Source organism: Ursus arctos, unplaced genomic scaffold, assembly GCF_023065955.2.
Source record: "Ursus arctos isolate Adak ecotype North America unplaced genomic scaffold, UrsArc2.0 scaffold_4, whole genome shotgun sequence".
NCBI lineage: Eukaryota > Metazoa > Chordata > Mammalia > Carnivora > Ursidae > Ursus > Ursus arctos.
In genome coordinates, this window is record NW_026623056.1 from 45,892,180 (window position 1) to 46,036,358 (window position 144,179).

A 144,179-nucleotide genomic window follows, 5' to 3' on the forward strand; every position below is an offset into this window, starting at 1 on the left:
TCTCCTGGTCCCAAAGAGACCAGGCTCCGCCACTAGCCACTGACAAAATCCAGAGGCAGGTAAATGAATGGTGATGGTGAAACAAGAAAGGAATTTATCTCAGAGAGGCCAGTAAGGGGAAGACAGTGGACTAAGGTCTCAAAGACTATCTCCAAAGTGCTGAAATACTTACAGGTTTAAAAAAGGAAAATGTGGGGCAAATGTCGGTGGGTACATGCAGGTTACAACAGTAAAGATCAGGTCACTCACTAGCTTGGGGTCAACCACATGGGGTCTTGCTGGCTCAAGGCAGTTGTTATTGCTTGGGGAGAGAAGTTTAGGTTTCCATCATGGGCACTTTGCCCACCATGTCTTTTGCCTGATTCAAAAGATAAGATGGAAAGATTTTAATCAATCAGAAAGTATAGACTGAGATCAAAATGGAGGTAGTTGAAGTCCTCTTTCAATATTATGGTACTGATGTGGTTTTGGAATAGAGGTGAGGTTCAGTGGGGTAGAGTCCGGAGCCGACAACCAAGAAAGAATTCTTGAGACATGTTAGGTGCAAAATGGTGGTCTATGAAACACGGGGACAGGACCCATGGGCAGAAAGAGCTGCTACACTGGAGTTATGAGGGGTGGCTTATTATATACTATGGGGTTGGGGGAGGTAAGGAAAAAGGGTTATTATATACTATGGGGTTGGGGGAGGTAAGGAAAAAGGGAGGTTGAGAAAACATTAGATGTTTTAAATTACACAAGGTGTAACTTCGTATGTTAAAGAAGACTCACAGGATACTGGAGGCCTTGCCATTGCCAAGTTAAGGTTGTTTTTCCCTCTAGCAAGGCATTAGCATTAAGATGGTTGGGGGCTTCCTGGAAGAATGTCACACAAGTTCCACCCAAGAGTGGGGGGTGGGGAGAGGTCACAGGGTGTTAGTTAATGCTTTGTGTTCAACCAGGCTTCTGCTCCTTCATCATTTCTCCCCTGAACAATTTTGACCCTTAAATCATTAAGGTTGTTGAAGGTGGAAGGTCTCATCTTCTGCAACATCTTCCTGCTGGATAGGGGCGTAGAGATGTCCCTGCCTATGGGTCAGTATTGGTCAGTTGGGGCACATAGAGCAGAGTTATGAAAGGGGAGGCGGCTGAATCCAACATGGACAACATAGATGAACCTCCTTGAGTAGAAGGGATTATCTGTTAGCTGGAAGTTAGGGCAGTGAAGGAGTTTTGGCACTAGGCAAGGAAACATCAGAAATGACAAAACAAGTTTAATATTGTAACGAGAAAGAGAAGTCTGAGTAAAAGACCTTTGATAGTTGGCCTTTGATAATTTTCCTCCAGCCCAGGAGTTTAAAGCAATCACTAAAGGAAAGTGATCATTTAAAGTGCCAGTTTGAGTATGTCAGTTAGAAATCCAGAAATATTTTGTGGTAATCTAGACTGTATACACAGCATTGTTTTTATGCTAGCACAAGTTTCACCTTGTGTAATTTAAAACATCTAATGCCATTCTGTTTTCTAAAACTGCTTCACGCATTTGTATTACTTCAGCGTTTAACAGAGAAATGTTACTCCAGGTGTCATTTAGGGCTTTGACCATATACTTAAGTTTCCATGTGCCAAACAACATTTGCCAGTCTCAAAGAGGTAACAAATATAGATGCTAGGTGGTCATACCACTGAGACACAGAACATGTCCACCATGTTTTTAAATTTGGAAGGTTGGCTGGGTTGGTGATGGTTTTAATAATGGGTCCACACATCCAGGCAAAACCCCAGAGTAAGGGGCCTATCCAGGCTGGGGGAAGCCATGGCCACAGGTTAGAGCTGCATAGCCACTGGGTCCCAGCCAGGAGCCAGTCATATAATACTGGGCCTCCTTGAACTGCGGTCAGGATTTCAAGGGCTACTTGGTTTTGGAGGGCCATACATGCAATGATTTCAGGCTCATATTTAACAGGGGAGTTGTGGCTTGATAATAATCCACTTTTCTTGCAAATTGCACCATGATCATGGAGGACCAGGAAAATATATTTGGTCAGCAAATATTTTTAAGGCTTTTGCCAATTGCAAAGTACAGGTGGGCACTATTAATTCTGTTTTGGGGGCAGACATGTTTGCTGACAGGGCTTTGCCCTCAACAGTCCTGAGTTAGACTTGACTATAGCATACCCAGTTTTTCTTATGCCTCTTTTCCATGAAACTATTACCATTGGTGAACCAATTGTCCTCTGTATTTTCAATAGGGACATTTTAAACCTGGTCGACTAGAATAAACGAGATCAATAACCTCTGAACGGTTATGCTCTATAGAAGTACAATGGTCAGGTCCAGGCTTAAGGGTAGCTGGGTTTAAAGTCTGACAAATTTTATTATTTCAGGCTGTTGTATGCTTGGCTAAAGCCTCTCCTTCTAATTGTATATCCATAAAGGTGACTTCTAGGATAAATATAACTATGTGGGATGAAACCATTAAGAAACCCTCTTTGTTTGAAGTCTAGCTTTAATATCTTAATTAACAAGGAATCAGTGGCAACTTGGGGAAGACTTGTCAAGAGATAAGGGCATCCCCATTTCATCATCCAGTCCAATCATAAGGAAAGTGGGGTCATCCATTATCTCCACAAGCCCATAGTTAACCCTATGGAGTCAGGTATGCTTTGACTTTTAAGGAGCGATTTCATCACCCCAGCCACACAGAATTGGTCAAGGTGATAGCTGAATTATACAATCATTGGGGAATCAATCCCATTTCCTCATTGTTCAAATAATTAATTTTATGTCCATGGGGTCCTGTTATTAGCCCCACAAAATAAAAAGCATGAAGATTATCTATACATGAGCTATTGTATAGAAATAGAGAAAAGCTATTTCTCTGAAGTTTACCTCAAGTCGTCTAGCTTAAGCAAACATTTAAGGACAATCAGATCTAGAATTTAACATCCACAAAGGTGAGTTATTTAAACATAACTTTCCTCTCTAAAATAACCCTCATTTCCAGAGATAGCCAAATCAGTACTAATTTGTTTGCAAAACAAGTCCAATTTTAGCAAACTTGGCATAATTATCTACATAAGCTCAGCAAGAATAGTGACTGATCATATAGATCTTTTAGAATCTGTTTTGCTGAACTTTTATAAGGAATCTCCAGGTTGAACTTTTAGCAGCCTCTACACGCCAGCCAAGCCAAGTACTTGCCATCAGATGTGCCTGTGATACATGTAGATTTGGGCAGATTCCTCTTCATGAGGTCCCCAAAGTAGCCTGAGGTTCCTGCACCTGCCAGGAAGTGACATTCTTTACTCACCTGGTGAGGCTGCTGGCAACTCTGTAAGCAAGGTATCAGACCAACATTTCCAAGGGGCTTTATGGCCCCAGGTTTCATAAAGTCAACCTTAGTTCTTAAAGCTGTTAGGTCATATCTGAGTCTATGCATGTCTCTCAAATATGACCTTCCAGTCAAAGCCTTGGTAAAATAACCAGTGTTCCCAATGGTGTCCTATTACTATGAGAACAATACTTATTGAACTTATGCAAATGATTATGATTGCCATGGAGGAAAGAATAGTTACTGAGACCTTTTTAATTTCAGAGCGTTCAGGTAGAGAGAGAAGTTAGATGTTTTAATTTGCTTTATTATTATTTCTGTACATCACTGATGTCTTAATCTGGAAGAGCAAACACTAGAGAACCAGCAATGTTTTAAACAAGAGTCATAACACTATAATCTTTTAGTTTATTTAGTCCCATGTTACTAATTCTTGTTTAGTTTGAATGCAACTTTAGTTAGTTCTGGAAATTCTTACCCATTTCAGTTTTAGGATTCTATAAAGCTGTCGAATACCTGTATCTGTCCTAAAAGTCCTTTATTTGAATCTCTTTGAAGATAAAACTCATTTTAGAAGACAATAAGAACAATTACAAATAAAAAAAAAAACACAGAATGGACATGGTTAGAGGTCTGATAAGATGAGAATTTACAATATAGCTGGCAAGGAAATCAGGTTATTTCTGTGACACATAACACTTCAATAGCCAGAATAGAGTGAAGATGACCTTATATTAAAACATTAAAACTTTAGGAATTGTATATCATCTCTAGAATAATTTAGCATTTACCTAAATGTAACTTAAGTCTTACCATTTGTTTAACAGTGCTTCCGGAATAAGTTAACATACCAAATAAAAAGGTCTAATGAGTTAAAGAGACTTCATTTACAATTTAAATCTTGGTAAAGTTTGTTAAAACCTTAAAGTTATAGCACATCCCTGAATAGGATTACAGATCATTACAAAACTCTATTTTTATCTAACCAAGGTGACAATAAGAGATTTGAAAGGCAAATATTCAGGGTTCTATAGCTGTTAGCAAAACTTAGCTCCTTTAATACTAAGAAGTTAACTAAGTGACCGAAGACCTGATAATGACAAAACATAGAAACTTTGTTTCCTGGGCAAAGAGAAAACTGTTTACATTTTTTTATCCAGAGCAGATGAACAATTCGAAACCTTTGTCTTTTTGAACAGAGAGAAAGCAGATTTATATAACTTATACCACTGTACTTTAAAAATCCATTCATTTCAATCTTAGTCCATCCTGACCACACCTAAAATTTCTTTCTAAGATTTCCCTTCACAAACCTTCTACAACTTTCTTTTGCATTCAGATTTTATCCCAAGCCATCTTTCCAAACAACCATCTTATTTAGGACAAAATTGCCTTCTTTTACCTTCAATAAAAAAATGCATTCCCATTCCTTATCCTTCTTACATATCTCCTACTTTTCTACATACAGAGTTGCTTCCTTATTTCCATCAGTCTTCATTACATTTAGTAGAATTTTGCATTCTTTAGAAACCTTAGTCTCCAGTGAAAGCTAAGTAGTAACCAACTGAACTGTTACACCAGAATTCTTTAGATGGCAAATTTATGAATTAATTAAACACAAAAGATGTTTACCAACAGACTGAAATATCCTTAGTTTCTTTGCAGAAAGTCAAAAGCACAAACCTACATCCAGTACTCAATGCTTTAGCACTTTATCCTATTTGGAAAAATGTCCAATAAATTGAATTCCATTTATTATCCAAGCAAATCCTTAAAGTTTCAGGCTACCAAATAATCTGAAAGCTATTTTAACAATTACCCATGAAAACTTTTTGATGAGACAATTAACCACCATTTTAGTCTTTTTACTAATAACTCACAACAGAGATAACACAAGTTTGTTTGACCTTCAGTAAACCTTGATAGAATAAAAGTTTTACATTTAATGCTGATAACTTAAAAGACATGTCTATCTTAATTAAACCAACAAACTTAACTTAGTTTAAATACTGAATTATGTTCCACCTGGATCCTCCCCATTGTCAATTTTTACCCAAGACACTGGTGGAGAAATCTGAAGTGGTTGGTGTTAAGTCTGGGGGGTTCTCTTCTTGCTCCTTGATGGTGAGGGTAGGACGAGGAGCCATGGTGCAGGAGGCACTGATGGTACAGAAGCCAGTTATGCAGGCTGCACCCAAGGTGGTACAGAACCAGGAGGAGGCAGAAAGGGAAGTGCTGCCAGAAGGCAGAGAAAGGGTTCCCAGTTCTAGAGCTCATCAGCTCCAACAGAGGAGCAGACACCCTGTTTTGTCACCAACAACGGGGAATAGGCAGTCCATGTTGGGCCAGAGAAGACAGGGAATTTCCCTGAAACAAAGGGAGTTTCGGCAGCTGCTTGGGAATATTCCTTAAAGTCCCCGTCCCAAGGGAGACTAACCCCAGTTGGCTCCAGTTATAGCCATCAACCCGGGAAATGAGTGAGGGAGACACCCCCACATCTGTTAGAAGGAACAGTGAGAGAGAAGAGAGTCAAGAGTCCCCTTTGCTTAGGGATGGCCTGTGTTTCCTCCAGCAACCTGGGTTTACTCGGAGGAGGCCTATTTAGATAATTATCATCCAACATGTCAGGAGAGAGTTTACTAGCTGACCCATTTAGGCAAACACATTCTGTAAGAGGCCCTTAGGTCGGGGTCCTGGTGTACAGCAATGAAGGCCTAGGTATGAGCAATGAAGGTACCCTAGGTCCATTTGCCCTGTTCCTTACAGAAGAGATCTAACTGATAGATCCCACTGAGGCCATGTAGTGTTACAGATCAGTACTTTCCTAAATTTTGCAATCCGAATTGTTTCCAATGGGTTAAAAGGCACCTCAAGGGAGAATCCTTGGGTACCAAAGGAGAAGCCTACTGAGGCCATGCTTCCAGAAGTGTAAAGAATGTCCATTACCAAATCCCCCCCGACTCTCAGGTGGCATCCCACACAGGGTATGTCAGAGGTTCCCGTGTGTCAAAAGTGACTGGAGGCATCCCTCAAACAAGACGTCACTATTGATCACAATCCTGTCTTCCCATGAAGGTATTCCTGCCGTGAAAGGCCTGTAGGAGGGATGCCGGCATCCCTCCCCTACCCCATCGCATCCTAGCCTGCCGATGGGTGCCTGGCGAATGGACTGAAATACCCGTGCCATGCCATCCTATGTCCTCAAGGTTGTGTACTGCCCTGCCGTTTTAACCCATGGGAAATACTAGAAAAGTTTTACAAGGGAAAATTATTGAATTCTGTAGTCTAAGTAGTTAGTGGAGGGCATTGATGGAAAGCAGTAAAGATGGAAATCCATCACGGTCTAAGTGACATTCCAACACATGTGGTACTTACAGCCAGCTTCCTTAGGAAACGTTCCCCGGTTGGGTTGTAATTCCATTGGGTAGTGGTTTCAGCCAGCTCCGAGTGGAGATCCCATGGCCAGAAGTGGCTAGACCAGGGATGTGGAGGGGATCACATCAGATCAACAGAAGGAAACTTCACAAAGGAGTCTTAAGTTTGGCAGCCATGCTAGTCACTTAGGTGGCTGTCCCATGCCCAAGACAGATGACTTTGTATAAGGCCAGCAGTAAAGAGAGGGCATCAAGTTTCTGGGTCTTATTAACATCCCGCTGGGGTACTAACTTCTAGCCAAAAGGCAGGCTTTCTCCTCCCCATAGAGTAGCCACGGGCTAGAGGATTGCTCTTGAGCAATTGGCATGGAAGTGTTCCAATACGGCCATATTCCTTGAAGAGCCCCTGAAAGGAGAGTAAAGGGAGAGGAGAGAAACTACTCATCAATTTTTCACAGAAGCTCATAGTCCAGATGTAAAGACTCAAAGCCCCATGTTCAGGCACCATGTGATGTGGTTTTGAAATATAGGTGAGGTTCAGTGGGGTAGAGTCTGGAGCCAACAACCAAGAAAGAATTCTTGAGATGTCTTTGGTGCAAAATGGTGGTTTATTAAAGCATGAAGACAGGACCCGTGGGCAGAAAGAGCTGTTGCACTGGGGTTGTGAGGGGTGGCTTATTATATACTATGGGGTTGGGGGAGGTAAGGAAAAAGGGAGATTAAGAAAATACTTTCATATGTTAAAGAAGACTCACAGGATACTGGAGGCCTTGCCATTGCCAAGTTAAGGTTGTTTTTCCCTCTAGCAAGGCATTAGCATTAAGATGGTTGGGGGCTTCCTGGAAGAATGTCACACAAGTTCCACCCAAGAGTGGGGGGTGAGGGGAGGTCGCAGGGTGTCAGTTTATGCTTTATCTTCAGCCAATCTTCTGCTCCCTCATCAGTATATATATGTATTTGTATGTATATGTGTATATATATATAGATAAAATACCGTATGTATGTATTTACTATGGTATTTATATTATATATTATTAATATTATGGTATATATATTTATATGTAGCTGTATATATATATTCCATATGTATATGAATTTATATGTAAAATATATGTACATGTATTTTAGAGGGTTTGCCAAAGCATATGACAAAGCAGTTAGGACTCCCTTCTTATGAGTAGGTTAGGGATTACAGTCTCCTCACAAGGAACAAAATGGCATACACTGTGAAGTTAGTATAGATTTTTCTTTTTTAATAGGAGTCAAGCTAAATACATCTTGACCTTAGCCAGCTTTTAAGTTCTATCCCCATAAGAAATACAATACAATTAATCATTGAAACAAAACATGGAAAGTATAAACTAAATGATGGTTAACCAATGTATTTTCAGGAAACTCAGCTTGGTATAATGATCAATTTGTTTAGATTACATAAAAGACACATATACAAATGTTTAAATTATCTAAATGACTTTAATTTTTCCATGTTAGAATGATTAGTACATTTTCTAACAGCTAAAAATGCAAAATAAAGAAAACAAAATATGGCATAAATTTCTATTTCAAAATACCCTTTTATTTTCCATCCAGGAGTCTGTATTTTTTTCTTGATACCCTACTATCCAAATCACCTTTGCCATATAGATGCTGTTGTTATATTGAATTTCCATATACATGTATTTTAATCATTTAGTCTTAGGTTGGCAATAAAACTAAAAGAAGTCTTTATGTTTAGTTGTAACTCTTTGTTATGATACAACATTGGCCTTACAATTGCATGTTCTAATGTACTCTATAGTCTAAAATATATTTTATTTGCATTCTCAGTTTTATCCCTATTGAAGTTTTTCATAATTCCAGCAGAATTCTGGTCTGAAACTGCTAAGGCAATAAGTATGCAAAGGGTGTGAATTATTTATTTATACAGATGACTTTTAAGTTGAGGCCAACATTAATTTGACTAGGTCACTGGCTATGGAAAGCTGAAAGCCACGTAAATAGCTGGGGAGCCAATGTCATTTAATTAGTATACTAATGTCTACAGTTTCTGAATAATATATACTCACTTCAAAAAATTGTTGTTTAATTGATGAAAATGATCTTTGTTATATATCTTTATTAATCAGATTCTATCTTACTTAATAACATGACTTCATATAATTTTCTGAGCAGTTATTGCCAAGTGCCCAAACTATTTATACACTAAATTATGCTAAAAGTGTAGATACTGCTAGTTCATCTTTTGCTGCTTTATAGATGAAAATGAGGCTCTGCAAGAATTAGAAGCAGTTCCAACTATCCTTCCTCATCATCTTTATATACAGTTAGCAAATCTGAGCTTATTTCATAAACTATGGATGGATTTTTAAATTGATTTTTCAAGATCCACATTCTTAAAATAAGGCTCCTTGTGTGTAACTAAGTTATGGATTCAAATTTTATGCTATCTGACGTCTCTGCGTAAGGACTCTCCGATATAGCCAATTTCAGGGTGCTGCTCTGAGTTCACTTCATCTTGCAAGATGGATTTAACTATGGAATTAGATGTAATGCCTTTTGTTAAATAACACTCTGATCTCTTTGTTAAAACAGCTCACCGGCTTTGGCTATTTAAATTCTCTTCTTTTTCTGCAGGTAAATGTACTCATTTGTAAGTCTCTTTTTATTTTTCTTCCTCATTCTGGCATTTTTATGCTATGAGTGTGGTTCTCTCTCTAAACTACAGCTTGTTTTTTGTTGTTGCTGGTTTTGGTTTTGTTTTGTTTTGTTTTTTTTCTCTTTTCCTGCAATTAATGGAACATATGCATTATGTAGGAGTCCCTGTTTTCGTCTGGCCTGGAAAACGTTTTAGGCAACAACATGATTTGTTTCAACTTTATTAGCGGAAAAAAGCCAACACATTCCTCACAAACTTGTAGACTTGCTTGGCATTTTATGCAGCACTCAGTTTAAGCAAACAGGTCTTTGAATATGCTTTAAAAACATTGAATCTTGCTAGTTTAGTTAGAAGCCAAAATTCAGGACTTAAACTCTGGGAAGATGCTCAATTTCCCTAATCATTCCTTCTGAAAAGCAGGGGTTTGATTCCAGACAACAGGCAGTTAAACTAATTAATCGTGGTAATTTACTTTATATTTTCTTTGTTTATCCACACAGATACATAGTTCTAAATTTGATCCTACTGTCACAGTCTGTGTATATATATGTATACATAACATGTATATATTACATGTATATATATGTATATATGTATATACATATATATACACGTATACATATATATACATGTATACATGTATTTATTTGTCCATGCATCTCTTTTATTGGCAATAGGTTTGGAATCTCCTTTTGACTAACTCAGGGAACCTGAGATTTCCAAAATGGAGCATCAAGCCTAAGAGAGGCTCTTTTTAAAATAGGGTAGGGAGAAGGAATTTATACACTTCATCAGATGAGAAACCATGAACTTTTAAAAAGGCCTTTTAGCCAGCTGCAAGCCCTCAGCCTGGATTTAACTTCCTTACCAAGACCCCTAATCATCTGCATTCTTCACTTCCAAAGGAGCCAATGCAATTTAAAATGTTTCAATCCCTCATTTGTATATTAACTCAACCAATCCCAGTTAACCTAGTTTCAATCCTTTTTTGCATAGAGGACCTGAATGAGAACAACACTATATGCCTTTTGCTTATATAGCAGCCCCCCTCTTTACCTTCCCTGAAACATACTTCAAGTTTCTACCTGAATCTGTGTCTCCTGAGTTGCAATTCTAATTGCCCAAATGAATGCCTGTTCGCTTAATTTCCAGTGAATTCTTTCTTGTTGACACGGATGGCCCTGTATCTGATGAACTATTCTAACTGTGCCATCTGTAAAAGTCTGTACTTATCTGACAAGTCAAAATAACCTTCAGTAAACTTTTCACTATTTGTGACAATAAATAACTCTTTGGGTCAGAGAAAGCCAAGTGATTTACAAATTCAAGACATCCTTCACACCGCATACTCCTCCAGTATAGGAATTATTAAACTTGTATATAAATAAAGTTATCAACCTCTTTTTTTATTTTTCTTATTTCTAGAACTATAAATAGACACAGTAGATTCAGGTCTATCCCATGATGAGTACTGCTATTGGGTGAACACAATTATAATGAAAGTACACTAGATTATTATGCAGATATAGGCATATATTGATGTGTTTGCCTTTCATTTTCAGATTGAAATCAATTCTACTTTAGTGTCAGTACACTCAGGGTAGAAGGGATATCCTACTGTGATTTCAGCATAATAATGGCTGATTGAAGTGTCAATGATTCAGTTGTGTTTTATATTACAAAGTTAAACACGATCTTTTCATTTAAACAAAACGGATCAGAATAGATGGGGGTGTCAGGACAAGAGGTCACTGTGGAACAATTTAAGCACCTGAATACTCCATTGAAAAACAAAAACGAATTTATTAACTTGACCCTGACCATGAGTGGAACTGTACCTCAACCTCTCACACTTCAACAGCAGTTCAACTTTCTGAACACACATTACTTTTTATTTTCTTGGATGTTATTGCAGATGATGTGATACCATTTAAATGAATTGTTTAAAACTCTGAGAAAAGAAGATGCTAAATTTATAAAAAAGCCCATAGATTTTATTATTCATGTATTTTGAATAATGATTTTTTGGGGGGAAGATGGAAGCAGGTGAAAGCATAGGTTATAGATATACTGAAGGCATAGCTCTTGAAAATGAACTGGGAAATCTTTGCAAAACGTAAATAGCTTCATTGATTTAAAAATTACCGTAATAAAATAATTTGGAAATTAAGAGTATGAATTTAGATCATACCCTTCTTTTAAGAATATTACATATATATGTGGATATAAATTGGCAGTGCATATAATTCAAAATTGAGAATATAAAAGTGAGGGTGTAAACTGACCAGTAGTCCATCTGATAAGGGAGCAGGAGGCAAGCTGAGGACAAAGCACAAGCTGACACCCTGCAACCCCCACCCCCACTCACAGGTGGGATGCATATGATATTCCTCAGACATTCCTGGCTGCCCTAAAGCTAAAGAAGGAAAAACAGATGGTTAAATTATAGAGATTACAGTCTTACAAGACAGGAGTCTCCGTCAGTTTACAAATGTGTTAGTGATTTACAGGGGGAAAAAAGGCATTCCTATCAATAACCCAACTTCCAGAAGGAAATGTAGATAAAATCAAATGTCTTTATAATCTGCATTGACAATTCTTGAGGTAGGTAGAGTATAATATTCCTCCAAGAAGCTCCCAACTGTCTTAATATTAACGCCTTACTAGAGGGAAAAACAACATTAACATGACAAGGGCAAGGCCTCCAGTATCTTGTAGGTCCTCTTTAGCATATGAAAGTTCTTCAACCTCCCTTTTCCTTACCTCCCAGAACTCCCAAGTATATAATCAGCCCTCACAAACCCAGTGCAGCAGCTCATTCTGCCCAGGGTGCCTTAATAAAATCACCTTTCTTGCATCAAGGACATCTCAGGAATTCTTTCTTGGTCCTTGGCTGTGGACCTCACCCCACCAAACCTCACCTACACTCAAAAACTATATCAAACCTTAGTTAAATTCTTAAACCTGTCTGGCATACTGAAATCATCTGTTAAAATAGTTCAGCCAGGACATCTCTAGTCCTCTACTTAATGTTACTACTTCTTCAAGTGTAATTATTGTAGGTGATTGCTATTTTGTCTTTATATTTTTCTATATAATTCAGAATTTTAATATTATTTATTAATGTTATAAGATCATACATTTACTTATTAATGAAAAAACAACATCTAGGTTCATGGAAGAAGTACTGATTTGTCCTCTGATTTAAACATAAAGTTGGCAGAATTCACTAGAATAGACCAGGTTATTTCCTTTCCTTTAATAAATGTTATTTATCAGACTGTGCACTAAGTAGAGCTAGACTATAGTTAAAATTCAATGGCAAAAATTTGTTTTCATTGTGAAATATATCCACTAGAAAATGGATAAGGAAATATAGTGCATTTTGATCTTTATTCTGCAAAAGTTTGACAAAATTTACTGGCACCTTTTTTGCCATAAGCATGGCTGTATGCAAGCAACCCCAAGAAGGGTCAGCACCACGGTGAGGTGAATCCTGCCCTGGAGATAAGGGACTATTAACCATGCACACCAGTTCCACTGCAGCCCTAGCAGTGGCTGGGGGCAGACATTATGTCTGACTGCAGAACCAATCTACCACTGAAAGTTTCTTAGGAGACAACACAGGGAAATCACCCTGTAATTCAGCACTATTGCAGCTCTGGTAAATGCCTTGATGGACTCAACTCAACCCCAAGGTGGCTCCAGACTGGCCCACTAAAAACACAGAAACCAAACTCTGCCCTTCATAGGCAAAACAGCAATTGCGGATGACTGGACTGAAGGCAAATGTGGTTCAGCCACCATAGTAGAGCACATGCAACACATATAAGAGACACCCCTGTTGTGTCAGACTATAGTGAACAGGGAACACTGCACTGTAGGGCACCACATGACCTTTTCTTCAAAAGGCCACTGCTTTTAAGAGCAGGAGATATAGCTGACTTTCCTAACACATAAAAACAGACACAGAGAGTTAGATAAAATGAAGAGATAGAAGAATATGTACCAAAATTAAAGAATAGGACAAAATCACAATAAGAGGTCTAAATGAAACAGAGATAAGTAATATTCCTGATAGAGAATTTAAAGTAATGGTCATTAAGATACTCATTGGACTGGAGAAAAAAATTGAAGGACCTCAGTGAGATCCTTAATGAAGAGATAGAAAACATAAAAAGAACCAACCAGAGATAAAGAAATCAATAACTGAAATTAAAAAGACACTAGATGGAATAAATAATAGACCAGAGGAAGCAGAAGAATGGGTCAGCACATTGGAGTAATGGAAAGTAATCAGGCTGAACAGAAGAGAGAAAAAAATGAAAATAGATTTAGGGAACTCAGCAATACCATCAAGCACAATAATATTCACATTATAAGGATACCAGAAGGAGAAGAGAGAGAAAAGAGGCCAGAAAATATATTTAAAGAAATAATAGCTGAAAACTTCCCAAATCCAGGAAAGGAAACAGAAATCTAGACCAGGAGGAACAGAGAGTCCCCAACAAAATCGACCCAAGGAGATCCATAAGACACAAAGTAATTAAAATGGCAAAAGTAATGACAAAGAGAGAATTTTAAAAGCAGGAAGAGAAAAGAAAACAGTTACATATAATGGAAATCCCATTGGTTTATCAGCTGATTTTTCAGCAGATGCTTTGCAGGCCAGGAAAGAGTGGCATAATATATTCAAAGTTCTGTAAGAAAGAAACCTGCAGCCAAGAATACTCTATCCAGGGGTGCCTGGGTGACACAGCAGTTAAGCGTCTGCCTTCGGCTCAGGGCGTGATCCCGGCGTTGTGGGATCAAGCCCCACATCAGGCTCCTCCTCTATAAGCCTGCTTCTTCCTCTCCCACTCCCCCTGCTTGTGTTCCCTCTCTCGCTGGCTGTCTCTATCTCTGTCAAATAAATAAATAAATAAATCTTAAAAAAAAAAAAAGAATACTCTATCCAGCAAGGTTATCATTCAGAATAAGAGGAAAGATAAAGAGTTTCCCAGACAAACAAAAGTTAAAGGAATTCATGACCACAAAATCAGGCCTACAAGAAATGTTAAGGAGGAGTGGAAAGGAAAGGAAAGGAAAGGAAAGACCATAAGTAGGGGTAGGAAAAGCAGTAAGCACAAAAGCAGTAAAGATAAGTATATGTATAAAAATCAGTCAAGGGATTCACAAAATAGAAAGACTTAACTATGACACTATATACCTAAAATGTGAGGGAGAGAGGAGTAAAGAATGGGTTCAAACTTAAGGGATGATCAACTTAATATAGAATGCTATATGCAGAAGAGGTTATATACAAACCTAATGGTAACCACAATTCAAAAACCAGTAATAGATGTGCAAAATTTGAGGAAAAAGAATCCAAATATATCACTAAAAAAAACCAACAGTGAGAGGAGAGAACAAGAGAAACAAAGAAAATAGAAGAACTACATAAAACAACCGTAAAACAAGTAACACAATGGGAATAAGTACATACCTATCAATAATTACACTGCATGTAAATGGACTAAACGCTCCAATCATAGGACATGTGGTAATAAAATGGATAAAGAAGCAAGACCCATCTATGTGCTGTCTACAAGAGACTCATTTCAGACCTAAAGACACATACAGATTGAAAGTGAAGGAATGGAAAAGCATTTATGATGCAAATGGAAATGAAATGAAAGCTGAGGTAGCAATAAATATATTGAACAACATAGACTTTAAACCAAAGACTATGACAAGAAATGAAGAAGGGCACTATATCATAGTAAAGAGGTCTATCCAACAAGAAGACCTGACAATTGTAAATATTTATGCCCCCTATTTGGAAGCACCTATTTAGGAGCACCCCTACAATAATAGTAGGGACTGTAACACCCACTTACATCAATGGACAGATCATCTAAGCTGAAACTCAACAAGGAAACATGGGCTTTGAATGACACATTAGACCAGATGGACTTAATGGATATATTCAAAACATTCCATCCTAAAGCAGCAGAGTGCATATTCTTTTTGAGTGCATATGGACATTCTCCAGAATAGATCACATACTAGGTCACAAATGAGGCCTAAACAAAGTACAGAATGACTGAGATCATACCATGCATATTTTCTGACCACAATACTATGAAACCTGAAGTCAACCACAAGAAAAAACTTGGAAAGACCACAAATACATGGAGGTTAAAGAATATCCTACTAAAGAATGAATGGGGTCAACCAGGAAAATAAAGAAAAAAATTAAAAAGTACATGGAAACAAATGAAAATGAAAACACAATGATCCAAAACCTTTGGGATGCAGCAAAAGCAGGCATTAAGAGAGAAGTACATGGCAATACAGACCTACCTCAAGAAGCAAGGAAAATCTCAAATATACAACCGAATCCGACGTGCAAAGGAGCTAGAAAAAGAACAATAAATGAAGCCTAAAGCCAGCAGAAGAAGGGAAATAATAAAGATTAGAGCAGAAATAAATGATACAGAAACAAACAAAATAGTAGAACAGCTCAATGAAACAAGGAGATGGTTCTTTGATAGAATGAACAAAATTGATAAACCCCTAGCCAGACTTAGCAAAAAGAGAAGAGAGAATGGACTCAAATAAATAAAATTACAAATGAGAGAGAAGAAATAACAACCAACACTGGAGAAATACAAACGATTATAAGAATATTATGAAAAATTGTATGCCAACAAATTGGGCCATCTGGAAGAATGGATAAATCTCTAGAAACATATAACCTGCCAAAACTGAATCAGAAAGAAACAGAAAATTTGAACAGATCAATTACCAGGAAAGAAGTGAATCCATAAAAAAAAAAAAAAACAAAACAAAACACTCCCAACATACGAAGTCCAGGGCCAGATGGCTTTTCAGGTGAATTCTACCAGACATCTAAAGAAGAGTTAACACCTATTCTTCTCCAGCTATTCCAACAAATAGAAGAGGAAGGAAAGTTTCCAAATTCATTCTGAGGCTAGCATTACCCTGATATCAAAATCAGATAAAGACACCAAAAAAAAAAAAAAAATCCTAAACAAAATATTAGCAAACTAAATCTAAATACACATTAAAAAGTCATTCACCACAATCAGGTGGGATTTACTCCTGGGATGCAAGGGTGGTTCAATATTTACAAATCAATTAATGTAATACATCACATCAACAGGAGAAGGTATAAAAACTGTATAATCATTTCAACAGATGAAAACAAAACATCTGACAAAGTACATTTATTCATGATAAAAACCCTCAACAAAGTAGGTTTAGAGGGAACATCCCTCAACATAATAAAGGCCGTATAAGAAAAACCACAGCTGGGGCGCCTGGGTGGCTCAGTCGTTAAGTATCTGCCTTTGGCTCAGGGCATGATCCCTGCATTCTGGGATCGAGCCCCGTATCAGGCTCCTCCCCTGGGAGCCTGCTTCTTCCTCTCCCAGTCCCCCTGCTTGTGTTCCCTCTCTTGCTGGCTGTCTCTCTCTCTCTCTCAAATAAATAAATAAAATCTTAAAAAAAAAAAAGAAAGAAAAAGAAAAAGAAAAAGAAAAACCACAGCTGACCTCATACTCAATGGCAAAAACAGAACTTTTTCCCTAATACTAGAAATAAGACAAAAATGTCCACTTTTACCACTTTCATTCAACATAGTATTGTAAGTCCTACCCATAGAAATCAGACAAGAAAAAAAAAAGGCATCCAAATTAGTAAGGAAGAAGTAAAATTTTCACTCTTTGCAAGATGACATGATATTCTATATAGAAAACCCTAAAGACTCTATCAAAACACCACTAAAGCTGATACATGAATTCAGTACAGTACAGGATACAAAATCAATCTACATAAATCTGTTGCACTTCTATACACTAATAATAAAGCAGCAGGAAGAGAAATTAAGAAACCAATCCCGTTTACAATTGCACCAAGAATAATAAAAACACCTAAGAATAAACTTAACCAAGGAGGTGAAAAGCCTGTACTCTGAAAACTATAAAATATTGACAAAAGAAATTGAAAACAATACAATCAAATGGCATTGGCACAAAAAGACATATGGATCAATAGAACAGACTAGAGAGCCCAGAAATAAACCCATAATCAATTAATCTTCAACAGAGGAGGCAAGAATATACAATGGGAAAAAGACTATTCCACAAATGGTGTTGGGAAAACAGCACAGCTACATGCAAAAGAGTGAAGCTGGACCATTTCTTACACCATACACAAAGATAAACTCAAAATGGATTAAGGACCTAAATGTGAGACGTGAAACCATGCTAATTCTAGAAGAGAGCACAGGCAGAAATTCCTTTGACATTGGCTGAGCGACTTCTTTCTCTGGATGTGGCTCCCGAGACAAAGGAAACAAAAGCAACATTCAACAATTGGGACAACATAAAAATAGTTTCTGCACAGCAAAGGAAACAATCAACAAAACTAAAAGACAACTTATTGTATGGGAGAAGATATTTGCAAATGACATCTGATAAAGGGTTAGTATCCAAAATATATAAAGAACTTATAAAAACTCACCACCTAAAAAACCCAAATAATCCAATTAAAAAATGGGTAGAAGAGAGAAGTAGACATTTTTCCAAAGAAGACCTCCAGATGAACAATAGACTCATGAACAGATGCTCAACATCACTCATCATCAGAGAAATGCAGATCGAAATCACAATGAGATACCACCTCACACTGTCAGAATGGCTAAAATGAAAAAATATAAAAACAAAAACACAAGAAACAAGAGAGAATGTGGAGAAAAAAGAACCCTCTTGCACTGTTGATGGGAATGCAAACTTGTGCAGCTGCTGTGGAAAACAGTATTAAGTTTTCTCAAAACCTTAAAAATAGAACTATCATGGGATCCATTAATTCCACTACTGGGTATTTACACAAGGAATATGAAAACAAGAATGTGAAAAGATATATGCACTCTTATATTTATTGCAGCATTAGCTGCAATAGCAAAATTGTGGAAGCAGCCCAGGTGTCCATCAGCAGGCGAGGGATAAAGAAGAAGTAGTGTGTATATACAATGGAATATCACTCAGGCATAAAAAAGAATGAAATATTGCCATTTGCGATAACATGGATGCTTCTAGGGTGTATAATGATAAGTGAAATAAATCATAGAAAGAATATGATTTCACTCATATGTGGAATTTAAGAAACAAATGTACAAAGAAAAAAGGGACAAAGCAAACTGTATGTATGGAAGTTCACAGAAAATTGTGGCTCAAAGAGTTGGTTAGAATTTGGGGCTATAGTCACATATTAGGGTATAAGAAAGGAGAAAAAGGGCACTTCTGGGAAAATGAATGACTTCTTACATGGGAAGGGGTGAGGAAAACAAATGACTTTTAGGAAAGGCAAATGGGCCCTTAAGAGAACAGGGGGGAAAAAGGGTAGGTTTGAGACAGTATCTGTTTACATGTAGTGCTGACTTCTCCTCTCTAGTAGTAAGAGTCAATCTCCCTGCTTGTGCAACTCCAGGGAATGGGGATTTATGACAACTGAGTTCTTTGAGGGAGTCTCTGCTTTTAGGAAGATAAAGGAGTTCAGGAAAAAATCTATTCTCAAATGTTTTCAGCTCAAAATACTTTTTATGCTACAGTGGCCTATTTTGAACCTCTTCAGCCACTATACTATATTCATGATCTGGGACAAGTTGTTAAAATGTTGGATACTCCCTCTGAATAAAGAGCTTACTGACATCAATATTTTCTCACCTTAATAAGCAGCATTTCTTTTAAAAGAAATGGATATCACAGTTTAGAGATTCTGGAAAGTTGGTGTTATCAGATAAGCAGTGTGAGAGAGAACCTGCTCATTGCTGAGTCATTTTTTCTGGAACCTCCTATTAAAATGGAATCACTACCCAGTGTTTCATAGAGATCACCTCACAGACAGTATCTGTGTGATCCTGCATTCACAGATGGAAACAGTGGCTATTTATTTCACATTCGAAGAAGTTGAGATTTTTCAACTCTGCTTCTCACTTTGTATTGTTCAGATCAACTTTAATTAGTGTGCATCTAATAGATATGTATTCTGTTAATACATTAACATTGTTATATCTGTAACTCATTTGAAATCTTAGATGACTCAGTGCCACATTAGCATTTTCTTTTCACCAAATGTGCTATCAAGAACAGGCTTAAGAACAATTTATTTTACATGTTCATTGTATAAAATAAAATAGATAATACATATGAACAAGAAGAAAAAGGAAAAATCTCATATAAATCTATGAACAAGAGGTAAGATTGTTAGTTTTTATTTATGTTCTTCCAGACATATATTACGTAATACAGATGTATATAATTATTCTTATGAAATGGGGGATCTACTGTACATTATACTTTCTAACCTGATTTTCCCCTGAGAAATATGTCATAAATATTTTTTGGTGTTAATAAGATAACTTTATCTTAAGTTGTCTTTGTCCCCTTTTATGACTGAAACATACTTTTAAAAACAATACCTTATAATTTGATATTCAGATTGTGTCAATATTTCAGTAGTAAAAATACTTTGCTTTAAACATCCTCTTCATATATATTTATACATCTGTCCCATTGTATCCTCAGGATACATTCTTAGAAATATAATGATGCAAAATTTATACACTTTTAAGTAACCATAATTTTACCAATTACAATATTAATTTTGTTATAAATAAACTATTTTTTTCTTAATAACCCCCCTCTGCCCTCTGCCCCTTCATCCCCATGTTACTCCCATTTTCTTGCTTCACTGATTTGAATTTCTTGGTATTTCCCTTTTCCCTCTATTTAGTATTTTTATTGTATGTTTCTTACTGTCTATTGGATTGGCAAATAACATATCAAAGATGAAAAATAAAATAAGGAGCAGTCCAATATTACTTAAACGCAAATGTGTAATGTTGCATTTCAACTTAAAACTACAAAACTTGCATCAATGATGTATGAAAAATAAACTTGAATTAAAAAAAGGAAAAACAGGTCTAAGGAACTGTAAAGAGAGACAGCCTTTTAAGATAATAAGTAAATTCTCTATTTTTAGTCCTCCACTTTCTTAATCTCACATCAGTTTACAAAAATTAGCCTCAGTCCTACATTCAATTGTCTGAGAAGTATTATTAACATCTACTGTTTCCAAGGGATTTATACAAAAAAGACTTTTAAAACTTTATAAACAGTGAATAAATTAAGAATGTTTTTCACTATTTAGAAAATAAACATACACAAGTGACTCATCAATCTGTTTGAAATTACTTCACATTATGCTAATAGTTTATAGAATGAAAGCTATTCCTAAGAATAAATAAAATAGAGGTACAGATTTGTGAAACTTCTAATAGATTAAATAAAAGACCCATGTTTCAGAGCTCAGGTGGGCGGTTTTAACAAAATGATCTGACATGTGTCACTCTTCAATAGAGCTGTTGAGAAGCTTACAGAGACATTATGTAATCAAAAGCATAGTTCTCTTAAAATGAGTAACACTGTTTAATAGACAGAGATTATTAAACTTTTTTTTATCTCTTATTTGAAAATCCTTCTTTTGTTTCCCAAGGTCCAAATATATGTTAAATAAAACGGAAATATACCTGATTCCTGGACACCACCAGGATTTTTTTTTTTTTTTTTTTTTGCATTATACTTAGTTTATTCCTCTGCTAAAGCCCTTTGACATATTGGAATGCTATTATTTGCTTTAAATACATTTCTTCTCTTCTAACTTTTGAATAGCATATCCTTTATTCATTCTGTGTCCTTATTCCATAGATAATTGATTAGTAATTGAAAAATGTCCAGATTAGGACCTGATTTGTTACCCTAAAAGCTTATGTAAGTAGCTTCTATTGGCTTCAACTAGGTAACTTCTAGACTTTACATACCACCCAGAAGAAGCCAAACTTAAAATTGTACGGGCAAGGCTTTAGGCCGACTGGGAAAGACTTTTTTGTTGTAAATTCATTAATGGAGTATAGGGGTAGTCCTGATAATTTAAAAAATTGTAGCTTTCCCTTTGCAGTAGATATATTCTTATTAAAACAAAGGTTTTATTAAAAAAAAAAAAACCACCAAAAAACCTTGCTTATAACACTAGATGATGTTCAAAAGCCAGAATTGGATTTGGATTTCTCCACATCATACTTGCTTTTTGTATTTTGTACACTACAAATGTTTTTGTTGATGTAATCATGAGATAACTCCAGATGGGCTTTGGTAGATACATATTTTGAGCCTCTTATTATTATTTGTTAATAATCATCACTTAGCAGTAATGAATAATCGCCTGACATGTACAGATTTGTTTTCTGGCCTCTGTTACATTACCCTTCCCATGTTATAATGGTTCCTGCATAGTTGCAGTCGCTAATATTAGCTGTCTTATTGTAGATATTTGTGCCTGGATAGAGGTAATTACTAACTGTAGTCTTCCCATGGCATTTCTAATTTTCACTGGTTATTTTTATTGAAAGGAATGTTATTCCTTATTGAGAATGTTAATCTTATTGAGAGAAAAAAAAGATAATAAACATTGATTAACTTTAATTTTTATATTTCTAAAGATTTGAAAATATTATTTTTACTTGGAGGTTTCATCTTTTCTATCAATAATGATTAGGATATATCCTTTTCTTTTATTTGAATTTTAAATGTGTTTTTCTAACATGAATCATTATTACTATACCTGTAAGTCTTGATGGAGGTCAGACCAATTGCTGAAACTACATTCTAAAAAGATATTTTGATATTTTAAATGATAATTGCTGAAGTTAATTTAGCTAAAAAATGGATAAATCAGGTGACAATCTAATATACTCACAGCTTTTGTTCTGTCATTCTCTCAGCATGTGACCTGCACTTGATTATAATTTAGAGGTAAGTTTTCTGCTGTCACATAGGCTGAACTAGGATGACATTTCATTTCCTTAAGATATGCACACCCTGGAGATGGTTGTTTAATTATAATGAGAAAGCTGAAGCAAGAGGTGAAATCATGTGACACATGAAAATCAAACACTATTATGTGTCCATAATTTCAAAAGGCTCATTTGTCTTTCTGGAAAACCATGGGGAAGCTTGGTAAAGATAAGAATATAGAAGTCTGGTCTAGAGAGATGATCACCCAGAGAAACTGCATTTTGTCAGCTTTCCAAGACTATCTTTCCAAAATCCATGGAAAACGGTTTTAACAAAGTGGTTGTTTCGGAGAAAGGGATGGGAATACAAAGATGTGAACTGAATCCATTACTATTTTACTCCTTTAAAAATGGCAAAATAATAAAAATTTTAAAAATCTCAGTGGTGATTAAATATTATGAACATTGATCTCTGTTCTGTATATACTTGAATTTATAAAAAATAAATTAAATTTAAAAATGTGTTAACTGGAGAAGTTCAAAAGTAATTTTTCAATTATAACATCCTGAAATTTCAAGAAGGCAAAAATCTTTCAGATGAATAAAGTATCAGGAAAATAAGGGTAAATGAAATTAGTATTAATTTACTACAGTAGACTAAACCAAATTTTTTACCAAATTTTGTGTGCATATTCAAGTGGCAGATGACTTCTTGTATGGGGAAGCAGTGAATGAGAAAATAATCTGTATTATAATTATCAACTCCAAGCTATCACTTAAGACCTCAGTCTTAAAAGCTTAAAATTTGACTTGATCAAGAACACAACTAAAATATCAAGCATTAGCATATGTCATATTAAATAGAACATATAAGATATTATCTCAAACTTTGAAACTATTTTGATGCTTTGCCATCTGGAAAAAATGTTTACAGCTTTAATTGTCACAGTGTGAGATAGCTAAAATTGAAATAGAAAAGTCCAAGGAAAGGTTGCAAAAACAATGTAGCAAAAGAGAATATGGAGATAAATTGTATGAATATTCCTCAGTTGTGAAAGGTAAACTCTGGAAGAAGGCGTATAGTTAATATCAAGAAAAATGTGGACACATAGGGCACATTTCCAAGCCTAGGATAGCATTTAATAGACATCTCTTAATACTTCTGAGAGTCGATCTTTCATAAAACTGTTAACACCTGCTGAGAGCAGGATGAGATAAAACTACAAATGGATTGAAAGAAGTTCAACAAAAATCATTGGTTATTAATCTATAACGGGAAATATGGCTGTTTAGGGGAAGAAAACCATTATTTCTCTGCTATCTTCCCTACCATGTGAAGAAGAATCTCCTTGACCAAACTTTAAGCAGGCTCACCTGAGTGCCCTTTTCTACTAGGCTTCATCTTTGGGCCCTGCCATTGAAACACCTTTGCAAGCAGACCTGATAAAGTTTCCCTTACTGTTTTAATAAGTGTCAGAATAAACGTCTGATCTTTCTTCTCCTAAAGACAGAATACTGAGGTCAAACCCAGCATAGGAATTCTCATGTTCTTTTAAACACGTTATAGATACGTTAACATATGTATATGTTAACGTTAGTAAATAAATACCTTTACATTAGTAAATAAATACTAATTATTTATTTATTTACTAATTATTTATTTACATTAGTAAATAAATACTCCAGAGTGGCTTACATATGAAAGGTCCTGTCTGTGCTAATCACTCACACATATACACACAGAGAGAATGAAAGCACAAGGAAGAGATCAGATTGAATTGATGTAGGAGAAAGACGATAGGGTTCAAAGCTGATGGTCAAGAAAGGATTCTTGAGACGTCTTGGTGCAAAAAGGTGATTTTATTAAAGCATGGGGACAGGACCCATGGGCAGAAAGAGCTGCAAGGGGGTTATGAGGAGTGGCCCATTATATATTTTCAAGTTGGGAGGGGGTTAGGGATAGTGTAAGTCTTTATGGAATTTTGGAAGTAAGGTTTCCAGGACCTTGAGAGGGCTAGCTATTGTTGGGAAAAGGTCATTTATTACTGTCTAATAAAACCTTAGTCACGAGACCTTTCAGGTGTATATCAGTGGGCCATATGCTTGGGATATGATTGCCAACATAGCATCTCAATGGGGGGAGCAGTTAGAGATAAAGGAAATTTCTAAAGGAATTTTTATATGCTAAAGTAAACTTACAGGATCCCAGAGGTGGGGGTCAGGCTAGGATTGGCTTTTGCCCTTAGCAAAGTATTAACATTGAGGCAGTTGAGTCCCTAGAGGAATGTCACTCTGCCTGTTTCAAGGACTTGTCAATGGGCTGTAGGTAGTAAGGAAATTTAATAATTTTTCTTCTGCCTTTGTTTCCACATCAGAATCAATATCTACATTTCATGAAAAACTGGAGGAATGTATAAGATAACAAAAGGGAGAGATGGAGGAAATTTTAGAAAGAAATTACATTATAGTGACTCAAAATGAGAGGTTTAAGTAGTAGAACTTTATTGAAGGGTGTGGTCGTGTTCTTCTAATGGAAACCATTGAATGGCAAAATGAGAAGAGTTTCTTTGTCTCAGAAAAAAGTAGTTTTGAGTACAATAAGTATGATGTAAATCTCTGTCACTTATTACCAAATAAGCCTATCACAAAATTCCAACTCTGTATATCTGTTTCCTCAATCATAATAAAAACTAAAATATTTTACAAGCCTACTCCTGTAACAAAAAAAATATGATAATGGATGCAAAGTGCTTTGTTAATTATAAGACATTATTATGCAACTGTAAAGGATGATTACTTAATTCTCAATGCACTGGGGAACACTTGAAAAATTTTGAGAAGCTAAAAAGTATCATAAACTCATTTTAGAAATATTTATTGGGCAAACTTGGAGGGAGATAACATGAAAGCAACAAGTTTACTGCAGTGGTTCAAATGAGAGATAAGGAGAAATAAAACACAGCTTTATACAGTTAAGGGATAGATTGGATTGAATTTTAGCAAAGGATTGGAAATGAAACAAAAAAGGGAGAAGACAAAAATGACTCCAGGGTTTCAACTTTGATGAGGATGGTGTCATTAATAATGAAAGCCATGAATGAAGAGTTCAGAAGAAAGAATGAATTTGATTTTGAAATGCAGATTTAAGGATGCCGGTGAGACATTCAGGCAAAAAATGCACAGCAAAGATGGAAAATAAAGCATGATGGAGGATCTGGGAAAGAGATAAAGATTTGGGAATCATTTATTAATTATTTATTGGTTTCAGTTGATATGGTAGAAATGAATGTAGACAGTGTTAAAAAAAATGAAGGTGCATGAATAGGGCCAAGGTGATGTTGATAAAGTTCTAACTGATAGCATATACATTTGAGATTAGAAAATAAAGTCATCTGTTGAGAGTGAGAGTTTATGAATAATACTGAGACCTGCAGATTATCTACTAAGTATGCCAGATGATGTCAGTCAACCAAAGAGAGGTAATAATATTATAAATAGCCATGTGAGTCTGACTCAGTTTCTTCTCGAAATCCCTGTCTTCCTTTAAGAATGTGCTTTATTCCATCCTAGTCAGTCGAGTCTTCTGTAAAACTACCACAGGCTAGATAGTTTAAACAACAAAGGACAGCAAAAAAGAGCCCTAGTCCCTTTCTCTTCTTGCAAGGACACTCTAATCTCATCATAGAGGCTCTATCCTCTTGACCTTATCTAAACCTAATTACCTCTCAAAGGCCTATTCACTAATACCATCTCATTGAAGGTTAGACTTTCAACATGTGAATTTGGGGGAGACACAAACATATCCCCATTTGTGAGACTGCCATTCAAAGCATATTGCTGTTCCAACAAGAGGGGTAAGATTTCTAGGTTTGTTCATTGTGGTAGGCAGAAAAATTGTCCTCAAAAGATGTCCATGTTCTAATTTCTGGAGCCTTATGAATATGCTTCTTTGTATAACAAAAAGGACATTTATTTCATGTGTAATTAAATTAAGGATCTTGAAATAAAATTTGAGTTTCTTTTAATAAAATTTGAGTTGACTTTATGTCCTTTGTAACTGAAAAATCCTAGTCCAATACATAGGACAAAAGATATAAGATGTCTCAAAAGGAAAATAGTGGAACTGGAATTAAGAGGTGTGAAGCATGTTAAGAAAATGTAAAGTTAGCAAGCAGGTTGAAGTTTCTGAAATTGATATTATGGGATAGGAGAAAGAAAAATTAGAAAACAAGTGTTAAATAATTAAATTAGGTAGCAGTTGATTAAAGATTGGTAGATGGTTGAGAAAAGTAAAAAAAAATATTAGAGGGGCACTTAGGTGGCTCAGTCAGATAAGTGTCTGCCTTCAGCTCAGGTCATGATCCCAGGATGCTAGGATCTGGGATCTAGTCCTGCATCAGGCTCCCTGCTCAGCAGGGAGTCTACTTCTTCTTCTCCCTCTACCCCAATGCCCACTTGTGCTCTCTCTCTCTCTCTCTTTCTCTCTCAAATAAATAAATATTTTTTTAGAAAAGAGAATATTAGAAATAATCAGCATGACATCTAAAGGGAATTGTACAATGAAGAAATTACAAGAGTCATCTAGAATAGATATTATGGGCAGACAAAAGTGTGACTCCCTTAGCTAATAGGAATCTAAGAGGAAGGTAGTGGGAATAGCTCTGCATTGAGAGTCAGATTTGCTCAATAAGAGAACGAGGGGAAAAAAGTAATAAAATTATAAAATTTAAACAACCCATGTATTTCAAAATTTCAAGTTTGTGATTTTTAAAATTTTGTTATTTCTTTAGTCAAAATTTAAAACCTAATTGGTAAAAGTTCACGTGAATAGATCCTATGATACTCAGTTGGGCCAGATTTTTCTAATGTATTGGAAATTAATTCTTTTTCTAATTATTCATTTATAATGGAAGAGGAGGAGCAAGAGGAGGAGAGGAGAGATAGGGAAGGGAAAAAAGGAGAAAGAGTGAGAGGAGAAGGAAAGCCTCTAGCAAGGATCTAAAGTACAGGTAATTACAGTGGGCAAGTGTGCCTCCTATTACCACTGCCTTCACTCTGTGTCCAACCACTCAGCTCTTTTTCAAGCAGAAACAATATTTTCACAGAATGTAGAATCCCTACAACAATGCTCAGTATAATGGCATTTGCTTACAGAACACTCAGAAAACATTTGTTGAAGAAAATAGTGTTTGCCTTCCAAATGTTGTCATCATTCTAATAAGCAGTGAAATTACTAAAGGTGAGAAAAACAGGGTTCTAGATTGCTCCTTTGGGGATACCCAGGAGTTGAATAGAAAGTAGAGCAAAATATTGATTTACCTCTTCTCTTTCTTGCTCTGTAGTGGACATGGACGCCAGAGGATGCAGTAAATTGTATTAGCCAAGCATAACCCAATTCCTTCTTAAGCCTAATTCCAGAGTATGAAGTAATACTTCCCTGAACATGATTTCTCTTAAGAAGTAGAAATGTGCTAGAGCAGGACCTCATCCAAGATAATCCTCTATTAAGCTTTTTAAAATGGCTCTGAAAAGCAGTGGGTAACCATGCTACTTGTGTGTAAAATGTTTAAAATACTTAAGAGTGTTGTTGGGGCTGCAAATTTGGAATTTAGCAGAGTCTTCTGTGTTCAGTTCTGATCTATTTTGGGGTTTCCTCAGACTTGAGAAAGGTAAGGAAATGTCACCATTATTATCTGGGTTAAAGTCGAGGAAATCTACTTATAGGCTGCAGTTCCAGTTTTATAAGGTCTTTTAAAACAGTTATCTGCACAAAAATTTCTCCCTATATTGTTAAAAAAATAAAACCTTAACATTTCATCTTAATGTTTTCTATTTTTCTGTCTAATGAGAATTTTGGGTTTCTAAAACAGTTTTATCTAACTGCTTCTAGCTGACTTTGCCATTTATAAAAAGGAATGCTTAGTGAGTCAGCAGTGGAGGGAAAGGGCTAAGATTTTTGAGTCTGTTGACCAATCTAAGTATACAGGGAAAGTGGAAAGCTTGAAAGTACTTTTTCAACAGGGAAGTTGTTTGCATTTTAATAAATGTACAACTAAATGGTTGTCATGTTTTGCTATAAAACTTTTAATGCTTCATTGTTAAGGACACAACTTTAAATCCACTTCCCCCACTTTTCTGTTACTTTTTTTCTGATGCAAAGTTTTTGGACATAAGCCAACATAATTTTAATTGTTCGTTAATGTGGGCAGATAATTGTAAACCGTTAGACAAATCACAAAGTGAGGAAAATTGTGTCACTTTTTCCAGTGGCAATTAAATACGTTGTCCAATGATAGAGGATGAGGCTCAGTGTGTCATGTTTTTCTGATCTGTTCCCAGGATAGCTGGGGCTCTCAGACTCTTCCAAGGCCATCAGTATGCAGAACTAGGAGTCCTTCCACTTCTTCATGCACAGGCTTTTTGAGCTTCTTCCACTGGGCTGCATGCTAATGAAGAAGGTTTGCAGTTTCACCAGCCAGAGGCAAATCCCAGGATGTATCTACCAACATCCAGAATGGGAGGGTTAAGTTGAATTCGGTTAGGGGCCTCTAATTAGAACACAACTAAAATCGTATCAAAATATAATCCTTTGAGTTAAAACAAGTAAATTGTGATGCCTTGAAATTTATGTGTAATTTTCTGGGGTCAATTACTGGTTTGCTTTGCATTTGACCATCAGTCATTTATTACTTATATAAAAAAGATCAATACCATTATCACAGAATCATTTATCCTATTACTTTAATTATAAGAATAATAATTATATGTAAAGTCAGTAGTGTTATACTACAAAAATATATTTATTAAAATATTTCTCAGAATTATTTCTAACTGCAAAAGAATATTTATTTTGATTTTCCCAGAAACATACTTCAAATAAATTTTGCTTTTGATGTGATAGTGTTTATAGGACGTATTTTGAGAATTTTTTAAAAAGATTTTATTTATTTGTTAGAGAGAAAGAGCACAAGCAGGGAGAGCAGCAGAGGGAAAGAGAGAAGCAGACTCCCTGCTGAGAAGGGAGCCCGATGTAGGACTTGATCCCAGGACCCCAGGATCATGACCTGAGCAGAAAGCAGACGCTTAACTTACTGAGCCACCCAAGCATCCTGAGAATTTATTAAATTACAAATCTGCTCATTTAAGGCATCAAACCTACATATTTCATATGTAAATTTATTCCATGTCCTTATAAGTAGCTATGCATCTCTGCTACTCCTCCCAGCCCCTTCCCCATAAAAAAGTCTGAAAATTCCTGGTAATGGAAATTAAAAATAAAATCTATAGCTTTTTCCATTTTTTTCTCTGATATTTCTGATACAAGCACTCTTCTACTTTTGATTCTTTCTTTGATAGCAAATTTCAGGATAACTTTTGTATAGGTATTTTAGTTTTAGCTTTATTTAAGGCATAATAAAACACATAAGCAGAATCTAGCTTAGAAATGGGACATAGCTTTGACAACAGTAAGACCTATACTTTTTTGATCCAAGTATTGCAGGTTTTTTTTAACATGATTTTCACAAAGTCAGTATAACCTGTAAAATATTAGATAGTCATTGAGCACCTAATATATGTTAGGCAATGTATAGAAAATGAACTTAAAACAGACCTTGTTCCCTTTTAGCAAAACATTTTTTTCCTAAACTTTGAGATATCTGAAAAGCACAATGTGCTTATTAAAATAAAGGATATTATTTAAGAAAAATTGCTCGGAATAGGGAAGATCATAATGTACCAGCAAAAGGTTGATATGCCTGAAGTTATTGATGGAGTAGCAGCTAACAAAAGAGAAAATGAAAATCATTGGAAAAGATTAGTTCAATCATCAAAATCAAATTGAGTATGGATGGCTCAAAAGGAAAAACTTAATAAAGGATCCATTTAAATTCCCACATGATTATACCCTATATGATTTACAGATGAACCAAAGGGGGAATATCAGCTGTAGTTACACAAAGAATGAAAAAGAGACTAGATTGGAAAGTCTATCCAGCCTAACATCAGGCTTGATATAGATGAGTCTATTTGAGGGAGGGAGGAGTAATTAAAGAAATTCAGGAGTGATTTTAAATGATAAAATCAAGACCAATCTGACAGTATTCCAGAATATGCACTGGAAACTGTAGCATGTTTTGTATCAGTTAGCTGGTTGGTGAACTTATTACTGCTTTCAGATGCTCAGAGTTAAGGTCCATGTCTGTGCTCACAAAACGTTCCTATGCACATAAAAAAGGTAATTTTACACCTAAATGGAAAATTCTGCCTGCATTTTGCATATAGAATATCATTTACATAAACCAATTCATGTTTTGAGGAAACATACTTTGTGAGTTCAACTTAGATATCAATGGATGAAAATGTCCTGAATATCTGGTCTGGTTGAAGGACTTGAACCAACAATTTGCTAGATAGCCAACCTCCCTCTCCCAGTTTGTTAAATGACATCAATTCATTTCTAGGCTTTATGAATCTCCTTGAATTCTTCCATGAATTGTTCAATTAATACAGTGCATCATTGCCTTTTATAAAGTGACACTAAACTGCAAACAAATTTAAAACAAAGAAGTAATGCTGTTGTGATATTATTAACTGAAGAATATAAACTTCAAGTAAGAATCTTGACCCAAAGGAAGGGAATCCCCACTTTAAAGGAAAGATAGAGTGTGTTTAGTAAGTTGTTATAATATAAATTTAAAGGAATGAATAAGAATATTAGATCTGTAAGAAGCTTTAGTCTTTGTCTAGTCCTTTGGCTTTGCAAAACAGTGGTTGATGCCTAGACCAGAACATTTCCAGTACATTTTCCTTTATCATGTCATCTCCATGAAAGACAGATACATCATCTGTAGGGGAGGAAAAGTTTTCCTCCTTTCTTTTAGGGTCTCTGGTTGGATCTAAAAATTAAACTCACAAAGACAGACTAACAGGAAAAAGGCATACACATTTGTTTGATATCAGTTTTATGTGACAAGAGAGCCTTTGTAAGGAAATGAAGATCCAAAGAAACAATCCTGAGTATCTCGTGCTAGGATTCACAAAGAACGCAGAATCATGGAGGAGTGAGATAGGTTAAAAGAGTATGAGGCAACTGATTTGTTAGGATTCCTCTCAGTGTCCCTTCCTCTACAGAGATAAGGATGTTTCTGTACAGGGAGAGCACTTCTCACTTGAGAGTTTTATGGCCTGTTTCAGGGAAGAAGGGTAGGTGGGGTGGGTCAGAGTGACCTTCCAGGTTTTGCCATTTTCTCAAACCCCTTCAGCTTAAGGTATTCAATATGCCAAAGTGCCATATTTTGGAATAGCATGCCCTGAACCCCATCACATCAAGGGGAAGATTCTGTTATAAAGAGAAAATCTGTTCATCATATTACTAAATGTGACAGGTGGATTAAAGAGACAAGTGGGTGATAACAGACAACAGAAGGAGGGCACTTCTCAGGATGAAGAGCCCTGAAATGATTGTTCTTTCTTGTGGTATCACAGTTCGTTAAGTTTCTGTGACAAGATCAAATCCCATCTTAAAGGTATTGTATAGGTGAGTTCAATTATCGCAATAATAAGAACTGAGGTTTTCCACCTTCTTTTTTTTTTTTTTTTTAAGGTTTATGGTGTCCAGGATGATTGCATTAGGTAAGTTGCAGATAATGAACCTAAGACAAGAAACTGATGAGATTTTAGGGGTGTGTGTGTGTGTGTGTGTGTGTGTGTGCATACATCATCTACATATAATACTACTATAGTGATATCACTAGATTCTTTAAACTCTGGAATATTTCCAAAATTTTTTCTGGATTGAAATTCAGATTTAGTTGATATATAGCGATATATATGTAGGTATGTATACGAGTTCTTATATTTTTTTTAAAAAGGCCATGGTGGGCTGCATTTGCTCATGAGCATTGTTTGCTTTCAAATTTTGTCTTTTCAATCAGGTCCTTAATATTTGGCAATTCTTTTTCTACATTACACAGTATCAGACTTGGAAAAAATACAATTTTCCAAATCTTTTTTTTACTCATTTATTATGGAAAATTTCAAAATATACAAAGTATAGGACATCCATCTACTTATCACCCAGTTTCAATAATTATCAACTCATGGCCATTCTAAGTGATCTGTACCCTCCACTTGACCTCCCCCAATCTCTGACATCATAGGATTTCACGGAGGCCTGATTTCTTTAAGTTTTTATTTAAAATCCAGTTAGTTAACATACCAGTGTAATATTAGTTTCAGGTGTACAATATAATGCTTCAACACTTCCGTGCATTGCCTGGAATGCTCATCACAACAAGTGCACTCCTTAATCTCAACACCTAGTTAACACCTCACCCACCGACCTCCCCTCTGGTAAGCATCAGTTTGTTCTCTATAGTTAAAGAATTTGTTGTTTATAGTTAAGAATGGTTTGCCTCTCTCTCTTTTATTTTTCCTTTGCTTGTTTGTTTTGTTTCTTAAATTCCACATATGAGTGAAATCATATGGTATTTGTCTTTCTCTGACTGACTTCTTTTGCTTAGCATAATATTCTCTAGCTCCATTCACCTCTTTGCAAATAGCAGGACTTCATTCTGTTTTATGGCTGAATAATATTTCATTATATATATGCCACTTCTTTATCCATTCATCAATCAATGGGCACTTGGGCTGTTTCCATAATTTGGTACTGTAAATAATGCTGCTATAAACATCGGGGTGCGTGTATTCTTTCGAATTAGTATTTTTATATTCTTAGGGTAAATACCTACTAGTGCAATTACTGGATCATTGAGTAGTTCTACTTTTAACTTTTTGAGGAACCTCCAAACTTTATTCCACAGTGGTTGCACCAGTTTGTATTCCCACCAACAGTACAAGAAGGTTCTCTTTCATTCACATCCTCGCCAACACTTTTTATTTCTTATGTTTTTGAAAATAACCATTCTAACAGATGTGAGGTGATGTAGTTTTGATTTGCATTTCCCTGAAGATCAGTGATATTGAGCATCTTTTCATGTGTCTGTTGGCCATCTGTAGGTCTTCTTTGGACAATTGTCTATTCATGTCATCTGTCCATCTTTTAATTGGATTGTTCATTTTTTGAGTGTTGAGTTGTGTAAGTTCTTTATATATTTTGGATACAAACCTTTTACCAGATATGTCATTTGCAAATATCTTCTCCCATTCCATAGGTTTGTTTACTGTTTCCTTTGTTGTGCAGATGTGTGACATAGTTCCAACAGTTTCTTTTTTTTAAAGATTTATTTATTTATTTTAGAGGAAGAGAGAGAGAAACAGTGAGAGGGGCAGTAAAGTGATCTGGTCCTGGACTTTTGTTGAGAGATTTTTTGATTACTGATTCAATTTCTTTGCTGACTATTAGTTTGTCCAAATTTTCTATTTCTTCCTGTTTCAGTTTTGGTAATGTATGTTTGTAAAACTTACCCATTTCTTCCAGGTTGTTTGATTTGTTTCTTAGTTTTTCATAATATTCTCTTATAAGTGTATTTCTGTGGTGTTGGTTGCTTTTTCTTCTCTTTCATTTGTGATTTTACTTATTTGGGCCCTTTCTCTTTTTTCATAAATCTGGTTAGAGGTTTGTCAATTTTATTAATTTTTCAAAGATTCAGCTTCTGGTTTCATTAATCTCTCCCTCTTTTTTTAGTTTCTGTATCAGTTTTTTCTGTTTTAATCTTTATTATTTCCATCCTTCTGTTGGCTTTAGGCTTCATTTGTTGTTCTTTTTCTAGCTCCTTTAAGTATAAGATTAGTTTGTATATTTTATATTTTTCTTGCTTCTTGAGGCAAGCCTGTATTGCTATATACCTCTCTCTTTTGACCACTTTTGCTTCATCCCAAAGATTTTGGATCATTGTGTTTTCATTTTCATTTGTTTCCATTTACTTTTTTATTTTCTCTTTTATTTCCTGGTGGACATATTCATTGTTTTGTAGCTTGTTATTTAACCTCCATGTAGTTGCGGTCTTTCCAGATCTTTCCTCTGGTTGATTTCTAGTTTCATAGCTTTGTGGTCAGAAAAGATACATGGTATGACTTTGATCTTTTATAATTTGTTGAGACTCATTTTGTTGCCTAATATGTGACTATACTGGAGAATGTTCCATATGCACTTGAAAAGAACATGCATTCAGCTGTTTCGGGATGAAATGTTCTGAATACATCTGTTAAGTCCATCTGGTCCAGTATGTCATTCAAAGCCATTGTTTCCTGGTTGATTTTCTGTTTATATGATCTATCCATTGATGTAAGTGGAGTGTTAATGTCCCCTACTCTTATTCTATTATTATTGATTAGTTTCTTTATGTTTGTTATTAATTGTTTTATGTATTTGGTCGCTCCCATGTTGGATGCATAAATATTTATAATTGTTAGATCTTCTTGTTGGAATGTCTCCCTTATTATTATATAGTGCCCTTCTTTGTCTCTTGTTACAGTTTTTATTTTGTCTTTAGGTCTAAAATGACTCTCTTCTAGGCAGCATGTAGATGAGTCTTATTTTTTATCCATTCTGACACCCTATGTCTTTTGATTGGGACATTTCGTCCATCTACAGTCAAAGTAATTATTGATAGATACGTACTTATTGCCATTGTGTTACTTGTTTTATAATTGTTTCTGGAGATTTGTCCTGATCCTTTCTTGTCTTTCTCTCTTTTATATTTTGCTGATTTTTTAGTGATACACTTGGATTTCTTTCTCTTCATTCTTTGTATGTTTATTAGTGATTTTTGATATATTTTTACCATTAGGTTTGCATATAAGCTCTTCTGCATATAGCAGTCTATATTCAGTTGATGGTCACTTAAGTTTGAATCCATTCTTTACACTTGTTCTCCCCACATTTTAGGTATATGTTGTTATATTTTACATCCCTTTATTTTTGTAAGTTCATCGACTGATTTTTTATGGAAATATTCATTTTTCCTACTTTTGTGTTTCCTATCTTTAAACTATCACTTTTGGTCTTTCTTTTTCACTCAGAGTCCCCTCTAATATTTCTTGCAGGGCTGAGTTAGTTGTCTAGGAGTAGAACTCCTTTAGTTTTTGTTTGTCTATAAAACTTTTTATTTCTCTTTCTATTTTGAATGTTAGCTTTGCTGGACAGAACGTTGGCTGCAGATTTTTTCCCACCTAGCACTTTGAATGTATCGCCACTCCCTTCTGATTGGAGAGTGTGTCTGCTGAAAAATCTGCTGATAACCTTATGGGTTTTCCCCCTTGTAACTAACTGTCTTCTTTTGTCTTGCTGATCTTAAGATTTTTTCCTTATCACTAGATTTTGTCAGTTTAATTACAATATGTCTTGGTGTGGGTCTGTTTTGTTCATTTTGATGGGAGTTCTCTGTGCCTCCTGGATCTGAATATCTGTTTCCTTCCCCAGATTAAGGAAGTTTTCAGCTATTAATGTTTCAAATAAATTTCCTGTCCCCCTTTCTCTCTCTTCTTTTTCTAGGATTCCTATAATATCATTTTTATTACACTGAGGGAGTCATTGAGTTCCCTAAGTCTATTCTCGTGTTGCATAATTCTTCTTTTTCTTTTTTGTTCAGCTTCATTGTTTTCCATTACTTCGTCTTCCAGGTCATTAATTCATTCCTCTCCTTCTGGGAGCCTGCTCTTCATTGCATCAATTGTGTTTCTAATTTTTTTTTATTGCACTCTTCATCTCTGGTTGATTCTTTTTTAATTCTTTTATCTCTGTTGGTAAGGATTCCATTGATGTTTTCCATTCTTTTCTCAAGCCCAGTGAGCATCTTTATGATCATCGCTTTAAATTCTCCATCAGGCATATAACCTATATCTGATTCACTTAGATCGTTGGCCATTGCCACATCTTTTTCTTTCATTTGGGAGAAATTTTCTGTCTTCTCATTTTGTCTAAGCCTCTGCCAGGTTCTCTGTGTTATAAAAGCCAGTTATGTCTCTTGTTCCTGAATGTAATGGTTTTATGAGGAAGAGGTCAAGTAATGCTCAGGGCCTGACACTTCAGGGAGTTTCTACAGTGCGTGCTCTGTGTGCTCTGCTGTTATATTGTGGCTGCTCTATCTTTCAGGCCAGTCATCTGCAGATAGTCTCCTTGCCTGCTGTGGGCAGTGTTTGGTCCCTGGCCTGAATGTGGTGAATTTTAACTAGGTGTGCTCTAGTCTGCTTGTGAAATGAAACCTGTCACCACCTCTACTGAAACCAAAGCCCTGCAAAATTCTCTGTTCAGAAGACATGGTGTGGACAGGGGCAAGACTCATACTCTTAATTCAAAAGATTTGAAAATATCCACATGTCCCCAATGCCTTAAAAAACCTTCAAAATTCATAAAATAAAATTACCATTTATACTTCTTTTTGTCAGATTACTACCTGTGCCAAGCAGATCTTCTCCAAGAAGGTGACATGTTTGCATGTTTATGTCCCAGCAAATTCCTGTCCTCCATTTGGCATCACACTATCTTTAATAGTCACATGAAGTGAGTAAAGGAATTTTATTTTCATGTCAACAGTGGTTTTCATATTTGTGTAAAAGGATTTCATTAACAATATTACTAGCTCAGAGAACTTCAAGATGTATTAGTTACTTCTCATTCCTAAAGTATAGATACAGTAATTTTTAAAAATCTTTTTCTCAGGCATATGGATTTCCTGGAAGTGTTATGAAAGTCTCTATCTAAATGGAACGTTAGACAGAAACCAGACACTTGGGCATGCCTCCTACAAAACAGTGGACTAAAAGAATCTGGCTGATGAACAAGTAAAGATAGTTTTTTTGTGTTCTAGGCAGTGGGTGGTACTTAAGCCGTAGGCTAGCCTGTGGGTGCAGGCTCAGCTCTCTCTTGGTTCCAAAGCACATCAGCAATGACCCTTATGAGATCCATTGCTACTTTGATGCAAAGCTCAGGTTATGTGAATCGAGACTCAATAAGCCTCTTTTTCCTCAGTGAGTGTTGATTGGAGAAGCAAGATATACTTCCTACTTCTTCTCTCTTCTCCTTTTGACGTGCACAGACTGGTTGATGCCTAGCCCAGAACATTTTCAAATAGATGTCCCTTCATCATGTCTTTTCCTTGGAATTCAGATGCATCGAAGTAAAAATTCTCTTATAATGAAAGTTGTTTATAAATTTTCCAAACGTGATGAAGAAACTAAAGCACCTGAAACCAGTTGGTGACCAGAGTTGGGAAAGAGAGCGCTTTTCAGGACTAAGAGTCCTGAAACAATTGCTCAATCTTATGGACCCACAGTTCAATAAAGTTGTGCATCGAGATGAAATTGCATCTTGAAGATCTTATGTAGCTGAGTTCAGTAATTGCAATAACAAGAACAATGGCGTCCCAATAATCCCCTTCTTTTTTCTTTTCTTTTTTAAAGATTCATAGTGTTTAGGAAGATTCCATTAGATAAGATAATCATTAGTTGCAGATAATCTCTATATTTCCACTCTACTCCCCTTTTCTTTCCTCTCCTTACTTCTTGTCTTCTTTCTTCTCCTTTGATCACATTCCAGCTATTTCTTTTGGATCTTGGAGAACAATCTTCTTTTTGAGCACTAAGTCTTCTAAGCCCATATATTCCCTTCCCTTTACTTCTTCTGTAAAACCCTCATTACTCTTTTTATGTCTTTACAAAATATTTGATGGCTAATTAGATCCAGGCTCTAAACAACCAAATAATATTATCCTTTTAGGAATTTCATATTCTTTTCCTACATGATAAAAAGAGCTTATGTTTCAAATACTTAAAATATAGCAAAGGACAGGAAGAGGAAAACATCCCATTCAAGAAATCTGAAGGTTTACACTCTTTTGCACTCAGAGAACAGGTCTTTTACTCTCTGAATGTAAATGTATGCCATCTCTTCAAGAATTTTCTTCTATTTAAAAACTAGAATGTTCCTCTGATCTCCCACTAGTAAATGGCACATTATCTTTCCAGACTCTACTCTCTTCGTTCCTATTTATGAGGTTTCATTGACTGAAGAGATAACTTGTGTTCCCCTTGCTACTACTCCTGTTACAATAAAGATGATCTTTTTTTTTTTGGGTGGAAGACTGAATGACCCAGCCTTTACATCACATTTCCTCAGCAGTCATAGTTAAACTATTGCCTTTCTGATGTAGGAAACTACTACTTCTTTCACTACTGACCAAGGAGAGAAAGCTTGTCACGGTTGTTTTCATGGTGCTCTATTACTGTATGATTAGGCAAACCTGGCATTTGTTTTATGCTTACCTAACTATTTCACTGTATTCTTTTTGAAGTGTAATTTACAAAGTATGCTGCTTCCAATTCCAGGGAAATTCCTTTCCTTCCTCCCCTACCCCCCACAGGCACAGACTCACAGACACACATATGTTCTGTCCATACTAATCTCAATTCCATAAACAAAGAGACAGCCTTCATCTGGTAACAAAACAAAAGAAAAGCCTTTGAGGCTTGAGTTTGCAAGGCTAACCTGAAAAGGTGGTATTAATGTTATCAAAAGAAAGATACTTTCTTATAGAAGAATAAGAGTGTAAAATATATCCAAGCGAAATTGGACATTTGCAGGCTCTTCATAGCTCATAATTATTGATTGGAATGGCCAACAGAGTAATTTGTAGGTAACTAGCTTGTGACACATTGTAATGAAGGAACCATATGTGAAAGTATGTGAAATTAGCAGGAACACTGTTACTCCTTCGGCATTTTAGATGAAAAGCACATGCAGTTTTGAAACTTTAGATTTGCTATTTCAAAGACCCTAAGAGCATCTGTTAGGTATTGCATGATCTAATCTCTAACACAGTGTACGCAGTCAGCTTTTCAGGATGTCACACCATTACTGAGTAAGGAGCCAGAAAATGAGCAGGCAGGTCACTTTTCACCTCATTAGCACAGCAGGAGGGGGCTCTGGAAAACAAGATGCCAGCTGAAGCCTTGGAGCTTGCCCTGTCTTTTTTGAATAACGGAGAAAGGACCCAGCTGTGTACTCCTTTGAACTCTGCACGCCCCTTCTTTCCCATGCAACCCATTCCTTGTTTTCTGAACTTTCATCTGTATGACCCTTGTAATATTCATAAACTACCACAAATTTCTACCTGTGGAATATGTAATTTATCCTTATTTTTCCTCATGGTAGATCTTGATTTTAATACAAATATATTCAATATAGTTTGGTTACACAGTCTTTAATGTCCTTGACAAGATTGAAAATCAGGGTCTTTTGGGCACAAACATGGAGAAGGCAATTGGAAAGCAGCTATCATTTCATTCTCTGAGCTGCTTCTTACATAGATAAAATTATTAAATAAAAGTTTACATTCTGTCCTTCTGAAATATGTTTCATATTTTTTCATCTTTTCTTTTTTTAAAATTAATCTTATCATCACAATGCTGACTCCTCATCAGCCTTGATTTGTGGGTGACCACAATGATCAGATCCCTCCTGCCAAAACACAATGGACTATATGCATACATATATTTCTTTCTTAAGCATTAAAATTTAGGATTATTTGTTATACAGCACAATGTAGCTGATCCTGAGTAATCAAAGAATTAAGACCTACTGGGAAGGAACATTGTACCAAGCAATGTGCTAAATACTATATTACTATCTTGATTAATACTCAAAACAATGGTGCATGGAGACACTATTCTCATTCCCATTTCAAAGTGAGAAAACAGCAACTTATAGGTTCTTAATGTTTTCACACCTCTCCTGCATCATTCTAAAATTTTATTGCTTCATCTTTTCTTCTAGCCACCGCTGCAGCAATAGCAACCAATTCCAAAAAGATGTCAGTGGGCTTCACAAAGATGAAGTCACCCCATGTCTTGGACTAAGTGTACTTCTCACTTCTTGCCTCTAGGTTTTTTCTACATCACAGTATGGGGCAACTGCAGCTCTGCCTTTGTAGAAGCACAACCCAGACCCATGTTACCAAGATAGGGACCAATGAAGTCTGATGATATTACATACTTGTGCATCAATTCCTGACCCATGGGGTCAGGAGACAATGGGAAATGTGCCCGCTCTCCCACTTCTTTACCCTGTTGCAGACAGTTCTGAAACATATTTCATAAGATTACACAGAAGGTCCTAAAATCAATGTTCAATTTGATAAGACATTTTTGAACAGGCTTTCTTTTCTTCCCTTTTGCTCCCGTTGTGCTGGATGCCTTTCTCTCTCAGATCAAGTAACTAGGCAAACTACTGCCTTTGTCATGCAAGCCTTTGTCTCAGACTCTATTTTGAGTAGAACCAAGAATAAGACACTAAGTAGCTAGTGCAAGAACACAAGACTTATGTGCAAATCTAGGATCAATGAAGGCTAAAGGCAGAAACTACGTCCCCCTATCCACTACTAGCACTGCCTTAGTATGCGTTGTTAAAATTTTCATGTTTTTGGTATCATGACAAGTTTATTAATTAATTGGCTCCAAAGAGTATTTTCTCATATAACAATGATTGTTTTTCTGTGTTCTATATAATATGTACCATTCTTTCTTTTTTTCTTTGAGTGAATACTTTTTAATTTTTTTACAAAAAATTCCATGTTACAACTATTTAAAAAAATTTATTAGTCTACATTATAGGCTTTTAATTTTCATTTTAAAGTTATTTATATAGTAGTATATTACATACATACTTCGTTAAAACCTCATATCTATGGACTTTTACACAAACTTTTATAACAGTATCTATAAAGACTAACATATTATAGTACACAGAAAACAAGAGTGAGAATTTGCACCATCCACATACTTTAAAACATGAGAGGCTTATATGTAATTTAATATTTTCTTGGTGTCACATTAAAAGAAGTAAAATGAAACAGTAACAATTAATTTTATGATGGTTATTTAATTCAACATATACAGCATATCAAAACTATTATGTCAACAAATAATCAATGTAAAAATTATTAATGAGATATTTTACCTTTTTTTTCATTTTTAGTGTGTGAAATCAGGTGTGGACCTTACACATACAAAATTATAGAATGACAAAAAGTAATAACTCATGATTTTCTATCTTTTCCCATTTCCCTGTAAAGAAAAACATTTTTAACATTCTGATCACAGTTTAATTTTTATTTCAATATATTATCATTTGCTTGTCAAATCTGAATATATTGGGGTAATTTCAACTACTTACTTACCCTTGGCACATTTGTCAGAGAATGCTTACATTCTGGCGACTTTTCAGGAAAAGGTTCATGGCTGTTAATAGGGTTGATGTTATAATGGAACTTATCTGGTTAGATCAATAGACCACGTGTGATTTTTATGTGTTCATAAATATCAGTGTGTCTTTTAAGGTGGTAGTGAATGGAGGGCAACCAGAGGAGCGTAAGTGCTGTCTGTATGAACTATGGATGAGCAACACTCACAAGGAAAGCAGCAACTTTTCTTAAAAGGCAGTAAAAACCTAGACCTTGACATATTGTTTGATAGAACAGTTCAGCAATTGGTTGCCCTACACTTTTTTACTATTTCCAATTGCATAGTTGGTGGGTAGGATAAAAGTTGGCAAGCTGGGAAAATGGAGCTTTTACAGTTTGTAGGAAAGAGGATTTAATGCCACTGCAAGTAAATGGATTCATATGCAGTTTAGGTACCACAAAAAAAGCAATCATGCTGACACTGGGTGGAAGATAGCTTAAACTGGGAAATTACTCATAACATCCATTATTCAATACTCTTTGGCAATGCATTCTTTTGTCCAAACCAATCATTACTCTTGTAATTATTTCAAGTGCTGTGCAGACTTCCCTTAAAATCCACCCGCTGTGAAACATCATGTTGAATGGATAAGACAAGTAGAATGCCCTGAGTTTGGAGAATTCTCCAAGGGTGCAGTGGCTCCCTACCAAGAGTTTTAAGCTAAAAGGGTCTGAAGTAGAACTTTCCCTCTGTTAAGATTTCTCCTGGGGTAATACTTTGAGCACTCTTTTATGCCCCTCACCCCATTTACCCCCCTAGCTCCAGCTGCATGACAATATTCACTTTTATCTAGCTCTGAATAGGAAGCATTAGGTTCCAGTGAATATACCCTGAGCTGAAATGGTAGAAAGTCCAGCACTTAAAGAAGACTAAATCGAGCAAACCCCCTTCCTTCAAGTCAGCTGCCAAGACTCTAAATATCATCTATGAATAAAAGTAATATAAAAAATGAACAAATATGTTTCTTTTCTAATTTTAAAAAGCATATTGACTCCCTAATATATGGTGTCATTATCGAGCTTATAGGTCTGAACGGCTTGTTGAAAGACAAACTTCTTCTTTTGCCTACCACTTCACAGTCAAGAAAGAGTCAAGAAAGAATATTTTTATTAGAAAAAGAGGCCTAATTATTGCTATTGACTGAAAATCTCTTGACAGACTGTCTCACGAGAGAATCTACAAGTTAAAAATTAATCACGTAGCCTGCATATCAGCATGTTTACTGGTTTATAATCAATTGATTCCTGCAACAATGCTAGGTAGTAATAGGCGTTGTTTTTCTACAGAGAATCCAGATGTAAATAGGGCACCAGAAGTGTGCTGTCAGGTCGAACCAGATGTACTAAAGAAAATCATTTGCAGATCCATGAGTATACTGATGCCCCAGGGCCTGACTCCAACTCACTTTTTTCCCTAGGAATCTTTACTTAGAATGTTTTTATTTCACAAAATCACCCCACATTTCTTTTTGTGAGCTAAAACTAATAGAATAGAGCATCAAATTGTGGTATGTAATGGAGCATGAGTCAACAGACCAAAAAAGGAATAGAAAGAAAAGAATAAAGAAACTAAGCAAATAGAAACAAAGCATTTGTCAACTGCCAGGACAAACAAAATCATCTTACATTATGCACCAGAGATAGTCACTCTTGAACTATAGCACATCCCCAAAGGAAGATCAAAAATATGAAGTTAATAGTCAATGAAGAAATTGAAATATCTTATCATCGCCATCATCTGAAAGAAAGAGGCATTTAGGGAGTCTCACAAATGATTCAGATCGCCTTTGCAAAACTACAATGTGACAGACTATGGATTCGATTACCTTTTTATTTGTTTATTGTTTATTTGGTTGATTTTGTTTTAGTATGCTTAGGATTTGGTCTTTTTTTGTTATTGGTTTCAAAATGATGGGTTCAGAATCTCAGAAATCCTATGAAAAATTCCTCACATTACGTAGGATCTCTGAAAGAGCCCTGGGAAGATTTCTGAATACCTGCGGACAAGTCAGTGCCCATTATGAGAAAGAACTGATGGCTCCTAACAAGTTTCAGGATTCTGGAAGTCCAGTAGAATTTTCTTGGTTTCTACAGCTTTGAACCAGTCTAAAAAGTTTGTAGGGATTAGAATCTGATCCTTTAACCAATGGCATATTGACCTTCCCTAGAAGGAATATGGTGAGCTTTTCCCAATCATGTATAAAGATAAGTCTTAGTTCTGTATTAATGAATGAGAAACTACCAGTAAAAAATATGTTATCTATATTTCGCCATATGTAAATTTTTAGGAAGGAATTGACTTACATTTATCTGTAAATATTGCATTTCTGTATGGTGAAGCTCCTATATTCCTCCATTTTTCTTTCAGATCTCTTAGGTTAGATGTGTTCTGAAAAATACTCTTGTTCAGTACATCACACTGTAAAAGCCATATTTTTAACAAGCTGATACATCATATACCGTATTCGCAGAAAGTGAAATATTCTATATAGTGATGGAAAGTAAGTGAATATAATTGAAATTCTCAGAATATAATCCTGAATTTGAGACTGTCCAGGGTAAGCTATTATAGATTAGAAATCAGTTGAGTGTTGGTAGTACATCACTTTTATATTCTCTCCTAAAACCATCTTAGCAGCTAGCATGTAATTAGGAATGTATACGTGGTTGTTTACTTACACTAATAAGATCAAAAATAAAATGTTCCTTGTGGTGCCCGAATGTCAGACCAAGGGTCAATGAACAGGATTGAGTGATATGGGGCAGACAATAGTTAAAAATATGAATCTGGGAAGTCTCTAGGCTGCTAGGGAGTATCTGCCTCTGGGTTAAGATTTAGGAGCCAGAATTCAGTCTGTAGTAGAGTTGGGTTCGCTAACAAGAACAAAACAATTTATGTGCTAAAAGTTAGTCTGGTTAACAAAATGGAGAGATGAAGTGATGTATAGTTACCACCATCAGAGAACAAGATACCCTGAATTCCTGGCAAAGCTGTTGAAGGTGAACCTCACAGCACTGAGCTAGAGAGCTCTTTATTGTTCTCTGCCATGGTTTAGCCTCCACAACAGGATGGAGGGGAGAACCGCAGAACTTGGGAGAAGACTGGCAATATTTCTTTTTCTGTCTTTAATGATGTGGAACTCTCCCACAATCTAGATAATGTTGCCAAATGTATAGATAATACTTATGTCTCTTTTACAGATTATGAATTCTAAATCAGTTTAAAACTCTGATAAATGCCAGTTACTGCATTAATTTCCAATATCTCAGAATTAAAAATATAAAGGTATAAAATCAGTTGCCAAAATGGCATGGAAATCAGGCATCCATTTTCAGAGACATTTCGATGTATGTTTATGTCTGGACTCACTAGACTAATAAACTTCGTTTTCTTCATCCGTAAAATGAAGAACATAACTGTACATACTTCACAGTGTTGCTGTGAAAATTCAGTGTTATACTATAAACAAATCACACTCTCAAGTGTTGGCTATAAAATAAGCACTCGGTAAATGCTCACTATGAATAATCCCAAGGTAGTATACATTATAAATTACCTATAATATTACATGTTATAATTCATAACATATTGGTAATATATAAAGTGAGAGTTATGCTTAATTTGGGCTATTTGAGAGGGTGAATTTCCCCTGCCCTTCAAGGTATTTTTAGTAGGACCAAGAATCAAATTGGCATGAAACAAGTTAACAAGAGAAAATCAAATTTAATTTTGTACTTATGGGAAATCCACACAGAAATGGAAGTTCCAAAGATAGGGCAGGCAAAATGAGATATGTATGTCATTCTGAACTAAGGAGAAGAGGTTAGGGGTCTGGGACTTCAAAGGGAAGGAAAGCAATTTATAGGAAGATGAAAAAGTAAATGTTTGGTAAACAGATGTTTGCTGGGCCACTCAGAAACAATGGGACTTGGAGGACTTCTATTAAATAGGCCTTGCTAGGTTCCCCCTTGTCTACCATACCTAGGTCAGATCATAATGTAGGGTATCTATGGTGATAGCTCCCTTCCTGGAGCAGGTCCTCTATGTAAATTCTTTTAGGCAGTTGTGAGGGGTGATAAAGTGCTTTTACTGAATTTGTTGGGTTTTTTTTTTTTTTACTGCTTTTAACTCAAAAATAATCTTCATGCCAAATATTGGCCATTGGCACCAATAGGGGATTATTCTCATTGTAACACATGATATTCCAGTGATGATTTGAGAGGAAGAAGGCCAAATTACCAGAAAATCAGTTCATTGAATGACTAGTTTGTAGACCTAGAGAGAATTATTTTGAAGCTTTAAGGGCTGAGACTGCCATGAAGCTGTTTTGCCAGAGCCACAGGAGAGTAGCCGGTTTTAATGTCTCAAGAGTCTTCTCTTCCTGGAATTCCCACTTACCAATGGTGGGCTTCTGCCACAGTGCCTCCCCTGTTTTGTTTTGTTTTGTTTTGTTGTTTTGTTTTGCAGAACTATTCAGCCCATCCCAGTTTCCTTGCCCCTGACCCTGCCAGTATCACCACTTGTTTCCGCCCCCATTTTTGCCTCTGCCACTTACATTGAATCTCTCTACTGTTGTTCCTGCCTTTTCAGCCCACCCTTTCCCCAGTCCACCTGTGCCTTTGCCCAAGGTGGATATTCAGCTGCAGTAGATTGTCCTAGATGCTGTTAAAATATTTGTTGAATAGTTTTTCAGGAATTAACTATTGTGCACATTAAGCTTTTGGTGAACTGACTTTCATGAACTGGCAAACTGAAAGACACCTTGAAAACTTCAGTACTGTGTGGTCTCCCAGTTGGGTGGGGGCCAGTGGCGCAGGCGGTGAAAGAATTCACCCAAGGCAGAAGAAAGGAGATAGAAGTTTATTGAATATACAGCAAGAAAGCAGTGGCCAGGACAGCACAGGAGAGACTATCTGCCATGAGGTGCTGAGTGGTGGGTGAGGGGGTCACAGTTATATGGCCGAGTGAAGGAGTATGGCGATGTATGGAATTTTCCCTTTTTTGGTAATCTTTGGAACTGTCCCTGGTTGTAAGTAGCCCATTGGTCAGTTAGAGCCTATGGCTATTTCAATGGGGGTCACTTAATGAGCCTGTTTGTATTCAGCTAGTGGTCGCTGTGGGCCCTTTGCCTTGCTCTGGTTTGCATTGCTCAAGCCTGTTGCCTAAAAGCAGCCTCCACAAAAACTAAAAAATCATATTCTTCCTGTGTTCTTGAGAGTATATATACTGGACCCAGTTTTTCAACAGCTTTCCTATTCAGTTCCTTGAGGAATAATTTTTCTGAGCCAAGTAACAAACATGATTAGAGAGTCTATGTCCTTCTTAGGATTTTTTTTTTTTCGGTATTGAGGGCATTGATTCTCTCTTAGCAAAGTTTGTTCTTCCCTTCATAATTTAAAGATCACTTTTATTGACAGAAAAATGCAGTAAGTGGTTCTTGTTTTCTATCTTTCCCTTTTCCTTTTCTTCTTTGTCTGTTCTTTCTCTCTCACCCTGCTCTAAACAAAAAGCGCCATCCCTTTTAACTGTCATTATGTTGCATTAGTCTAAACTCATGCACCCTTGATCCTCTACCACTGCACTTAGTACTACCTAGTGACACTTTTGGAAATGCTCCTTTATTGCATTTGAATCAAGTCTTTGTGATCTGACTTAATTTTAGAGCTCTCTTTGTAACACTCTCAACCTATGTTATAAGCTTCTCTTTTTTCAAGGTATTTTTCAAATAGACAATGTATTAGTTTTTGGAAAATCATTATAAATTTAAAATACATAAAGGAACAAGAAAAAGTCACTTACATTCTTACAAAGATAGCTACACATAATACATTAAGTTTCTCTCCATCTGTTTATATGCATATACATATATCACATATACACATTTTCTTTTTTCTTTTTTTTTTTAGTTTTTAAAATTTTAATTTCAATATAGTTAACATACAATATTTATTAATTTCAGAGGTATAATACAGAGTGATTCAACAATTCTATACATTACTCAGTGCTCATAATGATAATACTAATTTGAAAAGATACATGCATCCCTCCTTATTACAGCATTATTTGCAATAGCCAAATAACAGAAGTAGCCCAAGCGTCCAGCGATAGATGAATGGATAAAGAAGAGGTGGTATACATATACAATGGAATATTATTCAGCCATTAAAAAGAGCAAAATCTTGCCATTTATGACTACAAGGATTGATCTAGAGAATATAATGCTAAGTGAAATAACTCAATCATAGAAAGATATATACCATATGATTTCACACATATGTGGAATTTAAGAAACAAAACAAATAAATAAAAAAGAGACAAAACAAAAAATAGACTCTTTAACTATAGAGAACAAACTGATGGTTACCAGGGGGGAAGTAGGTGGGGGGATGGGTGCAAAAGGTGAAGGGAATAAGAGCATATTTTCTTTTTTTAAATAGAAAGGGACTGTACTAACTGATATAAACCCCTTTATTCTTCTTTCACATTGCAATTTTTTTTCATATCAATAAATACAGTTGTAATACATATCTTTTAATGGCCACATTATTTTCTATTGTGTGAAGGTACTACAATTTACTAACCAAGTCATTACTTTGGCCACTTAGGCTGTTTCTAATTTGTCATCATTATAAACTATGTTATCATGAATATCTTTGTGCTTACCTCTTAGAGGTATCCTTAATTGCTTGTGATTAATTCTTGAAAGGAAATTTCCACGTTCATGTATAAACTGGAAAAAAAAAAGTGTTTTGTTAAGGCTTTAGACAAGTATTTGCCAAGTTTTTTTCCAGAAAGATTTTATAGGAAAAACAATATCACTGAACCTCTTTCACTATAGCCATTATAATGACATTAACTGCTGGTTTCTTTTATTACTAATGAAGTTGAATTTTTTTATATTAAGTGAGAAATTATATTGCTCTTTACATTAAATTTTTATTCCTTTCTATAGGCTCTTTTTCTTTTGGGATGATTATCTTTTCAGACTGATTAATAAGGACCTTGAAATATATTTAATTACTTTTGATGATTTGTTTTTCATTTGTCTTTAAATTTTATGTGTGATGATTTCAATTTTAGTGTAGTAAATATATTAGTTATTCTTTTATGATTATACACTTTCTTTTTTCTTTTTCACTAGATTCATATGTGATTTTTCCAAATATTTTTTTACTACTCTCATAGTTTCAGAAAATTTTCAAATAATGGTGAAATGAGCATTTATATACCTTTTGCCTAGACTCATCCTTTTTAAATACTTTGCCTCTTTCTCTGTCTTCCCAACCTCTCTACACACACACACACACACACATGTACATACACACAAAAAGAAATCTTAGTATTTTCAGCTGTAAATATTTCAGTACAAGTCTAACATGGATGTTCTTTTACGTAACATAATGCCATTATCACATCCAAAAATTTAGCACTGATAAAATAATATAATCAGACATTTACTTCATATCCCAATAATTTTATTTATCTTCTGAATTTCCTTTATAGATTAAAAATTTTTTTTTTCCTTTCCAGGAGGAAATCAAGATTCATACATTACATTGGGTTGTAATATCTTTGCATTTCTTTTTGTTCTTAGACTATAGCCTACTAATTGTGCAGTTCAGATTCTGTGCTCACCAGTTTTTGTTTACTTTTACTTTTAACATTTGCTTTTTTCCAGTATTTTTAATATAATTTTATTTTTAAATAAAAAATTTACATGTTTCAAAAATATAAAAAAAAACCCTCAAGTTGTTTTCTTAGCATACCCTATTTCATAGACCTATTCCTTCTTTCCCTTTTTACTTTTCCCACTTAAGTAATGTTTTCAGCAGTTTCTGGTTTATCTTTCCTTAATTTCTTTTGGCAAACTAAAGGGTGCGTACAAACACATACCACAAACACATATAAATTCACACACTCGCCTGAGCCTCACCCTAGACTAAAATAGGACCTCTGGGGAAGGCTTCTATGAATATACTAAAAGACATTCTCATATTAGTCTAATCTGCAGCCAAGGCTAAGGAAAATTATTTTAAAGATTTTCACATCTGCTTTCCATAAAGCTTGGTACCCATCATGATTCCCCTTCCTCACAAGATTTCCACCATTTCCACTTCAACAAATATTTTTCCTCCTTGGCAGAATTCCATTCGGGACAGCAGTTTTCTCATCACGTCTGAGCCTCACAATGAAGAAACTGTCAAGAAAAGTCAAGAATGTATTCAAGTCACTACTTTTAGATGATTAAGAAACTATCTGCATTGGTTGTGGTTTCCATCAGTCTGCATTTATTAAAGGAAAGAATGCTTCAATAAATGTGTGAATGCATACAAACACGAATTAATCAGTGAATAGACTTGTGGCATCCTTCTTTTATGTTTGTTTACCAATCATGCATTCCTTCCAACCCTCCAAGTAACTTATTGTAAACCACTGCAATTATGTCACTTCTGCTCTTTGATTCTGATACCCTCTTCCACAAGATCTTAAAGGACATTTTGCTATTAACTGTATGATATTGGAGAATATCACTGAATTTTAAGCTTCATCTTCTTTAAAGTGGGGCATAATAATTATGCCCTCACAGGACTCTTTGAATATGTGTGTAAAATGTATATACAGTCCTTTACAAACTTTAAGGTGATGTACACATAAATTAACTACTGTGATACCATAGAGCAGTGATAGCAGAAAGATTGCAGTTAAGTCTTTCTATTAAAACCATAGGGGGTGCCTGGGTGGTTCAGTTGGTTAAGCTTCTAACTCTTGGTTTCAGCTCAGGTCACTATCTCAGGGTCATGAGATCCAGCCCTGTGTCAGGCTCTGCGCTTGGAAATGATTATAATGTTGCAAGCTGAGCATTTTAACTTAAGATGGTAAACTGTTAATGGTATTATCTCTTTAAAATCTGTTTTTATGTAAAAGTCCCCACAATAAAAATAAAAGAGGAGAAAAATTGTAGAAAAATTAAGGCAGTGGCACACACAAAAAAGTATTTTAATAGTTCTGTCATTAGAATCAAAAGAATTAAGGCATCATATTAATAAATGGGGTTAGGCAATAAAAGCATTAGATGAATCGACAAAATGTTTTTGTGATATAAACAGAGACTGGATGAAAGGAGAATTTGTAGAACTTTAGATGCATCACTTGTTTTTCTTTTCTTTTTCTTTTTTTTTCTGGTAATTTTCTTGCCCCCAACCAATCAACCAGTAGTTTTCTTTCAGAGTGGAGATCAAGGGCTCATGTTCGTGTAGGAAATCTATGTTCTTTTTTTGTATTTCTCTTTCTAAAATATTCAGGGAAGCTTCTGAAAAGCCAGCAAAATTCACAACTTATAAAAAATAAGGATATTTTACTTTGCGATTTAAAGCCTGTCAAATACCTTTAAGAGTCTATGTTCAGGGGCGCCTGGATGGCACAACGGTTAACCGTCTGCCTTCGGCTCAGGGCGTGATCCCGGCGATCCGGGATCGAGCCCCACATCAGGCTCCTCCGCTAGGAGTCTGCTTCTTCCTCTCCCACTCCCCCTGCTTGTGTTCCCTCTCTCGCTGGCTGTCTCTCTCTCTCTGTCAAATAAATAAATAAAATCTTTAAAAAAAAAAAAAAAGAGTCTATGTTCATATGCCAGGAAAACAAAAACAAAAACTTTTATTGCTAAAACACTAATGCAAGTACCACAGATGATCAGTTTAGATTCTGGGTAAAAAAGTCAAGGCCAGTTTTATGGTCATGTGACCTGGGCAGTCATATAGGGCCTTGTACTCAGAAGAAACTACTTTGCTTAATGCTCTGCTATGTGGAATTCCTAATAACTTTTAAAAAGGAACCCACATTCTCATTTTTCACTTGGCCCCTACAAATTATGTACCTGGTTCTGTCCAAAATCAATTATTCAGACACATTTTTAACCAAGGACTAAGTGAAGATAAAGGAAACAATGTTATGCAGGTACCAGCATAACAGTCAGCAGCAAGGGATAGACAATGTGCATAGCCCAAGTGGATGTAAAATATAGACGAAAACATTCAGTAATAATCATGTGGGACCATTCCTGGCCACAAATGATCAACTTATTCCGTGAACTCACAAAGTGGTATAAAGGAGTTGTTTCTTCTTCATCAACACCTAGAGGGAGAAAGAGAGTTGGCTAAAGAGACTCAAAACGAGAATTTCACATTAAAGAAAAATAGTTTTCAAGTAAGATTTAAGTGAGAGGAAGAGAATGAGAATGTACTCACGTCTCCCTGAATATTAATGATGACCATGGAGAAATTACATATTTATGTGACAAAAAATAAATACTCATTTTAAGGTAAAGTAACTGTAAGGCTTTGTTCCATGAGAATAGCAAAAATAGCTAATATGACATTTACTTTTTTCCTTGTGACAAGCATTATTTTAAGTGCCGTATGTGTATTAACCCATTTAATCCTCACAAAATCTTATTTATGATGTAGGTACTAGGTATGATCCCTTAGTTTAGAGAAAAAGGAAGACACAGAAACAGAAAACAACTTGGCAAAATCATTGTCAATGTTGGAAACAAGACTCTACCATGAGAATTGATGGCAGCCTGGGCTTTGACAAATATTCACTTTATTGTCTCTCTAGCAAAAGCAAACTTTGAACAGAAAATCATGAAACTTTTGTCCTATGACCCAAGAATCTAATTTGACATTTCCTAGTAATAAATATCAAGCCCTCAACTTCTGGCTATTGTGTCTTTACAAAGATTTTTCTGGGAGAAAATAGCAAATCTTGGAATTAATATGAAATTTGATTTATTGCATCATTCCCAGTCCAAAAAGCATACTTTAGGAGATGAGAATAATCATTGCTTAATGGTTCTCACAGACCTCTTTCTCCCAGCTCACTAGCCTCCAGATTGAGGAAAAACATGCATGGCAAAGGTGATAATATTAGCTCAGACTTTTAGGTTGCCTAGGCCTCTCTCCTCTGCCAGTAAACAGACTTCAGTCTCTGGGGCTGTCAGATGAGCAGCCTCACAGATGCTAAACTTCCTGCAAATTAAGCACATGTAGGGAGAAAAAAATTACAATTACAGCAAATGCCACCCTGCTAATTGTTTCAGTAGGGACATTAGTGAATTAAATGGGTATGAGAAACTAAATCTCTTAATTTTGCTTCTGTCAGTGTGGCAAATTATCCACATTTTATAATTTATTTAGTTTTTGTATGTACAGCAGAGGACTTTTCCTTTAAATCAGTTGACAATATTGTCTTTTGTTTTCTTCTTTAAAATGATAAACTGTTTGTGCTGCTGTCTGATTGGCTACTTGGAGCTGACCTCTGCTCCAGCCAACTCCTGCAATTAGTTAATGGATAATTCAGCATATTTTTATACCTGTCAAGCTGGCTTTATACCAACATCTGCCTTGACAATTTAGAGAGAGAGATCCGTGCATGTTTACTTGGGTTCATGTGAAAATGGAAAATTTAAGCAGTACAGGTTAATTGTCCAACTTAATGACCAGGTGTAATGGGCTTCGTTATCCACCCATCATCTGCCACTTTCTCCAGCTACTGGGTTTGATTTTATCCTCTTTGTTCCTTGTCAGTTGATACACAGCACCATCTCTAATTGTAGCAATTGATTCATCTGTAGCTGGTGAATGAGAATACCACATAACAATAGGCAAAATAATTGAAACGGGGTTTCTGAGGTGAAAACATGTGGCTCTGTTAGCTGTATTTGGTAAAGAGCCTAACTGAATATTTCTCGTTGTTTCTTGAAAGCCTTATACTACTATAAAAATTGTATTCATCGCCTGTGTTTCCAATCTTTGAAATAATTCTGAAAACTCCCTTGTAAGCAAAACACAATGATATTGGAAATCAATCTATTTCTCTTTTCCAGAATTCTTCTATAGCACCTTCTAGAAAGTTGCTTGAAAACAGTAGGTTCTCCATTGTAAGTTATAGCATTGAATTTTTTGTATGGTGTATGCAATTTCAGCTTTTTAACAGAATTGAAGATACGACACAGTGTGATGTAAGATATCTAAAGTCCCATATGATAAAATTTTACTTCTCCTGAACCTCATTAATACAATGCAGACACATTCACCATTTTTATTTTGTTTTCTGTGAGAAATTCAATTAGAAAACCTTTGTGGTTTTTTCCACTTGTAGGCTAACTGGTCAATGAAGCAGTGAGTACATATGAAGCTCAGAGAAGTGCTTGTGAAAAACGTAGATCCCACGTTACTCCTCCAGGTACTGTTTTAAAAGGTCTATGGAAGAGCCAAAATATCTACATTTTAATACATTTCCAGGAGTTATTAATTCAGGTGCTGGGCAAATCATACTTCAAGAAACATTGTCACAAAGTCGCTTGAGATGCTTATGACTTTTCCTGTCTTTTATCATCTTCTATCTTTTTATCTTCTTTTTCTGTCTTCTATCATCTTCTTCACCTCCTCATCATCGTCACAGTCAGCTACATTTTATAAAGCATCAAGAAACTTGAGAGCACTGCAGTTGACATTGGATATAGAAACATGCTTAATACTTGGCAATTGGGCAATTACAATTAGGTGATGGATGGATGGATGTTCACACAAAAACTGTGTAAGATGAAGTAGCAGAAATAAAGTGCTGAACAAATGGCACATAGAAAAGTGTCGCCAGAGTTTAGTGAGAGATTGGTCACTTAAGATTTCAGATGTTGTGGAAGTCTTCCTGGGAGAAGTGATACTTTATTTTATTCTTGAAGTGATAGAAAGAAGGGAAAATCAAACTTTATACCAACAAAAGGCATCCCCAAATGAATAGACAGGGAAATGTTTCCTTTTACATGCCATAGAGGGGAAATTTAAACTAACATTGAAGAGAAGAGTGATTTCAAGAAAATGTAAAATCATTGGAAGGTTTCAAAACAATTGCCTCAGTGCCCTGTAAGTAGTAGTACACATTTGATAAATGTTTGCTAATTAAATTTAATTGAGCATTCTTTCCTATTGTTTCCTGCCTAAATATTTAGTTGCTACATACATTTCAGGGTACTTTTCTTGCCCATAGCCTTTGCTGTGAAACAGTCATATTCTGCACCATACTCCCTACCCCACCCACCACTCCAGCTGTGGAACCATCTGTGGAAATTTTTATTCAGAGTGCCCTCTCTGTATACTTTTCTCAAAAATCTAGTCACTAATCTTCTAAAAAGGAAGATATAGTAAACTCAGCCTAGATTGTAGTGATTGAAAGGGAGAAGGATAGGGGAGATAAGCAAGTTAGTTCGCTTAAAGAGGAGAAGAAACAAGCAATACTTTAGGCTGTGCAGACCCTTCCTAAAGTCTTTAAAATCATATCAAATGCAACTATTACTAAGATGGATTAATTTCTTTCTGAAAAACCATTTTTATAACTCTGAATATAAGAAAATATGTATTCTCTGATTGGCTTAACTTTGATTATTATTTTTGAGAGCAGTTTTAGTTATGACAAAATTGAGATGAAAGTAAAGAGATTTCCAGTATATACCATGCCCCCCCCCCCCCGCCCACACACACATAGCCATCCTAATTTCAACATCGATCACAAGAGTGGTACATTTTTACAAAGGAAGAATCTACGCTGATGAATTGTAATCACACAAAGTCCATAATTTACAGTAGAATTCATTCTTGGTGTTGTATATTCTATGGGTTTGGGCAAATGTATAATGATATATATCCATCATTATAATATTGTACAGAGTATTTTCACTACTCTAAAGATCCTTCGTGTTCTGCCCATTCACCTTCCCCCACCCCCACCGCCAAGGATCTTTCCACTGTCTCCATAGTTTTGTCTTTTCCAGAAAGTCATATGGTTGAAACTATAAAGTATGTAGGTTTCTCAGATTGGCTTCTTTCACTTAGTAATGTGCATTTAAGTTTCACCCATGTTTTTCATAGCTCTTTTCTTCTTAGCACTGAATAATATTCTGTTATCTGGATGTACTACAATTTATATATTCATTCACCTACTGAAGGACATCTTGGTTGCTTCTAAGATTTTGGCTGTTATAAAGCTGCTATAAACACCCATGTGCAGATTTTTGTGTGGACATAAGTATTCAATTCTTTGGATAAATACAATAGAACACAATGTCTGGATTGTATGATAGGAGTATGTTTAGTTTTGTAAGAAACAACCAAACAACTGCCTTCTGAAGTGGCTGTACCATTTTGCATTCCCACAAATAATGTATGAGACAGTGTGTTGCTCCAAATACCCAACAGGATTTGATATTATCACTGCTCCAGATTTTAGCCATTCTAGTAGATGTGTAGCGTTATCTCCTTATTGTTAACTTGCTGATGGGCATTATGAATCTGCAAGAGGGGAGGTAGGGTGCAGTATTTATTAAAGTTACATAAGAGAAGTCTCTCATCACTCAAAAACCATCCAATAATATACATGACAGAGAATGCTCACTTATATCATCAACACTAGTGATTGCATGTTGTCTCATATACAAATGTACAGCAACTCATTCAGCCAACCCCTTATTGTAGAATATTTAGCTTATTTCCAAGATTTGGGTATTTTGAAAATGGCTGTGATAAACATTTTATACATTTATACATATATGTATGATATAGTCATACACTTTTTATGTTTGTGTGCATCTGTTTGTATCTTTCCTTACTTTTCTATAATTTCCTTAATGGAAATTCCTAAAATAGTGATTTCTGAGTCAAAGAAAATGCATTATTTTAATATATATTGCAAAACTGCTTTTAAGAAATACTTTTGCTGGGGTGCCTGGGTGGCTCGGTAGTTTAAACGTCTGCTTTGGGCTCAGGTCATGATCTCAGGGTCCTGGGGTGGAGCCCAGAGGAGACCTGCATTGGGCTCTCTGCTCAGCGGGGAGCCTGCTTCTCCGCCTCCCACTGCCTTTCTCTCTCTCACTGTCAACTAAATAATAAAATCTTAAAAAAAAAACCAGAAATATTTTTGTTATTTACACTTCTACTAGGAGCATGTGAACAGACCCTCAAACACACATCACCAATTACTATTCTATTTCTTTGCAGTTTTTGTTAATTTTATGTAGTTTTTTAATTTAAAGGATAAAAATTGGATATTTTTATTATTTTATAATAAAAATATATAATATTTTATATGTGTTAATTTAATTACATACACTTATACATATTATAATATATTATTTAATATATACTTTGTAAGAATATATATAGGGTATTATGTAATAAGAAAATGAAAATAATATAAACATATAACATATTATATGTAATATAATACAATATATATTTTCATAGATAATAAACTTAAAATAATATACACAGCAATATATAATATATATTAAATAGCATATAAAATATATAACACATATAATATATATTATATATTACTGTGATCAATTATATTATACTAATATGTTATATATTAATTTATATATTTTATTTTTATTTTCTTATTTATGAAAATTGGTGAGGTAGAAATCTTTTCCATACTTACTTGTTATTCATATTTCTTCTTGAGATAACCTATGCATATTGTTATTTTACTTTTCTGTTAGAAATCCCACCTTTATAATTTAATTAATTAATTAATTAGTTTATTTTTGAGAGAGAGAAAGCACGTGCACATGGCGGGGGGTGGGAGAAAAGGGCAGAGAAAGAGGGAGAGAAACAATTTTAAACTCCACTAGGTGTGGAGCCCCATACAGGGTTTTATCTCACAACCCTGAGATCATGACCTGAGCCAAATCAACAGTCAGATGCTTCACTGACTGAACCACCCAGATGCCCCTAGAAAGCCCACCTTTTAAAGAATATCTGTAAGTATCCTTTACAAATAGTAGTAATTACATATCCATCGTAATTGTTGCATTTATTTTTCAGAATTTTTTGTTTTCCTTTTCAGGTGCATTAAGCATAATGCGCCAGTTCAGGTCTGGGCATCATTTGTGCAATTTTTCAATGGGGAAAGGCTATTTTTTCAATGTGACTATGAAATCTGATTTTGGATCTACTGAAGACATACCACAGTGAATGCTATCCCAAGGTTAGTCAATGTCAAATTAATTTCTGTGTTCTTACATTGCAAACTCATTCTTGCTGGACCGAAACTAAACTTCCTAGATTAACATTGCAAAAACACCAAACATTTATATAGAACAGTGTGTTTTCCAAACACTTAGACTAACTTTACCTCAGGCATCATAGCAATGATGCATATATGAAGTAAACGGCCACTATTAATTTGGCTCTTATTTCCCTCTTTTGTCTTTTTATGCAATGTGCTCATAAATTTCTCAGTGCTTGAACAAACACACTCTTTTCCATGATACGTTCTTTAAATCAATGTTCCCTCTGTTAGGAATGCATATTATCTCAAAAGAGATAAATATAGTTAATTCCTGCATCTTTCAAATCTCAGTTCAATCCACCATGGTCCTGGATTTCCTAAGTGATTGCCCCTACTATAAAATTTGTAACGGGGCGCCTGGGTGGCTAAGTTGGTTAAGCCTCTGCCTTCTGCTCAGGTCATGATCCCAGGGTTCTGAGATCTAGCCCCACATCGGGCTGGGCTCCCTGCTCAGCGGGGAGTCTGCTTCTCCCTCCCCCTTTGCCCCTCCTCTTGGCTCTTGCTCTCTTTCTCCCTCTTGCTCTCTTTCTCCCTCTCTTGCTCTGCACTTTCTCTCTCAAATAAATAAATAAAAATTAAAAAAAAAAATAAATAAAATTTGTACCATGATGTACTCCTTAATATAGTACACAGCTCAATTGTAATATTTGAATAATGTGATTATTTACTCTCTTATTATACTGTAAATTCCTGGAGTGCTGAGCAATTGATCATTTTTGCCTGCCATTGTATCCCAGGGGCCAAACACAGAGCCTAGCACAGGGTCAACATTCAAAAATATTTATAAAAGAATTGTTATATGTCTCATTGTTATACTAATGTTACAGATAAACATTTGATACTCAGCAAAGCAGAGTGCCTTCCAGAATGCCTTTCTAGTTAATGACATGATAATCAGTAACTAGAACAACTGAGACTTGAGTATCTGCCCACTGGCTCTAAATTCTGTTTTTCCCACTTAATAGATTTCCTAGATATTTTCAATTTCCTACCTTTCATTTCAATTTTGTTTTCAATCTTTTCTTTCTCTTTTTCAAACTTGAATGTGGTCAGCTGTGGAATGGAGTGGAAGGTGTCATTTCTGAGAGTCCCAAGTCAAATGAGCAAAAAACTATTAGAATAAGTCATGGTCTTTTCTAGAAAATGAGCAAATTATTTTAAAGATGTTTTCTAGCAAACCCCACATCATCTTTTTAAAGCTAAGACTTAAGAAGCTTAGCTAAATTTTGTTAAAAAAATATTTGCTTCAGTTTTCTAATTAAGTGTCTTAGGAAACAGCTTTTTATGGCATGGCTGTCTTCCTTCCTTCCTTCTCTCCCTCCTTCCTTCCTTCTTTTATTTTTTTTTTCTTTCTTCATATTCGATAATTATGCTATTTGTTATGCAAACTTTCTTCCCATATCTCAGTTTTTCCATTTGGAAATGTAAAGCCTAGCCTATCATATTTTATATATTATTAATGCTAGAAATTTCATATTTGCAGTGAACTTGACTGAATGTTCAATTACAGTGAGTTCATTAGGGCTGGGAAAGATGATAGGTTAAAGACAGAAAAAATTAGTTTACCGAAATGAATAAGCATTGCTATAAACTGGTTCAGGTATAATGTCTGACACTAGTATTGGATGTTTACTTGTCCAACCCTAGCACTGAGGTTAATACTAGAGTCTTGGCCTGGGAAACGTAATCAATTAGCATCATGCTGGAGAAAGCTCATGATAATAGAAGTCGTGTTGGTGGTACTTGTTTTTATGTGACGCAACGGGGGCAAACATTCAGGTTAGGAGGGGTGGCAAGAAATAGGAAAGATTCCATATATGCTCACTTCTTTGTCCAAAATCTAGACCTTAGATCAAGTACCAAACTACTAGTTAGCTTTACACATCAGTGATAAGGAAGAAAGAAACTAACACAACAAAGGAATGGTTAATACATCACTTTTGGCTAAATGAGCAATAAGGGCTTTTTTGTGACTTCAGTAATTTGGGTCTTCTTATTGGTGAGGTCAAACTGGTACTTAATTAACATCCTGGCAAACACAGCAGGATGCCTGAATGCAGAATGAATGAGTTCACTCATTTCTTCCTGTTCCAACCTGTGGCTTCAACCAAGCATTGAAGGAATAAGGAAAGCCCCAAGGCATTTAAACACTTCACTGAATGCTTCATTCTTTAAAAGCAGATAGAAATATCTCTCATCAGAAAGCTCTGAAATACAGTGTCACCAGAAGCTAAGTGGAGAAGAAAAGCAATGGTTTTAAAGTTTAATAAACAGAATCCAAATAGAACCAATGCAGGGGAAACTTTCTTTAAATATTTACTTAGTTGCTTGTTTTATTTACTGATTTTTTAGAATTGATACCAGGCTGGAAATTGAAAATCACCAAGGATCCGTATACCGCAGATGTTACAATAGCTGAATTTCATTGGTCCCACATATCTAAAGAACTGTATTTTTGGTGGATGAAAATTACAATCCCTTTAAAGAAGTATGTTTTTCATTGTAGGAATCCATGGTTATACTATCAAGAAAAGCAAAAGGTACTCACTGTTCCAGAATATTTCTATCTTCTTTACTAATCCCTGTTTCTATAATATTTGCCTTGCCTCTGAGTACGTTCTGTCAGTTGTGTTAGTGATATGTAATTGTCTTTAATTATTCATTTCAGTTTTGCTACAGAGAGAGATACAGGTTACTCTCCTAAAAAATGCTTTTTAACAAATATACTGGCATGGACAACTCAGCTAAATAGTAACATCGAAGATTTCTCTACCCCATTAACTGTACAGTGATAGTCACTACAGAAGAATGCTAAAAGTTTATAACCTCCGGAATTATAAACACATTCAAGAGATGAGATGAGCCCACAGGCTATTGAGAATACAGCATATCTGGCCATAAGGGTTATGAGGTTAGCCTCTGTGCTTAACTTCCTTCTATAAAGTGAGAATGGTAAATACAATTTTGGCGAACTGTTACAGCCTACTAGCAACAGGGCTGTGGGAAATTCTAGGAAGAGCTGTGACCCACTCTTCAGCAGGAGAGATTAAAACATCCTGGGGTCATTGGTAGCTGCAGAGGATTTATGGTTAAATGTATTCAAAGAACTAATTAATCTCCTTAAAAACTTCCCATTACTTGCCCCTCAGGTTTTGTTTGTTTGTTTGTTTTGTTTTGTTGTTTGTTTTCTGACTTTCTTTTCCCTTATGTCCATGCTCAGGATTCTGATGATGCTGAGCTCTCTGCTACCAACATGAGAAGAAAAGAGAGAAACACGTAACACTAAAGTGTTAGTGACTTAATGTGTTTGCCAGTGAGGCATATTTTCATTTGAAGAATATAACTAGAAAGGGCACTGCTCTACCCAATAAAATTAGTCTTGAGTGATAGAATTTCATCACTTTGGCAATGGGTGAAAAAAGTACTTTTCAGCAGAGAACTTTCTCTATTCTGCTCAAATAAAACCATGTAGTATTGATTACTATGCCCAACAATAAGGCAGCCACTGATACAAAGCCAGCTACATTATTAAGAATAAGTGCATCTGTGTTTCAGAAATTGATTTGTCAAGTTGTAGATAGCAAATAAACTGATCCAATACATGTGTTAAAAATGATAAATCATTGAAAACACAACCTGACAAACATTTTAAAAATAATTTTTCTTCTGAAGTTTTAACTTCTGGCCTCAGGAATTTTGTGCATCACTGAACTTTGAAATCAGAAGTCAAGCTATAACTTTTAGGGGCCCCCTAGGCTAACACAACAGTAAGCAATTTTATTTTTGCATTGCTGCAATTTATCAAGTTAATAATGTAGTCTTGTAGCAAGTGGGATTTACCCCCAGGCAATTAACCCCCCCAAGGGTGATTAGTTTTTATTATTGGTCAAAATAATTGCTAAAGAAAGATGAGCTATCTAGGACTTGTTGTATCATTGAATTTTTAACGTTCTAAATATACCAATCTGCCCCTCCCTACTTCTAATTTACTGTCGCGAAGAGGCATATTAGGACTGCATATTGCCCAAAGTGGAATATTTAATAGTCTATCCACCAGGCATAAGAAAAAAAAATTGAATCAATAACTCTATCAAGGGGAAAGTCTAATAAGTTGATATATTGTATATCGAGTTCTACCTGCAGCAGCAATAACTAAACGTAATTTTTGGCATTCTTAGAGACGTATTGCCTAATAAATTACCTAGGTTGGACAAAGCTTCATGTCTTACCAAACTGGTGGTATTTGAGTCTTGCCTTGGGTTTTGGCTACTTTTCAATATCTAGAATTTAATATTATTTAGAGGTAGTATGGAATGAGTAACCTATACCTGCTTGTTGTCTATACGTGCTCCCAGTTGAAACTTAACAGAGAAGGAATATCACCAGGTGGAATGATTTGATTATGTATATAATATTACAGGGCAGACTAAGTGTGCATACATACCTGGCTTTCATGGAACCATTATTGTTGTTTGACAGCTACCTAGCCAACTAGTAAAGAAAATGTAATCCACCCTTGTCTTACATCGCCTTTTGACTCGGTAGAATGGTATTCTATTTTTCATGGCTCTAAGGATATGAATTACATACCTTGCAAACCTTGAGAGTACCAGGCAGTTCCAGGGAACAAGTCACATTGAAGACACCCAGTTATACAGCATAGCCAATCCTATTCCCATGAAGACATACTTCATTTGTTCCTGATACTAAAAATTGATCATCCGATGAAAGGGAGAATCAATCAGTTATGTCAAGTATTCACTCTGTATTCACCTGGTCCTCAGAATCATTTGTTTTTTCATTGCTCGAAAATCCCACCTCCTTGCTTAGACCTGGGCAATAGGACCCCCTTACTGTAGGTATCATACTGCAGGGGACCTCACTATGCCCTCCTCTTCCCATGGAGTGTGGAGTTTATGGAGCTGAGAGGATACTCAAAGCCTGAGCATTATTCAAACCATCCTCCAAGTTTTTCTGGAATTCCTTGTGTGGACAGGTCTGCATAAATTTTAGAACATATGCAGTTCCTTTACCAGAACATTATTAATATTATTAGTGACGCAATAACTAAATCGTGGAAAGAACTGAGATGCCCTTCAACAGATGACTGGATTAAGAAGCTGTGGTCCATATATACAACGGAATATTACTCAGCTATCAGAAAGAACGAGTTCTCAACATTTGCTGCAACATGGACGGCACTGGAAGAGATAATGCTAAGTGAAATAAGTCAAGCAGAGAAAGACAATTATCATATGATTTCTCTCATCTATGGAACGTAAGAACTAGGAAGATCAGTAGGGGAAGAAAGGGATAAAGAAAGGGGGGTAATCAGAAGGGGAATGAAGCATGAGAGACTATGGACTCTGAGAAACAAACTGAGGGCTTCAGAGGGGAGGGGGGTGGGGGAATGGGATAGACTGGTGATGGGTAGTAAGGAGGGCACGTATTGCATGGTGCACTGGGTGTTATACGCAACTAATGAATCATCGAACTTTGCATCAGAAACCAGGGATGTACTGTATGGTGACTAACATAATATAATAAAAAAATTAAAAAAATATTATTAGTGATGGAGGAAACAAAGGCAAGATATTCAAGTTAGTGGGAATTAGAGGAAAAGAATGCAAAAACGAAAATATTTGTGGAAAAGAGGAGACAGTTTCACAGATATGGGGAATTCATTTTATATATCAAAACTAGAAGAGAAAGAATACAAATAAATCATAAACAATAATTTTTATAAATGTTCTAAATGTCATGAAAAATCAGACATTTCTACATAAACTCAAAAAGAAAAACATCCTCATCCTCATCAATTTAACTGCAAATAACCAAAACTCTGACTAGCCTCAGACATCCCCTCTGTAGGAATAGATAAGATATGAAAGATGCTATTACAAAATTATGAAGATAAAATTCTGTAAGTAAGTAACACTATTTTGGAAACAGAAAAATGGTGGCCAAAGATGTCTATATTTCAGAACCCGGGAATCTGTGAATATGTTACTTTACATGACAAAAGGAACTTTGCAGATGTGATTAAGATTATAGGTTTTGAGGGGCGCCTGGGTGGCTCAGTCGTTAAGTCTCTGCCTAGCTCAGGGTGTGATCCTGGGGTCCTGGGATCGAGCCCTGTGTCGTCGGGCTTCCTGCTCCACTGGGAGCCTGCCTCTTCCTTTCCCACTCTCCCTGCTTGTGTTCCCACTCTCTCTGGCTGTCTCTCTCTCTATATCAAAAAAAAAAAAAAAGATTATGGGTTTTGATATTGGGAGATTACCCCAGATTATTCAGGTGGGCTCAATTTAATCACGTGAGTTCTTAAAAGTAGGGAACTTTCTAGGTTATAGTCAGAGAGAGAGATGTTACAATGGAAGATGACTCAGAAGAATGTGTCATTGCTGGTTTTGAAGTTGGAGGAAGGGGTTGCAAGTCAAGGATGTGGCCAACCTTCAGAAACCGAAAACCAGAAGAAAACATTCTTCCTTAGAGCCTCCAGAAAGGAGCATAGTCCTGCAGACACTTTGATTTTAGTCTACTGAGACCTTTGTCAGATTTCTCACCTGCAGAATGTAAGATAATAAATCTATGTTGTTTTAAACACTTCAATGGGTGGTAATTTGTGATGGCAGCAATAGAAAATCAATAACTGTATCAAGAAGCTATCACTCTTTGGCAAAGGCAATGAGGAAATATTTTTGGACATTTTTTGTCTTAGAAACTTCTGCAAAAATTTCTTAAACATTTAATCAAAAGAAAGAAAGGTGAGTATAAATAAAAAACAATTATGATAGTTATTTGTTAAGTGCCATTTCTTATGTCCCAGGCATATGATGACTGTTTTAGATGCACTATCTAATGTAATCTCAAAACAACCCTAGCAGGTAGTTATTTTTAATCTCATTTTATACAAAAGGCAATTTAATCTTGGAGAGTGAAGGTCATACAACTAGTAATTAGAGCACATATAATACTAATCTGTATCTGTCTGACCTAAACATCCTACTCTCAAGTCTGGGGAAGTCAAAGTAGGAAAATTAGTGATAAGCCATGAAACTAGTTAAACACAAAGGTAATAACAGAAATACCAAAAATATTGAGGCAGATGTATAAATTTAAAACTGTAAAAACGATAAGCATGTGGTTACAAATTTCTAAATTAAATTCTTTATTATTCCGGAAATATGAAGTAGAGGAAGGAAAGAAGAAAATGATGAAATTACAATGTTTTCTTATTATAAAGACAGTCAATAATTTAATTTTTAATGTTGATAATCATATGAAAAATAATGTTAAGTATTTTCATCTCAAAATATCATCTGGCTGGCAAATTCTGATACGGTCTTTCCCAACTTATCACTAATGCAACATGTGTACATCATAAGGAAAGGAAACAACAAGAAAACATATAGAACAGAAATCATAGAACAGTTTGGCAAATATACCTTCAAGTATTTCCTTTACAATAACGTACATAATTCGTTCCTTCTGTGGGGCAGAGTGAAATGATCTCATTGAACACGTCAGAATTTCTACTTTCACCCAAAAGAGAATCAATATAACTGGAGAATGAAAATCTCACAACTAAATTCCTACTCAGTCAACATTCAAAAATATATTTCCTCCCACACCGGGGGCACTCCTCAAATTTGAGCAAAAAAGGTACAATCAGGAAGATCTAAAATAAAGTGACCATCAGAGATCTCTGACAAACTATTTACATGGTAGCCTGAGTAGGGAAAACATGACAAGCTCCCCTGCCTTCTGCAAGGCTGCTCCGTTGTGTCAGAGACAAGGAGGGGTTGAATGTGAGTGTGGGTGAATGGACAGAGTATATGCCCTACTTTTCTATAAAATCAACAACATTTAGTCAAAGGCCATCTGGAATCTTATTTCATATTCTCCTGAATGACAATGGCCAAGTGTCATATAAGGTCACCTAAACCTCCTGTTCAAGTAAAAAATAATCAAACGAACAACTAAAAACAACCTGCAGAGGACTAAGGGATTTAGATCACCGCAATACACAATTCACATTAAAGACATAAATGTTAGAATTCATTTTGTACTGAACAGAATGGTACCAAAATACGTAAGTATGTACTCGTGACTTTAATGAAGTTCTCTTAGATTTACCAACTCAGAAATTTAGACATTAAGATAAAGGACAACATGGATGTTAAGTAGCTGAAAATATACATCCATTGTTATATTTTGATGCTTTTACTTTACTGATAAAATAATCTGTTTCCAGGACTAATGAAGCAATTATAAAAATGACCATATATCAGGCACAGAGAAAACACAATTAAATTCTGGAAAATAAAGGAAAAAGAAAAAGAAATAACCAAAAGTTGGGAATATAAAAAAGCAAAAATCATTTCCATATATATTTCAAAAATAGTATTTTGAAAATAAAATATGGACTTTATTGTCACTTTTTATTCACATAATAAATTCCTTTCATGCTAGAATGTGTTTCTTGATGCTGCATTTTCTTCATTTTATATATTCTCTTTTTCTGTTGTGATGTCATAGTTTATTATACCTTTATAATAACTTATACTTCCAATTCTCTATTACTCTTCTTTTCAGACTTTTCATTGAATTATCACTTTTTCTTATCCCCAGGGATAGTTTTGAATTATCCTGTCAAATTAAAACAAAATAAATAAAGTAAATGAAGCACTGAGATTACATAAACACTATAAATTAGTTTGAAGACAAATGGCATTTATTATATTTAGTCTCTTCATTATTCAAAATTTTACCTATAGTAAAATTTGGTTATATCTTAATAGATCTTATATATATTATATTTACTATACATTATACATTAACTATGTAGTAAACATAAATATTATAAATATACAATAAACATGTTATATTTATTATATATTGTATTTTATATATTTTTGTAGTCATCCTCATTTGGAGTAGGTATAAAGAGTCTATATTTTGGTTGTTATTATGAATAAGATAGGTTTTTTCTTTTCTTTTTCAAGTGGTTCAAATAAAGTAAGATAAATTAATAAATAATGAGTATATTCATATTGAGTTTTGCTGCTCTCAACAGAGCATACACACTTCCTATAAACCCTAGAATAATTGACGTGCCATGACAGAAAAAACTAAACAAATAAAAACATCTCAGAGAATTCTGAAAAAAAAAGTTACAGTCCACATTGCTTTAGGAAAATGAAACAAAATGAGATTATCCACAGAATTATAAAAATAAATAGCCTGGACTTCTAGAATAGGAATTTAAATGAGTATTCTGATGTGTTGAAGATATCTAAATTTGATTAGCTGTTTTATGGATAATTCTTCCTTTGTTTATATTTTTATGTTTTATACAAATTTTTATAGTAAACATAGATTCCTTTTTCTGTACAAAGAAAAAAACTTTTCACAAAATTTTAATTGAATTTATGTAGTAAATGTGACATCAATGATAGTGTAAACTTTTTTTTGTAGTAAATGCTTGACGATGTGCAAGCTACTTTGACATAGAAAATTTAATTGAAATAAAAATTGTTAATAGAAGGAATATAATGTCAAGTTATTTGACCAGAATCACAAACGTACATTTTAGGAGGCATTTCTCTAAATTCTAAAGTTTTGATGAAATTAGTAACTGCTACCTAAGTGACATTATTTTCTTAACATTTACTATGAACAAAACATTGGGCTAGTCACTGTATGAGAGATTAAAATGGCATAACCCACAGTTCTTATCTCCAGAATCAGATGGTTATATGGGAAATGCAAATGAACAAAAAATATAAACTAAATATCTCTTTTTAATTATTGCTTACAAATGACAAAGGTGGTAGAATACAATTGTTTGTTATCCATTAAATTTCAAAATTCAACTAACTTTTGGAATGAGATGGAACAAGTAATAAAGAATGTTTAATATTTAGGGAAACCCCATATCACATTAAGGAAAACGTACTGGCTGAGGAAAGATTATATTCACCAGCACAACCCAGTTCTTGCAGGAGTTTGTTGCCTGTCTTACTGGTTAAGAGCACTGACTAGGATCTTACCCCAGAGATCAAATTCTGGTTATGCAGTTAATGAGCTCTGGGACCCTGAGCAAGTTCTCTTCTCTATGCTTCACTCTCCTCACCTGATCATAGGGACAATGAGGTTAATAGTCTTTATCATAACATTGTTTTGAGTCTTCTGATTTAATGTTTGAAAAGCAATTAGAAGAGTGATTGGCAAAATATGTATTTGTAATATTTTTTATTGCTGTAATTGTGATGGTTCTTGAGTGAGATTGTGGAAGCCTCCTGAGCTCACTCTCTATGCTTTATCTCCAGCAGTTAAGATCTACTTTGAGGGGGAGTCTGGATTAGGACAATTGTTTAGTAGAGATGGCCCCTTTAAGACAAGCTGTGTCTTGTATTTTTTTAGAGGCAAGTTTTTTTGAAACAAACAAAAAACTGAATTATAGATGGTGTTGTAGGAGGTAGCACCATTTAATAACTTTGAAACCAAGTGAATCTCAAATGCTAGTCCAGATTCAGCTACAGCAGATGTTGAAACATTGAAAAAAGCCCCCTTGGGAGTCAGTTTTGCACTTAAAAACAAAGAAAATTATCAAGCAAACCCAGCATTAGAGGGATAATGTAGACTGGTTGCACTGTAATGATTTTATAAATAATAGCTCTAAATATAGATGAAGATTTCATAAAAGATCATTTTACAAAATGTACCCTGCAGTGAACAATAGATAATGAATGATCTTCGAGTAGATTGTTTTCAAAAATTAATTCCTACAAAAACCTGTATCAATAAATTAGAATGGATAGAAGAAGCAAAATGAAAAAATAAAAATGCTTTCATAACATGTAAAGGGGAGAAACCTTGGGAAAATGTTTTAAAATAAAAATTGCAGGGATATGAAACCCCCACTCCCACCACAGAGATTCTGATTGAATAAATCTGTGTGAGTCCAGGGTTTCTTCTATTTCAGCAAGCATGGAGCACACTTTGGGAAACACTGTCCAAGTAACTGTGTGCTCTTCTGTGTTCTGGAAGGAAGAAGGCTTTGCCGGAATCAGCTGGGCCAGTGATCAAGTAAAGAAAAACCTAAAGGAACCTAAAAGATAAAACAGGTAAATATGAAATATAGAAAATATTAATTTTAAGCAGGTATTTTCTAAAGCTACCTATAGGAAATTCTTTAAGTTTGCTGTAATTTAATAATCGAGATGGACGAGAAACACACACACACACACACACACACACACACACAAATGAACCCAAACTGGAAATTACTTAAATATCAGATGAAAAAGGCATGGCTTAGGGAACTAATGAAGACCATGTCATCTTTAGAAATTATGAAGAAACATGAGCAGTGTCTATTGGTATAACATTATTTGAATAATATTTGAAAAAAATGAACTTATGTATGCAAGTCCACATAGATAAAAGATTAAGTGCAAAGACTGTTGTGGAAGTGGAGTTATAGACAGTATCTTTATTTTTTAGAAAATTACTTTTAATCATACGTAATTATTTCAACATGTCATTTTGATTAATAATCTGTTTGAAATAGGCACATGTCATTTACTATATCTATTGCCATGTGTTTACAAACAATGAATTTTTAAAATATACATAGTCAGAAAAATTAGGTATCTTTTGGGCACCTGTAATTGGTTGCCTAAATATTTCTGAGTGAATGCTTCTTCAGATAATTATGCAAATAAAAAATGTGAATGAAAGGATGTGATGATTATTACAATAATGTATGTATGTATGATATATATGTAAAATACAAATATATCATACATATATGTAAAATACAAATATATCATACATACAAACATATATATGTGAATATACACACATACACACAATTTTGCGTCTTTGTGTACTCTGTGTGTTTCTGTTAAACTAACCAGAATGCTGTATACTGGAAGTTCTGTGGTGTTCCTCTGAGCATATGTTACATTAATGACATAAAGTAGAAGGGAAGATGAATTTTATATTTTGTGACGTCTTCTCCAAGGCACTTTTTAAAGTGGTAGATAAAAACACTGGAAGAATGTATAAAAAACATGTTTTTAAAGAGTCTACTCAGCAAGCTTTATTTTTTAAAAACAAAAGTTCATAGTGTCTATCTTAAAAGTTTTTTTCTAGGGGTATGAAGATCACATTTTGAAATGTATGGGCATAGGGACTGGGCTGAGGTTTAATGAGTTCATTTTCAGAAGCCTTCTATCTGCCTCTCAATTTCAGTAAAGAGCTGTAATTACAGGGTGAAATGAACCCTTCACGATCACAAGACATCTCTATATTGATTTCTTAAGTCCATTAAATGTGGAAGTTTAAATCCATGTACCCAAGCAACGTATTAGAAATCCCAGTAATTTAGAAGGATTATGAATCTGAATGTGGAAGACATGAAGGAAAGAGTCATTGATCTTGGTAATGCTCCCATGGAGGCAGCCATAAGATGTTCCAGGGCCAGACAATCACAATTACGGTTTCATTCTTCATTCCTGAAGAAAGCAACAGCTAGATGGATAGCCTCTGTATTCTACTACCATGATTGAAGTTCCTGCTTTCTTTCTTTCTTTTTCTTTCTTTCTTTCTTTCTTGCTTTCTTGCTTTCTTGCTTTCTTGCTTTCTTCTTTCTCTTTCTTTCTTCTTTCTTTCTTTCTTTCTTTCTTTCTTCTTTCTTTCTTTCTTTCTTTCTTTCTTTCTTTCTTTCTGGAAGAATAAACCAATATTCCTTGGTCATTGTGTTTTTTACTTTTTGGAATGCAATTTTGCAACTGTGGCAGTAAAGAAATTTTTAAATGTCCTTCTGAAGATGTCATAATTCCTAGAACCCTGAGAATATGATTTCATGCTCATGACTGTTTTGTTACATGGCATGATTGACCTAAGTAGGGAGATTACCCTGATTATCTATGTGAACCTTGTTTAATCACATGAATCCATAAAAACAGAGAGGTTTCTTTGGCTGGAGGCAAAAGGAAATGTCAGAGAGACAGGAAATCTATGAAGGACTCTACACACCCTTGCTTGTTAGAAGATGCGGAAAGTCACACGAGAAGAAACACAAGAAGCAGTAAAGAGCAGAGTGAAGCCCCTGACAACTGTCAAAGAACAGAGATCTCAGTCATAACACTGCAAGAACTTGAATGGACTCAGAATCAGAATCTTTCTAGAACTTCTAGGTAAGAGCCCTGCCTGGCCGAGACTTTGATTTTTACCTGAGCACAGAGCCCAGCTTACTTAAAATGAACTACGAAAGTGTGAAGTAATGAATGACTGTTGTTTTAAGCTAAATTTGTGGTACTTTGCAACATAGTAATAGCAAACCAAAACATAAATTGAATAGCTTGAAAGATTTACTGTTATTGTGATTAATTTTAATGTCATATATAAAAATATTATATATATTAAAAACAAGAGAGTAGTAAAATTGGATAATTAGTGTTGTACAAGTGAACTGAGGTTCCATATTTATGGCTGAGTCTACCAGTCCCACTTCTCCTTTTAATTCCTTTCTCCCTTGACTACATCCATAGTTTGTATCTGTCCTCTCCTACCTGTCCTATAGATGTGAATACATTATATTCTGATACCACTAATATTATACTTTTCAACAGGATTTAAAAAAATATTTTAGGGAAATCACTTATTGTATAGACCCTATTTTTACAAGTTAGGATAAACGTTTCCCTATACATGAGATTTATGATATCCTTTGACAAGTACGTATGTTATATGTAGTCAGAGATTGATTAGGACGGCATCAGGGCAATGAACCCAAAACCTGCATCGCCGAGCCCAAGTGCTTCTCCATGTCTTCACTTACTCATCTACCCAAACATTACCATCACCAACAAAAAAAAAAAAAGAGAGAGAGAGAGAGAGAGAACTTGACACAAAATAGGTGTTTAATAAATATTAGCTTTTATTTCTTCTTTGAACTGCCCATAGCATCTAGAATTATGCCTTGTATATTGTACACATTTTATGACTATACTGATGCCTATTTGATTTATAAATTCAGGTTGTCCTTATTTAGGTTTCATTGGTCTGGTTTTAACATAGTTTCAAGAAAGGATTGTTTGAAGATGTAGGAGTAACCAATCAGACTTATGACTTAAATTCAGAACATATAAAAGCTGAGGAGCCTTTGACATACTAACATACGAGAGTATGTTCTAGGAAAGGCCACATTTGATTCTCCATCCAAAAGTCCTAAGTATCAAGTGGTCATACCCTAGTCCTTGTTGCTTCTCTTCTCTCAGCAGCTGTGTGCAGCCCCACACCTCTCTGCTGTACTGTCTTCCTCAGAGCCATCGCATCTGCACCTCCAGCATGCAATTGCTGTTGTTCAATGCTACTGCTGTTGCTCTTTTAGACCTCTCTAAAGTAACACAGGGTGGCACTGACTACCTGCGACCTCCAATGCCTCCAGACATTGTTGGTTCCAAATGCAATGCTTTATTATCTCTTCCTGTTGAACCGTGGATCTCCCATTTTTCCAAAATGTATAGGGTCTCTGTGTGTGGGATTGGGGATGGCTTGAAGGAAATTCTGAACCGAGTGGAATCAAACGTGTCTGTTTCCTGACCCTAGAACAACTATCATCTTTGACCCAAAGCATTCTTGCTTTGATTCCAGCTTACCCCATGGGACACACTTTTCACTTCTTTGGAAATTTCTTTTAAGTATACTCTATGTCTTTTTTATGATCTGTAACCCCATGCAAAATGCAAATAGGTTGGTATCTTGGTAAGTGACTAAATACCAGTTATGGCCATGAGATTTCACGGTTAAAGGTGTATGCATTTAGGTGTCCTATACGTTTTAAAGTAGGTGAGAACTTTTATTCTGCTGAAGACACACAGAAAAATCAGAGGATGGTTACTTCTTACTCAGGACACTGAGTATTTGAAATGCTCATAAAAACATTCTAACTCTTGGGGCACCTAGGTGGCTCAGTCGGTTAAGCATCTGCATCTGTCTGCCTTCAGCTCAGGTCTTGATCTCAGGGTACTGGGATCAAACCCTGTGGCTGGCTCCCTGCCCAGCAGGGAGTTTGCTTCTCCCTCTTCCTCTCTCCACCTCTCCCTTCCCCTCCGCTCTTGTTCTCTCTCTCTCTCTGTCTCAAATAAATACATAAAATCTTTTTAAAAAAGTTCTCTTTAATTAGTTGTACTCCTCTTTAAATACAATTTTACTTATTAAATATGTTTTTAGTATTTTAACAAGTAAGAACTTACATTCAGAGCAAATTATCTGATATATTAAAATGTAAGTTTTCCTCGGTACAAACTTTAAATTTTTTGAATGGTATTTTTATAATTATGTGAAAAGTTTTGTGCTCTTTGTTATCCATTCTGTTTTTTTTAACAGAGATCTGGAAATATATTTCAAGTCTGTTTCTCCATTCTCCTGGACATTTGTATGAAACTTTTTTACTGTGGAATGTTTAATTTGTTAAACACCATTCTAATGTATCACCACAATAACTTATCATCACATCATACCTTAAAAACACATGTCACGTTCCGATTGAAGCATAAATCTCTGTTCATTTGGCCACCCAAGAAGATTTAATAAATTTTGATTTTTAAATTCATTCTATGTGTCATGAAACACTTTCATTCAGAAGTCTTTCATTATAAAGAAATTTTTTTCTGATCAAATATGAGGAAATGTCTTTAAATTCTAGATCTCTTATAATTCAATTTGAATAAAAAAGATTTGGATGCTTAAATAGCTAAAAAAAATTGTAGACTATCTCTTTATTCAGCATATTGAAAGAAACCTCAGCTTCTCAATGAAAATGACAGAAAATTTCTTTATTACTTTTTTCTGGCCAGTTTCCAAAGCTGGCTCTCCTTCCTTTATCATGTATTGAAATTCGTAGCCTGTTAAATACTAATAACAATACCAGGTCCATGATGTAACTATTGTCCTTTTTCATGGCATGTGTACTGAACACTAACATGCATGAATTAGTGCCATATATATATATATATATAATATATATATTATATATATATATAATGTTTATATATATATATATAATCTTTCAAATGGGGTTGAATTCATCCACAGGGATTCAATAAAAATTATTGTTCATTTTTTACATCAACCAGTTCCCGTGTCATGAAGACAAACCCTCCCTCCAAAACCTTGCATAAAATGACCTTTAATCATATAACTTTTAACATTTGTTCCCAACTTCCTCTTCCTTCAGCTGAGGTGGACACACAAGCTGCTCTGACATTCTGGCTAGGGGGAGAGACAGTAGCCATCATTGTCCTTCTATCAGTTGGCTACCCGAAAAGGGTAATGCCTGTGTTCAAACCCTTAATATTTCATTTTGAATTTGGGGCCCTTGAACACTACTTATTTTGTGATGAAATGAGCTGTCAACACATTTTAGCAGATTGTATGTATTTCTAGCTTATTTTAGGATTGATAAAGTGGAATCATCTATTACTTTGGTGAATTTTGTTTTAATGTTAACTGTCCTCCATCACCTTATTTCACAAGTGAAGAAATAATGCTTAGGAGAGATATTTGGTGCATTTACAGCACAGTTCATAGCCCCTGGTTTTCTAATCTATTCTTTGGTCTTAGACTCTTAAAGCTAATGGTACGTGCTAAAGTGACTAACTCATACCACTGACTTCTATACAACTTGGGTATAATCTCAGTTTATACCAGATTGGAAAGGAGTGCACTTAAAGATAATGGGGGATAGAGTAGCATTATTACTGTCATATGGCCCCTACTGAGAGTGTTCATTGCTGAATAGAAAGAAAAATTTGGTTTGGTTACTAAAACTCCTGAAGTCCTGGAATTATTTGTCTATAGTCTCTGAGTATGTAGAAAATAATACACACAGAAACAAAATTCATGAGTGGGTGACTTCAAGAACTCATAGTCTTCCACCACCAGTACCCTGTACCACAGAGAGGAAACTCATCTCCAGATATACTGTTATTTTTATGGCCCACTCTGGTAATACAGGATGATCTCCTCTAAAAATCCTTAACTTAATTCCATCTGAAAAAAAACCCTTTTCCAAATAAGATAACTTTCACTAGTCCCATGGATGTGACTTGTGCATCCTTTGGTGGGAGGGAGCATATTTCTGCCTAATACACCAACATAGTCATTCTACAAGATTATTGAGCACATGTGCTTTTTTTTTTCTCCTTCTTATTCCAAATAATGAATGAATGAATGAATGAATGAATGAATAAATAAATAAATAAATAATTGGAAACTGTCCTTGCCTTCAAGTAGAACATGCAGAACATGCTTCCAACTTTTTCCTAGGGAGAGATCTCCTAGCTAATGAAATTAGGAAACATTGTTCATAAGTTTCAGAAATTGCTCTTTTAGACCTCTCTAAAGTAACACAGGGTGGCACTGACTACCTGCGACCTCCAATGCCTCCAGACATTGTTGGTTCCAAATGCAATGCTCTATTATCTCTTCCTGTTGAACCGTGGATCTCCCATGTTTCCAAAATGTATAGGGTCTCTGTGTGTGGGATTGGGGATGGGCTATCAGTTCAGTGCTCTGAACTCAGAAGTGATCTTCCATATGACATATCTGAATATTTAGTGATATGTATTGCCAGATTAAGGAGGGAAGAAGATGAATGTAAACAAAAAACAGAACTGTCTCCAATAAGCAGAGACTGTCAGGTTTGCTTGTAGTCTCAAATATGCCCAAAATAAAGGTATAGGTGCACTGTGTAGATATTCCATATTCATATGTTGCTGATTAATAATCCATTTTCTGACACTGTCTTAAATTTTATATCCAAATTAAAAATATATTTAGTATTATACTTAAGAACTCTCAGGAGGAGTATTGTATTCATTAATAGCCATAAACTTCATATAATTTTTGCATTGGTTATTGTAATATATCATCCTACTTTATACTTCCAAGCTCTAAAAGATAACAAGTATGAATATTGCAGATGAAATAGCCCTTTGTCCTAGAAACAATGTGCACTGGTAATATTTTAGGAGAAAGGATATGATGGCTTATAAATTTATGGGGTTTTTTTCCTTAGAGAAAATACTGTCAAAAATCTTTTTGTCTTATAATATTTTTCCCAGAGACTATCATTCTACTCTGATAACAAGCCTTTCTGTTTTCTCACTTGGAATATACTTGTATGTATGTGTATGTGATATGTATATGTATCAACTAGATTTTACTGAATATATTCATTGACAACACTCATCTATTGAGCACATAATTAAAACACTTTTTATATCTTTTTTAGAATAACACCTTATTTTTAATTTAAAAACCTTGCCATATGTAACAATTAATAATAATGACTGTTCTCTGTGCTCACAGGAACACCAAAACCATATGATTCTAGAATGCTACCTAATTGTATCTTACAAGAAGATGTGTCACTGAATGTACAGGTCGCATAAGAACAATTTGAGTTACAAAAGGTAGTAACAGTAATTTGGCTAGATATGTGGAAAATAGGAAAGTATATTTCTTTCTGTGTGTCATTCTCACTATTTCAGAAGCATAAGGAAATATTCAGATGACCATTTGCTGTGTGAATAAATAATAATTCTGTCCTTGTCAGTCTCCTGCTTTTACAGAAGTCTTCTGAGAAAATTGAAACTATGTGTGAACTCAGCAAAGTGTAATTTTGGCTTTCTACCCAATATTCTCAATTAAATAATGGATGATGGTGAGAATAGCACCCCAGTATTCAAATTATTCATCAAATCACTCCTTTAATATATAAAGTTTTCAGCTGCAAGCAATTGTTTTGTATCTTTGGTGTGATGGACATGTTAATTTTAATGACCATTTAGGAAACAATCTTCTTGAGGTCATTGTGGAGATAATCTCATCAGGCATCATATTAACTCTTATTTGACAAAGACTATTCTTGTCCTTCTGAAAATGACCAATTAAATCAATGAAATGGTGTCCAATCTAAAGTTTAAGGAATAACAATGAGGTAAGAAGTGGACTTGAGTATTTAGCTTAAATTTTATTTTATTTATTTTTTTTTTAAAGATTTTATTTATTTATTTAACAGAGACAGCCAACGAGAGAGGGAACACAAGCAGGGGGAGTGGGAGAGGAAGAAGCAGGCTCCCAGCAGAGGAGCCTGATGCGGGGCTCGATCCCATAACGCCGGGATCATGCCCTGAGCTGAAGGCAGATGCTTAACCGCTGTGCCACCCAGGCGCCCCTTAGCTTAAATTTTAAATACTTATTATTCCATTGATTCCCTCAAATCAGAGGCTGTCTCTAGTGAAGGACAACTTGTTTCAGACATTATTGATCTGGTGCAGATCTTTTTTTTTTTTGGAGAACTAGATGATTCTAGTTTCATTCCATTTGCGTAATCATCTCAACCTTATGAGCCGATGGTGTTAACAATGTCTTGACCATGATCACCTTAGCACTCATCCTCTCTATAGCTTAAGGGGTTAATATTCTTATGGCTATACCATATTCAAGCTATAATACTTATTATATTCTGTAACTTAGTGTTTAGAGAATAGCAATAAAATGTGTTTGAGGAGATAACATTGAAAGTAACTGAGTAAAATCGTTATAGCTTCACAAAACAGTATTTGCATACATGTAAGGATATCTCTATCTTGCATAGAAGCTATCAGAAACTCTGGCTCTGATGAGGCTTGAATTGAGTCAGGCTTCTGCAGTTCTCATTCATTTCTTGGAGGCATTTAGCACAGCACCACATTTTCTCAGTATTTGATGAGAATTATATAAGTTTTTGCTACATTCCAAAATTGATCATTTTCTAAAAGAGAACTGACTCTATTTTTGCTATTAGAATCTTTGTATTTTTGAAGTTATATGGCTTGATTTTCTTCCTGTTCCTTCTCATACTCTAAGACCAGTAACTTTCGAGAAAGGAAGAGAAATTTGGAACCTACTGACTGTGTCCAGCTGATCTTTTTTCTTACTCTGAGACTTGAGCCTGTTAACTCCATTGCGCCTCTGTTTCCCAATCTCTGGGCTATATCTAATAATGTCTACTGGCCATCTTCACCATTATCATCAAGATTAGAGATAATATATTCAAGAACCTAGAACTTATTGAAGCTGTTATTATCATGACTGGTTATAAAGGGACAACTTATTTTAGTAGAAAAACAACTATTCAGTTTCACTTTGTGTTCTATTATGTGCTTGAGAGATGGAACAGATACTCTATTTTATCTCCTGGGAATATTTAAAGACTAATCTCCTACCTACTCCTGTTTTAATGGGCTCTAATGTTTAATTTGAAAATGAAAAAGGAAATACTATTTGAAAAAAGTAAGGTTAGGGTATTTGTTGGACACTGAGGAAGAGTGGGATGTGAAAGAATAACACATTTTTGTTGGAAACAACAGGAAAGGTTAGGGAAAGAAGAGCAAACAAAAGCACTTTCAAGAGCTGGGAACTAATGTTATTTCCCAGAGTGAGTTATGTGTTTTGACCCAGAGAAGGATTGCTGTGAGAGGCCTTACTTGAATGTCCTGGAGGAACAGGGAAATGGAGTGTCCCAGACCACCCAGCTTCCCTCAGACAGAACCTCTCACCCCTGCACCTTTGTCTCAGCTCAAGGGCTCCTCAGTTGGGTGTATGAGAGCTCTTCGCTACTTATGCTCCCATGTTACCTATTAGCTGAATGGAAGAAATGACAGAGCCTTGCAATGTCTGTCCTGTGTGGACAGCCTAGGTAGAGTGGGCTAAGAAATTGCCTGTGTGGACAATTTTCCCTGAGATGTCTATACGAGAACTAGATACCTACTTAGCAGGGCAGTTAGAGGGGAAGTCACCTGTACTTGCAGAAATAGCTGAAACAAGCTTGAAATCCCTAAATGGGAGGAAAATGATTGCTGAGTGACACTCCAAAGACATTCATATTATCAGTGGTCCTGCATTTACATGTAGGATTCTATTTCTTCCTTTCATTTCCCAAGGATACAACTGCTCCTTTACCGGGCCTCTCTCTTGTTGCATGGGAACAGACATGTGACTTTGTCGGAAATCCTTAGGATACTCTCCTGTGGTTACAGAACAAAGAACTGCTGGCCTCATTGCTTCAACATTTTGGCTGTTGACATTTGAAATTTGTTGGAAATTAATCACCAAGCAGTTATAACTTACGTAGAGTGCTAAGCATAGATCAGGATACATATTGGGTAATCAATAAGAATGCACCTGCACCCTAATAACCGATTCTGATCTCATCTTGATTTTGTAATTTTGGGTTTCTTAATGATGCAATAATTTCCAGTTAGCATACCAGGCTGAGTTCCACTTTAGGGTAAGGATATAAAACTGACAGTTAAATTTTTTTTTTTTAGCCTGTAATCATTTAATAAAAGCATTTTAATTTTTTTTCCCTACTCACTTTTTGTGAGTGACAGGAATGTCCTTTTAAATCATGTTTTGATCTTCATCTCATAGATTTACTGCAACGGTAAGATACTTGCAGTCTCCCCATCCTTTGTGGATAGCTTCACGGATGCTGGGACCGAAAAGAACCTGAGAAATGGCTTTCCTTTCTTATGCGAGATGTGGCACATTTATGAAGTGTTGTAATTGTTCCTTTACGTAGCACACATGCTGTCAGATTTAGCCCACATGCCCTTTTGTGTTTCTACATTCACTTTGCTTTTTCCTTATAAGCAAGCTGCTAACATACTTGTCCTTCTTAGGAAAAATGAAGCCTTAGCTATGAGAAAGTATTTGGTGTTTGGAGCCTCAACATCTGTATTCAAACACAAACCAGACTTCTTATTTTAAAACTGAAATTGATGTTGACAGCTCGTTTTCCCTCCACACTGGTAATGGGTAAAGTGCCTGTCTCCTGGCACTAATATTAGCGATCTAACTATGTTTGAAATTAGTTAAAGACAATAAACTTCAATGAGAGAGAACATATTGTTTGGTCCTCAGTGTTGGAGACAATGCGCACTGCTGATAGAGGGCCCATTCTAGGGTACTTCTGGGAGAGTTAACACATTGATAAACAGAATGCCCAGATATTAATTAAAAGTAAAAGTAATAATACTTACTGTGTGTTGGTAGTTTTTTGTTATTAGAGGAATTTTGCTAAAGACAAAAATTTTTCTCCTGGAAATGCTACCTCATTTCTTTTAACCCACATTGACTCTTTTTCTTTGTAATCTGCTTACATTTTTAACCTCTGAATATAGTAGACAAATCGGAAAGGAATCACAGGACATGATCGTGAAAGACAATTATCAGTCCCATTGTACACCAGCTATATTCTAACCTGATAGGGAGAAGGAGATTTTCAGATTTCTAGGAGTTCGTGTTTGCCCCTGTAACTCTGCTCCTAGTTCATTTGCGTTCATGTTTAATTTTCAATATTTTTTAATGAAGTTTGTGCCTAAAAATGTGCTGGGTGCTCCCCCTCCCCCCACAGTTTGATTTAATATAATTTCGAACAACATTCATTGAGTGTCTATTATGAGGCAACATGGTCTCCTATGTAGCTTAAATTCTTATTAGGGAAAAATATTCTTAAATATTCTTATTGGGGAATAAAGATTTCATGATAAAGTTATTTCCAAATATTATACAGTCAGATGCCAAAAGGTATGAAATAAAACCTACAGGAAATGACACTAAGTACATCAGCTTTTAGACTTGGGGTTTGTTTTTTGTAGGAGTTGGGAATGTAGTTGTATTTTGCAAACAAATATAACTTAATAGGAGAGAGGGAAAAAGAGGACATTCCCAGAAAAGTTTATTGGTGTGAATAAAGGGACAACTAAGCAAAATATATTAATAAGACAATAAGAGATATTATCCAGATGTACTCAGTTGATAGAAGATAGAACAATAACTTTGCCAGGGTTATAAATACAAAAGTGACCACTTTTACTCTATGTTACTTTATAAATATTTCTCCAAACTTTATTCTGTCTTCTCAAAATTAATTTTATTTTTATAAAGGAAATTTGATAATTTAATAAAAATGCATATATATGTATACATAAATTCATATGTATGCATTTATATGTATACATGCATATAAACATATAGACTAAATAACACTAAATAGTGTATAAAGAGAAGCACAGCCCTCTGCCTCTTCCTTGTCCACCATACTAACCTGCTATCCTGCAGTAGGCACTTTGAATTATCTTCATTGTTTCTATTCAGGTATTATTTTTATTTACATGGTCTAAAATCACCTATGGACTTCCCCTTCTCAATCATGCATTTATGACTACCTTTATGTGAGTCATTGATTGCCAATCTAAGTAGACTATGATTATGTTTTCTCTTCTGCATGTTTTTCCTGGAGTTACTTCTTCATTAAAAGAAAAGAATTCTGAATTTCTTCTCATTCTCTCCAACAACGTTTCAAAACAAATTTCCACACAAACCCTCCCAGGTCGTTTAAGTGGATGGGTTGCGTTTTAGGCCTATTTAACTGCGTTCGTTCTTGGACTTCCTGTCAGCTCCTCTCTGTGTAGGATCTTGTTATTTGAATCTTATGTCTATCAGTCAGGGTACGCTACTTGCTGAAATAAACTACTGAACATTTTTAGCGGCTTTACATAATAAAGGGCTACTTTACACTCATTACCATGTCTGACTTGGGTCAGTGTGGGGGCTCAGCTCCAACGTCCTGCAGAAATCAGCTCCCTCTGTGGTGTGTCTCTGCAGACATCTGGATTCCTTTCCCAGCATCTTCTGCGTCTGCCTGACAGTCAAAGAAAAAGAGGAGTAGAGAAACCTGCAGGAGGACTGGGTGCCTCCTGAGCAGAGTGGAAGGGGCACACTCTACTTCTGCCTGCACACATTGACCAGAACTCGGTCACATGGCCACAGCTAACTGTAAGACAAGCTGAAAAATGTTTCTGTGTGTTAAGGAAAAAAAAAAAAAAACACATCTGGTACACGTACCATTATCTCTGCCATATCGTATCTTCATATTATCATTTTGATGGAACACTTTCTTCAGCTGATGTCTAAGAAAGTGTGTATTTGGAGACACATTTATTTAATGTTTTATTTTTTTTAAGTGTTTACTATTCGTACTTCTTTCTCCCTTGCTGTTTATCACTTAATAGAACCCAGAAATTTTTCCATAGAAATAAAATATTTTCATATTTACATAAACATAGCCGCCTTTTTCACAAATGTTTAGCACTCCATCGTGGGGTTATCCTACAACTCATTCCAACAGTTTGGAACAGAATAAAGGTGAAAACACATGCTCATTCTGCAATCTTCAACTGACTGTGTCACATTGTTTTAAGCATTGGTCGCAATTCTTTGTTTCAGTGGCTCCCAAAATATATTTAAAAAGTTTGAAAATACAGTTTTATTCCTAAATAAGGATTGTTTTAAACAGTAATAAAAGTATTAAAAATAACAACCTAATCTGAATTAGAGTGAAAAAGAAATGAATGTCTTGAATGTGAGACTGTTCTGACCCAGAAATGTAAGAATAGGAACAATTGTACCAGTATGATGATACTTAAATCATGCTTTGACTAACATGTGTGAAAAGTGGAGGCTCTCCCTAAGTAGTGGAAATAATGAGAAGAATGGTGCATATTCACCACTGTGTTTACAGCATTTAAAGGAAAAAGAGTTGGCTAGTTTGTTCAGTTACTGTTGTATTCCATTAATGAATTTCAATTAATGAATCAAATTGGTTAATTAGAACTTAAGAACTTTAATTGTTATAAGAATAAATAGCATCCTTCAACATTGTCTTGTATAACCGAGTCAATATTTGTCACAACTATAATAAACAAATTGGTGTTCTCATGTAAAATCTCCTTTAAACTGAAAAACATACCGCTTATGGCCATTTTAATTCAGTTTTGTATCAAAAAGAAACTCAGAAATCACCCTGAAGTCTTTCCTAAATAATGTAGATTGCTACTATAGGTTTTATTTAGATTGAAGGTCCTGGAGATAATTTTACTTGTCCTTTTTCTTCTCTCTTTCCAAACTTTTGTATCACGTGGCTCTTGTACAAATCATTCTTCTCCTTCTTTCCATAAATTTCTACCTTTCAGGCTAGACTGCTTCTAGGGGTAACATTCTACATAGTTGAGGCTTTCGGTTCCATACGCCCTTGAAAAACACCGAATGCTTCTAGTTCTAAATATGTTTTCTGTTTGTTTGGTTGTTATTGCAATAAACAGTATCATTGGAATGCTAGTGGGTAACTCTTTGCCTTATAGTTCAATGAGGAAAATATGTATATATGTTAATAGGTAAGTCTTCCATTTATATAAAAGGCAAATAAGAAACTTGAAATCAAAAGTTAAATATTTTTCAGTCAAGAAACAACCCAATAGGAAAATATACAAACAATAAGAGCAATTTAAAGTGGAAGAAACAGGGGCCCCTGGGTGGCACAGTCAGTGAGCATCCAGCTCTTGGTTTCAGCTCAAGTCATGATCTCAGGGTGGTGAGATTGAGTCCTACGTCGGGCTCCGCACTCAGTGCAGAGTCTGCTAAGGTTTCTCTCTCCCTCACCCTCCCCATCTCTCTAAAATAAATAAATAAATCTTAAAAAAAAAAAAAAAGGAAGAAACCCAAATGGCTCATAAGCATATAAAAAAGCATTCAATTTCATGTTATCAAAAAGTTGAGAATTAAAACATTTTTAATGTTTTTCTTTAAAATACTAAAGTGATCAAAGCTATGTTTTTCACCAAAATATTAAAGTGATTAAAACTGTGATAACTGTGTTAGTGAGGGTTTGAGGAAATAGGATTTTTTCTCATATATTACTAATGGGATTATATATTAGCAAAACAATTCTGGAGCAATATTTGGAAGAATGCTTCAAAAGCCTTAAAATGTGTCCTCCTTTTTAACAAATAATTCTCTTTGTCAGAATATGTGAAAAGGTAATAATAATGGATGCCTAAAAGAATGTATGTAAAAGGAATATTATTATGTCCACCTATTAAAATGGCCCCTAATGATCCCCACCTGCTGGTATCCATGTCCTTGGTAACTGTTTGGTTTGAGTGTGAGCTTGACGTAGTAACTTGTTTCTAATGAAGAGAATACAGCAAAAATGATGGCACGGAACTTCTGAAATCAGGTTTTGAACAACTGCAACTTCATTTTTGCTTATACTCTTTCCCTGACTCTTTGTACTATATGATTTGGATGAAACAAGCTACCATATTTTGAGCTGGTTTACAAAGAGACCCCGTGGCCAGGAACTGAAGGTTGCTTCTAGTCAACCAGCACCAAGAACTAAGGCCTTATGAGCAACAACTAATGAGCAGAATCCTGCCAACAATCACTGGAAGAACCTGGAATCGAATCCTGCCCTGACTGAATCTTGATAGGAGTGTAGCCCTTTGTGACCTTGTTCTCAGCCTTGTATGGCCTCTCGAGCTGGTAAATTCAGCTAGCCATACCCAGATTTCTGATCCACAGATGTCATGAGGTAATAAATGTGGGTTGTCCTAAGATGCTAAGTTCTGGAGTAATTTTATATGCAGCAATAAATAACCTAATAAACATGCAAACATAATCTTGCTATATAGATGAACGAGAAAAAAAACATGATCTAAATAATAACAAGGTGAAGCATCATCTAAGTTTAAGCATAAATACAACCATATCCACACTTAAACACATGTGTTAAAAATGTCTGGGTGAATATCAACAAAATGATAAATATTGCTATTTTGAGCTATGAGGTAAAAGGTGATTTTAAAATTATTTTCCTAGATGTTTCTATATATTTCAAATGTTTTAATAATGAATCATTTTGATTCTGATATCTAAGGGTACAAAAAAGAAACACAACAAAGGGGTCAATAGAACAAAACACTTCTAGAATCCTGCTTAGTGCTTTGCATGTAGTTGGAAATCAGTAAATCGAGAGTAGAATTTTTTTTTAATGGATGAATTTAACACACATTCCCAGACATTTCTCAAGACCAAAGGAGCTTCAGATATGTTCTTATAGTACTATTACTTGTAAATACACTGGTTTTTGTTTCTTATTTTTACTTTAAATTTTGTCAATGCGTAGTAATGCACTAAAGGAACAACTATGTTTAAACCTTGGCCACAGTAACAGAGCAGAGAGTATCTCACTATGATTTGCATAACTGTAGAGCACATTACTACAAGAGGGAAATGATCCCTGCAGAAGCTGAAGATAAAACGATGTGATGGAAGTCCATCAAGACCTGACGAGGGCACCTGCAGAGTGCTTGCTTGTTGGCTACAGAAAGGGCATTTACCAAAGCTGATTAGTTTAATATGCCAAACCCATTTCATGTTTTACTTACATTCAGCTTCTCTAAAGGTCTACGTTATGAATCATTTGGTGCACTATAGACATGCTAGCTTGAGACTGAACAAGAGACAACATACCCTGGAGCAGACACTTAACTTGGACTATCCATCTTTTTAATATGTCTAATAATGGGATAGTCAGACATAATGAATTATACAGTTTTATGTATTTGAGAAACCATAGAATGGTTTGACTGTGCACAGCTTTCCCTCCCTTAGATTATTTTTTTTCAGCCCTTATCCCCGGTGAACTTGAATGTGGATATGCCTGGAAGATATGCTGTAAAAGCAAAGGACAATTGTTTGCATATGCCATTAAAATAGAAATAGCAAGAATTCTTTCCTGTGATGTTCGTAAGCAAAAAGCATTGATTGAAAATCGTTTACCTAAGTATAGAAACTAAAGGAAGCCAGCCAGTACAGTTTAGTGGTTAATTCTTTGGTCTCTGGAGTTAGGAGACTGGGATTTGCTTTTCAGTTTTAACACTGACTCTTTGGGCAAACTTGGGCAAGTTACATATTTCCTCAGAACCATTTTTTCAGTTATAAAATCAGTTCAATAATCAGTATCTACCTCATGAAGTTACAATGGAATAGTGCACTTCAAACATTTAGCCCTGTAACTGGCACAGATTAAGCACTCAATAGGTGTAACAAATGTGTTCACCTATCTATTTACCTATGTATCCATCTGTACATACAGATAACTCTTGAACAACAAGGGCTTGAACTGTGTGGGTCCACTTACATGTGAATTTTTTTTATAGATACCGTATAGAACTGTAAATGTGCTTTCCTTATGATTTTCTTAATGAGGTTTTCTTTTTTCTAGCTTACTTTATTGTAAGAATACAGTGTATAAACCAGGGATGTACTGTATGGTGACTAACATAATATAATAAAAAATCATTAAAATAAAAAAAAATTAACTCAAAAAAAAAAAGAATACAGTGTATAATACATATTACATAAAAATGTGTTATTTGACTATTTATGTTATCAGTAAGACTTTTGGCCAACAGTAGACTATTAGTAAAGTTTTGGGGGAATCAAAAGTTATATGTGGACTTTCCACTACCCAGGGGAGAAGTGCCCCTAAACACTGCATTGTTCAATGGTCAACTGTATTTTCATCGCAGCAAATTCATTTAGCTTCTTTAACAAATTAAACAAGTTAAAAATACCTTTTTACACCTAATTGTACCTACTTTCTAATCATATAGCATAACTTATCTCCATAGATTATTATTTTTTTAGTTCTGATTTCAAAGGTTCTTTTTATGAGATGCATGTCTGAGTTGTTTTGTTGGTGGTGGGTCCTTGGCTCTCATTTTGCATTCCAGCTATGTTCTCAGGGCATCAATTAAGTTAAATTGCCATTTTTTCCCCTTCAGGAAGAACATAGAACATTTAAACTATGTATTTTCTATAATGTTTATGTGTCTCCGTGCTAGCAAAGCACACTTACTAAATGATTGCCAACAGCAATTTTTGTGGCACCTCAGTTTTTCTTTTAGATCTTCTCATGAAAAGTACAAAATGAATTAGGGGAAAATCAGAATAAAATACCTGCCATTCCTCTTTTTCTACCAAGAAAGGAACCATTCATTTTGGTACTGGGAAAACCCCTGAAATTCCATAAGGCTGCCAAATCCACTGCGTGTGTGCCAGCACACAAAGAAAATACACCTCCCTGAAGCATGTACTCAGAGACACTCTACCTGATTAGTCAGTGAGCAGAAGAGATCATTTTTTTTTTGGCCAAGTGCTACCTCCTGTGAAGAGGCTTTGTAAGAACTTTCTTCTTTTGATCTAAGCCACGAATTAAACAGAGATCTGAGTTTGATACCATCTCACATAGATGGGAATAGTGGCTATTTTGCACATCAGTGCAAGCCTTCTCTACATTTTCTAAAAATATAAAACAAAACAAAACAGGCCAAAGCACTATCCTCTTGAGAGAGACAGAAAGAAAAGACCACCCTGTCGTATCTCTGAAGCTAAAAATGTAAGGCCAGGACATGAGAGGAATTTTAGGCGTTCTAACTCCCTTCATGAAGACAGCAGGAAGAGCCCTGGACGAACACTCAGAGAATCCGCTCCAATCAGAGCTCTGTCATGAACTCGCTCTATCAATGTTGCTTACTGCTTGTGCTCTTATTCCTTACTTTCTTCATTCGTAGAATAAAGAGATGGGACAATTGATCTATGTTTCCACTCTGCGCCTGTACTCTGATTTACCTTACCCCCACATTTTCTAAATCTACAACGTATGTCTCAGTTTTTGGTTTGGAGGAGGATGGTGGTTGGCTTACAATTTGAACACCCTTTCTTACCCACTGGGCACGTTTCTCTGTACTTCAGTTATCCACAAATGTTCTAGCTGTTGCTGAAACTGCTTCACTAAAGTTCGTCAAAAAGTTATTTTTGACATCCTTGCAGGTTTTGTTTTTCTTCCCCTCTCAACTCCTTTCTGCAATTATGGAAACTCTGCTTACGTGCTTTCCTCCCATCAGGTTGCCCCACCATGCTCCTGAGGGCCGACTGAAGGTCAATTTTTCAGGCTCATTGCTCAGGTATACCATCCTCTTCGCATGCCCAGACTTTGTATTGGCCTGTGGGTTCATATCATCAGTGACTATAGACAAGCCACTTGATCACATTGACTGCATTATCTCATTTATTTATTTATTTTTTGCTTGTTTTTTAAATGGAGATAATACTTAACATTTTTCTTCCCTACAGAACTGTGCAAATCAGGTGAGACACTCTATTACATTTTAAGTAGTAAAATGCCCTCTAAAATCTGGGAGAAAAGAGTTGACTTTGTAAAGTGTCAGACGGACTGATAGTAATTAAGGATATTTCTCTTTGGAAATGGTCATAGCAAAATTTCTGCAAGCGACTTCTAATAACTATTGATGGCGAATGCCAACGTTAGATCCTGTTAGGAGTGTTCTGTGGCTAGGCTGCAGAGATCCCTATGAGTCTGGTAGATGTAGTGACTCTTAACCACTCACAAGATGATGGATGTGCTAGGTATTCAGACGTTGAAACTAGCAGTCTGTCAATGAAGTACTACAGTCTACTAATATACATTGCAGTGCCCATAGAAAGTCTTGTCATGTGTTTCTAGTGTATGGAAACATGAAGAAGAAACAACTTTAAAGGAAATAAAGCTATATTTCATCTTAATACTAGAATAATCGATTTTAAGTGTTTTAGCTTTAAAGATTATTTATAGATTATGAGGTGGCATCAACGTAGGTTCATAGAGTTTCACAAGTATGAACTTTGAGAGATTTTGTAGTTTCTTAAGTCCACTGGAGAACATGTGCTTACAATGGAAGAAACAAGAATCTTCTTGATTTTAAAACTCCTTCCTTCTCTTGCCATTGTACTACACTTCATAAATTAAGAAACTTGGTTTGTTAAAGCTCTGTGTGTAATAGTAAAGCAAATAAAAAAGGAATTATAAGAAAATACAGTCTGTGATAGGGATGTCTTACGTGGGTATGTATATACATATTTTCTTTTGCTCTGTTTTCTTTCCCTTTTTAGATGGTACTTGCACAAACCTGCAAACTCTTTGGGTTGGAAAAATGTTTTCTTCTCTGATCTATGCAGCGTGTTACTTGGAATTCAGAAAATATTCATCTCTCAGATTGATAATGCTATGGAATGTTAATCTCTGCTAGCAGTGCATATGGAGACCTATTCTGAGAGTTTTAACTTTAACTTTGCTCTTAGGAAGAACACTATTAAAATATTTTGTTTCTGAATCAACAAAACTAAAAGGGAACTTAACAAAATGGGAGAAGATATTTGCAAATGACATATCTGATAAAGGGTTGGTATCTAAAATGTATAAAGAACTTGTAAAACTCAACATCCAAAAAGTGAACAATCTAATTAAAAGATGGACAGAAGACATGAATAGACATTTTTCCAAAGAATACACACAGATGGCCAACAGACACATGAAAAGATGCTCAATGTCACTGATCATCAAGGAAATGCAGATCAAAACCAGAATGAGATGTCACCTCACACCTGTCTGAATGGTACCCTAACAATGTGAGAAACAACAGGTGTTGGCGAGGATATAGAGAAAGGGGAACCGTTATGGTGGAATGCAGTGGGAATGCAAACTTGTGCAGCCACTCTAGAAAACAGTATGGAGGTTCCTCAAAAGTTAAACATAGAACTATCTTATGATCCAGCAATTGCACTACTGGGTACTTACCCAAAGAATCCAAAAATACTAATTCAAAGGATACATGTTCCCTGATGTTTCTAACATCATTATTTACAATAGCCAAACTATGGAAACAGGCTAAATGTCCATCAACTGATGAATGGGTAAGGAAGATGGGGAATATTATTCAGCCATTAAAAGAATGAAATCTTGCCATTTACAACAATTGTGGATGGACCTACGGAGTATTGTGCTGAGTGAAATAAGACAGTCAAGAAAAGACAAATACCATATGATTTCACTCGGATGTGGAAGATAAGAAACAAAACAAATGAACAAAGGGAAAAAGAGAGAGAGAGGGAGGAAAACAAAGAAACAGACTCTTAACTATAGAGAAAAAAACTGATGGTTACCAGAATGAAGGTGGATGGGGAGATGGGTTAAATAGTTGATGGGGATTAAGGCGTGTACTTGTTGTGATGAGCATTGGACTGGATATTGTAGGGAATTGTTGAATCACTATATTGTACACCTGAAATTAATATTATACTGTATGTTAACTAACTGGAGTTGGAATAAAAATTTAAAAAAATATTTTGTTTCTCTGTTTTTTTAATTCAGTACACCTTTGTGCAAAGAATGGATAAATGAATGAATAAATATTTGAATGAACAAATATTTAAATAAATAAATCATTGAGCAATATCACAAATCTCATCCCTTACATTTTATACTTCTTGGATTTAATAATTTCCCTATGACATTTGCCCTCAATTCAGGATGACTACTGGGTCTTTGGAATAGACTTCGGAATCAGTGACCACACGTGTGCATCCAAATTCTACCATTCAGTGTAATCTTGGCAATTAACTCAGTTCTACTTTTCTATCTTTTCATTTGCAAATAAATGATAATTCTGACTTTTTCATGTTTTTCTGAGATAAAGTGAAATATAAAATTGTGAGCATCTAGCTATGTGCAGCGAAAGCTCAACATCAATATATTTTTAAAAATTACTTCAAGTGTCAAGACATCTAAAAGAAGAAAAGATTTTCAGAAGAAGACAAGCAAATGAACAGCCAACTTTTATTTGAATTTTCTTTCAAGACATGACTGCCTTGAAGTTGTTGGATGGGAGAACTTATACTCCCACCCCAATAGTAATACCCAAATCATATTTAACACCATCAAAGAGCAAGCCCCAGGGATTCCTTTCCAATTTTTCCATGGCTATTCCTCCTATGCTCGCATTGAGATTCGCTCTTTAACGGATGAGGCATATCTGTGTAGGAAAATATATTCTTCCCATACTTATTTTTCTGGCTTCCCTTAAAAGTGAACATATCACTATTTGACTCTGAGTCTTTGAATATGAGTTTCTACAGAAAAAAAAACTGATGGCTAATAATTAAAAAAACAAACATTACAACATTATATGTTTATAAAATTATTATAGTTGTGGGCTCTCTTTCTGATCTATGCTGCTATGATAAAGTTTGCAGCCCTTGTCTTTAATTCCCTTACAAGTGGACCTTAACAGTTTCCCCCATTATCTCAGATCTTCTTTTAGTCTCTTCTTTTAGTGATGACTTATAGATTCTTTTCAAGGCCGAACCTCTTTCCAGGCTAATGTTTCCAGCAATAGAGCAAAAGAGTCATTTCTGTCAGTTGATTTGGTCATTTGGCCACAAGAATGGTCAACATTCTATTTTATAGGCATATTCAGATCAGAAATGGCCCTTCTGTTGATAATCAAGACTTACATAATTTATAGCTACAGGAGATAATTTTGCATGTAGTGGAAGGACCCACGCCATTTCAAATGAAAGTAAAATAATGAGAATAATGACAACAACAATAATTGACTTAAAAACTTCCAAATTGTTCGTACAAAGTCCTTAGACTAATTGATTTTACAGCTTAATGTGGGCAAAGAAGAAATTACTTAATTTGCCATTAGAATAATCAGCTGATCATTAGGAAGGTAAGTTCCTATATTTTGATTCTAAAAATCCCAAGTACCACATTTAAGTAAATACACTATAATTTTTAAAAATAGTCGTTTCCCTGTTTTGTTTAATCAGCTAGTCAAACTGGTAAAGAGTAATTTTTATCGTATTTTTGAAATCATTTTTGTATTTCCTATTCTTACTAACATGATTTTTGTTTATGTCATACAAATCAAGAGAAGCTAATGTGCTTTCAGGCCACGTCTTTCATCACCATCTGCAATCCCCCTTCCAAACAATTTGTAGTTCTTAAGCCCCTTCTATGGAGAAATTCTGGAATCACGACAGTTACCATAGCATTTATATTTCAAGACTGAAGTAGAACTTGGGGGGCTGGCAAACAATAGTGTGGGTAATAGGAGGTACTGTGAACCCCGGAGCTCTTTCTGCAGACCTTTCCCCCGTTCACATGATGCTTACACAAACAATCTTTCTGCCCTGAGAATATCTTTTTCCAGGGAGCTAATTTTGCATAATTGTAAGTGATCTGAATCTCAGAAGCAAAGTTCCAGAGCTATAGTTTTACAGTGATTATTGGAAGAACATTTGGCCACAGCATACCCTGGTAAATTCATACTCACATGTCCTCTGATTTTTTTTTTATGTCATTACCTCATTGCTAATTATAACTGCTGTACTTTAAACTCTTATCACTCTAAGTATTGTTATCCGTGTACCATTTCTCGCTTTTGCTATAATTCCCAAGGGGATTTTGCCAAAAAAAAAAAAAAAAAAATCTCATTTGAGCAGAAGCCATCAGAGCACAAAGCTGAAATAATATTGCATAAGGTAATTAAAACTAAATAAGATAATGTCTTCCAATGTTACAGCAGAACCCTATACATGGTCATAGCATTTCTGTACGTGGTCGTTGGAGTATAATAACAAAGAACAGATTCTGGATTCATGCAATGGCCTGGCACCTAACACTTGCTGGATCATATGCTGTTTCTGCCATCAGTTTGTTACTTATCTGAGGTTGTCATTTATTCCTTTTCTATTCTCTTTAAGTAGTTGCAACACCACAATATTATTAAGGATAGGGAAAAAATTTGAGATTTTGAGAAGAAAAACAAGCATCAAGTTCTAAGCCCCTTAAAAGCCCCACAACTGTACACATTGTTCTTGCATGTTTTATGTAGTAAACACCTTAGAAACTACCTTGTCTCTATAAAACTATTTCTCATCTGGCTCAGAGATTCCATGTGTGGTCAAATAAAGGAGTGACTGATTCTTTGAAGTCAGAGGACATAACCTGTATCAGACTCAAGAGAACTTAAATGCAATATATGCTTTCCATTATCTTTTAAGTGAAGCAGCCAGGCAGATTTTCTTGATGATATAAGCTCCCAACAGCAATTAGGTATTCACTCCAACTTCATCTCTCTTACTTGCCTCCCTCTTTTGCTGTTAAAATATTTTGCAATAAAACTATAATAGCTGAAAGCGAACTGGACGATATTAGAATAGAAAGGGGACTAAAATAAACATTTTGCCTTTCCAAAGAAATAGAGCTTCAGATTCTTTTCTCGAGAATTCACCCCAATAAATTCCTATCTTCAAGCTACTAAACATTTCATACTATTCTAATAAAATGCCTCGTTTTTCTTAAAGGGCTGTGACTTGGCCCCAAAGAGTGAGGCGTGATATGTTCCTATGTGTGTTGGGGAAGGGGCTTGGAATACATAGGCCATTCAATATCATTCCAATCATCTCCTTTGGATTCCTTCAGAAAATTAGAACCAATCCATGATAATGAGGTGTGTCTCAAGGCCCTATCACATAAATAAATCATGTTTTAAAGTGTAGTTCGTTTCCAAATATAACTGACTTGAAAGGCAAAAATGCGAATGAAAAAACATTCTTTTTAGAACGTGAAAGAAGGAAAACACTTTCAGATATCCAGGAAATGCCATCACTAACATAAAGTACAAATCTTTCTTTCCTCTCTAAAGAATCACAATTCTCTTATTGCCTGTAGCTCCTTACAATACTATTAGTCACTACGGAAAGTTTTTATAAATCTTGTCTTAATGGATCTTGCGTGTCACTCTCTGTTATCTGCCTGCCTCAATGTTTTTCTCCCCTTCCTTCATGTTCTAATAAACTTGCCTTTTCAATTTTTACACACCAACATATTTGAATGGATCATTACTTTCAGCTGAATTTTAAGCAGGAGTTTCCAGTTCTTCAGTCCAGGCATTTGGCACTCGTGGGGTGTTTCCCTGAGGGCCAGTGCTTTTGCTGAATGGAGAAGGGGGGAGTTTCTTCTATAAGGCATCTTTTTCTCTGGGTAGTTCTACTAGGGCACTTTGCCCATTCCTTCAGTCTACAGAGCAGCCAGCTTGGGTAGCTGCCACTGAGGGTTTCTCCCAGAGAGCCATTTTCCCAGAGGAAGCTGGGCCTGGGAAAGAAGCAAGGGTAGGGTTCCCTTTAGTTCCTAAGTTGTGAGCTTTTTTCTTTTTTTAGTCGAAGAAGAAACACTGCCAACCTGCCACCTTCTTCCTTCTTTCTATTCTCTTTCTAAAGCTTCTAAACATAGCAAAAGATCCCATTTCTTGGCAAAAGAAAAAAAAAGGGGGGAACGTTCCAACTCCATTAGGAACAAGGGAATGTTGCTGTGATGATTTTACTGTTCCTATGAAATAATAACCATTTCCTCTCCAAAATGCTAACCTGGCATACGTTTGCAACTCCAGATGACAAGTAGGGGTGAGGGAAGGCATAGGCAAGCATCAGTAATTCAGCACTCTAACCAATTATCTTTGTTTCATCATTTTCTGTAAATCTGTATAACTTGAAAATTTTTATGGGATCTTATGTAATACTATGTACTGCCACATTTTTAACTAAACAAGTAAACATAGAAAATACCTATTTAAAGTAGTATCTTCACAGCCCTGCTTTCACAATCCCATTCCTTCCAGGGATGCATTTTTAAATGTTTGGGATAGTCTGTTCTAGACTTTTTCAATGCATAGGAACACCCAATGTCTGAATACGTAGAAAAGCTTTAAACTTGACATTTTACCATAAAAATTATTCTGATTTTGAGTATTCTTTCTTTCCTCATTTATTTTTTTAACCTAATAAAATATCTTAGACATTTTCCAAAATACTCATACATCCAGGCGCCTGGGTAGCTCAGTAGGTTAACTGGCCAATTCTTGATTTTAGCTCAGGTCATGATCGCAGGGGTGAGATAGAGCCTGCACTGGGCTCTGAGCTCAGCAAGGAGTGTGCTTGAGATTCTCTTCCTTTCCTTCTGCCCCTCCCTCTGCTCATGTGCTCTTTCTCTCTCTCTCAAATACATAAATACATACATACAAACATAAAATCTTAAAAAAAATACTCATACATCTGTATCTTCTTCATTCGTTTTAAAGCACAGGGACAGGAAATATAGTGAAATCACCTGTTCCCTTGTCTTTATTTACAGCAATTTTCATTCATTTCCCCATTAACTAAATTACCCACGTATTTTAACAGTTTTAATTTAGTCCTATAGTTTGCACAAGTTTCCCAGAAATTCTTGTTAAATGCTATTATTGCTGTTAAACTAACTTAAAAGATAGAAAAGAATCTACACAATTCCCTAACTTCCTGGTTTGTTAAAAATAAAAAACAAAACCTCAAGTCTTCTGAATCATTCCAGATATTTCAGTAGGATATGTCAGTAACATGAGAAACTCTTAGACATACTTAAGTAATTTGAAGTGGGAATTGATCTGCTTTCTTTGACTAAATGTGTTCTTGTTATATTTAAAAATGTCAACCAATAACCCATGAAATATATTTCTTTAATTTACACTTTATTTACTTTCAGCAATATTTTTTCCATATAAACATGGATGGATTATGCATTCAATAAATACTTACTAAATTCCTGAAAAGGTCCAAGCAGAGTACTCGATGTAGGACATGGAAAATGTTTAAATTCCATTCTTAGTTTCACAGTTAAATGGGAAGACAAATATATGAAAATTACTTTTGCAAGTTATAGATAAGAAATGATAAAGATATTCTAGGAAATTCTAGTTCAGGAAAAATAATAATATGAACCTGAAACACAAAATGAAAGCAAATATTCTGTGAGGCATTTTTCCTCGAAGACACTAGCAAATTCATAAAATGCTCTGAAGCTAAATAAGACACATAAAGAGAAAATTATGTGTAGATATTTTATAAAAGTAATGAGAGGGAGAGGGAAAAATCTTAAAATCATACAAAAAAAAATTACAAAATATCAAATTAACATTGGAAATTGTTACCCTTACTATATATTATAAACAGCTATGAGATAAAGAAAAAATAAGACCTCATTTAAAGTAACATCGAAAAAGATAAAGTATCTGGATATATACATTACAAGAAATTTGCAAGGCCTACATAAGTAAAAAAACTATAGAAAAACACAAAAATGACCTTGCAAAATGGAAAGGAATACCGTAAATGCATCAGAACATGGAATATCATGAATATATATGTTCTTTCTAAGTTAATAAGTACGTCAATTGAAGTGATCCCAAAAGAACGCCATTAGGATTGATTTAAAGTTCACATGAAATAATAAGTAATCAAGAATAGCCAGGAATCTCCTGAACAATATAATAAAAATTCAAGATTTGTACTACTGGTTATTAAAAATTATGATGAAGTTGGGGCACCTGGGTGGCACAGTGGTTAAGCGCCTGCCTTCGGCTCAGGGCGTGATCCCAGCGTTATGGGATTGAGCCCCACATCGGGCTCCTCTGCTGGGATCCTGCTTCTTCCTCTCCCACTCCCCCTGCTTGTGTTCCCTCTCTCGCTGGCTGTCTCTATCTCTGTCAAATAAATAAATAAAATCTTTAAAAAAAATTATGATGACGTCTCTCTATATAGTGTGTTTTTGGTATATAACAGGAAGCCAATGGAACAAAATACAAAATCCACAAATAAACCCAAGTGAATATAAAAATTCTATTGTTTTTCTGTTTCCTCTGTTATTAGTTTCTACTCTGATCATCATATATTTTTTCTATTCCTTAATTTACTTGCTCTTCTCTTTTTTTTTTTTTTTTTAGAATTTATTTATTTAAGAGAGAGAGAGAAAGTGGGGGTAGGGTGGGGGGAAGGGGACAGTGGGAGAGGGAGAGAGACTCTCAAGCAGACTATGTGCTGAGCTTGGGGCTGGATGCAGGGCTCTATCCCATGACCCAAACCAAGAATCCGACACTGAACCAACTGCACCACCCAGGCCCCCCCTTTATTTGCTCTTCTTTTTATAGTTTCTTAAGATAGAAGTTGAGGTCATTGATCTGATGCATTTCCTTTTTTCCGATATAAGCATTTTGTGGTATAAACTTTTATCTAAATATTGCTTTATCAGTTCCTCCCAGATTTTGATATGGTTTGTTTATTTTCACTCAGTTGAAAATAATTTCCAATTTGATTTATGGATTATTTAGAACTGTATTTATTTTCAAATTATTTGGAGAATTTTTCTATTATTGACTTTAAATTTAATTCCACTGGGTTAGAGAATGTACTTTGTACAACTTGAATCCCTTTTAAATATTGAGACTTACTTTATGGTTCTGAATATGATTTATCTGTATGTGTTCCTGTGTACAAATTGAAAATAGTGTATAGTCTTTGGTTGTTTAGTGGCATATTCTATCACTGTCCACTAGTGCTGATTGATAGGATGTGTATCAGTTTTCTAGAATGGCAAAACAAAGTAGCACACAACAGGCACTAAAACAATCAAAATATATTTTCTCACAATTATGAACAAGTGTCATCAATGGATTGTTTTGTTCTGAAGCCTCCTTTCTTGGCTTGTGGATGGTTCTCTGATACCTGTGCCCTAACATAGTCCTTTTCTGTGCATGTCTGTGTCCTAATCTCCAGTTTTTATAAAGACACTGGTCATATTGGATTAGAGATGACTATAATGACCTCACTTTAACTTAATTACCTCTTTAACAACCCTGTCTCTTAATACAGTCACACTCTGAGGTACTGGAAGCTTGGAGCTCAACATATAAATTTGGGTGGTGGAGTATACAATTCAGCCTGTCGCAGTATGGAAAAGTATTCTATGTTCTTTCTTATTTCTGCCTGCCTATTCTAATTATTACAAGAAGGGTATTGAAATCAGCAACTATAATCATGGATTTGTCCATTCTCACTGAAGTGCAGTTAATTTTTGTTTCATATATTTCATCTTTGTAATTCCATGCACAGTTATAATTTTTATGTCCTCTTGATGAATTTACCCCTTTATCATTATGAAACAGCCCTTACATCCTCGGTAATATTTTTTGCTCTAAAATCTGTTTTACTTGATATTAATATAGGTATTCCAGCCATTTTTTTTTTTTGGATTGGTATGGATTTCTTGTAGACAGCATAACAATTTCCCATTTTTTCCAACTTTTTTTTAAAAACGATTTTATTTGTTTATTTGACAGAGAGAGACAGCGAGAGAGGGAACACAAGCAAGGGGAGTGTGAGAGGGAGAGGCAGGCTTCCTGCTGAGCTGGGAGCCCGATATGGGGCTCAATCCCAGGACCCTGGGATCATGACCTGAGCCGAAGGCAGACGCTTAACAGCTGAGCCACCCAGGCTCCCCTCATTTTTCCCAACTTTTTACAGATAATGCATCACCTTTAAGAACATTTTTGAAACCTAAGACTCTACTAAATTTTCTTTGAAGCTTATAATCTTGCACTTCAGATTTTATACACACACAAGTATACACACACATACATACGTAAAAAATATACATACATTAAATAATTATACATTACATACACAAACATTATAAATATTATATAATATATTAAAATTTATATTATATACAAAATCAGCTCACTAATCTTTCCTCTGATACTTTTAAGCAAGCTGCAGACCAACCAAGATCCAATTATGACACATTGATAAAGAAATACGAAATTTTACTTGGGCTAAGGTGAACATTGGCTATCATATTTTAAATTTCAGTCCTTAGCTAAGAAAGTTTCTTCATGATATTTTCACTGAGTTCAAATTAAGAATTATCCTGGTGACATGCTACAGTACTTGGAGCTAAAACTTTGTTGTTGAATATAAACAATAATTAGGAAGTTTTTCAGAATGTATGGTGTGATTCTGCTGTATTTATCCAAATCATATTTGCAAGCAGTGAGAACAAAGCTTGTGCCACAAAGATTTTTTTCAGATTCATCATATATTTTTTAAATTACAATATCGACGACTATTTTAAAGTATTATTTTAGTGAATATTAATATTAATAATTATTTGATTATTACTCTACCTAATTTAATTACTCACTGCTATTTAAAAACTAACATTATTTTCCAGAGTCTCTTTTAAAGTAACCTTTTATATTAAAGCACATTAGAGATACAGGAAATTACACTCATTGAGTGCATGAATGGTTAATGAGTTTTCTCAGATGAGCACACTTGTATAATCACCAATTTCGTCAAGAAGACAGCATTACCAGCACCTAAAATCTTCTTATGACCCATCTCACCCTATGCTTTCCTGAATCACTTCTCTACATGCTAATTTTATCCTTTTTAGAAATATTTACAAATGAGGGCGCCTGGGTAGCGCAGTCGTTAAAGCGTCTGCCTTCGGCTCAGGGCGTGATCCCGGCGTACCGGGATCGAGCCCCACATCAGGCTCCTCCGCTATGAGCCTGCTTCTTCCTCTCCCACTCCTCCTGCTGTGTTCCCTCTCTCGCTGGCTGTTTCTCTGTCACATAAATAAATAAAATCTTAAAAAAAAAAAAAAAAAAGAAATATTTACAAATGAGATCAAATAGTATGTTTATTTCATGTCTGGATTCCTTTGCTCAAAATTTTGGTTGGAGGTTCACACACATTGTTAAATATACTTGTAATTTGTTCATTTTCATTGCTGCAATAGCACTTTTTATATGAATACATAATAATGCATTCATTCATGCTACTATTGGTGGGCATTTAAGTTGTTTCCAAATTTTGGCCATTCTGTGTAATGCAGCTAGAAACAGTCATATATATGTTTTCTTAGAGCACACACACCCCCACACACTTATATGTATTTCTAGGGGTGGAATTACTGTACAAAGGGCATGTGTAAGATCAATTAGTAGATAATGTTTCTATGGAATACTACCCCAACTAGTAGTATGAGAGATGCAATTGCTATAAATATTGACCCAAGCCATGGAATATTTATTCCTTTTCATTTAAACCATTTTGGTCACTGTGTATTGATACCCCAGTATGTTTTTATTTTTAAATTTCTGCAATGAGTCAGAAGTTGAGAACTTTAAAAAATATTCTTTGGTCATTTGGAAATTCATTTATTTGAAGTACTCATTCAGAACTCTTTCAGTTTAGTTTAAACTTCGTTTTTTTTCTGTTGTGCTGTTTATCTGTTTCTAATAGATTTTTAGGAAATCTTTATATGCTCCTTTTCATTTTTATATGGTGTAAATATCTTCGTCTTCACTGTAGCTTGACTTTTCACTCTGCGATTGAAAATTCTTAGAGTTAATGTTGTTTAACTTATCAGTCTTTTCCTTTGTGGTTAGTGATATCTGTGTCCTCTATAAGAATTCTTTCTCCAAAGTAGAAGTCATGATTTTCTTCTGTGTACTTTTAGACACTTTATTAGTTTATGTTTTATGTTTGGATTTTATATTAGTTTGCTAGGGCTGCTATAACGAAGTATCACAGACTGGGTGGCTTAAACACGAAAATTTATTGTCTTCCATTTCTGGAGGCTAGAAGTCTGAGATCAAGATGTCTGCCAAGTTAGCTCCTTCTGAGGTCCGTGAGGAAGATTCTGTTCCGGCCTTTTCCCCTAGCTTCTGATGGTTTTCTGGCAATCTTTGACATTCCTCAGCATGTAGAAGCATTTCACTCATATCTGTCTTCATCTTCACATGGTGTTTTTCCTGTGTACAGGTTAGTATCCAAATTTCATCTTTTTATAAGGACACCAGTCATATTGGAGTAGAGGTTCACCGTACTCCAATATGACCACATCTTAACTAATTACATCTGCAATGACTCTATTTTGAAACAAGTTCAAATTCCTCTAACGTACTAGGAGTTAAGACTTCAACATAATAATTTTAAGGGGATACAGTTCAACCCATAACAGATTTAAGGTCCATTTACATTTCCTTTTTGTGAATGGTGTAAGTTATTACTTTTTTCCCCATGGATATCTGGTAAACCAACACCATTTATCAATGAGACTTCTTTTCTACTGTTTTGCTTGTCATCAACAACTTGCTCATAAGTCAAAAGTTTACATATGACTGGGTTTGTTTCTGGAGACTGTTTCTTACATCAATGGCACATTTGTCTATCATGGTACTGATATCAGTCTGTCTTAACAGTATCAACTTCTCATTTAATCCCCCTTTTACTTACCTTCTTTATATTCTCTGAAAAAATATATAAATTTCTTCCAAGGTGTTTAATGTTTTTATGCTCTTAGAAATAATTTAATGTGAGAATTTTTATTTTCTAATTTTGTTGCTTGCATATGTAATTGCAGGTGTTGTGTTGACCTTAATCTAGCTGCTATTTAAATTCACTTATTAACCTTAATAATTTATCTGTAAATAATTTTGGATATTCTACTAGCATAATTATGTCATCTGCAAAAAAGACAGTTTAATTTTTTTTTCAATTTTTAAAAAATCTCAATTGCTTCTCTTGACTGTTACACTGGCTAGGCCTCCAGTAAAATGCTGAAGAGCAGTGATAACAACATCCCTGTCTCATTTCCAATTTAAGGGCAAACACGTTTGATTGATCATTATTAAGGATGTTGATTGTAGTAGGGTGGTTTTTTAAATATATATAAATACCATTTACTTATTCCTAGTTATTTGTATTTGCTTTCTCTTGTTGCATAATGAATTACCACAAACAGTGGCTTACAATAACATCCATTTGTTAGCTAACAGTTCTGTAAGCCAGAAGTCCCTGGGTTTTCTGCTCAGGTTAGCACAAAGTTGAAATCAAGGTGTTAGACAAGCTGAATTCCCATCTGGAAGCTGTTGGAAAAAATCTGCTCCAAAGCCCTTTCTTCTAGTAGTCAGAATCCAGTCCAGGCTAGCTATCAGCTGGTGGCAACTCACCTCCTAGAAGCTGTCTGCATTCCTACCCACATTGCCCCCTCCCTCTATAAGCAAGCAGCCAGCTAGCATGCCTAATTCTTATACTTTGACTCCAACTTCACCTGTCTGACCTCTAAACCCAGGTTTAAAGGATTCATGTGATTTGATAAGGCCTACCCAGTTAAAATCTCCATTTTAGGGTCAACTAATTTGTGACATTGATAACATCTGCAAAATCTCTCATGCTGCATAAAGTAACAAAATCACAGGAGTAATATCTCATCATATTCACATATAGATATCATATATCATAGATATCACATATAAATCTGCAAGTTACATAGCCTTTTTTAAAATCTATTAAGCCAAATTGGCATTCCTACAATAGACACACCTCATTTGAGATTAATTATACTTTTTGTATTCTGATGGATTTAATTTCATAGAAGTTCAGAATTTTTCTCACCTCATGAACATAGTAATAGTCTTTCCTTATTATAATTTTTCATGTTTTGGTATCAATAATATCAATGTGCTGGCTTCATAACATGTGTTGAGAAACTTTCCACCTTTTCTAACCCTAGAACATTTTGTATAAGATTGAGATTTCTTTTATGATTTTTTTTAGAATTAACCAATGAAATGCTCTTTTATAACAAGTGTAATTTATTGAATAGATATATAATTACTCAGATCTATTTTTTCTTGTTTTTTTTTCAGAAAATTTTCATTTTATCTGATTTTTCAAATGTATTATCATTAAGTTGTTTATAGTGTCCTTAGGTTATCTATATAATGCTTATAGAATCTATAGAAATGCCCCATTTTTCATGCCTGAACTTTGTGTCTTGTTCCTTTTTCTTTTGATCAGATAAAAAAAAAAAACAAGTTTTGGCTTTTCTCATTTTCTCCATAATGTTTATTTTATTTTTTATTAATTTCTTCTTTTGTTATTTTCTTCTTTCTACTTTTTTTTTTTACTTTTTTTTTATTTCGATTTTCTGTTTTGTCTCTAACTTACTGACTTGTATGTTAAGATCATCATTTTTAGGCACACACAGAATGTTTTAAAATAAGAATCACAGGGCACCTGGGTGGCTCAGTCTTTTAAGCGTCTGCAGCTCAGATCATGATCCCTGGGATCTTGGGATGGTGGAGCCCAGGGTCAGGCTGCCTGCTCAGCGTGGAGTCTGCTTCTCCTTCCCCTTTTGCCCCTCCCCCTGCTGGTGCTCTCTCACTTATGCTCACTTTCAAAAATAAATAAAATCTTTAAAAAATAATAAAATAAAATAAAATCACAATCATTATCAAGTATCAGAAAAAGTGATGTAATTCTGAAGCCTGAATTCCCTCTGATGGATGCTCCAGTTTTCTTGTGCATCCCACTCTGTGCTCTGGCTTTGCCCTTCGGTATCACCTTTCAGATCTTCCTTGTATCCGCCCTGACTATAAATCTTATTCCATTCTTGTGCTTAACCCAAACTCATGGGCTGTCTGCCTGGGTCTGGATCTAGGCTCTCTTCAGTTAAAGTCTATTTCAGATTCTCTGACTCATATTTATTCTTTATATTTCTCATCAAGTTTTATAGATTTTCCCCTTCAAATTAAATCTTGTTCCCATTACCATAACTCCAATCTTGAATTTCTCATTCTACTACAATTTCTTCTGATTCAGCAAATTGCATTCTTTCTCTAGATCATATTATTAATTCACCTGCCCCAAACATATCTTACATGGCTGATTAGAACAATGAAATTAATCTATGCTCATTCTTGTTTCCTGTGGTTTTGCCTTTTTCATTCCTAATATAAATTGTCCTCATTTCTCTAATGATATCTATTTCTTTAATAGAATAATTTCTAACTACTCCATTCTTGTGATCCATGTTGACTGCTTTTCTTTGTGAATAGGGGTCATATATTTTATTTTCATTTCCCTTCAGAGCCAGGTAAAAAGTAAACATATAGACAACAAAATGTATTTATTGATTACTTTTAAAAATCAGCATATTAGTTATATTAAACTGTCATGTGGATAATCAGGATAATAGAATTTCTAATTTGACAATCAAAAGTTGGAGATGAGGTTTGGCTTTAAAATTTTCAAGATTTCAGAAAGTTCTAGATTTAATTAGATTTACTTTAAGCAAATCATTTAAGTTTGGATTCATCATATGGCAATGGAGTGGGGGAATATGTCAGATTTTCAGCCCTTCTTCATTTACCTTCTTAAGATTCAGAAGCCCTAAGGAGCGAGCAATTAGTCATTGCAAAAATTCAGAGTGACAATCCACTATGCTTTTTTCAGATACGAGATTAAAAGGTATTCAAAGAGCCTCTTTCCCTTATTTTAGATGAAAGGGAAAAAATGACTTTGGTCCCCATTCAGAGATTATTCACTTTCTGTAAGAACAGTATGAATATCCTCAGCTTTGAGGCTTTCTTTCTTTTCTTTTGACGTCAAAGGAAGAAGATACATGTCTTCCTATTTGGGAATAATCTAAATTTAGAAGACTAAAATATTATCTTGACTAGAGCGTCTGCGTTATATTTACTGACAACTGGACTGTTACTTAGGAAAAGAAGATTATAAAAAATAGACTTATAAAAAGAGTTTAAAAGTATTAATGAAATCATGTTGGGTTGGTCAGTAAACTTAATTAAAAAAAAAAAAAGTTGTCCAGGGAAGAGTGACTGTTTTTAACATTAGCAAATATTCACACATTTTTATTGGCAGGTATTTGGATGTTTTCCCACTTTGGGTGTGATTTCAGTATGCATAATGAATACATTGTATATAAAATAGAGTTTTGAAGTGAAGTGTGAGGAATAAATGATTATTAAATGCCTAAGGGTGAAGAGGCAACAAACAGTATATTTCTAAAACATGAGGGAAGATTGCATATGTAACTGGAAAAGCACTGGACTGTGAGTTGAGATATCTCACTTAAAGAGGTAATGCAACACTTACAATGAGCAATGATCGTGAAGGCACACACATGGGTTTAAAGGCTGGCTACACTGTATACAAATTAACTGAGATTAGGAGTCAGTTAAAACCTGGATCTCACTTTGTTCATCTGGAAAATGGTGATAATATTATCCAACCCATAGTGCACATGTTACTTTAAAAACAAGTGTTTATTTTCATTGCTCTTTTTTTTTTTCTCTCAGTTTCAACTTTCTCAGTAGATTACAGAAGTTTTAAGCTCTAGATATACTAAATAGAGCTATAGCAAGTTAAGGAAGGGCTTTTTCAGTTGGAAGTGATCAGAAGTAAATAAAAAGTAAGGGATGAAGTCCCAATCAGAGACCGATGCTTGCCAGACATAGTAAATTTAAGTTAGGGAAATGAACTAAGGAAAATAGCAAAGTACAAGCCCAAGATATACTGGGATGCAGGGGAAATGGATGTTAGGCAAAATTTACACCAAGGAAGAAAACGAACGTTGAAATGAATGGGTGAGTCATGAAAAGCAGACCGCATCCAAGAAAACGGAGTAAACAGCTAGCTGAGAATAATTCTGCTAATCTACCACTTGTTGAATTTGATGGGACAAATTAGGAATTTAATGGGCCACTCTCATAGGAGTTGCTCCTTAGGTCAGTGTTGCTGTACCAGATATTTGGTTAGTTCCCCTGTAGAGTTGTTTCATTTCTGTATTCATTTATTCCCTAAGCATTTTTGAGTACCTACTTTGTGCTCGGCATTGCAGTCTTAAATAAAACAGATATAATCTCTGCCCTCATAATGTGTGTTAGGCAATAAATATAATCAATATGTAAACCATTTATGTAACTTAGAAGATGATTTGATTTTGGTTTTTGGAGAAGAATAAACCAAAGGTGCATCCAAAGGTTTGCAACTGTAAATAAGTTGTCCAAGGCTGTCCTCGCAAGAAGGTAGGTAAAATCTTAAAGTGGGCAGAGTTAGTCATGAAGATGTATAGAAGATGAGTCCACACAGAAAAATTAAGAAAATAGGTAGAAGAGATAAGGTCAGGAAAATACGAGCTGAGTAAATAGTGTAGCACCTTACATGCCATTGTGAGGACTTGGCCATTCATTTTGAGTGAGATAAGAAAATACTGAAGAATTCTGAGCAGAGGAGAGCATAATATGATATATTTTGTAAAAAGATTACTTTGACTGCTATGTTGAGAATAGATTCCAGATGGGAGAAAAGATAGAAACAGAGACCACTTAAGATACTATTGCAATAATCCAGGGAAGAGATAATGTGGTTTGGTCCAAAATGATAGCAGTGAGGTGCTGACAAAGGATCAGAATATGAATGTATTCCGAATGTAAAACCCATAGGAATTCTTGACAGATTGGATGTGGTATGTGAGAGAATGACATGAATCAATGATGACTCTTAGGTTTTCTGGGTTGAGAAGCAGGAAGCATGGAATTGATTTTAAGTGAGATGTGAAAGTCTGCAGGTAGAACAGGTTTGGGAATTAAGATCAGGAGTTCAGTTTTGGAGATATTAAATCTGAGATTCAAATTGAGATGTATTAAACACCCAGTGGTGATACTGAGTTGGCAGTTGAGTATACAAGTCTGGAGTTCAGAGTGGTCTGAGACAGAGATGAGTTTGGGCAGTATAAGCCTTAAATAATATCAACAAAGGAGTGGGTATAATTGCAGAAGGGATCCTAGCACTGAGCCATGGGGCACTTCTGTGTTAAGAGGTTGAGAGGAAAGTTAGGACCAGCCAACAATGCAGGAAAGGTTATTAGTAAGGTTAGGTAAGAGGAAAACCCAGAAAGTGTGTCCTGGAATCCAAGTGAAAAATGAGTTGCCAGAAATACAGAGCAATCAATTTTGCCAAATATTGCAGATGGGGTATTTAATACGAGAAATGAGAATTGGCCAGCAGATTTAGTAAATTAGTAGCCACAAGTGACCTCCGGAGTGCAGTTTCAATGAAGTTTGTAGGCAAAGGTCTGATTGTAGTAGGGTTGCATTTTTCCAAGTTGGCGCCTGCCTTTTTGTCTCCAGGGAGTTGGATTAAAGCTAAATTAAGGGAGAGACTACAGTGAGAGATGTTTGTTTATTTCCTTTGAAAGCTGTTAGTTATAAAGGGATGGCATTTGGCTGTCATTTAGGATCTTTGAATGTAGTTTTCAAATAGCTACCTAGTACAACCACAAGTTTTTGAAGGAAATATGCAAATGTGATACTTTAGGAAAAATAAAACCTGTTTATTACCTTAAGTGTTGTGTTTTATTTTTGTTCATCTGTTTGTTTGTTGACTCTACCTCCAAAGGAATCTCTTGGTGATCTAGGGAGGATCCTTGGAAATATAAGCAAAATACTTCCCTCTGCCAAATCAAATCCTTTACAAATGTAAGCAAAGCGGCCTCTTTTGCTATTTTGTAGTTGGCTTAATATAATGACAGTAGGTAATACTAAGAAAAGCATAGACAGGAAAATTGGCTGAAAATTGAGTTTCTCCCTAAGGCATAGAAGTCTATGTAAGTTTATTTATCCTGTTGCCCACCCTGATTCCTATCAAGTTTTATTAGTTTTGTTTGTTTGTTTGTTTGTTTTATGGGAGGTGGGGTGGTGAAGGATGTTTCCTCTAGAAGAACAGAGATTTAAGACCTTATTTAATTGCATCAAACCACTAAGGAGCCAGAACTCCTAGGATATTAGCCCCAAAGTCCAGAATTCAAAGAGGCTGGATCCCATGAAAAAATATCACCAGCACATCTCTATGGAAGCATGAGGTTTTAAAATGACACTTAAGCTTCGATTTCTAGCACTGTAATTCAGTAAATGTCCTTGGTTGTGATTATCCATTTCAATCTCACTACTTCTTAGGATCTGGAATGGGGGTTGAGGATGACAGGGAGTCTAGAGGTGACTTTCCCCAGTGTTCAACAAATGTATATGAATTAAGGAAAACTTACTAATAATTTTTACCTGTAGTTCCAAGGTAACCCCATCTTTTCTCATTTACCCTTCTTTCCCTTTCCATCATTCTAATTCCTCCCCGATCAATCCCCAATTTGATTTTCTCTCAGGTCCAACCAGTTTCAGATTGTTTCATTTCTTAGCACGTTTCTTCCTCCTAAAATCCCGATGGAATCATAGCCAGCCCCTCTCCCTCTGTTCTCCCACTTCCCCAAATGCTAAGATCTCATATAGGTTCCTTACAGGTCCCTACTTGTAAATAGGCACAAATAAACTTAGGATATCCATTCCTAGCCTTAAGAGACCAATTGGGTGGTGTATGTCTTTAGTTTTTGGTTTTTGTTTTTGTCTTTTTTCCCCCTTTTCCTATTAGGTTGACAGACTGAGTTAGTCACAAGAATAACTACAGATGTAATAGGCTTTATGCTAAAGATCTGTTACTGCAAAACTGGCACAGGCAACATTTTGGTAAATTGAATAACATTTTCTATTAATACTGATTGTGAAGCTTTTGGCCTGATTAGAATGACTCTTAATTTGACAATAATTTGCTAGTGAAGTATTAGCAGTGACATTCAATTCACTGACTCATGGAATCTCGGTGATTGAAGGAATTTTATGTGTCATTAAATTCAATGCCCCTCTTTTCACCATTGAGGAAAAATAAGGGTCAGGGGTGAAAATGACTGTCGAAGTTGACTTAACCAAATCTGACATTTCCCAATGGCTGGCCCTGTTCTTTCCAGGGGCCTAGCTCTTGCCTAGGCATGTAGAAATCAAAGTAGTTTACCTCACCAGAGGGATGCTTAACATTCTAAGACATTTAATTCATTTCATTACAATCGGTTTTAATCATTTTTCTTCCAGGACATACACATTTCATGAGCATCTTTTTATGTATTGTCAGTGGAAGCGATGACCTTATTTTAGAAAAGTAGTACTGGACACTCGCAAGACCTGAACAGTGTGCTGCTTCTTCCAGAGTGTAAGCTAGAAACTAAGTTGACCTAGCATACTTCTCTAGTTTCAGCAAATAAGAGGTTTCTTTTTCTCTTCTGTGCCTGCTTGAATTACAAACAACTCCTTGAAGCATCTGTTTTCACTAAATTTGACAGCCAGAAAGGAAAGTTCACCATTTCAGCAGCTGTTATTTGTTGTTTTTTTGTTTTTTTTCTTTAGCGAGATGAGCAGCCAGACCACAGTGTCTAGAGATTTGTTTGATTACTCAGCAGGACAGTAGAAGCTAAAGCAGAAAGATGATAGAAAACATGAGAAGAGAGGGAAAACATGACATGAACAAGCATCAAAAAAAGCATGGTTTGATAAGCAGGATCCCCAAATAAAGTCTGCTCTGACAGCATGGTGACCAGAGAAAAGGTTACAGATGCAAAATAGATCAAGTCAAGGACTGACTCAAGGGCACACATTAATGTATACAGTATGTAAATTGGGTCATTTGTTTATGCTAAACATCATTCTTTCCAAAGTGAATTTTTCATGTTTGGACATTAGGTGACAAACATCTCATAATGTCCTCTCTATTTTTAGCAACTACTAATAAATTACTAAGTAGGAAAGTGTTTGTTTTCTAACTTCAAGACAGAATGTGTGCTGCGTGACTCAACAAGAGATTGAGGAGACGAGTTTGGAAACCAGGATGCGAAGAACCGATCCAGAGGCAGAGGAAAAAAGTGCAGAGTCAAACTGAACAGAAGACTCAGGAAAGATGTCGAGTAAAGCAGGACACCAAAGTCATCATCAAGAGAGAGTCCACTAGAAAAAAACAGAACCCCAAACTACTCAGCGTTACCAGAGGAAAGTATATGCAGAAGGCTCAGTAAAGTGTGAGGCGCTAATGGCCTATTCCTCAGGAATAGAGAGCCTGACTGTGGAATCGCAAAACGTGTTTCTGTGCAGCAACCCGTCACCTTAGACGGGGACAAGGAGGATACCTCTGTCCAGGTTATAAAGGAAATTTGAAGAGCACAGGACAGAAAAAGGAGGTCCAATAATTAAAGTGGAAAGATTATGAGAAAAAAATTCTCTTCTGAAGCTGTAACAGAAAATGTTGAGATATGTTTCATGAGCAAAAATATTATTAAAATTATAGTTAATATAAAGAACCCTATCTCCAAACAACTCTAAACAAAACAACTGATGGCTGTTTGCCAACTACAGAAGTAGAAAATCCTGAACCAGAGTTTAAAGAGAATGAAAAATTATCTTTTTCTCATCATCTAACATTGTGAAGATACAAAAACAAAGCATATTCTGCATGATCCTTATAAGTGGAAATTTAATTTTAGCTAATTGGAATTTTTTCAATTATCTTTTTATTCAACATTTAAAACAAAGTATTTTATTTTAAAAGAAGAAATCTTTATCTTCAATGTGGGTCACGATAACCTTAAATTATTTATTCGTTGGAGAACAAAAGAGTGTTCAATGCCATGTATGGAAATTTGTAGAAATTTGCTGATAATTTATAGTTAGAAGGACTTGATAACAGAGTTCTTAAAACTGAGAAAAGTTTTAAAACTGAGTTTTTGCTAACAAGAACAGTGCTGTACATATTTAGAGGAGGAAAGAAATATGGCCAACAATTAGACTTTCTTGCTTGCTTGACATAATTCAATTTATTGGTAAATTAGACAGTTAAGCTGAGAGAGGCATTTTTCTTTCCTCCTTAAATTTTGATTATTTTAATTAAATATAAATTATTCTCCAGAGATCATCTGCTTTTATAGGGACACAAAATAGAAGTGACTTTTTTAATTTAAAAAAAAGGTACAGAACTGTAGTATTGACAAAATAAATGGGTGAATAGAAAGTCTAATAGAATTGACATTGTGGAGAGAGGCGTGTTTCAATTCACAAAGACATGCTTCAAGACAGAATAATGGATGTTAGTTTAGTAATAAAACATATGTCAAAATCCATGTAGGATTACTTGGTATCCAGGAAATACCTCAAGTCAAATTCTGGGAAAGGGATGTCCCACACAGTGGCAGATATAAAAGACTTTTTAAACATAAATTTTACAAATGTTCAACTGCTGCAGTGTCTTGCAGGAGAGAGAAATTCAAGCAACTTACAATCATTTCATTTTTTTAAATTAAAGATTGTATTTATTTATTTGAGAGAGAGAGAGAATCAAAGATAGCATGAGCAGGGGGAGTGGAGGGAGAAGAAGACTCCGTTCTGAGCAGGGAGCCTGACCCTAGGCTCCACCGCAGGGCCCCAAGGATCGTGACCTGAGCTGAAGGCGGAGGCTCAACAGACTGACCACGTAGGCACCCCTTACAATCATTTCGAAATAACTTTGCTTGATATTCTATTTACAAATTTACAAAATTTTGTATTTTGATTTTAGTAGAGTTAACATTGTACATATTTGTCTACCTATAGTATATATATTCTATATATATATATATATATATATATATATATATATAGGCTATACCAAACAATTTGAATGGTTATTTCTTCTGATAGTGAGATTATAGGTGATTTTTTTTCCTTTGTGTTACTCTTTATTTCTATTTTTTCCCCTATACTGTTCTTGCTTTTTTTTTTTTTTTTTCCTGTTGAAAGTATAACATTATGTTTTTTAAACTGATCACCTATTTGGTCTCTGTAGATCTGAAAAACTAGAGTCGCTATTGGAACACATTATCTCAAAAGTCACTGGTTAAACTTTAGCATGGTTTAGTTATTTTAGTTTAGTTTATGCCAAATAACAAATAATCTTGAAAGATTGGTGGCTTAATACAGAAAATGTTTATTTCTTGCTTCTGAAAACACTATTCTTACAGGGGTGAGGCATTATCCACTCTCATCCCTAAAATGATAGTGCACAGTAGACACTCAATAAATCTTTACTGAATAAATAAAACGTACACATGTTTGCATGCACACCCCTCCCCCCCAACAGATGACCTTCATCCTAAGTGATAGGCTTAGCATCCTAGGATGTTTAGATTTTTATCTCCATAGAAACCTGCTGCTGCGTTCCCTGAAAACGGGAAGAACGATGGAGAATTACATACTGGTTCCGTAAATCTTCCACCTAGAAGTAGCACATATGACTTACGTCTGTGTATCATTGCTCAAACTTAGTTGCAATGCAAACTCAGAGAGTATGTGCCAGGAGGAGAAGAGAACTAGAATTCTTGCGGGGACATAAGTAATTTTTGCGGCAATCAAAATATATAAGTTAAAAAACAATAATTTTAATGAGCCTCAATATTGAAGTTTAATGGTTCAATGAGAAATGCCATTTAAAAATTAATTGGGCCAGTTACGGGGATGGGGTAACATATTACCAATCAATAACTGCATAAATAGAGGTAGTTCATTCATCAAAAGAAAGTCAGTGCTATATTGAAGAATTACAAATAAAAATAAATTAGCTTAATATTCATTTTTTAAATAAGAGACATCAGAAGAGAAATGGTTCCTTCAAAACTTTCTGAGATTACCTCAAGTTCACATACATATAATGTGGGCAAAGACACCTCAGTTTTGCCTGTGCGTTTACACACATGTGCTCCTTTAAAGGATATTAATTGTGACTGGCCCTGAGGAGAATATGCCCACAGGTACGGAAAAGATCGTGTGATACTACAGTGGGTGTTCTTTCAGTTTAGAATAGTAGCCCCCTGCGGCAGAAGTTACAGAAGATTGTTGTAAAAAAGGTATAGATCAAGTATCCTGACAGACCTCATTAAGCCTTTGCCTCCGGGGAAAAATCTGCTAAATTTATATAAGTGTTGCTTTGCCAGTAAATTTATGACTAGATTCTTTCCAAAATCATGGTGTAAGTTTGAGATTTGTGAAATATTGGAAATTATTATGAACTTGAAAAAGTGACAATTTTTTCCTACATTTCAACTTGTTTTAAATGTGATCCTGCTGTGACTTGTACTTACTAACATATTGTTACATGTTTACTAATATAACATGCCTATATGTAATATATTTTGTAGTCACATATTAATATGTCTTATACAAATGTGAGTGCCTAATAAAACAAAAGGGTATCCCATAATGAGAGCAAAAATGTAGGCGGTGAAGAACAGTAGATAACCCTAGAAACACTCTCTTTCTGAAACTATTTATATACTCCTAACCACCAGACACAGACTTACACCCGCACACCACCACTGCTCCACACACATCACGAAATTCCAAGAATCCTCACCAAAAAAACCCAAAGAACTCTAGGTACCCTATGTGTTATATAATTAGTAATTGCTAAATATATATTTATTTTATATGCTATGGTAGTCCCTGTACAATTCTTCTTACATATGCCTCTCTTACAGATTTAAATTATTAGGAAATTTCATTACTGGTTTCATGTTTCATTTTTGAGTGCTCATGGGCTTTTCATAAATCTTGGAGCCAAAAATATTGGTGATAGAAGAATCCTTTTTTACATGTTGAAAAATAGAAGCTAATCTGAAGATAACACTAACACAATTGAAAGGTTCTCTTTCTTTAAAACAAACATAGGGTATAATAAAATCAATACCTAAAATATTTATTCAATCTGAATAGTATATCACATACTCTTACTTTTTAACCGAGTATTAACTGGTGATTTGGAGCTTGAAATAAAGATTTTTGTAATTTACTCAAAGTCTGGGATTTTTAAAATACCCAAGTAGGAATAAGGAATATATATATATTATATATATTATATATATATATAATATATATATTAACTTAAAGTTAATAATTAAGCATTTGGAAGATGGATTATGTGCAGTTTAGAACATATAACCCAATGTGCTGCTGCTTTTTGTTTTTTAATCTCTGAGTCTATTTTGTTGTTTATTAAAATAGCCACACGGGTATTTTAAGTTTGGTGTTTTTATGAAGTATCTTTAGCTTCCTTTTATTACTTATCTATGTCTACTGTTATGTTTAGAGTGTAGTTCTTGGAATTAGCATATATTTGAGTTTTGGTTTTTATTGGTTTGTCTTTAAGTAGTGGTTTAGACCATTTACATTTATTTAACTATTGATATACAGGGATCTTTTCTTTTCTTTTTTTTTTTTTTAAAGATTTTATTTATTTATTAGACAGAGATAGACAGCCAGCGAGAGAGGGAACACAAGCAGGGGGAGTGGGAGAGGAAGAAGCAGGCTCATAGCGGAGGAGCCTGACGTGGGGCTCGATCCCAGAACGCTGGGATCACGCCCTGAGCCGAAGGCAGACGCTTAACCGCTGTGCCACCCAGGCGCCCCTACAGGGATGTTTTCTATTTATCTAACCTATCATTTATTCCTGTGTCCATCTTTTTCTGCCCCTTTTTTTAAATTAAAAGTAAGGATTTATTTCGTCACTAGGTATGCCTCTTTCTGATGTTTTTTTCTAGAGAGTACAGAATACATTTTAACTTATAACAGTCTAGCTTCAAAAATTGCCAACTGCCTTACAAAGAATGACAGAATGATAAAAAAATCTATCCCTAATTGCTGTCATATATTATGCTTCTACATATTCAATAAGCCCATGATATGTTATTATTTTTATTACTTTTATTTTAAACAGTCAATAATATTTAAAAGAGTTCAAGTAAAATAATACCTAATAAACATTTTATAAATATATATAAAATATGTGAATTTTGTGACAGGCAGGCTAATAGCCCCAAAAGATGCCAAACCCTAATCCACAGAACATGGGAATATGTTGGGTTACCTGGACAGGGGGAATTAAGGCAGCTAACGTCCGACTTTAAAGTAGGGAGATTATCCTGGATTAGCTTAATGGGCCCAATGTAATCAGCAGTGTTCTACAAAGCAGAAGAGGGAGGCAGAAGAGGAGGTAAGCAACATTATGTGAGGAAGACCACCTAATGTTGCTGGCTTTGAAGATGCAGAAAGAAGGCTGTGAACCAAAGAATGCAGTCAGGCTTTGGAAACTGGAAAGGAAAAGAAATGGATTCTCCCCTGGAGCCTTTAGAAATGAACACAGCCCTGCCAACACCTTGATTTTAGCTCAGTAGGACCAATGTTGTCCTTACAATCTAGAGAAATGTGACATAATAAATGTATGTTGTTTTAAGCCACTGAGTTTATGGTAATTTGTTACAGCAGCAACAGAAAATTAATAAACAAATATATAATAAATTTTTAAAGGCTTTTATATTCACCAAACTACTATTGCTGGTCTTGTCATTTTTTCATACAGACCTGCATTTCTATCAGGGATCCTTTTGCTTCGGTCTAAAGAATTTCTTTAGATACCCTAAGATCACGACCCCAACCAGCATCACAACCTGAGCTGAAATCAAGAGTCTGACACCTAACCGACTGAGCCACCCAGGTTCCCCTTATGTGGGTCTTTGTAATAGATTTCTTCCTGCTACTGAAAATTGCCAGCTACTCACAAATGCTTCCCCCCGCCCCTCCCAGATAGCATCATAGTGATTTTCTAAGTTCCTTTCTGGCTATTTACACAAATGGCCCATCTCTAAGTGTTGTTCTTTTGACAATTTTCTTTCTTGAGTCACATTTTTAAGTGTCCAGTAATATTTGTATTATGAATAGTCAAAGGAAAAGGAAAAAGAGATCACAATAAATTATATTTTCACCTAGAAAAGGGTGCATCTTTTTGTCAGGCCCCTAGTGTGAGGACCAGAGTCTTATTTTGTAATTATCTGGATCTGGGCTTTGTTATTAGTTTAGCTAGAACCATTCACCACTACACTTACAAGCACTTTTAGCACTGGATGGGGATCTCCTTTCAGATTTGAATCTGGGAAGACTCCAAAGATCTCTTTATGCTTTATAGACCATTTGCAAGCTTTCAGGACTGTGGGAATCCCCACTCTGCTTTAGAGTCAGGTTGCCAGCTTTCGGGGCTTGTGAGGGATTATCTTGCTCTTCTGGACCTACCCCTCAGAAGATCTCCCGTCTGCTGCCCCTCCCCCCAGACGCTGAGTGGGCGGGGCCTGAAGCAGGGTGGTCAGTATAGGCCTCAAATGGCTCAGAAAGATTTTTTTTAGTTCCCTTGCTCTGCACATAGATCCCTTCTAGCTCTGTGCACTTCTGTCTCAGGGGGCGTTCTCTAAGCAATCTCCTCTAGTTCTCTATGAGAGCTGAGAAGATTTCAAATAGTTCAATTAGATTCTTTTGCCATGCTCTTAGTCCATAGCCATTCCTGCGCATCTGTGCCTTAGCTGGTTGATATCTCTCAGCTCTCCCATTCTGCTCTCAAGCTTCCACATGAATACTTAGTAATAGCGCGGGAAAGAGTTGGAAGGGGGTGTAGACTATCTTTGTTGATGAGAATTCTTGGAATTTTAAAACATCACACTTAGCCTTTAAAACTTCTAGTTTCTTCTTCCCCTCATCTGTGACAGTTTTCTCTTCCTGTCACTGCTTCACCACAGATGGAGGAGATAATTTCTTTTTTTCTTCTAACAGGGGATTATAACTTTTTGGATTTCAGTTCATTCAGGTTTCTTTTTCCTTAATTCCCTGATGGACTTTAACAAAATTATAAGTTTCTAGTTATCTGACTTGTTGTCATTGTTAGGCTGGGAATAGCACTCTTGGTAACTTTCTATGTCCCACGCTGAAAGTGAAATCTAATCTGCTTCCTCAAAAGCTATGTTTACCTTATCTTTATTTTCTCTCTCAATTGTGTGAATTGATTGAGTTGTGAAGCTAATTTCACAATGAAGTAACTGCATGTTTTTGCTGTCCTAGCTATTATTTTTATATTTAAATACATGCAGAAAAAGTTTCTACATGTTATATGTCTAGAAATGGATGCACGTTTACACTTAATACTCTAAATAGTAATGACCATATAAAGCACTCTAAGTCCTTTAGTTATAACAGATGGTATTGGCAAAAGCCAATAAATGAAGGAACTAGATGATTAAATTTAGAAGGCTAAATTACACTGAATTTCTATCTAAATTTCCCTTATTTTGGTAGAAAAACCACCTTATTTTGGTAAGGAAAAACTTACCTTATTCAATTATTGATTTATAATGATTTCCTTCTCACCTGGTCTTCACATGTCTATCGTTATAACACAATTCTCAATTATAAAATAACATGCACTTTTTTCTTTTCTAGAGCATTTACTACCTTGTTGTAAGTCAAATTTTCTATTTGATCTGACACAGATGAACCCTTATAGCTTGCAATCCTCCATCTAATGTTCTCTAAAGCAGACATGCTGTCTTTACCCCTCAGGAGATTTTTCTACTTCTTTTGCTTTCTGGTAAGTGAACCAAACAATCAGTTCTTTCCTTATTTTTACACTATTTTTTATTTATTTGAGATCATTCATATTTGTCCTGGCATTTCCCAATGTTCTGTCATCTCTCTAGCTAACAGTCTGTCAAGAGCTACATTTTTTCCAGTTGTTACAGTTACTCTTTTGTGAGAAGAGCTTCAAAGGATAACGGATTTTATTTCATAGTAACACAAGAGGGAAGAGAGGCATGTCCCCGGGTATTTCAGTGGCTTGGAAGTAAAAATTATTTATTTTATTAGTTAATTAAAAAAAATTGATGGCATTGAACCATGAATCAAATTATAATTCATATTTCAAAACTGTTTCACCTTATTCTGGTACATATAACTTATGTGAAAAGAATAGCTTGACGACTGGTGTCAAAGAAATATTTGCCTATGAATTCTATAGCTTTCTTATGAAAAGAAAGAAAATGTTAGAGTGAAGAGAGTCTCTCTCTCATTCTTTCTCCCTTGTTCTCCTGAGTTAGAAACAGTCTAAGAGAACTTCCTTCAGTATATTGACTGTTATTCTTACTTCAAAAGTCACAAGTCTTGAAAGTTCTATCTAAATTTAAAACTAGATATTTTTTGATAATAATCTAATTGTACCCAACTATCTTTCCAGAGTCTTGTAAGTCATGTTTTCAGGAGATACACCTAACCATCAAGCTTTTCAAACTCATAACCATTGTCTCATAAATGATGTTACTAAATGAATAACCCCGCAATTCTCACAAACATGAACAGCTATCTCTATACACTTTACACTCTATTCGGAACATTTCAAATCCCCAGGCTTGTAAACCTTGAGGTTTCATTCCAAAAGGATCATAAAGTTGCATATTGTAGAGGGGGAGAAAAGGCATAGGTAATTTCATCAGGACAGTTGATAACATTCTTTTCATGACTTTGTTTTAGAAATAGTGGGCATTGAATATTGAGTGATTTAAAAAAGCAGGACTAAGAGAGAAAAAGAAGGCTAAGGCTGCCTGAAAATTCACTGAAGGAGATCATAGCAAGAGAACATAATGATGCCTCTGCTGCCTTAGTTATACTCTAGAGCAAGAAGCAATTATTAATATCACCATTTGAGTTTCCTCAGGCATCTGTATATTCAATATAGTTTAACAATACAGAGTATCCAAGCTTTAGTGTACCTAGTTAACCTTTACATATACTGGTGTTAACTTGCTTCTTTTTTTATGCACAGTTTATTTTATTTTATTTTTTAATTTATTTTTATTTCTTTATTTTTTTCAGTTTATTTTAAATGAATACCTTGTATTTGCTAAATGCCCACAAGTTGATGATACTGTTCAAAGTATTTTAAAATAAAAACTCGCATGTTTTTACTCTCTATATTTTGACATTTTCCTTCCTCAGGAAAGATACATGACAGGGTCTCAAGAAAAATGAAGCAAGGCCAATAGCAATGATCAAAAACTGAAATTCTTAATACCTTTTCACCTGAACATGCCATCCCCCAAATCTGAGCTCTTAGAATTTCATCTAGTTGAGAAGATAGAAGTGAAATAGGGTGTGTGGAGAAAGTTTAGCATAAAAAATAGCATGCTGAGAGAAAGCTTCTCTATAAAGCCAAAAAAGAGATTTATTGTGGCTATGCAGAAAGAAGAGAGGTCTTGAACTCCTGGGGCAATTTGAGATAGCTTTAGTGAAGTTCCCTAAGAACAGAGAAAAAGGGATGGTTGTACAATTGTTGTTCTAAGAAAACTGGATCATAGGTCTTTTTGCACACATGATTATAAAGCCACTAAGGCCCTGAATACTTCTGGTGTAGGGACAGTGGATGTCTTGTAGTGATATATGTTAACAGCTAGTTAATGTCAGCATCCAGAAGGCCCCACCCAGGCCTCTGGTCTACGTCTCCCCTCTGCCTTAGTATTGTTTAGGATTCTAAATCTCTGGGATGACCTAAGAAAAGGGAACAATCAAAACCAAGAGTGACTAAGGTTGTAGTCCTACAGATTCAGTGGTGAGATCTTAAACTGGATTACTGAAAAGAAATAGCTGTTTCTCATATACTTGGCTTTGTCAAATGAGCTTTGCAAGTGCTGTGTGTAATTGGGTGCACAATATGCCGATGAGGTGGTAGAAGTATTAATTTCCAATCTAAGTGCTTTTGTTGTTTGAATGAAATACCTCTTCAATGCTCTTTAGGCAACTAAGTGTTCATTACCTTCAGATGCTAATTTGGCTTGAGCACCATGTCAACTACCCTTTCAATAATCCAATCTCCTCAAACAGAAAAGAACTTTAATAGATACTTTAAAACTCAGACATGCTTCAGAGTACCCTGTTGTGAATGTACAACTCTAACTGCATGAGGTTCACATGAATGATACACCAAACCAATCTATTAATGATTTGATCAATCTAGGAAATAGTCATATTGGTACTTTAAAATTGATTAGGCTTTCCCAATCCATACAATGATTTTAAGAAGGTAAAAAAAATTGGAGAATGGGGAGAAGGTCCAAATTCAAAGAAGTGTCTGTCTGGAGGACAATGCTAAGAAGATGAAGAATTTCTGAAATTTAAAATTGTCATTCCCCTAATCAGTTTCCCAAAGTTCCTTTCATATCCTGAAAAGGGAAAAACTGGATTTTATTTTCACACATTAGCTGTTGGTTTTGATGTTTAATCTTTCCCTTATATAGTTGTCAACCCCATAATTATCTCATTGTATGTTATCTTTTCAAATTTTGTGACACAAAATGTATGTATCTATTTCCTTTATAATGATATGAGATAAATATATAAATATAAATAAATGGAACCTAAATAAATAAATATAAAATAAATATATAAATATGAATATATGTATTTCTCATTTCCTTTGGTACAAATTGACCACAAATATTATCTTTATGTATCAGAATGTTTAAAAACCCAATTTTATGTTTCAATAGTGGTTATATCTTAAATGAGTTACCTTTGACTTTGAAATCTGAAGTTTTAAATCTGAGACTTATCTCTGTGTGATTAGTTAATATGGATATAGCATTTAGAGAAGTAACCTTAAAACCTGTTAAATGTTATCCATTATCATTTTATTATTTTTTACCTTTTTATATCGAAGTAAGTTTAGACTCAGAAAAGTTGCAGAATAGTTCAGCATGGCTCACATATCCTTCATCAAACTTTCCCGGACATTAGCATCTTACACATCTGTGATAGAAGTATTGAAACCAGGAATGATTATTGTTACTAATGGAAAGAAAATGGCATTTCATGTTAAAGCACAAGCAACCTTAACCCTGTTCATTATTGTGTAGCTTTATAAATATAGTTTATCTATTAAATGTCTAATTTCTCATCTTCAAATTAAAAACTGAAGTACCACTGCTTTGTTTTCTTGACCCTAAAATAGATAATCGCTACAATGCAATTAACTGCTCAGAGAGGCATCGTAGTGAATGACCTTATTTTCTAAAAATTAGGCAAAGGAAAAAAGAACCAGTGAAGCCTGAGCATGATCTAATAGGTCTTATTTGGCTATTTCTTCAACTATTTTAGGCTATTTTAGATAACTGTGAACTGACTGTATTTCCTAACATAGTAATTGAGTACCAGTTATAGGACAGACTGAGGATACAAAAAAGATAAGATTTACTCTTCTCCGTCATTGGGAGTATAGCCTAGTGGATTGCCAAATGAGTCCTCAAGATTGATTTGTGTGTAGAATGAAATGTGGAGCTTCTAGAAAGATGATGGGTAGAGAAGGAAGTATACCCATGTGCTTTTTGAAGATGTGGAACAGTCTAAAAAAGATTAAATGCTTTTCCAATGTTTGGATGGTAAGTCTCATCTCTCCAGCAAACATCTCCCTTGGATATCTGTTAATCTAGGTTTCTGAGAAAGTTACTTTATATAAATCTAAAAACTTTGGGGTTATGTTTTTTGTCAACAACCCTTTTAGAGAGACATTATTGAGAAGGGTAATGTAAAGCTTACTTAAGGTAGATTAAGGTAATAAAACAAGATTATAACAATCGAAGAGTATATTAAAATTTATGAAAATAGCACTGTGTACCAGATTATAGAGAAAATTTCATTAAAAGCAAATAGCAAAATTTGTTGCAAAAAATGGTGGATGACCAACCAGAGTAATAGCATTCTATGCCTGGATATGTCAAATTCATACTTAAATCTGAAAGCATTTAAATCACATTTTTGTCTATCCTGTATGTATGTATGTGTGTGTCTGTCTGCCTGTCTCTCATCTAATTAGGATAGTTGATACAAGTAAGAAGCAAAATAAGAGGGGAATTCATACACCATTCCCTTTTAGGTTTTCTTTCTCATTGTTTAAATAATCCTATTGAAGGTAATGCATTTCATATTAATCAGCTCAGGTGCCATAATAAAATACCATAGACTGGGTGGCTTAAATGACAGAAACTTATTTTTTCAGTTTTGGAGAGTGGAAGTTGAAGATCAGTGTGCTAGCGTGGCTGGGTTCTAGTGAGAGCTCTCTTCTTGGCTTATATAGGAAGGCTTTCTCCTTGTGTGTACCCACATAGCAAAGGAGAGAAAGAATAAGATCTCTGGTGTTTCTTCTTATAAGGCATCAATTCCGCCATTATGGCCCATTATCATGACTTCATCTAAACCTAATTTCTCTCAAAGGTCCCATCTCCAAATGCTATTACACTGGAGGTTAGTGCTTCAACAAATACACTTCGGAGGGACACAACTCAGTCTATAGGACTTTTCTACCTGGGATAGACTATGAATTGTAAAATAAAAGCATATAAAGGTATATGAATTTACACTGATACCTGTGTGAATACAGATGAGCGTAATTAGAGTGAGGTAAGAAATGTGGTGAATTGTTATTAATAGCAGGCTATTAACTTCAAAAATGTATGCCTTAAAGACATCATATCAGAGCAAGGTTTGTAAAGGCTGAAATGTTTTAAAGACTACAGCACATCAGAGAAAAACAAATGAGAGGCATATTCCAGGACTAAAGAAAGACTTATCCTTGAGAGTGATCCATTGCTGGTAGAACAAATCATTTAAAAAATCTTAAGAGACAGAAAAGTGTAATTTCAATTTTTAACTAGGAACAAAAGAAAAAAAAAGAAATCAATATCAGAATATTAGGAATTTAGGGCATAAAACACTGATGACATATCAACATTGATTTAAGAAAATAGCACATTGATCATCTGTTTCCAAAAAAAATAAATACGAAGCTAAATTATCTCTGGAAGATGCATACAAACGGAACCCCAACAACTAAAATAAAACAAAACAACCACAGAAACAGACGCAATAAACCATAGACAATCTGAACTTGATAATAGTCAGTTTTTTACAGACATGTTATCAATTAGTCAAAGTCAATTAGTAATTTTTTCAAGGTGTTATGATAACTTCTAACCTCATTCCTCACTCCTTAAAAGTTGTCAAATGCAAAGGCAATAGCTGTTAAGTTGAATAAAATGGTCCACACTCAGCTGAAGAATTCTCTGTTGCGAGCAATCTTAGACACTTTGTTATGATTAAGAGGTGAAAGCCAACATTATAGAATTCTCATTTTTTGCTTGCTTTTCTCATTTCAGTTAATTATCTAGAAGCACAATCAACTTAGCAGGCTTCCTTTAGAAATCTCTTCTCTATGGCATTGCACCACAAAGCAAACAGTTTAACTAGATGGTTTTATTAGGATGCAATTAACACTTGGTGCCCAAAAAAGCATCCAATCCGTCTTTTTATTTAGCTCAAGTGAAGAAGCACCACATAAGGCTTCCACAGCAAGGTTCTGTAGTCGAAGAGTGTTGACAGCCCATGTCCTTTGATGACAAGAAATTGTAGTATAAACAGACATATTTAAAAATCCTCTGAATAAAAATGCGTTTAATAATAGAAATATCTAAAACCTATCCTTTTCAAAAAGAGCTAAAAAAAAAGCTATGAACCTTTTACCCAAAGTTTTAGGGGTGAATACAAGGGCAAACTTCTTCTTTATAAGTTCTCACAAAAATATTGCTCCAAATAGATTTGTTATTGAGAAACACACTTTCGATCTAGATGACGGTGTGCTTGTGGGCTACTCCAATTTTTGCTTTGAGGTTTGAGTTTAACCCACTGAATCATGCAGAATTTGATATAACTAGAGATTTAAAATTAAGTTGGTGAGAATTAATAGACTAGATACCTAGATAATTCTGTTAATACACACAGAACACATAACTAATATGTTCTCTATCAGCTTATTTTTAAAGTTTCCTTTAGTAAAACATATTCTATATTTATTAAAAGCATATCATGATATTCATTCTTCATGGAGTAGCTAGAGGAAATGGGAATGAGTTCAATGAGCATCGTTGATAAATATGAGGAGAAACCACAGAAATATAGTAGACTAAACAATGTTCACTATCCATTGATTTATGTAGAAAATTCTGACTCCTAGTTACATTATCTATTAGGGACACTATAAAGAGACCTCCATTCAAATGCTTTCTGAAATGGCTTATTATTAAATATACTATCATTGAATAAAAATCATTGAATTATTTGGAGTCTACATTTTTATTTTTAACATTAACCTAATTATTGTAACAGTATCTAACACTTACAATTTTCCGTGCTTCATGTTATGCACTTTGTGACTTATTTCACATAATCAAACAAATCCATGGATTAAGTAGTACTGTTACACAGTACTATCACTGTTTAAAAGTAAACAGGTTTAGAAAGAATATAACTGATTTGAGCATAGTGTTATGTTTGATGCAGATTTCACACACACATGGGCACAGAGTGTGTATAATCTGAGACACAAATTGGGAAGAGTAAAGTAAGTGGCCTTCAGTGATGATCATGTAGCAGGTTATTCATCTATTATCCTCCTACATGTCCCCTTTCAGTATTTCTCAGCTCTTCCTTCTTCATCATATTCTCCAAACACATGAATAATCTCTCATAAATTGTTAACTGAGAAACTTACTGACAGTGGTGTCCTGTAAGAGTCAATATGCTCATAAATTTTTTCCTAACAATAATGAGCCAAAAAGCGTAAATACTTGTCCCGTAAACATGAACCAGTGAATATTGAAACATCAATTTTTCACTAACTCATCCAGTCAAAAAAATATGAATTTGCCCTAAGAATAATGGTAGACTCTAGAAACAATGCCGAAAACAAAGCAAACCTGTTCCCTACACTCACTGAGCCCCCTACTTTGATAAAAATGTACTGGAATGCTCACTAGTAACTATACAGATAGTATAACAAAAGAGAAGTAAAGGATGCTCTCGGAGGGACAACAGAAGCATCTTAGCTTCTCTGGGAAGATGGAGCACTTCCCTGAAGAATATAGGATTGGAGTTGAAAGCTTAAGAATAAAAAAGAGCTTTGGAAGAGAAACATTGAAGGAAGAATGAAAACAGAAAAACACAGCTTGTTCAGTCCATGGAAGAGGTACAGAAAGAATATAGGGCACCTGGAACCCAGGCAGATAGAGAATGGCAAGCCATACTGCTTTAGAGGAAAGCAGAACTAGGTAATGTCATTCCTTTTAAACTATGGTAAGTATTTTGACAATGGGAGTCCATTGAAAGCTTTTAAGTGATGATGAGCCTGACTCATTTATACCCCAGGTGCTGAATAGAGATTAGAAATGAACAAGATTGGAAAGGTTATTAGAAGGTTATTGCAATAGTCCAAGAAGGAAAGATGGTGGTTCCAACTACAGTCACGCAATGTTAAAGGAAGCAATGGAAGTTAAATGACATATGCATAGACTATTAGAGATGAAAAGACGAAGTAATTGAGAGCAACTCATGGGATTCTGGCTGGAGTGGTTAAGTGGACCATGGTGGCACTTGTTCAGTGTAGACATGCTGAAGGAGGAGTAGTTTTGGGGAAGAGAGGATACGTTCACTTTGTGATATGTGTTTGAGATGTCTAAAATACAATGGAAGCAGTTGCCCATAACAGGCTAGAGTTCAAAAGATGTGTCATTTCTGTATGGAATTTAGAGATCATTAGTATATTGATAAAAACTGAATAACTATGAAATGATGAGGTTTTCTGGGTAGTAAGTGTATAGGGAGAAGAGAAAAATGCCTTGTTCATAGAGGAACTTTAAGTGTTGCTTGGAGGAGAGCTTCCTTTAAAGGAGACTGAGAAGTGAAAAGAGGTAGGAAAGAAAACCAGGAGTATGGGAAAGCTGAAGGCACAGTGTTAGGTTACAATAATGTAGTTTTCATTGTGTAATACTGTACCGAAAGGGCAAATGATGTAAGAACAGATAGACAGCCGATTAAGTTAGTAATGTGGACTTATTCATTTCTTCCAAGATAATCTCTCCTCATTTCCTAAGCGTAGGACATAGTTTTACTGGGACTAATATGATTACTTTCAGCTTCAATTTCAATTGCTATTTTATCTAAATTTGTTAGAATAACATCCAGCAGTTCTCAGTCATATAGTCATGGCAACAGGCAACTAGTTAAACGCTTGAAGCCTACCAGTTCACACAGGTAGCAAGGTAGATGATACTGAGACACATAAACTATCTATTACTCTACGTGTGCCTGATAAATCTATAACACATCCTTCCATGTGAGTCTTCCCCCAGAGTTAGGCACTTCCTATATGGGATACTTTGGGCTTTAAAATAGTTATATTATGGACATCCTTGCTTTCTAAGGGGGAAAACTTTATAGCCCAAATTCTCATCAGCATTCAAAAATATTCTAATGATAATGTAGCCATGATAGGCAGTTGGCAAGGCATTTTGTTTATTGTTGGCTAGTTTGTACTTGTGCGGTGGGGTTACTTTCTGGAACTGCTCAAATTTCCCCTTCCTGAGCATAGCCCTAACTGACCCAGCATGGGAAACAGAAGATTGTTCTGACACTAGCCTTCCCAGAACAAGATGAAATCAGCACTGGGTTAGAGAGTCTGAGGGAATGATTCAAGGGCAGATCTCATGGGAGGTCTGACAGGACCAATGCCATCAGTTTCAGATGCTGCCTTTGAGAGTCTGATGAATGTTATAAAGGTGTGTATTTTTGCATATTTTCTAGACATACAGCATTATTTATGAGCTGATAAATAACCATTGTTTAGACACTGACTTTTTAAAATTGCATGTTATGAAGGAAATTGCTTTCTCCTCTTTTAGCAATGTTTCTCGATGCTGGAAAGATAGTGTAAAATGTACCCTAACCAGAAGTCATCTCTGGAAAGTGCAGCTCAGAATTACTGGAGTAAGGCCCAGGACTCTGTATTTTTAAATGTTTCACGCAAATTTCAAATGCATATTTCTGGCTGGAAATTACTGGAATGCTATCAAAGCACTTGGCTAATATTACTGATAGCTTCTTGGTGCCTGTATCAGTGGCAGAAGTGCTTAGCAAAATGATCTTTTTGCACATTGTAAGATTCTGCAGAGAAATACTTCCAATGCTGAAAATAAAAGTAACTTTTGGCTGTAAAAATGGCTCAATCCCATCCCTTTAAGGCAAGATGATAAATCTCTATGAATTTGTCCCTGAGGAAAAATTTTCATTTCCAGAACACTTTGCCACTTTTATAATGGGGGAAAGAGCAATAAAATGCTTGTGGCAAAACAGCAATTCAGAGCTCCACTTCCTGACTTCTTTTGAACCAAAGTTGATGGAGTCAGTGAAAATCATCTTTCTTTGGTAACCAAAGAATGCATCATGTTTTCATACTTTTTTTTTCTTTTAAGTACAATGAAGATATTTTCATCAGCTTCAGAAAAGAGAAACATGCAAGTCTTAATATACCTATGTATCCATCAATTATTTTAATAGGAGAATGACAAAAGTTTATATTTAGTTAGAAAGCCCATGGCCTTTTTGATCACTCAGGTTGGGTATGAATCCTTCATCATATGCAAGCCCAAGTGACAGTGATTAGCTTCAATGTAAGAGATAACTTCTACACCATTTATAGATACACTTGTATCTGTGAAAAAGCCTTTTAAACTCCAATTCGGCTTTCTTATTTGGAAAACCAGGTATGTGGAGATATTTTCCAACTGTGTAACATTTAGCATGTTCAACATGGGTTCAACAAACTAAAGCCCCCCAGCAAAATATGCTGGCTTCCTTTTATAAATAAAGCTTTATTGAATCATAGCCCTGCCCATTCATTTACAAATTGTTTATAGCTGCTTTTGCATTACGATGGGGTGTAGTAGGTGGGGCGACTACATGGGCCACAAAACCGAAAATGCTTACTATATGGTCCTTAATAGAAAAAGTTTGCTGACTCCTGTTCCAGACCGTTGGTAACATAATATTCAATTGAAAGCTGCTTTGGCTCTAATGGATTGATTAGCTTACATAATCTGAGATCGGTGGATCCTAAAATGAACAATTTTGTGTCAAAATGATATCATTCAAGACTCAAGTGGCCTATAATATCTCTGTACATGGTCACAAGATGATTTTAATTATTTAAGACAACTTACATAGACCTGTAACATCCCCCAGTTAGGAAGAAAAGTATTTTATTTTTGATGTGTGTGGGTGCGTTCTTTCTATCAGAGAGAAAATCCTCTTCCTAGGAGCTCCAGCAGACTCTCTTTGGGTTCCACTGGGTGCAATTTAGTGACATAAACATACCTACATAAAACACGAGCTAGAAGAATGTAATTACCATAACTGACTTAGGGGCTGGGAGATAATCAACTGTATGCAATTGGTGCTCCATCAGCTAGGACAGCTTAGTGGATGGATGTGGGCTAGACATCCACCAATGTCTGCCAAAGAGCCCCCAAATACTCAGATCAGTGTTTGGATCCCTGATCTCATGTTTCCTAGCTGCATAACGAGCCCCAGTGAATTTACTTGCCAAATAGTGATAATGTCATCTTTAGTCTTTCTATGTGACATGAAAATGTGATAACATGTAAGTTCCTAGCACATGGCCTCAATTTCCCAACATCCCCTTTGGACAAATGTCATGAGTGTTAAGGCATCCAATTTTTTCACCTAATCCTCAAATCATTCCTGTGACTTTTGGAGTTGCCATCAGTGAATCTCTATGAAAAATGCATAAGTCCAGTCACACATAATGGTTAGTTATTAAAGAAGCTGGACTGTCTGTATCCTTGCATACATAAGACCAAGCTTGCATTCATTTCACAGAGCACTCTGAGATTTTAAGTCATATGCCTTCTCTGCTGCCTATAGTGTAAAGCTTCTTTGGAATTATTTAAACTTCAAATTGTGAACCTACTTCAGCCAAGGTATTTTCCTTTGGTAAAAAAAGAGGTAGACAAATGAGTTATAGTCATATATTTTTTTAAATTTCTGATAAGACCAATGACCCAAATGTTTACAGTTTGCAGTTCTTTTTCTAAAAAAATTTTAAAACACATAACCATGATTTTATTCAAGCATGAATTCAGACAGCCAAAGATACTTCCCTGGTTTCTTCTGGGGTCAAGATATATATATATATATTTAAAGATTTTATTTATTTATTTGACAGAGATAGAGACAGCCAGAGAGAGAGGGAACACAAGCAGGGGGAGTGGGAGAGGAAGAAGCAGGCTCATAGCAGAGGAGCCTGATGTGGGGCTCAATCCCATAACGCCGGTATCACGCCCTGAGCCAAAGGCAGATGCTTAACCGCTGTGCCACCCAGGCGCCCCAAGATATATTTTATTTATTTTTCTATTTATATTATATTCAGTTAAGGAAGAAAGAAAACCAGGATCATGAATAAATGAATTTAAGTTCATGAGGGTTTTCTCTTTAAGACTGCCATAATTCTGTGGATGAATCTTCGTGAATTATGTGTGCTACAATTAAGATTCTGCCCAAAGTCATCAGTAGAAAGTACATTACAACCAAAAACAATGATTTATATATGGCTGATATCTGGTTCTATTGGATTATTCCCAATACGTTGTCTAAAAATGAAGAAACATTCACAAACATATGAACATTTTCGTCAGAACTATAATTCAAATTATGTTTAAATCTGGTATCCAATGTCTACATACAATTTTATAAAGTAAAACAAATAGAAATACCAAATAATTGGACCATATTCCTTGGTGTATACAATGTTTCCTCTGGCTCTAGTCAGCTTAGAATCTAAGGAATAAAACAATGTTTTCATGATTTATTGCACATAATTTCTGTATGTGTGTGTGTATATATATAATTTTATATTTATATAATATGTTTTATGTATAGACAGAAAGAAGGAGAAAGAGAGAGAAACTTTATCTGGTTTGGCTGAATGTCTTTTGATTAATGGATTCATCCTTAAGAGTCAAGAAAAGGACTATTAAATTAACCAATAAAATCTACATACACACATTTATTAAGAGAGACAATTGCATACTGATTAAGAGTAAGGACTTTGAACTTTGAGGATACATTTCACATCTATTTATTAGCTGTGTGGTTCTCTTAACTTCAGTTCCCTTATCTGTAATATTGTATAATAAGAAGAGCTACTGCTTAGAGTTGTAAGAATTGAAATAGGAGACGAATTTAAAGCACTTAGATACCTAGCATAGAATAAGTGGTCAATAAAAATAAGTCAATACCACTTATTAATATTATTGTTATCACTAGTATTATAATTTCCATGTTGGAGAAGCAAAGAAAAAAACAAGCATTGACTAGACTTCGAGGTGCTAGAGACAATAAAATACTTGTTTAAAATGCCTAAAAGCATAGGGGCGCCTGGGTGGCACAGCGGTTAAGCGTCTGCCTTCGGCTCAGGGCGTGATCCCTGCGTTATGGGATCGAGCCCCACATCAGGCTCCTCTGCTATGATCCTGCTTCTTCCTCTCCCACTCCCCCTGCTTGTGTTACCTCTCTTGCTGGCTGTCTCTATCTCTGTCAAATAAATAAATAAATCTTTAAAAATAAAAAATAAAAAATAAAATGCCTAAAAGCATAAAAATGGATAAAAAACATTAAAAATACATAAAAAACAAAGAAAAAGTAAAAATAGTATTCCTTCATTTTATTAGATATTATATATAAAGATACATGTATATACGAATGCATAATAATGTACTGATATCATGTAAATGATGTATATCATATGTATATGATATCAGTACATATCAGTACATATCATATATATGATATCAGTGCATACATATGATATCAATACATTATTATATCAGTACATGTATACGTACTATATGCATTTTGTGTGTGTGTGTGTGTATGTATTCACAAGTACATTATTATACTGGTATATGTATATAATAAAAACATAAAGACGAATTTACCAGCAAAATAGATACAGCTGTGTATAGAATTACCATGAGCAAAAAGATAATGACAAATAAGGAAGTGAGGTTAAGAGGCCTGAGGAATAAAGGAATAAATTACTAATAAACGTCGAGTAAGATTTCCATAATAAGGAAATTGGGAGAATAGGGGTTATGAAGTGGAGAGAAATAATTAGACATAAAGACTGAGATGACGAATGAATGAAAGAGTGAAATGATGAAATAAAGTAAATCTTCATAGTCAGTAACTGTACCAAGCAGGATATAAGAGAAAAGGTAATGCATACAATGGAACAGTTTAAATGGCATAGCAAGTATCAGTGTGGATACATGTCAAAAGCACGTTTTTAAGTTTAAAATAGGTCAAAGGATATAGCTAGTGTTGATTCCATTCATATAAATCTAAAACTGTACAAAACATCGTTTATGAGTATAAACAAAAAGTAAAAGAAAGAAACCCTTCATTTTCATTTAGGAATGTAAATGTGAGGTAAAAGTTAGAGCTATATTTGGAAATAGTATACACTGAATTTAGTAGGACTAATGAGGGGTCTGAGATTTAAACTGTATCTCAAATATTATATGCCTTCAAAAAAATAACTTAAAAAAGGACTGAAACCAATAAAACAAAATATTAACATTACTGTATTGGTAGTGGTTGGTGCATAAGATTGTGCATTTTAGATATTTCTGTGCTTTTAAAATATTTCAAAAAAATTTAATTGTTCAGCCCTAATGAGATTTAAGAATTTACAAAAGGCAGTTCTTAAGAAAAAATCCTATGGGGGAATTCTTCACTAATTAGGGGGTTAACACAAACCTCTGGGAATAGAAATAATTTTTTCCCCAAAGACTCAAATAAGCTGACCTATAAGGAATGTACCTTATCGCTCAGAAAATTAGGGAGCTATGTCAGTTTTGCCAGGAAATGAAACTGTGGTTCCAGAAAGTCTAAGAATTTTAGTGCTGATATGTATTCTACTAAGGGACATTTCAAGAGACATTTATAAACCAGATGCTCCAAATTCAACCTTTAACAGCACAATTATAAAAATAATTTAATGGGAAGAATCTATAAATAGTTTTTCCTAAAAATTAAAAATGTCTCTACTGAGAATATAAATACTGAAGTTGAAACAACGAGAACACATGCAACCTAACTAAAACACAACCACACAAGTGCTCTTTCTCTGTGCTTCAAAGCAAAAATTTGTTTCTATATGAACAGAATAAAATACATGAACCACTGTAGTGTATGCAATGATTTCACTGTATTTCCTGTTTGCAACGTGATTAAGGTTCAATGATAAAAGCAATTTTATAAAGGTAAGAGCCATATAGAACAGGATATCAGACCGGTGAATCAGAAGTCCCTTCCGTTTTCATTCTTCCCTGCTATTCTTACGTTGACACAGAAGAACCTTTCTAGAAGTGGAAGTGAGGGCTGCACTCTTAGTGGTGTCATCTTTCAGTCATGATGTTAGGCTAAGGTCCCTTCTGCTTGATTCTGGTGACTGAGAGAAGTTGCTGATCGAATTTTAAAGACCTTTCAGCGTTACACCAAAGACAGTCTGTTTCTTAGAGGTGCGATAAGGAAGATAGAGAATGGAATTTGCTCTTTGTGTCTTTAAAGTGTTGTTTTCCTTTTTTAATTTTTGGTTTTTAAAACTTTGCACACATGTACATATTCACTGTAGATAAATTGTGATGTACTGAGGAATATCTATACTTCACCTATGTCTATTTCTAACAACTACAATCTCACCAATCAGAAATAATCGTTATTAACATGCTATTTAAATACATATTCACACATATTATTTTTTTTAAAGATTTTTTTATTTTATTATTTGACAGAGATAGAGACAGCCAGCGAGAGAGGGAACACAAGCAGGGGAAGTGGGAGAGGAAGAAGCAGGCTCACAGCGGAGGAGCCTGATGTGGGGCTCGATCCCATAACGCGGGGATCACGCCCTGAGCCAAAGGCAGGCGCTTAACTGCTGTGCCACCCAGGCGCCCCCACACATATTATTTTTAAAACATAAATTGGCTCCTATTTTTCAAGTAATTTTACAATTCATCTTTATTCTTTGGCTTAACAATATAGGGCAAATATCTTCCTATGCAAATACATATTTATCAATTTCTGGCTATTTAATTACCACCAGTTTAACTTATTTCCGTTGTATTTTAGGTACATTCTGGTACAAATACCCCTGCGTGTGAAATAAATGTGAAGTACAGATACTACAAAAGAAGTCTGTGTAGAAATAAGTCATGATAGTCCTCAATCACAGAACTTCTTTTTTCTGACCTTGAAGAGCTGATCTGAAAGCCAAATCTCAATCATATTTGTCTTTTAAAAACATTACTCCAAGCCCTCATTCCTGGACAAATGAATTCCAAACAAAAGGTATCAGTTCTGAATAAGACAACATTGTACTGTCCTATTCTCAAGAGCCCACAAATGCATGCCAATTGTAAGAATGGAGTCTTTAATTAAAAAGATGATAATGAGAGTCTTGAGGCTGTTAATAAATAATAAAATCAAAAGATTATACTTTAAAACTTGTATTTATTAAGTAATCTCTACCCCCAATGTAGGCTTGAACTGATGACCCAAAGATCAAGAGTTGCATGCTCTACCAACTGAGCTAGCTAGGTGCCCCCAAAAGATTATATTTTAATGTGTTTAGCTATTTATGGATATGAAGATTTTGTGAAAAAAATAACTACAGTTGACCCTCTAACAACAAGGGGGTTAGGGGTGCTGACCCCTGACTCAGTAAACAGTCTATATATAACTTTTGGCTATCTCAAAATTTAACTATTAATAGCCTACTATTAACTATTAATAGCCTACTATTGACTGACGGTATTACCAGTAACAGTTAATTAACACGTATTTTGTATATATATAATATATATTGTATAATTAAAGTAAGTTAGAGAAAAGAAAAATGTAATTAAGAAAATCATAAGGAAGAGAAAATACATTACCATACTGCATTTATAAAAAAAAATCTGTCTATAAGTAGACCCACACGGTTCAAACCCATGTTGTTCCAGAGTCAACCTGTATCTGTTATAGAGGTACTTCTCCAGCATGTCATTAGTGTAGATTCGTTTGGATAGTTGTAAAGCTAAGGAATTGTAGCACGAATATATTATAGGGATAAAAAGTAGTGCTAAGTATTTTCCCCTAATTCTTACCAAACTCAAGAATATTAATCCAACCATCTATCTATAACAGGTAATATTTAACTTTGTGTATGTGCTTTTCTTTTTAATTATAAAATAAAGACTTTCTGACATTATCAGATTGCTATAAAAGTTAAGATTTGCCAGATGTGAGTGCAGTTGAAGAGGGGCTTTATTCTTGCTCTTAAATAATTACTTTTATTAAAATAAATAGATAAATCGGGAGCAGCTAATATCACATGCTAGTTTTTTACCCTGTGATTAAAATTGTACAGAAGTGATATAAGGAATATGGGCAGTTGAGAAGAGCTGGAAGGGGTAATATTCTTCACCCAAGTAGGAACCAGTGCCCAGATGAACAGAGTGTTCGGCACAGTATCATACTCTTATGTACTATATTATCGATTACAACAGATGGTATAATTGGAAGGACAAAATAATCATTAATTACAAAGCACTCTTCCCCAAGCTTTTAGGAATAAAACATGCACTGTAGGGAGTATGCTTATGGAGTCTCATCTAGTATTCATGAAGATCAGCTACTCTAAACCTAAAATGAATGACAAAAAAAAAAAAAAAAGAGTACTAGCCCTTAGGTATAAATCAGCCCTAACGTAAATTCCTATGCCCCTAAAATATTGGAATACTTCTTACAAAAGTCGATAATCACAAATAACAAATTTGCAACTGGTTGTTGCTGTTTTAATGTTTACTGCTCCAAAAGAAGACCTGTTTCAAATCAAGCAATTATGGAATTTAACTCATCTTTTGAAGTTTCCCTTTTATGTCAGCAATGTTTACTGAGCACCTGCTGTGCACTAGGATTGCTCTAGGTGTTGGAGACAAAACAGTGAACAAGAAAGACACTATTCTTATCCTATTCTTTTTGAAACTAGCAGTGAAGACAGGTAAAATAATGAAAAGAATAAAAAAAATAGAGTTGTGGTTAAGTGCTAAGAAAAAAGAAGAGTGAAGTACGAGAAAATTAAGGAAGGAAAACTATATGATATGAGGTCAAGGAATCCTTTCTGAGATGGCAGGGATGACCAGAGCTAAGGTACAAATGAGAAGAAACTAGGCATATAGTTATCTAGGGAAGTATATTTCATACAAATAATATGGGCTACACCATCCCTGAGATGTGAGTGAGTTTGACAGTTTGAGTTTTTAGTTTGAGATGTTAATTAATTAACCAATTAATTAAACAGCTAGTGTGACCAAAGATGAGGCTAGAGTGGTCAACAGGATAAGGACATATAAGGCCTATATACGACAGATGAACTCAGATTTTATTTTCAGGAAACAGAAAGCCATTTTAAGATTTTAAGTAGAAAAGAATATTATAATCTGACCATATTTTGCCTGAGTCACATTGCTATGTGAGATAAAGGTAAAAGCAAAAACCTATGAAGGAGCTTTTGCCATTTTCCAAGTGAGATGGCATGGTAGATCCAGGTAGTCCTGGTAGTGCAAATGCAGGGAGGAACACAGGTTACAGAATTCTCAAGAGGATTGAACCAATAGGAATGAGACACACAGAGTAACCAAGATGACTCCAAGTGTTATGTTGTGACACATTTGGGAGAAGATGGTACCATTTTCCAAGATGGAGAAACCTGGGAGGAGAGCTGAATTGGAAAGATGGTAAATCAAAATTCTGTTTTGGATATTTGAGATTTGAGGACATCTAATATTGTTGCAAGAAAAAAATGCCAAGTATGGAGTCTGGAACAAAGAGATAAAGCCATGACTGAGATGTGAATGTGGGTGTCACTGACAGAAAAAAATGTATGTAAATCCATGGGACTGGAACCAAAGAGACCAATATTGTTGGAGCAGTGTGAGCACATAGTAGAAAATGAGATTCAGAGTAGGAAATGTGGTTCATGTTGGGCCTTATAGATCATTTTTAAAAACTTGATTTTTATTCTAAATGAAATGAGAAGCAATGGGAAGTTTTGAAAACAGAGGAATTACAGGTTTTGTGTTTTTAAATGATCCCTAATATGTGGAGGGGAGGCTGGAAGGAGAAAGGTAGGAACAGAGAGACTTGTTAGGATATGCTATTGCAGACTCCATGGAAAGCATAGTTGACAATAGGAGTATTTAGAAGTGACCTGAATCTCTCTATATTTTGGAAGTAGGGAGAAGAGGATTTCCTGAGAGATTAGATGGAAGATGTGAGATAAAATGCTGAATCAGGAACGAATCCTAAGTTTTTTCTATTTCAACAACTGAAAGGATGGAATAATTATCAACACAAAGTTGGAAAGATGTAGGTAAAGTAGTGAGGCAGTGCGTACACTGAGTCAGAGTTTTCCCAAGAAAAGGAACAATATATTCCCACAAGGAGATTTATTATAAGGAATTGGTTCACGTTATTATGGAGGCTGAGAAATCCCACAATCTGCCATCTGCAAGCTAGAGACTCAGGAAAACTGGTGGTGGAATTCAGTCCAAGTCTGAAGGCCTGAGAACCATGGGAATTGAGGGTATAAAATCCAGTTGAGGTCAGGAGAAGATGAGATAGATGTCCCAGGTTAACCAGTGAGGCACATAAAAGAGGCAGATTCCTCCTTCCTCTGCCTTTTGTTCTGTTCAGACCTTCAAAGGATTGAATGATGTCAACCCACATTGGGGAAGATAATCTACTTTACTACATCCAGCAATTCAAATGCTAATCTCATCTGGAAATACCCCCACAGACTCACCCAGAAATAATGTTTAATCTGAGCATCCCATGGCCAGGCAAGTTGTCACATAAAATTAACCATCATAAGCAGGTTTGGGTAGATTATCAGTTTTATATATGTTTACTTTAAGATATGTCTACATTCCCAGGTGGTTGGTGTCTTGCTTATGAAATTGGTAGAAGGGAAAACAGTAGTCTCAGTAGGTTACTTATGGTCCCCGCTCCATATTGGTCTACCAGGTTTAGCATGATCAAATAGAGCATGTTTCACTTATATACACCTTAAGCATAGTGGCACTTCCATGATAGTAGTCAGTTGCCCGAACCATACTCTTTAGTTTTTCATTTTGGTGATGTATATAGGTATGCCCTGAAAGATTTAGCGAATCGATCTCTACATTTCCTAAAGTTTAATAGCCAGAGTCTGTGAAATAAAATTCATGTCAACCATCATTGTATCTATGGTGACTCTAGTGAAGATAGCCATTTATTCACTGTCAGTAAATGTACCTAATCATATTACAATTGTCTCTATGATGTCTGACCTTAATCTTGTCAGGGATTTCATCATGTGTTCTAGCAGTGACCTTCCATTTTATGTGTTCCAGTATTGAAATTACATATATACTTTAGATGCAGATAGCGATTTGCACTGGGAGGGGTCAATTTTCAATGCAAGTAGGTGCTCTCAAGGATTGAAATTAAAGTCACTACATTGATTTGTCTTAGAAACTCAGGTTGGGCTTCAACCATTCTTGAAAGAAAACAAGTGTAATTTAAACTCTCACTATTCTTTCCCCCACTCCACCATACAATATTCTACACAAGCCTCATGCTTGTTAAATTTTATTTATACATGATCGTCTTAACTTCTTCTTTCATCAGACAAGGGGATGATTCAATCCTAACAAATTAGCTCAGAACAAAGCAGCCGTATGGTGCACATTCTTCTTTGAGATAAGTAATTCTGGCCAGCTTCTTAATTGATATTTTTTTCTCTATATATTCTCTGCTTAAATTTTATCTACTAGATAAACAAACTTCAGGTAGCACATAGCAATCTACAGACTGGGTTAAGTTCAGTTCAGCCAAATAAAATGTTGGATAACTTAGAGCTTATCTACAACAAAGCTGTCAAGTGAGAAAAAAAATGGGACCAAGAGCCATAAAACAGACATTCTGGTGATATTTCTGGTTCTTATTTCCTCATGACTTCTGGATATTCAAAGAACAGCTTTCTGTGTCTTTTCTGCAAAGAACAAGCATGATAAAACAGAGCTAATGATGATTCTATTTTTGGTTCTCAAAGGGTTTCATTCAGTGTCTCAGCACACTTGGTTTATGCATTTCACAGTGGAGAGCAGTTAGTAGTCATAATCTCTGTGTTTCCATTTATGGTATTCACCTTTACTGTCATGGGTTAAGCCCAAGGAGATCTTTAAAGCCACCAATATTTGCATGACTTACATTGTATCTGATTTGAGACAGAGAAATTCAATTATTTTCATAAAGACAAAGTGCAAAACCTTAAATTCCGTACTTTTCCTATTTGCTCTATTTATTAAGTCCATATTTCTCCTCATAAGTCCACTTGATCTATTTCCACCAAAAGGTGTAAGAAGACTCAAATTTAGATCTTGACTAGATAGAGAGGTATTGTGTAATCAGGAGACTTGAAATAAAAGAGCTCTGCATTTTTAATGCTTTCACTTTCGTTCAGCAGTGACCTAATATAAACCATGTGGTCTCTATGATTTTCTGATGTTTTCTACTTTAGTGTACAAGAATATTAACCTCTTTATTCAGAGAAAGCATGAACTTATCAGGAATTACCAAAAAAGATAATTGAGTTTAAAAGAGAATAATAGGTAACATAAAGATTTTAATATATACATTCAGACAAGAAATATGATTTATTTCCTGTGCAAAGGATATATGGGGGCATAATCTGATACCAGAGAAGGTTAGGAATAAAGAATGTCTCATCTTTTAAAAATTTGTGAAAATATGTTGATAGTCTGTGTGTGTATACTCAGTGACTTGATAAACCCTAGACATTACTGATATGGAAAGTTGCATAATACTGTGAAAATTAAGAACATAATAAGTTACTACTATTGGACTGAAGTTAATGCTTGTTAAATGCACTTTTTTTTTTAACCTGCCTTACTGTGTAAACTTGTTTAGGTCTTTGTCCTTAAAATATTGATATTATCCTGTTATCATCCACCCTTGTTACTTTCTATTCCTTGACAATCCTAAAGATTGCTCTAAAGAAGAGGTTGGTTCATTGGGTGAACTTTATATATTTTTCATGATTAATCAATGACACATAGCAAAAATTTACTCCATTCTTTTTTTTTTCTTTTCCTTTTTCCCACCCGATAGGAAAAAAAGAAACTATCTAAGCTCTGATAAATTATTACAAGAAAAGAAGCCCATTTCTTCCGTTTCTTTGATGTCAGTTGCAGCTTTTCCTTTTAATTTCAATTGTTAATTTATATTTATCAAAAGCAAGTATATGCTAACAGGGAGCATGAAGAAGTCAATCTTTGCAGTTCTCTCTTTAGCTTCATATCATTGTATAATTATTACAAGAAAATATATGAAGATGCAGATATATAAACAAGCAGAATATAAAAAGCATACATGATTGCCTATCCAGGGAATACCCCTGTTTATTTCAGTGTTTGCCTTTCAGTAGCCTTTCCAGGTTTCTAAATATATACACACCACACGTGCACACACAAACGTAGATTTCTCATGTCACAAACTGAAGACAGCAACAACTCTAGTTTTTATGATTTTTCAATATCTGGGATTAATTTTTGTCTTGAGTTTTCCATCCATTCTTTGGGGTATCAAAACTTTAAATGCTGATCTATGTCACTCCGGGACCCTAAAATCATAGGGGACTATTTTTGACCTAATCATCTAGGCATTCTCTGCCACTATGTATTATTATCCTCACAGCATATAAACTACATTGTTGGGTACTATTTTTAGGAGGTTATTCTGGATACTATTATTCCATGCATTTTCCCAAGGAAGCAAGATGCACATCTCTTTTGCATTTAGATATTCAAACAAATCTGCTTGTTCTATAATCCCTCTCCCAGTGATTGATATCTGAAGAGAGGTGGGGGTGGGGTATGGGGATAGAGTGTAGGACTTCTCAGTTCATTCTTTGCTTCCTCCCAAACCCAGATTAAAAAAAAAAAGAAATCTTCATGTGGTAGCATATACTACTTCTTCATATAGACTCTACCATTTTGCAACATTTTAAGACTTAAAAGGTTTTAGAGCACAAAATTTTTTTTCTCTCAACAATAACTAGAATTTGAAAGCATACCTAGAATTTAAATGCCATCTATTAGCTTATTTCCTACTAGTACAACATATTTATTGTCCTTTCTCTGCAATGTCTCAGCATCAACTTTCAGTTTTTAAAATTATTTATTTAGTTCTTACTTATTTAATATAATTTTTTGTAATCATTCTAAAATTATAAAAATTTTTATCTTCCGGTTTTGTTGTTGGTGTGGGAACACATGGAATTAGACAACAAAGAACTGCACTTTAAAAAGTATTTCAAAATATTATCCCTGTGCTTAGTCTTTATATATGTCAAATATTTTAATTTGTGGAAGATCATCTGCACATGGCCTTTTGTAACATGTCTTATGATTTAATAATGTATTATGAACATCTCTCTGACAGACTTTTAAATGGCTACCTAGATATCAAACACATATGTGTGGATTGTATGCCTACGTGTGTGCAGGTGTGTGTGTGTCTCTCTATATATTGGTCATTTAAAATTAAGTTTATACATCCATCCTGTCCCTTTGAGGCACTGCAATAGCTTTAAACCAACTCTGATGCCTTTTGTTTAGGTAAGCTTTTATAAAAATTTTAAGAATTTTAGAATGTACTTGAAAATGTTAAGGGTATTTTCTCTAATAGTTACCATATTTAACTTTTATGAGATTAGCATTTAAAAAATAAAATCAATAGAACATTCTGAAATTATGTGTGCCTTTTACATTTGAACCCATTGGCTAAAATAAAATTTACTGTTTACAAAAAAAAGAAAAGAATTTGAAGGTACATACTTAAGATAGTGTCTCACCATCAGATAGTTCACAATAATAGCAAAATATATTCTTCTTGATTTATACAACATTAAATTTTGCTGTGTTGCTGGATTCTTTTTTAAAGATTTTGTTTATATGAGAAAGAGAGAGAGAGAGCGCGTGCATGAGACTAGGAGGGAGGGTAGCAGGGGGAAGGGCCGAGGGAGAGGAAGTGAGAGAGGCAGAGAATCTCAAGCAAACTGTCGCTGAGCACAGAGCCTCACATGGGTCTCCATCTCATGACCTTGAGATCATGACCTGGGCCAAAATCAAGAATCAGATGCTTAACCAACTGAGCTACCCAGGCACCCCTACGTTGTTAAATTTTTGAAAAATACATAATATGTGACAGTCTTTAAATATAATTACCATGTAGTAAGCTCTCAAATTTAAAGCATAATGACAAATGTTTATGGTCTTGAGTAGCTTACTCTGTAGGCAACAGATTATTCTGTGCTTTTCTATATTTTTCAATGTGAGATATTTGCTGTTTTCTTACTTGAAGATCTGAGAATATGTATTTTTAATGATTCTAGTTAAGCTAATCCTAAGTGTTCATTTTGATTGCAGTCATTTGATCCATCCCCTCAAAAATTATATGTTCTTCGGAATAGTACAAACTGTCAACTGAAAGCTTTTACTGGTTATCTTTGCAACCTCCATTAAAGTCCAATCTTAGTTTTCCATAGGAATAAAAGTGAGCCATCTGCATATGGTTCTCTACTCTACAAGGCCCTAGATACACTTTTCAAAAGGTGGAAACACCATGTCTGGGTACATGTTGCCTTATTGCATTCAGTAAGCATACTTTAAGGATGGTTTTATTTAATGGAAACAAGACAATTTTCAGAAGCATTTGAGATCTCTTCTATCAGGGTATGTATAAGAGTCAGATGTGATTTCTTGTGCTAGAAGCATTTTTCTAAGTGGATACTTGCTCATGATGCTATGCTACAGCTCTCATTGCCATAGAGACAGCAGGTCAATGGATAAGTGAATGGGTAGTCTTGAATATCAAGTTAAGGAATAATCCATTTTAATGAACTTTGCTTCTGTCAGAGGCAGTCTTTTATTCTCAATAATTCAACACATTAAAAAACATTTATTTATTTGTTTATATGTATTTTATTAATAAGGGAAACTTCTTTATGTTTACTAAGTATTTTGACATACATGGATAAGAGCAAAATAAATCAATATTACTATTATTATTGTTTCATTAATAAAATAGTTCAGAGCCCAGCATAATAAATCCAGTAGGTTTCAAGGAAAACTCACTGATTTCACAAGTTTAGGACTTACTTTTAAAATCATGAATGAATGCCATTGCCTTTATTGTGGAGAATACAAATTCTCTTCAAACTGACACTTGGTTGGAAAAGATCAAACTAGTTTATTTCCAATTTGTTGTTACAATTTAAATAATAATTTATAAACAGTGTTAGAGAATACACAAAACGATTTATGGTACCCATACCTACTTGTCCATTTATGTATGTTTTATGTCCTCAGATAAAAAGAATATCCTTGAGTAGCTATTTAATACTTACTAATGTTTATAAAGAATAAAATAGTGTAGAATATACCTAATGAAATTAAAAAGATGCAGTATTACATTGAAAGTCTCTGGAAAACATCTTAGAGTAAATATGATCAGTCAATTTGCCAGGCATAACCAGTTCTGTATTTGCCATAGCCTGAAAATGATGTCAAATTTATAAGTTCTGAAAATAGTCCATTTTATTTGACATGGAGTTTTTGGAGTAAATGTAAGCTTTGGGCTCTTATAAAAAGTACAGGATTCAGGTTATAATCAATAGTGTGTCACTCTTTTTTTGATTCATTTGGCAATTACTATAGATGAAGTATAACAGTTTTTTGAGCAACTGTGATTTTTCTGGAAGAAACATGATGAAGAAATGAAAGGTAGGAAAGTGGCATGACATTGGGCTGAAGGGTAGTTTTTAATAACAAGTGAAGTTTTGGGTTTCAGCTCTTACCTGTTCAAACTTAGCTCTCCCTACTTACGTACACAGACGCAGGAGCAGTTCCTCAAGGTCACCTTCTCATTGTGAAAGATCACTATACTCTCTCCCCATAATTTTTTTTAGAATAAATTTAAGAAAAAGAACTTTTGAATGAAAGATAATTTGGAATTAACAAGTGGAAACTGGAAAAGATAGAAAGGGATGTTTGGGAAATGTGTTTTTCAAAAGTAAGGGAAAATCGACAGTAAGTGAAAAAAGGGAGAGATGATTTATTTGATGATCCTTCTAAGTCAGAGATTCTGTAAGTCTGATTTATGAATAAGAAGCACTGTGTGTGAATTTTAATTTGTTGTCTTGGATTTTGGTCTACAAGAGACTCAAATAATTCTAAAGAGAAATACTCAGAACCAAGATTTACCTTGGGGGTAAAAGTACCTGTGGGTGTACCTTTTGTCAGAGAGCAGACTCTAACCTCTGCTTGATTGTTCCTTCACCTTGGTTTCCTTCATGTTCTTTGGACTAAGAATTCAACTCTATTATAGGGTAGCTGGGCATTTCTTGAGGGTGGAGTTTAACAGATATTTAGGCCAATAGCCAGCATTCTTCTTCCTTAATTTTTTTCTAGCAACTACAGAAATAATGAGAATTTGCTAAGTCTAGCAGGCAAAAGTACAATGTTTCTGATTGTAGATACATAAATATGTCCCTGGACTTTTTGGAAGAAAATTAAAATGGAGGAAATGACTTTCCAAGTATAATTCAGTTAATGCTACATTGGAAAATCATTGGAAAAAAATAAAATTAGGGAGACTTATTATAGACTGTGGATACTGCTGGATTAAGAAGTACTTAATTTGCTATATTTTATTTATTGTTAAACTTCTGTCATCCTCCCTTATTTTAAATGATATTCTTTTTCTTGAGACCTACACTATACAACTAAAAATCTCATTTGCTGCATTTGAGATTTTGAAAACAAGAATTGTCAGATGAAAATAACAAAAAGGACACTATTCTACATATATCGAGAAAGCCTCTGCATCCTTTTCTGTACATTCTTTTAGCATAAGTTTATCTAAAATAGAGCTCTTCACTAACTCCCTTTATGATTCAATTCTGTCTTTTTCTGATTCTGCATGATAAAAACTCTCTTCTAAACAAAGCAGCACTACTCTCATCTACACATATACATTTATTCTTTCCTTTTAGAAAGATTTAATAGTTGAAACCAGTAATAATAATAATAAAAAAGAAATACAGTTTAATCATATAGACCAAAGAACAGAGCATACCTAGGATCATAATACTGACTCTGTTACCAAGTGGCAATCGATTTATTTGCATTTCTTTGCTTTAATGTCTTAATCTGAAACACAAGAATTTTATATGCATTTTTTATCTTAATGTGGAGTGTGCACATGAGTTTGAATGTGTGTGTGTGTATGTGCATATGTGGATGCTGTTGCAAGATTGTGCATGTGAAATGCATGTGAAAGCCTTTGATTGTTTTCTAGCAGATGCTAACTCAATTCCAGATATAATTATTAAATAAGATACTCCTAGTTTTGAGGGTTCATTCAATTCACATAACAGTCTGGTGAACCTGTATTACTATGTTATGAAAAGAGTATCATAAATAATTAGAATTAAACTATTATAAATGCAAATGAACAGAATCCTACATGATCATTGTTTTGCAAAGTGATTTCTCTGTTAGATTTAATAATTTCCATTACATTTCCTGGTTATTATTGAAAATTATACCAGCTTCATTCTAGAAAGAACCTAACTTTTCCACTGCAAAGATTTTCTCAGATACTCCTCCACCACACACTTACTCTAGTCTAAACAACTAGCCACATTCCTCTAAACAAATTTGCAGTCATCAGTGTATTTTCAGTGTGTTTTGGGTCTGCAGAAATAAATTTTGCACTTTCTAGCTATCACCTGGGAGCTATAGGTCACACTGTGTGATCTAGTATAGGCATTAATTACTGCTTTAAGTCTCCCTTTTTGGGAGGAATATAGAAAGAATATTTAGCACTTAGCTAAAAAGCAGAAGCATATCTTGGGAAATACTCTCTTCCAGAATCAAGGCACGTGTGTCCTGTTTGGCAATCTTTATATACTTTTCCCTAGCAGATCAGTTTTTATCCTTTAAAGCTCTTTAAAATAACAAATGGATACACATTATAATAGTGTAAAGTATTAGAGAGTTCTATTTTCTGTAGTTAAGAGAAATCTGTGTTAACAAGTGACTTCTTACTATTGCAGATCATTTTAATTTCTCATTAGAATTGGCCAAAAGTGACAGAGGCACAGCACCATTACACAGGCTAAAGCAAAGACAAACAGAATGGATTTTGGTTATTGTGCCTTTCCTTACTGTTAAGTTCTTATTATGAAGACACCGTATTTCTAGCTATGCAATTGCAATTTCCTTTCTCCCCTCATGATACAGTCTAGCCATTT